Source organism: Anser anser (assembly GCF_964211835.1).
Source record: "Anser anser genome assembly, chromosome: 3".
Taxonomy (NCBI): domain Eukaryota; kingdom Metazoa; phylum Chordata; class Aves; order Anseriformes; family Anatidae; genus Anser; species Anser anser.
Window position 1 is genome coordinate 53269080 of NC_139722.1, and position 140756 is coordinate 53409835.

At 39.7% G+C, this 140756-nt stretch overlaps 11 protein-coding genes and 1 long non-coding RNA gene across 20 annotated transcripts in view; 5 read left to right on the plus strand and 7 right to left on the minus strand.

The window, feature by feature from the left end:
• Positions 1-648: 648 nt before the first annotated feature.
• On the plus strand, positions 649-4086 carry CALHM6 (calcium homeostasis modulator family member 6). Its single transcript, XM_083829317.1, has 2 exons — positions 649-2285; positions 3503-4086. Exons 1-2 carry the CDS (start codon positions 1764-1766, stop codon positions 3908-3910), a joined length of 930 nt encoding a protein of 309 aa, XP_083685443.1. The 5' UTR covers positions 649-1763; the 3' UTR covers positions 3911-4086.
• Positions 4087-8469: 4383 nt separating this feature from the next.
• TRAPPC3L (trafficking protein particle complex subunit 3L) lies at positions 8470-32846 on the minus strand. Its single transcript, XM_083829326.1, has 5 exons — positions 32574-32846; positions 27593-27690; positions 24634-24733; positions 10153-10338; positions 8470-9392 (listed from the first exon to the last, which is right to left on the minus strand). The coding sequence occupies exons 1-5, from the start codon at positions 32613-32615 to the stop codon at positions 9273-9275; spliced, it is 546 nt and encodes a 181-aa protein (XP_083685452.1). The 5' UTR covers positions 32616-32846; the 3' UTR covers positions 8470-9272.
• On the plus strand, positions 11330-43342 carry LOC310896703 (calcium homeostasis modulator protein 5-like). 5 transcript variants are annotated; one of them, XR_014581763.1, is made up of 3 exons: positions 11330-12471; positions 15705-16740; positions 22448-27655. XR_014581763.1 is itself a non-coding variant. In XM_083829321.1 (3 exons), exons 1-3 carry the CDS (start codon positions 11932-11934, stop codon positions 41504-41506), a joined length of 1044 nt encoding a protein of 347 aa, XP_083685447.1. In that variant the 5' UTR covers positions 11596-11931; the 3' UTR covers positions 41507-43342. The 5 variants fall into 5 exon arrangements, 4 of the variants coding, with proteins under 4 accessions (XP_083685444.1, XP_083685447.1, XP_083685446.1 ...); XM_083829321.1 differs by lacking the exons at positions 15705-16740; positions 22448-27655 and adding exons at positions 40210-40314; positions 41108-43342 and having other exon boundaries at positions 11596-12471; XM_083829320.1 differs by lacking the exons at positions 11330-12471; positions 15705-16740; positions 22448-27655 and adding exons at positions 39446-39530; positions 39926-40314; positions 41108-43342.
• A 255-nt stretch (positions 43343-43597) lies between these two features.
• Positions 43598-53846, plus strand: LOC310896705 (RWD domain-containing protein 1). Of its 2 annotated transcripts, none has more exons than XM_083829325.1 (7): positions 43598-43751; positions 44996-45061; positions 46737-46867; positions 47881-48024; positions 49230-49362; positions 50005-50067; positions 51396-53846. In XM_083829325.1, the coding sequence occupies exons 1-7, from the start codon at positions 43679-43681 to the stop codon at positions 51506-51508; spliced, it is 723 nt and encodes a 240-aa protein (XP_083685451.1). In that variant the 5' UTR covers positions 43598-43678; the 3' UTR covers positions 51509-53846. The 2 variants fall into 2 exon arrangements, with proteins under 2 accessions (XP_083685451.1, XP_083685450.1); XM_083829324.1 differs by having other exon boundaries at positions 43648-43802.
• Positions 53847-56049: 2203 nt separating this feature from the next.
• LOC310896704 (amine sulfotransferase-like) lies at positions 56050-64151 on the minus strand. Of its 2 annotated transcripts, none has more exons than XM_083829323.1 (7): positions 63946-64151; positions 61292-61462; positions 59975-60183; positions 59259-59385; positions 58535-58629; positions 57691-57871; positions 56050-56689 (listed from the first exon to the last, which is right to left on the minus strand). In XM_083829323.1, the coding sequence occupies exons 2-7, from the start codon at positions 61428-61430 to the stop codon at positions 56565-56567; spliced, it is 876 nt and encodes a 291-aa protein (XP_083685449.1). In that variant the 5' UTR covers positions 61431-61462; positions 63946-64151; the 3' UTR covers positions 56050-56564. The 2 variants fall into 2 exon arrangements, with proteins under 2 accessions (XP_083685449.1, XP_083685448.1); XM_083829322.1 differs by lacking the exon at positions 63946-64151 and adding an exon at positions 63134-63281.
• Positions 64152-64688: 537 nt separating this feature from the next.
• LOC310897485 (RWD domain-containing protein 1-like) lies at positions 64689-72938 on the plus strand (the record flags this gene model as incomplete). The annotated part of the gene is made up of 4 exons (XM_083831135.1): positions 64689-64733; positions 68324-68456; positions 69099-69161; positions 70486-72938. 4 exons carry the CDS (start codon positions 64689-64691, stop codon positions 70596-70598), a joined length of 354 nt encoding a protein of 117 aa, XP_083687261.1. The 3' UTR covers positions 70599-72938.
• A 1568-nt stretch (positions 72939-74506) lies between these two features.
• Positions 74507-82379, minus strand: LOC310896708 (amine sulfotransferase-like). Of its 2 annotated transcripts, XM_083829327.1 has the most exons (8): positions 82233-82372; positions 81427-81579; positions 79590-79760; positions 78277-78485; positions 77762-77888; positions 76988-77082; positions 76155-76335; positions 74507-75150 (listed from the first exon to the last, which is right to left on the minus strand). In XM_083829327.1, the coding sequence occupies exons 2-8, from the start codon at positions 81434-81436 to the stop codon at positions 75026-75028; spliced, it is 918 nt and encodes a 305-aa protein (XP_083685453.1). In that variant the 5' UTR covers positions 81437-81579; positions 82233-82372; the 3' UTR covers positions 74507-75025. The 2 variants fall into 2 exon arrangements, with proteins under 2 accessions (XP_083685453.1, XP_083685454.1); XM_083829328.1 differs by lacking the exon at positions 81427-81579 and having other exon boundaries at positions 82233-82379.
• A 7389-nt stretch (positions 82380-89768) lies between these two features.
• Positions 89769-92745, minus strand: LOC310896560. Its single transcript, XR_014581606.1, has 3 exons — positions 92502-92745; positions 91358-91470; positions 89769-91128 (listed from the first exon to the last, which is right to left on the minus strand). It is a non-coding gene; the product is annotated as an uncharacterized lncRNA (long non-coding RNA).
• A 6786-nt stretch (positions 92746-99531) lies between these two features.
• On the minus strand, positions 99532-108385 carry ZUP1 (zinc finger containing ubiquitin peptidase 1). 2 transcript variants are annotated; one of them, XM_083828985.1, is made up of 9 exons: positions 108013-108385; positions 106217-106333; positions 105012-105121; positions 104056-104224; positions 103435-103623; positions 102947-103115; positions 102099-102250; positions 101533-101753; positions 99532-100336 (listed from the first exon to the last, which is right to left on the minus strand). In XM_083828985.1, exons 1-9 carry the CDS (start codon positions 108368-108370, stop codon positions 100289-100291), a joined length of 1533 nt encoding a protein of 510 aa, XP_083685111.1. In that variant the 5' UTR covers positions 108371-108385; the 3' UTR covers positions 99532-100288. The 2 variants fall into 2 exon arrangements, with proteins under 2 accessions (XP_083685111.1, XP_083685112.1); XM_083828986.1 differs by lacking the exon at positions 108013-108385 and adding an exon at positions 107624-107657.
• KPNA5 (karyopherin subunit alpha 5) lies at positions 108312-128997 on the plus strand. Its single transcript, XM_083828987.1, has 14 exons — positions 108312-108443; positions 110348-110481; positions 112962-113063; positions 113146-113245; positions 114038-114132; positions 114824-114955; positions 115831-115919; positions 117079-117178; positions 118804-118967; positions 120020-120098; positions 121133-121258; positions 122370-122497; positions 123377-123555; positions 125398-128997. The coding sequence occupies exons 1-14, from the start codon at positions 108440-108442 to the stop codon at positions 125583-125585; spliced, it is 1620 nt and encodes a 539-aa protein (XP_083685113.1). The 5' UTR covers positions 108312-108439; the 3' UTR covers positions 125586-128997.
• Positions 126067-134596, minus strand: FAM162B (family with sequence similarity 162 member B). Its single transcript, XM_083828988.1, has 4 exons — positions 133747-134596; positions 133350-133461; positions 130532-130640; positions 126067-130296 (listed from the first exon to the last, which is right to left on the minus strand). The coding sequence occupies exons 1-4, from the start codon at positions 133868-133870 to the stop codon at positions 130198-130200; spliced, it is 444 nt and encodes a 147-aa protein (XP_083685114.1). The 5' UTR covers positions 133871-134596; the 3' UTR covers positions 126067-130197.
• A 3952-nt stretch (positions 134597-138548) lies between these two features.
• GPRC6A (G protein-coupled receptor class C group 6 member A) overlaps positions 138549-140756 on the minus strand; it is a 12162-nt gene continuing 9954 nt past the window's right edge. The window contains exon 6 of the mRNA XM_083828982.1: positions 138549-139842. Within this exon, the coding sequence (XP_083685108.1) occupies positions 138722-139842 (1121 nt within the window). The 3' untranslated portion in view covers positions 138549-138721. The remainder of the gene's footprint in view (positions 139843-140756) is intronic.

Below are 140756 nucleotides of genomic sequence, written 5' to 3' on the forward strand. Positions count from 1 at the left end.
TCCAACTCCACAATCATAAAAGCTAGTTAGACCTTAATTCTAAGATGTCTTTCATGGAGCTGACCCTGAAGGGACCTTTAGTAACCAGGTGAAAAGGAGCAGCATTTTGTAGCAAAAAAATCTGACCAGAAAAATAAATAAATAAATAAATAAAAATGATTTCAGGAAAATTAGCCTCTGTCTCCTTTTGAAACAAAGTATGTCTTTGCCCAGAGAAGCTCTGGATGCCCCATCTCTGATGGTGTTCAAGGCCAGGCTGGATGGGGTTGTGAGCAACCTGTTCTAGTGGGTGGCATCCCTGCCATGGCGGGGGAGTTGCAACCAGATGATCTTTAAAGATCCCTTCCAACCCAAGCCATTTGATGATTTTATGTTTCTATGAATATATGTGATACCTTACTTGGATGACTGTGTATGGGTCACTAATCTATGAAGAACATCATACTAGCACCTTCACATAAGTCCTAAAGAAGTTACCCACACTACACAGGGTTCACCAGTATCCATCATGATTTTATACGTTTCAATTTATATTGTTATTATTCTTTTCCTTTTAAACATAACCTGAGTGCAGATGCTCTCTATTTTCAGTCATAAAAATGTAGCAAGAGTGACAACCCAAACAGCCTGGTGCTACCTCATCACTTTATTTGTGAGGACCATCCTTCAAACTGTACACTAGAAGACTTCAGAAGGTTTCAATGACTCTCAAAGTTCATCGGCAACAATTCTCACCGGAGCCATTTTATTTGCTCTGTGCTTGTTTCCTGTAGCATGAGCAATACAGCCAGCACCACATTACACTTGCTGACTTGCTTGAAATAGTCTCTACAAATGTCCAGCTGACAATTCAGATGAGAAAAATCTTTATTAGGGTTCTGGTCAAAGCCCCTCAGGCTGTCAATGAAACCTATGTAATCTATGTAACAAATGTTTTCACAGGAAGCTCAGTCTTCCAATCCCTTCCAGATATTTTTGTTCGGTATGCAAGCCTTTTGCATCATTTTTCCACTTTATGCCATTGGCTTAGCTGCTTAATTTTTTCTTTTTTAGGAGCGGGTGGGTTTTTTTGGGGGTGGGAAGCTATAAAGATGCCACTAGCTGCTATGGTGGTGGGAGTGCACAGTCTGATTCCTGGCAAAAGGCAGCAAAAGGCACTCTGGTAGCCAGAGCTTCACTCAGTAATGCTGGATCAATGCTTGTTGCGCATGGGCTAACCTTCTTTGATTACTTTAAAATGATTAATTGGTTAGCTTTAAAAATTGACATGATTATAGATGATTTTTCTTCTGTAAAGAACAAGCCATATTATATTGCTAATAATAAGATTGGATTTAAAAATGTACACAATTGTGGGTGGTTTCCTTACATTTTGTTCACACTTTTGATCTGATGCCTCACTCAAAAGCTTCCCTGAGAAGACTGTGAGGTTTAAGCCATTGCTAGTTGCAATGCAGGCATGTCTGGACAAATATAAAACTATTTTTATAGAAACAAAGACAGACTTTGCTGTTTTGATGCTGATTATTGGGATGGCTTTCCACTGGGGTATCCACTTGACTGTCACACTGTGCAGCAAGTTCATGTTCTGTTTCCCCTAAAGGGCTGCTTCAATGATTTGCTGCTACAGTTTTAGCAACAGAAAGTGAAAGCACTTTGGGCTTTTATAAGCTGTGGGACGTCAAAAACGCCTCTTTTTCTTTCCTGACTGAGATTTCACTATCCTTGAAACACAGGGAGACCACCGGAGGCTGCAGCAGAAAATGGAAAAGTTACGCACTGCGATGGATTTTTGTATCCGCCACCAGAAGATTCTGGGTTACAGCATTGTGTCCCTGCTGACAGCTGCCAGCGAGTATATCTTCTCCTCCGTGGTCTTCAAGTGTCCTTGCAATTCCTGGAACACCGTGTATGGCTGTGTCTTCCTCTTAGTGCCAGCCTTCGTCCTCTTCTTGCTCGGCTACATGATAAACGCCAGAGTCTGGCTTTTGGTGACGGGCAGATGCTCTCCAGAGAACCAGTGTAGCTGTGACTCCTGTGGAAACTTTCGCAAAGTGCTGATGCCAGTGACAGCCAGCGCCTTGGTGGCCCCCTTCACCTGGATCGCGGTGGCCCTGCTCAGTGCCAGCTTCTACGAGTGCGCAGCAAGCAGGAGCAGCTTCATCGGAAAGCTGGTGTGCAGGGACATCGAAAAGCCCGGCAATGTATCGCTGGAGAAAATACCCTGTGACAAGGAGTTGTCCAAGGAGATAGGTGAATTTTGCAGCCTTCAAGCCCAGTCCCAGGTAAAGCTTCTCTACTATGCTCTTCCCTGATGGACCCCAGCCCCACCATCTCCACACACACTGGTGCCTGCAGGGGACTGCAAGAGTCCTTATCTCTCACACTGTGTGACTAGCAAAAGTACACAATTAGCAAAAATTTGTTGGCCAGAAAATACTAACAGAAAGGTAACAAATGGCTGTTTGTGCTAGCTTCTGTTTTTTCATGTTTGCATAGCAATTGCTTGGCAGAGGCACTTGCAAAACCTTTTCCAGAGCTGGGCAGGGAACTTTCCACCGCTGTTTTTTTTTCTCATTTAGATTACAGCTGGCACAATCTCATCTCTTTTTCCACTTTTACCTCTTTAAATATCTCAAACTGTTGTGAGTATGCATTAGCTGAGAGAAAGCTGAGGTCATGAATAGGGAGGAAGCCAATGTCTCATTGCAACAGAGAACTGGCGAGTGAAGAAATAGATGGCTGGTTTCACTACAAACCTCAAAGTTTGAACCTATTAATAAATTCACACTTGTAGTCTAGATGAATGGCTTAAAAATGTATCTACCTTATTACAGTTTAATTGTAGTGCTGAAAGCAAACTGCATGATCAAAAAAAACAATAGCACTCATGAGTGAATTTTTTTCATTTGCAGTGAAATGAAACTCAAGCATTTTGTAGCACTACACTTTTGTTTCTTTTTGTTTGGTCTTCTCCTCAACTCCAGGAGAAAACCATTTTTCATCACTTTTTCTCAGGAAAACATTAAGGCTGGCTAATGAAGTTAGATTTATGAGATAATTACGCGCACACACAAAGTATTTAAATTTGTTAAATATTTAGCTTGTGGATCCTCCAAGAAAAAGGCTGAAAAGGGGCAAATTCTATATTGTTGAATTCTGATAGTGTAAGAAAGGAGTAAAATCAAGGAAGACTGACTGTTACTGATATTTCAATGAAATGAAAAGGAACAAACCAGTCAAACAAAGATGGAAGACATGAGATCATTGTAATTAATGTACATGATTTTTTATACCTGACCTACTTTCAGCACACTTAAGAAGCAAATATGTTAGGGATGACAAAGTCCTGTACAAACCAGGAATGATTCCTGTATTTGACAGTCAAATCCATGTCCTGCCTGCAAAAATACAGTTTCCATGTCTGATTCAATGTTATGTTCTATACTCTTACACAGGACTATGTAAAAACACTGTTTAACCCACCTGTTTCTTTTCCAAGATTGCAGGATGGTTGCTGATTGCCATCATCATGACTCTGGCACTCATTGCAACATGTTTCAGCCGCTGTTTCTCCCCGGTTAGCTACTTTCAGCTGAAGTTCTGGAAAATTTACTTGAAAAAGGAACGAGAGGTCTTTGAGATCAAGGCTAAAGACCATGCAGCCAAGCTGGCAGAAAGAAACGTTCACTTCTTTTTTGAACCTGCTGACCCAGCACCATTTTGGACTCCCAGAAATGAAGATTGGCAGAAGATTTCATTCCCGTATGGCTTCAATACAAAAGAGCAGCATTACAGCATGATACACAAGTACGTGAACACAAACAGAGGCAAGGCATCTAGTGAAGATCAGATTCACACTGTTTTAGGATTTGTGGATGAAGCACATGCAAGTGAATCAGGATTTTGATGAAACATACCGTTTGTAACACTGGCAACCTTTTAAACCTACTAATATGAAAAGAGTCTTATTCTGAGCTCTTACTGAAATCAGTTTGTAAATATTGCATGTAAACCTCAGGAGTTGTTTTTTTTTTAATAAACTATACTTTTGTTTAGGTGCATTTAAATAAATACATGGTTCACAATGGGAGTTTTCATATGTTGACGTTCATTAAGAGAGAGTCATGTAAAATAACAAGGATCCACAGCAAAGATGTCAGCATGTACTATGTCAAATTATTTTCCAAATGCCTTAAGAGAATTTGGCAGCTGGAGTGACAAAACCAAACTTTCATACCTGTCAGTAACACAGGGACAAAAAGGAATTGAAATTTTGACCATAAGTTTAGCTTAGTTTATTAGCTATCACTTGACTTAACAATAAATATTTCAGTAGAGCTTAAAACAAGCTCTAGACTAAAATATTTGCTTTCAATCAATCAGTTTCTCAAGGCAAAGATTATGTCTTTTAAAATCTGGGAAGCAATTAACATTTTGGAGCCACATGTGCACAAAGTCCATTGCAAATGCTAAACATGACTTCAGCTGGTCATCAGTTGGAATAACCAATAAATAAATAAATAAATAAATAAATTCCAGCCATTTTACTCCTGTGTGTCTAGCTGTTTTAGATAACAGTGAAACTAAAAGCTTTCACTGTGGTGAATTTTCTTTACCACTGTCTGATCTTGAGCACCTTTTACAGCAGGCCTTCTTCTACTCTTCATTTCCTGTTATTCTAAAAGTTTTCTGTGGAAAAAAGGTATGCATAAATTCCAATTGATTTCCATTTATATTGATTTCTATTTTATCTAACCGAAAAAAAAAAATTATTATGTATTTTTAATGCATAATACCACACATAGATTTCTGGCCCTCTCATCAGTACCTAAGCTACCCCTGGATGTATCCACCAAATAATCTGTTTAACTTGATCCAGAATGGAGGCCAAGTGCAAATTTACATGGCTTGAGGAGTTAGGTTTGTTAATAATATGACAGTGTAGGTGAAGCTTATATTAACAGCTACACATTTAAGGATGTTATAAATCCGCAATTCTGCATACTGTTAGCAAACACTGATGTTCTTATCAAAGAACTCCTAATGATAAGAAGCAAATACACCAGTTTTGAGTGAAGATTGATAAAGTTATTTTTTTCTCTGAAACTATTTTCAAGAGATGAGTCAGGCTGTTTGGTCCAGGCTGTCCTTTCACTCCTCCCAGAAACCTTCTCTTTGTAGACAGAAAACTCTAACTTGGAAACTATTCAGACAGATAGAGAGAAATCCCATAATGTTGCTTGTTACAGCCATTTTCAAACGAGGAAGCAAGAAATTACCCATTTTAATTAGATGAACAAAACTAGTTTGGTGACTTCACTCTTACTCTAAGTAGAATATATGACATGTAAAAGGAAAAGAGGATCTAATCCTGTGTTTACTGCACTTTAATCAGTGGCTCTTTTTCTTCCAAGAAACCTGATGCTAATAGTGTAACAGGCGTCCAGTTTATTATTTGTGCCTCCAGGAAGCACAGTTCAGCTTAAAATGTCCCACTTTACCTCTCCTATTGAAGAGTTCATTTGTTTGCTGACATCTAGAAAACAATAAATCTGCTCTGGAATGTCTAAGTTGGAAGGAAACAATGTCCTGGCCCCACTGAAATCAGCACCAAAACGTTTCTTGACTCAGTGGGGCCAGGCTTTACCATAGAGACACATGAAATAAATCAGGATTGACTAAAAGAATCTGGTTTAAAAATAAACAATGCACACACATATACACACATATATATAAAGCATCCGGTTTAAAAATAAAGCCATGTTTATTTCACTTTCCAAGGAGAAACTGCAGTGGAAACACCAACAGAGTTTGTGTTAATCCTCTCAGCTGTATCTGAGTGGGCTTTTGCCATTTCCCACTCACAAGCAGAACTGCCAGGGTCCCATTACCAAAGCTGCTTTGACTTTACAGGGAAGACGCAGAGCCAGTACTTCTCGTTAAAACGAAAGAACAAAGGCTTCAGAAGATCTTCTTCACATCTTCAGGTTTGCCTGTGCAGTCTATATTTCATACATAAAATTACTTTTAGGGGAAGGAGAAAAATTCTATACGTGTATAAGTATATGAGCAGATATTTATGTAATGTTTTCGTATGCAGTCATATTTGAATTTTTGATTTTTCCTCATATTTATTTAACACTCATACCTTCTCTGTGTAATCATGAAAGAAATGAAAAGAAATTTCAAATAGAAGTCTTAGTGCACTTCTGAGGGCTCCATCAGCCAGCTCCAAAAGAAATGTCTACACTATCGAGAAACATTGAGAAACAGACTTCTGGAAATATGTTACTAAATAAGACAAATAAAATCTGTATGTCTACAGGTTACCTAATGTCAGCAACTAATGATAATGTAATTTGTGTCACTGTTTTTCCTATTGTTACTGTTTTTCTAAGAATGTTTCCTCTTTAACTTCCTGTTTTCATAGACATCTGTAGCATGATACCGCTCTGCTCTGCCATGGACAGAAGTGCATCACTTTGCTGATCACTTTCCTCCTCCTCAGCAGTGAACTTTAGACCTTCTCCACGTGTCTGGAGAGAAGTCTAAAAGCTGAAATGGTGAGCTTGTGCTTGCCTGACGTTGATGGAAAAATTACCACTGACATCTCGGAGCTCATGTACAGGAAGATGATGCTTGGCTTTATGGCTACTGTGTATAATGAATATATATTTGTAGTGTTTTTTATTATTACCTGTGAAATATGATCTGAAATGTGTGAGAGAGTCTCTGTCTCTTGAAAAGTGCCAGTGTAAACAAAAAAAGTGGAGGGGCTTTGTGGTCACTCTCTACACAGAGGTGAATGCTCTCTCTGAAATGTGGGCTGTAATGGATGGGTGTTGTTTCACCACCACTTTCTGTTGACATATTGCTTAGCATTTTCTTGCTCCTTCTTATGCTCCTTAGATGATACGGGGCCTAGAGCATCTTCCCTATGAAGAAAGGCTGAGAGACCTGGGTCTGTTCAGCCTAGGGAAGAGAAGACTGAGAGGGGATCTCATCAATGTGTATAAATACCTGAGGTGTGGGAGACAGAGGGATTTGACCAACCTCTTTTCAGTGGTTTGTGGGGACAGGACAAGGGGCAATGGCCACAGAATGGATCACAGGAAGTTCCACACCAATATGCAAAAGAACTTCTTCACAGTGAGGGTGACGGAGCACTGGAACAGGCTGCCCAGGGAGGTTGTGGAGTCTCCTTCTCTGGAGATATTCAAGGCCCGTCTGGATGCCTACCTGGGCAGCCTGCTCTAAGGAACCTGCTTTGGCAGGGGGGTTGGACCCGATGATCCCTTGAGGTCCCTTCCAACCCCTACAATTCTGTGATTCTGTGAATCTTTGGAATACAATAGACAAGGTGATTCAGTGTGGGACGAAAATGTAAAACCAAAGCAGAACAATGTGTTTACATCAAGCATGCCTACCCAGTACAAGGGAAGGCAGTGGGGAGCCAAGAGGAGGAAATGCTGTAGGACCAGATGCCTGATTTCACCAGAATGAGGTGAAATGAGTATGAACTGGCACCCAGTCCAGTCTGGCAGTATCATGTTATCTCCAGGCTCAGTCTCAGATCTGCGCTGGCTTGACTGGCTCAGACATTTCTGCTATATGTTCATTTGCACTGTGGAAATTTATCTTCCAAACCTTATCAAGTCTAAATAACAGAAAAGGTCTTATTGGGCTGTTTATTCTGAAATATAGAAAGCAGCAGCTTTGAAGTCCTACACTGAGTAGCACCACAAATGTTTGGCACGGAAGGAAGGGGTGTGCACCTGTGTGAAAGTCTAATGCAACAGAGGTTTAAGAGAATAGTATCCCACAAAAGAAGGATGGAACAGGCTATTCACTCTGCAGATAATGACAAACAGAATATTCTGTTGGTAGGATGTCGCTAGAGAGAGGAAAAATGGCCATTGCCTTGGAAAGCACCTCTTTGTGGGCAGGCAGAGTTGCCAAGTGTCCATCACAAAGAGCTTGGGCACAACCAGCAAAAACCTGCTGAGGGCTCCTGCACAGGCAGTGAAATCAGGCAAACTCCACGCTAACTTGAAGATCCATTTTTACAAAAAGCAATTGGAGAACTTGTTGAGCATTTTAATGTGTTGTTACATGCTGTAACTTGTTATTTGTAGCAATTACCGCACACTGGGCTGAGCCCAAGGCTGAGTAATGAAAAGCTTAATTTTTACTCTGCGTAAAATTGATCTCTTAAAGGTCTACGGTGAGCTGGCTTTGTGGGTAGGGCACTGCATGAGGATTTGGGACCTGGGCTTTTCTCCCACCTATACCCAGATTTCTTTCCTAACACCAGACACCATTAAACCTTTCCCGTAACCCAAGTGCCTGTGAGACTGGTGTTTCTCTAATTCTGTCATGTTGTGATAACAGAAGTCCACTGCCAAGAGGAAGATTTTGACAAAGGTCGTGTAAGAACACACACACTGACCAGCAAGTTGGTTGTATGGCAATCACTGACATTTTATTGAAGTTTCCTTAGCTGAAATATAGATCCACAGTGGTTATATATTAAATATGCTATGCTTTTTTTTCAGCGTGGTCAGAGGATCAGTGCTCCTGTAGAGCTGGCCAGTGTGGGAATGGCACAAAAGCTAAAGTTTGGAGCAACACCAGCACTGCCACGATTGCCTGATGCACACACAAGGCACCTCAGCCCAGAGGAAATAGCCCTAACACACCACATCCCACACCAGACAAATTGCATGTCTGTTGGGTATCAGAGGCAGAAGGATTCCTTGTGTAAAGAACCGTGAGTGGCAAATCATCACATACCTAAGCATACACTTCACAGTGAGAAACCGCATATGGTAGTCACAGCAAAAGGATTTATTATTCTGAACCCAAATCAGACAGGGAAATAAAGCATCTCTTACCAGCCATGCTTTTAATCACCAACAAACAAGATGGAAATAGATGGTCATGTTTAGCTGAAAACAGCAGGCTGTCCGATTGAATATTTGTATCAGGCATGCACTAAATACTGAGGTAAAACTTCCAGTGAGCTCAAGAGTATGGTTATGTGAGAAGAAAGGGCAAGGCTCCTTTGATCTTTAGCATCAATACCTGTGTCATGATAAGTAAGATTGCTCTCCCCCTGCTCTGCCCTTGTGTTTGCTTCCCAGCTCTCTACACCCTTCCAACATCTGAGTGGCGCAGCTGACTCAAGGAAACATTTCTACCCTATACATTGTCTTCAGAAACAAAAGGTGCAAAATATCACTTAGCAAAGGTTTCTCCCAATATTTCTTTCATTTATTTCTTCTGTGCTTTCTGTCTTCAGCCTTCCTTAAAAACGTAATTCCTATTTCTGTCACGGCATCGCCCTTCAGCCTGTCCTGTAGGAAGGTCACTTCTGCTGCTAAGTGAACCTAGAAAGAAGCAGGTTTGATCAGTTAAGCAAAGAAATACTCCTTTTTCTTTCTTTTTTTTTTTTTTTCTCCAGTGTAACAATCTTCTTATCTCTCACCACAAGAGGACCCTCTTTCACAGGCTTCATAAGAAACAGCTTTCTAGAATTTTAAAAATATCTTTCCAAACTAAGTTAATAAAAAGGAAGGTTATGTACACTGGAACTTGAATAATGTGTTAATCATCATGCCACTGTTTTGCTTTGTTCTGAGGACTTACATTTTTGAGATATTAAATTTGGAATGCCATCTGATACACTTCTGATGTTTGGGTTTTAACATTACTTGGTTCTTTCTTTCACCTGATCTGCAGTTGTGTTGCTGTGACCCGAATATGCTTTGTTTTCATACATTTGGAAAGAAACAGGGATGGCTATTACTGGTAACGCCTGTGCAGGAAAATGATACAGGATCAAGGATCAAATGAGAAGTGCAGCATGACCCCTTGGCTCTCGCCACTTTGTGTTAGCTGACTCCCCAGCTCCATCAGCCACCAAAGGAGCGCAGCTGAGACAGAGCTCAGTGAGTCAAGCTGCGTGCTTCTTCGCATCCAGGATCAGCCTGGCCCTTTCTATGCCAATATAGACATTTAATCTGAGAGAGAGGCTGAACACTACTAAGGTTATTTCAGTTATCTGAACAAGTGGTGTTGCTTTCATGGTGTTGTGTCCCTCCCTGCTCATTACCAAAGAACAGAGAAAATAGATGTGCACTTCCTTACCATTTCCAAGGCACCTCGAATCACCCCACAGAGAAGGTTGCAATAGCAAAGGGACGCTCGCTCCGCTGGCAGCTCCTCCACAAAGTCCACCAATGGGTTTTTGTCAAGGATTAAGGAGAATTCATTACCTGCAGCGCTACTGCAGCTCACGCTGGGGGTGACCCCAAGGTACATCTTGAAAGCAACCTGCAAAAGGAGGAAACCAAGCTGAGTGGTGCAGTCAATACACCAGAAAGAAGGGATGCCATCCTAAGGGACCTGGACAAGCTTGAGAAGTGGGCCCATGTGAACCTAATGAGGTTCAATAAGTCTAACTGCAAGGTGCTGCACCTGGGTCAGGGCAATCCCGGACATAAGTGCAGACTGGGAGAGGAACTCACTGAGAGCAGCCCTGCAGAGAAGGACTTGGGCGTTCTGGTGGACGAAAAGCTTGATATGAATCAGCAGCGTGTGCTTGCAGCCCAGAAGGCCAGCTACATCCTGGGCTGCATCAACACAGGAGTGGCCAGCAGGTCGAAGGAAGGGATTGTACTCCTCTACTCTGCCCTTGTGAGGCCCCACTTGGAGTGCTGCATCCAGGTCTGGGGCCCCCAGCACAAGGATGTGGGGCTGTTAAAGCAGGTCCAGAGGAGGGCTATGAAGTTGATCAGAGGGCAGGATCACCTCTCCTACAAAGACAGGCTGAGGGAGCTGGGGTTGTTCAGCCTGGAGAAGAGAAGGCTCCAGGATCAAGTCATTGCAGCTTTTCAATACTGAAAGGGGACATAAAAAAGATGGAGAGCTTCTTTTTGCTCAGGCAGACAATGATAGGAAAAGGGGGAATGGTTTTAAACTAAAAGAGGGGTGATTTAGATTAGAGGTTAGGAGGAAATTCTTCACTCAGAGGGTGGTGAGGCCCTGGCACAGGCTGCCCAGAGAAGCTGTGGATGCCCCATCCCTGGAGGTGTTCAAGGCCAGGCTGGATGGGGCTTTGAGCAACCTGGTCTGGTGGGAGGTGTCCGGGCCCATGGCAGGGGGTTGGAACGGGATGGTCTCTAAGGTCCCCTTCCAACCCAAGCCGTCCTATGATTCTATGAAACTCTACAGTTTGAATCTACTGGGTGCAAACTAGAGAATAAACTATAGGATGCACCATCCTGCAGACTAGCTTTGCTTGAGGTACATAGGGCTAAGGGGCAGACAGGCTTGAGATTAAACTAGATTTGTCTCTTCTGCGCTCCACTGGAACCAGAGACAGAAATCTGGAGCTATGTGTTGCTCCAGAGAAGTACAGTATAAGGCTGCTTATTCTGTCCTTGATGTTCCTCTGCTTACAGCCCCATACAAACCAGTTTTATTGTTATAACTTGTGCTTTCTGTGGCGTCACGCTCCCCTGGGACCATTAGCTCCATATTAGGTCCTTCCCTACATTGCTGGCAACTTTGATAATCACAGCTCAGGAACTCCTGCAACTGGTGAGTGTGTGCATTTACTCTGCTCTCTATTTACAGCCAAAAAAAAAAAAAAAGTAAAGAAAGAATAAGACTGCCGAGACTGCAAATGTATTTGATAACAGGGCATTGTGTGCTTTTCCTCTGCCCTGCTCGTGGAGGGGTCCAATGTGAGTGCATTTGTACAGACAGTGACATCATTACAGGATCTAGACAGCGCTGAAGCAGCCAGGCTGGCAGCAGGCTGTGCTTCCCTTGAAGAGCCCTCCCCTAACACACGGCTACAGACTCCTACAGCTGAAGATACAAGTGTTTTGATTTTTACCTCTTCAGGGAGTATCATCGGACATGGATGGTTTCCAAACAATGCTGAAATTCTTTATAAACCGGAGAACTGCTATTGGTTACAGTTTTATGGCTCTGCTGACGCTGGGAAGTGAACGTGTATTTTCTCTTGTTGCTTTCAGATGTCCCTGCAGCAATGAAAACTTCAGGTATGGTTTAGTATTTCTCTTCTCCCCAGCTTTTGTTTTGCTGGTCATTGGATATTTCTTGAACAGCAAGACCTGGAAGCTCTTCACAGGCTGCTGGGTGAACCCCAGAAAAATATTTCCCAAAGGGAATATCTGTCATTTCTTCTACATCTTTGGACAGATCACTTTAAATGCTCTGGTAGCCCCAGTGATGTGGCTTTCTGTGGCTTTGCTCAATGGGACTTTTTATGAATGTGCCATGAGTGGCTTGAGAAATCCTGCCTACTTAGATTCCATTTGCCGCAACAAATCTGTGAAGTGCTTTGAGGAGCTGCACAAGGTGGCCTGTGGCAAAAGCACCATGCCCTTCTCAGAGAGCGAGGAACTCAAGCTAACTCTTCAGGCACAGTCACAGGTAAGAAAAACAAATAAGAGGACTGTAGAGTTTGTACTTCTGTGATTCAGTTGTGGAAGGTGCTAAAATAAAACTGTTGGTTCCACATAAACCACATTTTGGCATGATGCAGCCCTGCCAAATACAATAATCTTTTTGTTCAGTTTGAGCCATGATGTGTTTCCTGGGGGTCCCACTGAAGTCAGGATCAGTAAGGCCAGGTAACTTAAAGCTATCTTTCTGAAAGAAGAGAGCTCTGAAGAGAAAAACATTATTGGGTTGTTTAGGAAGCCAGATTAACAGATGTCACCCAGAGGGGTCTGTTCAGCTAAAAATCCTTACCACAGTTTCCTTTTTTTTTTTTTTTTTTTGATACTATTATGGACACTGTAAAGAAATGTTGCATCATTAGCAGTGGGAAAATACTGGAAAATCAGATTTGTGATGCATTATTTCTTTAACTTGTTTCTATTTGCATTTCTCAAGTTTATGATGCCAGAAGAGAGCATGCTTTTGTCCTGCTTGGAAGAAGGAAGGAAGAAACACTAAAATAAAACCAAACTATGCAAAGCTAAGATAACATGATAACATTTTACTATATTTGTGTTACACTTCTGTTCGTTGCATTGTAATGTAAGTAAATTTTAAGACAAAAAAAAAATCAAATCAAAACATAGGAAAAAAAAAGAAAAGAAAAAGTGCTACAGAAAATGATGGAAAGATGATTGTCAGCAAAGCGCAGGAAGAAGAAACATTCTGTGGAGCCAGCAAGTTTTTGCCAGACAATTGTGTCCATCTGGAACTGTTTCCTACCCAAGACCTGGTTTTATTTTCAAGTCCTCAGGCAAATAGGACTGGAATGCAGACAAAGACTGCAGTGAAGGCAGGGCAATTTAATTGAGAGATTTAGAAAGAAGTAACAAATAGTTCTAAGACTTGCAGTTTTATGTATAGGAAATAGTGAAGAAGGAAATAATGAAGAAAGAAATAGAAAGACCAAAGGCTCAGAGTGGGAATAGCATGGGAATACATACGTTCATTCTCCAAGCTGCAAAAGAGTGAAAAGCTGCTAAAAAGAGCAATATCTCAAATACCCACAGATATCATCAGTTAGTACAAAGTGACCAGAAAATGAAAGTACATGAAGCCATTCTTCCATAACAGTCCCCCAAAACTACTGTTTTTTAGGCTTCCTGGTTTCACGTATTTCCCTGAGGAAACTTTCTATAATTCCATCAGCTAAACACAGACTTTTACTGGCCATTATTTTTCCAACATCACTGCAAGTGTTCATATGAGGCAGGCTGCAACTCCCCATAGAGACAGTGCATGGGAAATCAGTTCTAATTCATATGGGTTTCTGAAACCTAAAAGATCCGTTCCACACTGGAATTTGTTCCTCTATTTGCAAAAAAAAAAAAAAAAATTATCTCATTTTATTTTATTTCATTTCATTTTTTTATGTCCACATTGCAGTGGAGTAGGTGAGTAAAGCTGTTGGCTAGACCAGCGGTACTCAGCATGAAAAATTGACATTCATACCCCTGCTCTCCTTAAAGAAGAACATCCTACAAAAACAATTGCTAGCACATTTTTTCTACTCTCAGCTCTTGCTCTAATCCTGGAAGTAACTCTTTCTTTTAAAATATTCCTACCAGAATTTGCTCAAACAAAAACTTGAGAGATGCCGAAAAAACCTTGAGGGATCTCTGAAAACAGAGGAACTATTTCTAATCAGTGTGAAGATGAGTTGGGCTCCGTTTCAGTGCCAAGACAGACCTGTTGATGTGCACACTATTTCTTTTCCCTCTTACCCTCTCCTCCCAGCATTCTCACAGGACTGGGCAAGAGGAAGATTTTAAAAGAGTTTTGGCATTAAAAAAAAAGATTTTCCTCTACAAAGGGCTGATTTATTAATGTCAAAAAACGTTCAGAGGAATAGGTTAGATTTCAGTGAATCTCCTAGTTAAATAATTTGGGGGGGGGGGGGAGGGGGCGGGAGAAGCTTTTTAAATTTAAGACTTTTATATTCCCACTAGTTGATTTATGTTAAAACAGGGTTTTGTTTTGTTTTAATGAAAAGGAAGTCTGAAAACAAAACACATCTAAAATGGTTACAGTATAAAAAGTTGATTAATCTGAGATAAAAATTACTTACCCATGTAGTTAATCACAATTCAGAACTGTGTCTTAATGCTAATTCTTACTGGGTAATTCTATGTGATGCTTTCAGGAGATAGAAACCCTTATACCAATTGGTGATCATGACATCTTATTCGACTTGTGCACTTTTCCCTCTATGTGACAGAATTCAGTGAGCAATTCCAATATACTACATGCCGGACCATTAAATTTTTTCAATAAATTCTCATCAAATCATCTTTAAATTGTCAAGACACTACTTCTGCTCTCAGGTCCAATCTGTTTACAGTTACACTATACAGCCATAACATTATTTGACTGATCAGTCAGACTTCTCTTGGATTTTTCTTTGTGCATGGTGGTGTTGTGGTTGAAGTCTGATTTGAGATCCTCTGTTCCTGAACCTGTCATTGCATTTGCTCTGGTCTCTTCAGCAGTTATTACTCAAGTTCCTTTCATTACAGAATCACAGAATGGTTTGGGCTGGAAGGGACCTTAAAGACCCATCCAGTCCCAACCCCCTGCCATGGGCAGGGACACCTCCCACCAGACCAGGTTGCCCAAAGCCCCATCCAGCCTGGCCTTGAACACCTCCAGGGATGGGGCACCCACAGCTTCTCTGGGCAGCCTGTGCCAGGGTCTCATCACCCTCTGAGTGAAAAATTTCTTCCTTATATCTAAATCTCCTCTCTTTTAGTTTAAAGCCATTACTCCTTGTCCTATCACTACACTCCCTGATAAATAGGATCATTTAAAAACTGAGACAAAGCCTGTCTCTGTGGCTAGACAGTCTCTAGTATAAGCCAACTTTTTGTGGAGTTCTACCTAAAGAACAACTGTCTTTCACTTTCCTGAGAAAGAGACATCAAAACAGACAATATGGAGAAGCCTTGGCCCTGACTTCTTCTGCCTCCCTTTGGTCCAGATGTGGAAGGCCCATTAAGACTAATGGCAGGCACCAAATGAAAACTGGGAAGTGGTGTCTGGGGTAGCTCCCCTAGAGGAGCAGCAGGCCCTCTGTACAAACAGCAGTGACTGTTGGACACTTGATTTAAATAGCGTTTTCACTTGGGCCTCTTTAACCTGACACCTGTTCCTTTTTTTCCCCCCAGATTTTAGGTTGGTGTGTGATAGTGACTATGGCCGTTCTCTCCCTGCTAACCACTTGCTGTGCCAGCTGCCAGTCAAAAGTCAGCCACCTCCAGCTGATGTTCTGGAGGGTGTATGCCGAGAAGGAGAAGGAGCAACTGGAGCAGACTTTCCAGCTGTATGCCACCAAGCTGAGCGAGCGAAACCTGAAGTGCTTTTTTGAGAACAAGAAACCAGAGGTTATTCCCCTGCCAGCTTTTCAGGCATGGGAAGATGCTTCCCAGATCTATTCTTTCAGCAGTAGCAAACAGCATTACAGCACAATTCACAGGCTAGTTGAAGAAGGCCAGAAAGAAATCAATGAGGAAAGAGAGACAACACTAGAATTTGTAGACAGAAGGGAAATACCATAGATCACATATATATTTTCAGCCTTTTTATATCTTGCTAATATAGCATACTTCCAGCTGATTTAATCTATATTTTTTCACAATGGTCTCTTCCTTCTTGATCACTTTCCCTCCCAGTTTTATATTTATGTCTTTTAAATTACTTCTGCACAACAGTGAAAAGACTGTAGTCCTCACTGGCACTTAAGACTCATGCTCTGCTAATGTTGCTGGCTCCAGAACAAAAGCCAAGAGAATTGAACAGTGACTTGTGGGAGGGTTTAAACAATATCCTATGTAAAAGGCCTTATAGCACACCTGTCCTATGTAAATCAAAACACTGTCATAAAGTAATACAATTCAAAATGTGTGTATAAAATAACAGAAGATGTGTGGCTTTCTGACAGTCCCCAGAAAGTCCCCAGAAAGTACCCTTCCAGTAAGTACCACCAGAAAGTGCCTTCCAGGGCACTTTCAGGTACAGCAATTTTAAATTTTTTTTTTTATGTGGCACCAAGGCACTTGGTCACTCAATGCGTCCCAATGTCTTTGATCTCCTGTTGCACCTAAAATACCATGGATGGCCTCATTGTTCAGCCCTGGCCTTCTTGTCCCTGAGATACCTTTCTGAGACATGGAGGAGCAACCTCACTTGACAATGAGGTGCCAGGTAATTTCTTGGACGAATCTTACAGTCAAAGTGTTGGGTACCAAGAACTTGAGATTCCCAAATAGTTTGACATTTCTGTGTCTTTGTTAATAATAATAATAATAACAACAACAATAATAATAATAGTATTTTCAAACAGAATTAGAGTAGCTGCCTAAGCTTTGTTACGATACTTAAAATGCACCAGTGATATTTTGTCTCTAGAGACTACTTGGCGTTATCTTCTCCCACGGAGAACCTGGGAGGCTTCCCATCGTACTGCTACAAAGCTCCTGCCTGGAGCATATTCCAGATGCTGGCCATAGAGCTGCCTGGCATTGCTTGTACCAGGCCTGCAGCCAGCGTACAACAGAGGCCCTGGAAGAAAACTCCACATTTTAAGACAAGAAAATGTTTTTGCAGAGGGATGGTTTTGACTTTTTTTAGTGTCTAAGGGAATGTAGAACATGTCTGGAGCAGAGGAGCTGGCAGGCCAGGCAGGTGGGGTGGCAGCACAACCCCTACTTCTGGTAAAGGCCTCTCGCCTCGCAGCCCTGTGCTTCAGCTCTTGCACATGGGGTTCACCATGTGGCTCTCGCACGGGTTGCCTGAGCCTTTGCAAACTCTGTGTAAAAGAGGCACAAAGTTTCTGCCAAGTTTCTTTCCCCGGGGTGACTGGGTAGGCTTTTATGCAGCATTTTACTGCCAATCTCCCTGAGTCTGCAAAGAATCATATTTGTGCACAGGTTGAATCGGGCTCTTATCAACAAACCAACATGCTTTGCCTGGCTCTTCTCATACTCTCTGAGCTCCTTCAGAAAAAAAAAAAAAAAAAAAAAAAAAAGCTAACTAACAACACCAAAACTATCTGCATTTACAGACCATTACTTTTTAAAAATACAAAATCCAAGACCTGTTTCCACCATCTGCTTAGATTTTTTTTCTGTGCGCTTTGATTTTGTGGTCTTTGAGCAAATGTTATATTTCTTTTTATCCCAGCTGCCCCACTTTGCAGCAGACTTGGACCGTGTTGCATGCCTAAATGTACCTGCTGCACCTGAAAGCAAAGAGGCAACACTGCCAACATAAAAGTCCCAACAGCAGGCACATCTGACACCAGTAAGTCAGACCTGCAGGTGGTCACTGAACTGCAGCATTTCACTTTGCTAAGTTCATGGTAGCAAATGGCCAAAGCATGTGCGAAGCTCTGAGCATAACGGACTGTGTGATTAGAACAGACTGGAAGGATGCTGTTTGTAAAAGCCCATGTCATAGATCCTCTGATCTTACTCAGAAAAATGTTTACAACCTAATCCTTATTTGTGTAACAACTTCACATTCTCTTTCATTTATTCTCTTTACCTATTTTCTTCTGACATTCATATAATCAGTTTTGTACTTGCCAGAATGTTTATTAAAATAATAAAATGCAATTCCCAAATTAATCCCCACTAAAAGTGAGAGTGTTTTTCAGTGGTTTCCCAGAGGGAGGAGCTACTACCTGCAGTGCTGGGTATATGACACTGCCATCTCCACACTGCCTCATCCATTTAAACGTGCATCTCTACAACTCCATGACTCCCAGGCAGGAATAGAAGTGCTTTTGTCTGGTTTCCAGCACAGGTCTTGTACAGAGAATGTCAACAGTAAGTAGCCAGTCAATGAAGGAGGAGGCTCTGGGTTCTGCCCAAGCTCCAAGAGCTATAGTTGTGTTCTGTGGCAAGTTGGCCAAAACACAGAAAGAGGCTCCAGGTTGACCCCAGAGGCTCAGCCATTTTATTAAGCATTGATGCAGAAGATGAGAATGTTTACCACATGCAGTTTGAAAGGAAAGACTAACCCCCTTCAATCCATGAAGGTTTTTACCCCACACCTACTGAAAGAAAAGCCAGGGCTACTGCTTCACTTCCCTTGCCTTATCTGTACACCTCCCTCCTTCCTGGTACCGCAGAAAACCAACGCAACTTGGGCTGCAAAAGGGAGGACACTATGTAGGTTAAAGAGATCATCAGTAGGTATGGGGAACAAGTGGGCTGATGTAAGGATGAGGACTTCACTGTCCTGTAACAGCTGGGACACAAGGGTGAAAGTGTACGTGCCAGAAGAAGAAAAGGTAGGAGGACTGAAGGGTCCCACCTCTGGCTTAGGCAACCTTTTCTTCTTCAGGAGAGTGCTCAAAGCTCTGCATCTGAGTAGTCAGAAACATAAGAAGTGGGAGTGTTTCCCAGCCTGGCCTTCTTGTTTCCCATGGAATGGCAAAACTGAGGTCTACTCTCTTCTTCTCCCCGTTACCTTGCTGCATGCTCACAAATGACTGGTGTTGAGGGCACCAGGAGGTGCTGGTTGAACCTACCAGTCCTCCAGCCTGGGCTGCCGGGGGGCAGGCTGTACTTACCAGCCCCGTCACATGAAACAAAGCTGGCATTTCTGGCCAGCCAGCTGCAGGGAGCTGTTTCTCCTGTACCCGCTTTTCCCTGTGCCTCACAGCCTGTTCTCTACCTCAAAGAGCAGCTGCTGAATGCTGAGTGCTGCAGTATGTGCCTCATAGGCGCCTCAGCCCCTTGCTGATGCTTGTTCCCAGGGCTGTGCTATTCTAACTGTGTTGTCTTTCCAAAATGTCTGTGATTTAATGCAATTGCCATGCGGTTCCTGGAATACTTCTATCAAAACAGACAAAAATAAAACCCAGCTTGACCCTATTTTTACAGCTAGAATCTGATTTTGGCAAATTTAACTCTGTCCCTCAAGCAGCTATTATAAAGGCTGTTTTGTATCAACATTGTCTCTGAATTAAAGTTCAGTAGCTACCACAGCAGCTCATTTTCAACACGATCCAAAACAAAGTGATCAAAAAAAAAAAAAAAAGGCAGAATCAACATTTTATCTTAGGAAACTTAGATTTTGCATTAACTCTGATGCCAATCAAATATGAGTGAACAAATAAGCAGGAAATGTCTGTTCAGTTCTACTCCATGTTCTTTACCTCAGTTTACTTATTTCTTCCCCTCAGTGAGAAACCAGTTTTCTCCATTAAGTACTTTTAACTCTCCTACTACAGTACACATCTGCCCCTCTATCAAACTCCAGATCTTTGTTACGAGACAGTAACTGGTTAAATGTGCTAGGCCCTCATGTGCTTTTGATTTAATTTCAGCTGTGTTTTGCATTATGTTATGACGAGTCTTTCAAAATCCTATTGTTAAAATATCCGGTGTAAAAGAGAACTTGCAAGGAAACTATGCAAAGCCAGTAGCAGGCTTGCAGTGCAATAGAGCACCAAATTAAGGCAACATTGAAAAGCTATAAAGTTCAAATTGTTAAAAGGTCTCACTCTCATAAGTAATTTAAGTGCATATATAAATTATTCATTGAACACATAAGAAATGAATGTTTTTTTTGGAAACCAGGCTATGACTGGAGAGAAATTCCTCTAAAACTGTGATGTACAGCTTCTCTGAGGGTAAAACAACGGCCTTTCAATCTTTCTTTGGGACTCCAAAAAAAGAGGGAATTAAAACGAATGAACCATTTTGAAACTTACATCCATAAATTTGCCTCATTGCTATTTTTATGAAATGAAATAAAAAAAGAGTATCTGTTTAGACACATACATAGCCAGCCATTAAAATGAACCCATAAAAAGCAAAAAAGCACAGCTGTCTTTCTTTCGAAAATGTGTCTTGCTATTCTATGAGATTATGTGTTGCTTAACGTCAAACAAGAAATCTCTGCACTCAACAAATAAAAATGTGAGATTGCCCTTTTTGAGATTCTCATCCAGCAGCCTGTGTTTCTCCAGCAGCAAGACTAAAATTCGGTGACATTTTGATGGTGATCAGATGCATTCTACAACTACTGAAACAGTTGGGAATCCACTAACTTACCAGTCCCTGTAGTGAAGAGTTCCCAGTAGTATATACAACTCTACAAAATGTTGTATATACAAGTAATGGTGCAAAGTAACTGACACTGTTAAAAAAAATAAAACTATAAAATCAGATGATATAACAAGAAGATTAATCAAGGAGGTTACTTCATCTACTTAGAAGTGGGTGGGCAGCCAAAATAACTTTTTTGCTGGCATACTTTTCATTCTTAGTACTTTTCTACAGTCAGTGTTTGGGAAGAATAAAATAATTCAAAGGCCTTGTCATGTATTCTTGATCCCATGTACTCACAAACTTTCCTTTACTCTTTACAGTGCAGCATTTCACGTTTCAGTTTACTGCTTACCACTTAGCACAGCAATCTGCATTTCCCTCTCACTGGTGAGATCTGTAAAACAACATTTACCAGCTTTGTGAACTCTGTCATCTTCTGTCAGACTTTCATAGGTATTGTCTGGCTGCTGCCATCTGTATCACACACAAACCCCTCCTGGGGCATGGTGGCATTGTGCTATGAAAGCTTCTAGGTCTAGGATCCTAGAAGATCTAAGATTTGATATAAACCTTGAGGGTTTTGTTTGTTTGTTTGTTTTTTAAATCAGATTGGTGATGCTTGGGATCTTTTGAGGAGGGACTGAAGTAAAACCTTGATTTTTGCAGGTTTATAGTGTAAAATTATCACCCTTGTTTCATATAATTCTCTGATTCTATGAAAAGTAGTCCTCAGTTATACCCCGACCCAAACTCTGAATCCAGTGTTGGATGATATTTCTTCAGCTGAGCTTTGTTCTCAGATGGTTTCCATTCTCTTACACCGATTTGCCAGTTAGCAGAAAGCCTGTTTTTACATGGCCTGTTTTGCCTTTTTTCATTCTGTCCCAACTGCAACCATGCAAAGTCACAGCATCAACACACGGAGTCAGCGGGCACCATGGGAACTCAGTGTAGAAGGGCTCTGGCTCATCACCAAACAATGTTGGCCCTCCTTCAGTCCCATGTAAACTAGCAGTAAATCCCAGGCTCTGCAGTCTGAGTCACTGGATCACAGAAAATGACTGCCTTAGGTACAGCTTTCCTCCACTATTTATTTCTCAGTATAGCAAGCTGGCTTTATACTCCTCACTGTATGCTTTTTCCTTTGCTTCATCTCTTTCCATTTACACAGAAGCATTCTCCAGCAAACACCCACAGCATGACCTTGCAGACTTCGTCTTTGCTTTCCAAAGGACTGCAGGATAACTGCTATGCATACAAGATGGTTAGCTTTAACTACTTTAACTGCTTAACTGTCTTAATTATTTTAACCTTTTAACCAGTCTTACTCTACACAGTCACCTTCAAACAGATTTCTATTTAAGAGTTAGTGCAATGAAGTATTTAAACATTTTTTTTCCTTGTTGAGAGCACAGCTACTGAAGAGTTAAAGAGGTCATGTAAAAAGTTGTGTAATTTTGAACCAGCAACTTCAAAAGTGTAGTTGCAGTTACTCCCTGGGTCATTTTGCTTATATTTCATAGGCATGTGCATCAGAAAAATGCGCTTGAAGACTACTTCACAAATGCTTGGCAAAGAAACGTGAAAACATTTTCCATATATTTTGTCTCAGAAAGAATATACTTCCACAGAACTCCTTTTTTAGTTTGCTGAAAACAGAATTTTCAAGAGCCTTTCTGTTTTAAATTTTGTTCCAATCATTCTGAGTAATATGATTTCTCTCATTAAGTGTATTTTGATGTACAACCTGTAGCAAAAGCAAGATGGTATCTTTTTCCTTACTTTGATGGTTAACTTCTCACTGTATTTTGTTGTTGAATTTCCTGTACTGGACAACGATGGTTCAGCTATACTACAGCAACTGTATATAAGGAAACCACAAGGAAATGCAAGACTCAGCAAAACAGAAATCTGGCATATATATGAAAATGAGGAGAAAACAAAGAACATACGCCACCCGAAGAAGAACATGAAATAGAACAACAAGGTGATTTTGCAGCCTGGTATCACTCTTCTAATGAGACAGCATGTTTTAATACAGTGATTGAAATGCTGCTTCCCTTGTGTTTTTCATTCAGCTGACCTCAGTACCACGAGTGGATCCTCCACCCTGGACCAGCTACTGCTAAGGACAGGCTTTGTTATACATTATTCTGATTTGAGACTCCAAAGCACACTTTGCTTCAGGACAAAATGTAGTTTCTACTCTTTTATGAGCTAGCCGAATATGGCAAGCTTTTTATAATGTAACTTGCTTCTGCTTTAAACTTTGGCAGATTATGATGTGTGTGTGTCTTTTGCATGTGTGCATGTGCAGTGAATTACTTTATAGCTATACTTACAACAGGAAATGCAAAGAGGCCCTTTATTTCTATGACAGCCATCAGTTCCCCTACAACAAGTATTTTTGGAATGATAGTACTACTTTCTGTCCCACCACTTCAGTCAGACGTAACTTAGGTATTTCTGAAATGGTGTGACGAATGTGAGCAGGATCACACCTTACCTGGTACCGTCCAGAATCATTTAGACATACGATACTCCTGTGCTACTAGCATGCACTGCTGCCTTAGTATTGACAGTCTGGTGTCTATACTGTATAGACTGTACAAACAGCCTGGTGTTTCCCAGCTCTGTAGTCAACATCATATTTAGCTGATGCTGCTGGTAATTCTTAAGTAATTCCCAAAAAGTATGCCAGACATACTTTTGTCTTCCAAAACAAGCCCCTGTAAACAAATCTCTGGTGTATTAACTGATTCCCTGATCTCTCCACTTAAAGCAAATGACCACCTAGCAAACAGTTCTTTGTTATAAAGTGTGGTTAATTTTTACCATTGGGAAAGCTCAGGCATATCTTCACTGACAACATTTCATAGATGAAAATCGTTAAGGACAAAATGAATCATTCACAATGATCTGAGTGGGTATCAGTCTGAGCCAACTTCATATCCACGAACTACCACCTCCTTTACAGTGTGTCTGCAGTCTAGAAGAGCTAGACATCCTATGGATTTCTCTTCAAGTTTCCCATAGACTTGCCCCTGGGGTCAAAGCTATGTCTTTAGAAACTTCATTATTGCTACTAATTTTTCTCCTAGATCTTTACTGACTGGCAGTATTGCGAAAGACTACTCAAAAGGAATTTATCCATCAAAAAGGGAGGAAGTACCCACAATTATTATTTTTTCTTTTAGTTTATTGTTAGATTGGTGGAAAGTGAGAGAAATGTTTCTCATTTTCCTTTCTTAAGTTTCTTCTCTTCCATTGCTGAGTCTTACTTTTGCAGAAAATCCTGCAGCTTCTTCCCAGTATCACCATTCTAAGGTTAAAAAATATCTGAGATAATATGGAAATGCTGAAGAGAGTTCTGATGGCAGGAATAAGGATATCAAATTTTAAGAATCTGTATGAGATACTTAAGCCATTTATGTTCCTAGGAAAGAAAAGAAACAAAAAAAAAAGAGGGATAATAATAATTTGAAGTTATTTAATGAATAATTTGAAGTTATGACTTTAATTTGAAGTTAAATGACTTAAATTTGAAGTTAAATGACTTTAAGGTCAGTTTAGATCACGGGTCAGCACCCTTTCACAGCTCTCACTTTATTGTCTGTGTCCTCAACTCAGATACAAAACTATTACCCATGTGAACCAGTTCTGTGTTTCTGATGATTCTTTATGTTAAACTTGCCATCATGGGTTTATCAAAACCGACTGCAAGATTCTCATCTCATTAAGCATCACATTTTTATGCTATGTTTTGGTGTTTTAGGAACTGATATTTCCTCTCAAGGAGAACCTGTATGAGCTACTGGTTGATGTGAGATTGTAAATACGGAAAAGGCTGTATTTCACACAAGGGAACCATGGGTGTGGTTGTGGAGAACAGTCTTTTTTGATGTTGTTGTCAGGACATTCATGATATAGCAAGAAATGTAGATAACTGTTCTGGAACAAACTGATGGAGGAGGAGGGAAAAGCTAAGACCATTGAAAGTGACAAAGCTCTAGAGAATGTAAATCTTATTTACCTGTGCAATCATGTCTGCGGTTTCAGAATAACTGCGACAACGTTTCACAGCTGAACGAGCTAAAAAATCATCAATCAGCCTTATGCCAATGGCGTATCCCCTAAGGGGAAAACAAAGAATGTTAACATTCAAAAAGAGGATTTTTTTTTGCACCTACCATCTCCCAAATCTGTCTCTTGTGCTTTCTCAGCAAACCACCTGCATGTTTCTGAATGAATGGTTTTGAGGACATCAGATTTTTGTGGTCTAGATTTTTATTTCTACCACGTTTTGCAGCACAGTATGATGTAGTTCATGTAGTCATATAAAGAACCATACTCCTTTAAGCATGATATTCCCTGCAAGCATCATAAGAATGATGACTATATACACACGCATATATTTATATTTACATATATGAATAAATGAGATAGCAGATATATGAGTATAATATATAAAACCATACAAATAATACACATATGAATGCAAATTAATACTGTTTTGTCACTAAAAATAGGATAGGACTACACAGGACAGGATTTTCTCCTTTCTTATGTGATCCCCAGAGTTCATCTCACACCAAGGAGAGCAAGGCAACTGCTCCTTCAAATCATAGCACTCATCTCTGGGTTGGCATGGGCTTCAGAAATTCCTGGGCACCCTCACTGCAGAGTTCTGGAGTCAGGCAAACTCACAAGAAAGGGATACACACCTTATCTCCTTCACTTTATCCTCTTATCCTTTCACCTCCTTCTTTGCTTTTCCTCCACAATTCCTTCTTTACCTTTTCTCTAATATGTTATCTCCCTCCATCTAACAGTTGCAGAATATATCCAGAAGTTTCCAATTAACATACAGTTTCAGTGTATCACCACCTTTATTTGTATTTAAAACACTACAAATTCAGAGAAATGAAGTAAAAAAGAACGAAAGTTAATGAAAATTTTCATTAAGCAAGTACGTATTTCTAGCTCTCACATAAAAACAAGGGTCAGTAACAACACAGTATGCACAATATCTATGCCTGTATTGCTCCAAGCATTTTTTTTTTTTTTTTTTGAAATAAAAATGAAAGTTTATGAGATGGACAGAAATGTTATGAAAGAATGTGAACCAACTCTGAAATGTTTTTAAGGAATCTTTCAAGCCCATATGCGTGGATATTCTTAGTTTCTGCCTGTTTGGCAGAGGCCTCAAACCCTTTGCAGGGAAGGCGGCAGTCAATGGAGTTTCTTATTGATTTTGTACCACATCTTTGACAAGAAGCCAAAAAGTGATCTGATGTTCAATGTGATGACAAGACAGAAAGTGTTTTTGGCAGTATGAGGTTTGAAGCTGTAGAATCTCATCAGAAAATGATGAAATATTTATTTATTGCCTAAGTATCAGTATCAATAATGTTGGTAAATGTCATCAGCAGTTAGCAAGGTATGCATTAGTGATGCACAAGATTATTTTCAATTTTTATGCCTTCGATTTGCAAAGTCAAAACAATAATAAATTGGCAAGCTGCTACTTGGCAACTATATAGTGAAAAACACCCATCTCACAACAGATTATGTATGTATATACATATCTAGAGAGATCAGAATACCTTTCCCATCTGTCACAGGTCTGCTAATCTGTTTCTTCCTCAAGATGGGCTGCTTTTATCATCACAGAAATAAGCTGATTGTTTCAATGAAAACTGTTAATATTTTATCGAGTCTTTTTCTTTATTGAGAAAACAAAAAGATCTTATAGAAACAGCTATAAGAACAAACCCACAAAGAGCAAAATATGTATCCACATTTTCCAAAACTGCCCTTTCCTAATTGCTACCATAGCATCAGATATAAGCCTATTTTTGTTGTTCTTTTTTTTTCTTTTCATTATTTTCATCAGAGCTGAAAGAGGTATTAATATCAAATAAAAATTTGAGGGATGTTGTCCCTTTTTAGTTGTGAATAAATTATTTTTCAAATCAATGATTTTTACTCGCTTCCATCAATAGCTATTGGACTATAACTTATTTGCAAGTTTTCAGATTAAGAGTAAAGTGTTTAGGTATTCTGTCTAGTATGATTGTTGTAAATCTTTGGCATGTCTGTTTTGCCTGAAAACATGAGCCCTTCTCTTCTGGGTAGCATCTTATTATACCTTCTTGTTAACTAGTTCAAAATTTCTTACTGATTTTCTGTGATACTATTTCTCCTGTGATAATGCCTAGGAATCTCAGTAAAGATGGCATGTTCCCACATAGGATCTTCATTTTCCAAAGCGGTTATCTGTATAAAAAAAACAGTTTCTCATTGACCATTTGTGCTATGTCACTCATTGCTGTATGGTCTTTTTAAAGATAAGAGGCCCACTGACCCTTAGTTGGGGAAAACAGATCCATGGTCAGAGGCCAATTGAAAGTGCCCAAGTGAAACACCTGAATTGCACCCTTAAGGAAGGTTGTTGACTACAGAAGGAGCCTGGTAGTGTGATTACTTCTTAGCATCCAAGTCACAAAACCACAGCGCTGCTAGATGAGTGGAAGCCCTGGGAAGGCCACATGGACAGTAGGCACACAAATGCATGTTATACCTAGGAAACACCTGTGAGAAGTAAAAAGCTTGAGGAGATTGAAATAACATAGATATGAAAGAAAAGAAGAGGAGAGTTTGCATGGAAGTTGAAAATGAGTGTATGAAAATAGGAGATGACATTTAGAAATCTATATTATTAACTAGCTCAACAAAGGATTAACAAGGAACAAGGGTAAACAATCAAAACAATCCTGACACCCTTCTTCTGAGAATTCAAAGGTTAATTGCTCATCATAATTCACAAATTAATGTTATTTCTGTTGACAGAATATCAAGTCTTACCCCCATGCTCTCTGTAATCTTTGACAGTGCTGGAAGTCATAAATTTAAGAGACAAATACAAAAGGTAATACACAGGTAGACAAATAGCATTATCAATGAAGCTGGATATTTAATGTAGTACTTACATTCTATCTAAACAGGTGTTGACATCTTCATCTTTTTCATAATCCTTACACAACTGGGCTACCAAAGCCCCATACGTGAGCACAAAAAGTTCTCTGCTCTGCCAGAAAAAGATGAAAATTGAAATAAATTATAATTAAATGTTTTCACGGTGTTGAGTTGCTACTGTATTAAAAGTAAACAAAAATACCATTTACATTAATAAAGAAGCTGCTGTCCTTGACATGTAATCACTGAAATCCATGATTTAAGTGACAGAGCCTGACTTGATCATCACTTTAGTTTCTGTACAGGGATTTTTGTTTGTAAGAAATACCATTTGTTGGGATAGAGCTACTTTCATTAGATACATTCTTGTGCCCTGTAACAGCACATATGAATGCCAAATTGATAAATGCTGTAAAATGCCACCCAAAATTAATGATAAGCATTTAATTGCAGGAAGAATAAATGATGCAATGAGCTATTAGTCCCTTTATAATAAGAACAACAGTATATACAGTGAAATTCCAATTCTTTCACAAAGGTATGATTGATCTGATTCAGATCATCAGCTGCCCCTCCCCCCCGCCCCAAACAAACAAATAAACAAAATAAAAGATTAAAAATTATTAGCACAGAATAATGAAAAAAATCTATAATTCAGCACAAGTGTAAAGAATAACAATGAGCAAAACAAAAAAGAATCAGTCCCATTGACATTTCCATTAGGCCTCCCCTCAGCCTGCTCTGCTCTGGGCTGAGCAAAATAAGAGACCTCAGCCACTCCTCATATGTCTTGTCCTCTATACCTTTTACCATATCTGTAGCCCTCCTTTGGACACTCTCTATTAGTTTTATGTCCTTATATTGGGAAACTTCTTTCCCCTAGGGAAGGATCCTGCCAGATCACCTCCATGGCACTACAGAACTGACTGTATTTAGCAGGAGTAGCAGCTGGCCTTTAGGCCTAAGAGATTGGCACTCATTAAATTCTTGGACAGGAATTAATTCAAGGAAGTGCTACAGGCCTGTGGCATGTGGGCAGGCTGGAGGTGCTTTTTGTTTATAGTCTGTGGAAAAATAATAGTAAATGCCAATGAAAACATAGAACAGGAAGAATGGCTTGGTGGAAAGACCTTTTCCTGCCCTCATTGCATCAACAGCTTGGAGTTTAATAAATTTTTCCATTTTAATGTCACTGTTCAAAATGTTAAGTAGCGTGGAACGATATCTGAAACTCTCCAGGGTGATAACTCCTGTTTACAATAGCATTGCACACTTTGCCAATTTCTCATTAACAAGTTCTTAATGCAGCAAGTGGATGTTGTACAGGTTCTGCATTGTTCTAGTCTCAACAAAAATCTGTGTTGTAACAAGACAAATGCCTTAGAGAAATCTAAGCAAAATATAATAACATAGTTGCATTACTGACCACTCTTTCAATGTGTTGGAGAAAGAAACTATTTATTTGACACAGTATTTTTTTTCCATAAGTTAAGGTAAGTTAACTTTAATTATATTATATTCTTATATTTCTTTTCCAGTGGAGACCTTTGTCACCCACCAAATTTTCCATTTTCAGAAATAGGTACATTGTATTAGAGCCTTCTCGAAGTTCTCCATTGCCCCCAACTCATATCAAAACTCACTCTTTCTTTGACCCTACAGCTCTCTAAGCACTTAGACCTCTGCTTCTGAGCAGACTTCAGTCTTAGAAACTTCGTGTTCATGTGTCAGGGGGTCCTGGTGGACCACAGGTTGACCATGAGCCAGCAGTGTGCCCTGGTGGCCAAGAGGGACAATGGGATCCTGGCATGCATTAAAAGGAGCATGGCCAGCAGGTCAAGGGAGGTGATCCTCCCCCTCTACTCTGCCCTGGTCAGGCCTCACCTGGAGTACTGTGTCCAGTTCTGGGCTCCCCGGTACAAAAAAGACAGGGATCTCCTGGAAAGAGTCTAGCGGAGGGCCACAAAGATGATACGGGGACTGGAGCATTTTCCCTATGAGGAAAGGCTGAGAGACCTGGGTCTGTTCAGCCTGGAGAAAAGAGGACTGAGAGGGGATCTCATCAATGTGTATAAATACCTGAGGTGTGGGAGACAGAGGGATTTGGCCAACCTCTTTTCAGTGGTTTGTGGGGACAGGACAAGGGGCAATGTCCACAGAATGGATCACAGGAAGTTCCATGCCAATATGCAAAAGAACTTCTTCACAGTGAGGGTGACGGAGCACTGGGACAGGCTGCCCAGGGAGGTTGTGGAGTCTCCTTCTCTGGAGATACTCAAGGCCCGTCTGGATGCCTACCTGGGCAGCCTGCTCTAAGGAACCTGCTTTGGCAGGGGGGTTGGACCCGATGATCTTTTGAGGTCCCTTCCAACCCCTTCAATTCTGTGATTCTGTGATTCTGTGTTTCCTAAGCCTGTTTAGAGTTTCAGAACTAACGATAAAGTAAAAAATGCAGTTAAGTGCCCAGTTATACATTCACTTTGTTTTTGCTATCAGTTTTCTACAATTACTTATATTCTCTTTTCCTTACTGACAACTTAATCTCTCTTCAGCTTGTTATATATATACAGGTGTGTCATAATTATACTTTTGGATGCAAACATTTTCTATTCTAACATAGTACTATTGCTTTTTTTAAACCACTGTGGCCTTACTTCCATATTGCTCTTTTGTATTTATGGTAAATTATTCCTATACAGTTAGAAATTTTCAACAAAAATAGAGATTCTGAATAAACTTAGTATTAGCAGTGTGTAATGACCGTGAACACTGAAGTTCTCCATGAGAATAATTTTTTCCACTACACAGGCTCCTTCAGCACATAGGATTTCTTAAGTGATTGCCTCATCTGTAGCAAAAGCAAGTGTACCTCACCTTATGCAATATGTTATAATAAATCTATAAGACAGTTAGATCAGTCATTTCCGATGTGGGGATACATTGTGAATGCAATCGAAGGTGTAGAAATCCTGATCTGGAGAACTCACTGTACCAGCTCACCCTTGGCGAATACGATGGTTTCATGGTGGCAAGAACAGAAGGATGGCTGGCAGGGGGTCCCAGGACTCACCACCTCCAGTGGGGTACAAACAGCACCACCCTTCTCCCGATTCCAGCACTGAGCACAGCACAGTCCCTTGTGCAAGCCCTGTCTACTACCTCTGCTTCTGTCAACTGCCACTATCACTGTCCCATCTAACAGCAACCTCTGTCCGTCTTTGTTCACCCTCATGCTGCTTCCTGACCTGGAACATCAAGAATCTGAGCTTAGAGTCAGATCACTTAAGGACGTGAGGTTTCCATGATCCCACTGTCCTTCTGTCAGGCTTTTCCTAAAAGTTACTGACTTCACTATATAGTCTCAACCACGTTTCATGGAGGTACACACACATGAAGAATCATTACATACTGTGGAAATTGGTGGCTCTGGAGATAACACAATAGATGATGGTACAGTTGCCATCACTAAGATGGGGATGCAGAAGAGAACTGAAGGTATAATGTGGATGAGAAAAGAGATAAGCATCATATGAATGTCATATGAGAAAAACAATGTGGATAGGAGCATGTGACTGCAGAATGGTGTTGGTGACTAAAGACATCTCAGTGGGGGACCAGAACTGTGGAGGGTGCTGTGACCTTTGTTAAGAGAGTGTATATAGTCCTGAAGATACATACAAAAGGAGTTTTCACTAATCCTGCTGTCTTTTGAACTAATTATTTATTTATTGCTATTAAAACTGACTTTGTTATCCAGACCTTTGCAAAGCGTATTGGCTGAGACAAAACTGTGTTTGTTGATGAGAGAATCCTTACTTTTAGAAACACTAAGGCTAATGCCCTATGCCACTGTGATGACTAGTTCTCACTGAAAGGAATTTTGAAGCATGAAGAAATGGTATCATACAGGATGAGGTGACTCACTTCATGTTGCAGGTGATTTAAAACAGAGCAAAACATAAATTTTCCCGGAGAAGATGCTAAGTAGTAAGATTAAAACATAGGTTTCAGAACAAATGGTTAAAAGTAAAGGGTCCTCCAAACTGAATTTTGCTATTTGAATCTTTCATATTTTAAATACCACTTGCAGAGAACAAGAAGAACAATAATTGATATCTTTAATGGCACAAAATACTCCTTTTTATGACCATGCAGCTAAAGAAGTCCTCCTGGGAAAATTTTGCATGCTTAAAATAACTGCCTGAGCTTTAGGACAATATTAAGATGAAGGAAAAAGAAAAAAAAGAAAGAAAAGGAAGTCTACATAACTTCTAATTGATGTAATTCTGTGCTAAATGATCAATGGTCAAAGCCAACATTTAAAGACAAGGGGTACAGTTTTGCCATCGTTTTTTCAAGATTCAGATTTCAGCCTTAAAGCCACGTGTTGAGATCCTGTGACAGTGCACTCCTCGTGCATGAAAAACTGTCACATTAGGAGGATGAAGAAGGATCGCTGCTCATGCAACACAAACCCAAAAGAAGACATGGTCTGCTATCTATGGGGCACACAGCAGGTGCCAGGTATGCTGCAGCCCCAGATGAACCAACTCTTCCTGTAATTGTTCATGTGCTAGAGACGAGGCAGGCATCATTTCTTTTCTCCAAAATAAGAACAGAGTTTTGTCTTCAGGATTCATACTGAAGGACTGTCTGAAAATAATTTCATGTCATATCTCCAGGTAGCTGGAGAGATATGAATGTTTCTAAAGCAAATCTTAGCATTACTGCTCAGAATCAGACTCCAAGTCCTATGGGTTTGCCTTTTTTTTTTTTTTTAATGCCACATATTAATAGCTGGCAGCTTGTTGGCAGTCCACCAGAGAGCCCCACTGTAGATATAAATGCTGCCAGCACCTCTGTTCTAATACTGGCAGACTCATCCCCGTCCTTTCAAGCTATTCAGAAACACGTCTGCACAAAACACATCAATACAATAATAACTTATTTTTACTCCATGCACAATTTCAGTTGCACATCACAAAAATATCTTACTATTTTCTGGCTGTCCTGCTTTCTTCCTGGTGGCCGTGACATGCTGCTTGTGTTAACGCCTGAAATATGTGATTGTCAGCTTATAGCTTTTCTTCCTCAAGCAGCATGTTCTTCTCTCAGTTACCGCATTTTCTCGTTCCCTCCTCTAAAGTTCTCTCTTTTCTGCTCTTCTGACTTTTACATGAGATGTGCTCACTGCAATCTGTAATGCTGCTGATGCTCCTCCTATTCTCTACGTGTACTGAGCCCTTTGGGAATGTGACTGGCAGCAGATCTTCCCCTGTACACAACATAAACAACTGCTCCATCCGTAAAAATGGGCTGTAATTAAGTGCACGGTAAACATCTACAGAAAGTCAAACCAGGCAGCCTCAAGAGTTTGCAGGTCTTATTTTTTTTTAGGGACAACAAATTCATTTTGTTGTTTGTGTCAGGTTTTGGTGTCTGGAGAGTTAACAAATGCTCCCTCTCTGAAGAATAAAATCACAATTACACGATACTGATGTACAAGGTAACTAAAATTTGATCATTTTCAACTTCAAGGAGCAATAGTCTTCTATTAGCTGTGACAGCTGTAGTCTGGTGAGTTAACATTTGCCTGGGCAGGAAGATCACAGGTTACAAGCACTACTGTCATCGTGGTACTGGGTGTGCAAAGCTGGTGGGGTGGATCTAGAGCACCCAGATTCCCAGAGGAATAAACTGGGTACCCCCTACAGCTGCCAACTTTGGCAAATAGCACTTTCATTATCAACATTTCTAGCAGATCTTACATTATTCTTAGCCCGCTATTACCCCTACTTGTAAACATCCCTGTTATGAACATCCAGAAAGGTTCACCTTACTTTTCCTATTTTCATATATGGTAATTTTGGTATTTTTAATTAGTTCAGATTTAGCACAGATTTAGGCTATGATCACTAGGAAATTTAAAAATGAATCTGATAGTTGTCTTTCCTTATAGCACTTTTTTCCACATACATTCCCATTGAGTTCTCTCAGGAGAGCAAGTAAAAGTTTGTGGCCTCATCTAAATGCCATGCAGTTATTAGATTCTAATTCATTAATAGATTTTGTGCCAGAGTAAAACTGCAGATATATATTTCTCCAGACACACAGAAAGCAGCAAATATGACTCATTTAGGATAAGGAAGATTATTTAAGAAAAAAATGGTAGCTTAAAATTATAAGACAAATCAACAACAAAAATAAGGACAATTATAAGCATTTTTTAGCCTTCCTTGTGCAAAATATAATGATTCTAACATCTTTCATTGTACCCACAATGAGATGGTGTGGACAACGGTACATTAAAATAAACCTCTTCCATTTTTTTTCTAGGTACTTTTCTGGCCCTGTAAAAGCTGACTCTATTGCCTAAGTGAAAATATTTAATAGGTACTTTCCATATCTAAATTTAAGTAAATTATAAAAGCCAGACATTAAAATTCTCCAGATAATCACTTGCATTTCTAAATGGAGTCAGAAATGGATTTGTTTCTCAGGTTGTCTCCAACTGGCCACAAGCACCAAATATGTCTCTCACTGCAAGAGACACTCCATATCCTGTAGGAAAATGTACTGCACTGCATTAATAAATAAATAAATAAATAATCTCTAGATTATCATTAGCATAAATTATCTGCAGTAAAACCATCACAAAGCACTTAAGGCAACCCATAAGTGAACATCATTTTATTTATCTAGTTCTGAGTATAAGAACGAATTATTTCAATCTGAATGATTAATACTGAAATCATGAAGGATCACTGCAGACCAGAAGGTGCAATGTTCGGTAAAGAACACATCAGCTTTGTTTGGAAGATACTCTATGTGCATACATGTATATACCTAACTTCACATTTATAATACGATGCACTAGAGAGTATGTGCTATGTTTTGAAAGGTTTGCACACACTAGAGAAAATGTAGCAGCAATGCTCTGTCCAAACAAGCTGGGAATTAAATGGCTCCAGAGAGGGAATCAAGTCGTTGGTAGCTTGAATCCACACCTTTAGGAACAGGACAAAGCCACCTTCATAATTTTAACTGCTGTCTGACTTGCAGCCCCATGTGAATGGTAGATGTTGGCACATACCTGGCAGCTGTTTAAACCATAACATAGACTTCTCAGAATATATCCAAGGCAATTTGAATAGTGAGGATGTTAACACCACCCTCCACCTCCCTTCCTGTTACGTTTTTCAGGAGAGGATATTAGTCTTCAGCCCCAAGAACTGTTGATGTGGCACAAGGTTGGACTCGGTGATCTGGAGGTCTCTTCCAACCTAGATGATTCTGTGATTCTGTGACTGTTTGAGCATTACAATTCTTCCCTCCCTTTACAATACACTGAAAACAAATATACATAAAACATCTCCTGAAGTTCAAAAGCATGCATAAACATGTGCACCAATATCCTGCCTCTTACAGTGGACTGGCTGTTATGGGAAAGCTGAAACCTCTAGGGCTAAGTACATAATCTCTTCAGTAGTCCAGCATCTAAGGATTCTCCCAAACACGAATATTGCAGACCACAGTGCCATAGTGCATTTGGCGTTCAATATATTAAACAAACAAACAAAAAAATAAAAAAGCTCTTTGAGCCAAAATAAGAATACATTTCCCACAAAAGACAGGTATCCAAATAAGTATAATACAGGGCTGGGCTTTTGTTTGCTCTCTGTCTTCAGTTTGATAGATCTTGTGCTAAATATTTCACACAGAGAATTGAATTATTTCAAACTGTAAGAATGTAGCTGCTGTGGGTTTGGAGCTACATGAAAAAAAAAAAAAAAAAAGTACTTGAGCAATGGTTTCCCACATCACAAATGAGTGCTTTTTCTCAGAGCTCAGTGTGGCTGCTGCTTTGGCCATGTTTCAGAAGAAAGCAGTGCCATTGCTGCCACCTTTCCTATAGTGCCCTATCTGGGAGCATTTTCAGCATGACCTGCTGAAAATTCCTTGGTTTGGTTAGACAGCCCAGGAACAGCTTTCCAAGGGAGTGCTCTCAGATTCAGGGACCTACGTTCTGCTGAAACACACTACAGACACCCAACATCTCATATAAATTTTCCCTGTTAAGCACAGCTGAAGCAAAAGATGTAAGTTCAAAAATAAATAAATAAATAAATAAACAATCATTAACTGGTTTCTAATTTTCCCTTAAAATGAAGCTTATTGATGGCTTTCTCACCAGTGCCTGTCCCGGTTAAGGGGAGAGGAATTTCTCCCTTAACCAGGCTAAATATTCCATGAAAATGGTTTGGCAGCCTGAAGCCAACCCAGGACCATGCAGAACGCAGAATATGGACCATGCGCCCCTAAACTGCCCCAGAAATCTGTTGTGCAGGTAATACCTGAAGTGCATAGGCAGGCTTGACATCCACTGAAAACCACAGAATCACAGAACTGTTTGGGTTGGAAGGGACCTTAAAGACTATCTAACTCCAACCCCCCTGCCATGGGCAGGGACACCTCCCACCAGAGCAGGTTGCCCAAAGCCCCATCCAGCCTGGCCTTGAACACCTCCAGGGATGGGGCATCCACAGCTTCTCTGGGCAGCCTGTGCCAGGGCCTCACCACCCTCTGAGTGAAGAATTTCTTCCTGACATCTAATCTAAACCTACCCTCTTTTAGTTTAAAGTTATTCCCCCTTGTCCTGTCACTCTACTCCCTGACAAAGCGTCTCTCCCCAGCTTTCCTGTAGGCCCCCTTTAGGTACTGGAAGGCCTCTATAAGCTCTCCCCGGAAACTTCTCCAGGCTGAACAACCCCAGCTCCCTCAGCCTGTCTTTGTAGGAGAGGTGCTCCAGCCCTCTGATCACCTTCATGGCCCTCCTCTGGACTTGCTCCAACAGGTCCAAAATGCAGCTAGAGGAGGCACAGCACATCAGCCTTTTGACTGCTTGGTGATGAAAACACTTGTGCAGGATGGAAGAGACCAGGGTTCAGTCTCATCCTCTAAAATCCACAGGAATAAAACCTTCAGATGAAAAATAGATTTTCCCCTCTACCCTTTCTTGGCCACCAGATAACAAAATCCAAATCTTTTTCTGATCCAATAAAGTACCAGCTACGCATGGCTGGTAGAACTGAGTCAGGTGGAGAATACAGTTTCTTCCCAACACCTCAACACCCACAATGACTGGAATGAGGAATGAGATGAGTGAGTGAGTTTTGACTAGATAAAGCAGGAGGAGGAACTGAAACCAACCTCTCTCTTCTGCCACAGCAGCTTTATTTCAATAAAAAGCAAATGAGTACAAAAACTGTTTTATGCGTATGGAAGGATAGGAAGATGTAATATGTCTTCTAATCGACATGTTCTAAAAGAAAATGGCAAACCATGCTCAGTTCTTCAGAAAAAGCACTTATTCTCATAATGAGGTTCCTGGCAGACAATTCAAGCTGACGGAGCCCTGCAAAATGACAAGGAAAAACATGGCTAAGTTTTGCCCATGTATTGCTATTTGCCTCAGACATCAGCTACAATCGTCTCTTTGCCTCAGAGGTGAGCTGGCTGTCACCCCAGGTTGTAGTATCTTGGACTGCATTCAATCCTAACTCCTCCTGGGCATCAGATAAAGAGACTAGATGTCTACCTCAGGACTCTGGGTTCCTCTGCAAAGGCGACTACTTAAAGGTTTGATGTGCCGCCCAAGCTCTTAATTGGATCCAGCCTGTAATTTGTTCCGCAATAGAATGACCCAGCAGGGCTTTTTACAGCACAACATGAAAGCAAATGCAGAAAAAGTGACAATGCAGCACTACAAAGTTGTTTTATTGATTGTATAAATTGCCTCATTCAACAGCCTTAGGCTGACTATGAATATTTCAGTGTTGTGCACCTCTTCAGTTTCACATCTAATGTGCTTCTGGAGTAAACAAGTGACGCTTGGGAAAGCCTGCCTCCTTTACAAGCAAAAAGGGTGCCCAAAGAAAGCTCAGCAGCAATCAGCTGGAGATTTTAAAGAGAACTGAGGCACAATGGAAGAATCTTATAAAGCACATTTTCAAAATAATTCTGTTATAGCCAGCTGGGTTTGTTGTACTGAATTTAAAGGAGGTAAATTTAGTCAAAATATAATACCACTAGTTAATTAATATATATATATATCAAAAAATCTACGTTGTTGAAAGAAAACAAATCTTCAAAATTCAGACAGCACTGGAATTTTGTTATGGTACTACACTGCCCAAACAACCAAGAACTTAACAACAGATTCCAGAAAAGCAGTGGCAAAGTGCTGATGGATGTTTCAACACATTTCTCTAACACTTTTAATTTTGTTTAATGGTGTCACATGGATTTGTGAGCCAAATGCCAGCAAGGGCCTCATTCATAGATTGTGAATGAGGATGGAACAAGCAGATGTCCACACTAAAAATGCACTGGAGGAATAGGGTCTTGCCTTGTAAATAGGCAAGTTTTTTTTTTTGTTTAAATTGGCTACTTTTTTCCTGTTCTTGGTAAAAATCTTTTTATTACAGGCAGTTAGACTTCTCAGAACCAAAAAGTTTACAAGTATTTGCATATACGGCTGAGGTCACTGGGCCTGTTCAGCCTGGAGAAGAGGAGGCTGAGGGGAGACCTCATCACAGTCTACAACTTCCTCGTAAGGGGGTGTCGAGAGGCAGGAGACCTTTTCTCCATTAACACCAGTGACAGGACCCGCGGGAACGGGGTTAAGCTGAGGCAGGGGAAATTTAGGCTCGACATCAGGAGGGGGTTCTTCACAGAGAGGGTGGTTGCACACTGGAACAGGCTCCCCAGGGAAGTGGTCACTGCACTGAGCCTGTCTGAATTTAAGAAGAGATTGGACTGTGCACTTAGTCACATGGTCTGAACTTTTGGGTAGACCTGTGCGGTGCCAGGAGTTGGGCTTGATGATCCTTAAGGGTCCCTTCCAACTCAGGATATTCTATGATTCTATGATTCTATATTTGGCACCAAATCGGACAGGAGTGTGCAATGGACAGAACTACCGGATGGCATGACCTTAGACAAAGTGCAACCTGGACAAAATCATCAGGAATTAAATGTTTTAAACTAACCTCTGATTAAGCCTTGATTTGTGGGAGGAGCTGAGAACCCAGGTCATGCATCCCAGTATTCAGAAACCAGCTCTGGAATGTGTAACTGAAAAATTTCTACCTACCTCTGCCCACAGAGGGGTTGACGATACCTACACAAAATCTTAAAAATGTGAACTGTGAACATGCTATACAAATGCCAGCTGTTACCATGGGTACGTCTGAAGCTGGCTTGACATCGCATGAATAGCAGATTATACATTACCACATAAAATCTTTCTGAAGGAGACAGCCTAAAGGAGTGTTCAATGCTGTCACAAAATGGGACATGCCGGTTTCTTGCCAACCGCAAGTGAAACAATAAAATCCTCGTGGTCCAGCAGCTAACCACATCTCAGACTCCAGCACTGGGAAAGCAAATAGAACCAGAACTGACATTAAATGTGAACAGAATTGGGATTCCAAACTTTGTGCAGCGTAATGCATCATTTCAGTTTTTATCTTAATGTTGAAGCATTTTAAAATGACCTTTTTTAATCATTGATCCACTCAACAAGGATTTCTTTGTTTTGTTTTGGCTTGTTTTTCTGTGTGTTTGTTTGCTTTGTTTTTAATGAAGAATAGGTGAAAGCAATCCCTTTTATTCTTTTTCCCCCCATTTTTCTCCATTTTTTCCCCCTAGTCCCACACAATCCTTCTGCTAATTACCATTGATTAGAAAATTGCTGGCCAACTGCCCCTGGCAGGGTAGTGATCAGTTTACTAGTATTGCATGTCTTTCACAAGGTAGGGAGGACTGATTGGTGGTTTTAGACAATTAGCAAGGGGCTGGCAGAGCTCACAATTGCTTAAATGCTGAATGTTCCTGAACTGCTGAGGGAAATTACTGGATCAATTAAAGCATGTGACTGGATGTCTGCAAGTAGATATAAAGCTAGTAAATGAGGTTTTGGCTGTTAAGGAGCAGAGTTAGAAGCTAGTTGAAGGGGAAAAACTAACAGTTGGTTTTTTTTTTTTTAGTGGTTGTTTATTTTAAACTATTGGGATTGGTTTGTTTCCATTGTAGTCTGCTACTAGTGTTAGTTAACTACAATTAAAAGCTATTATTGACTTAAGGCAAAGGCATCTGGTAAAGAGTAAGATCTAAAATGACTTTCCTTCCAAAGTGGCTAACTTTTCTAAAAGGCAAAGAGGTTGTTATTGCTAACGCTATAATTGCAATATTGACAATTGGTGGGCAGCAACTTTTCTCTTTCTTTACGTTCAGCTGTCCCTGTCATGTGGGGCAGAACCTCATCTATGGGCTGGCCTTCCTAGGTGTTCCTGCACTGATCCTTCTGGTTGTTGGCTATGCCCTGAACAACCAGACTTGGAGGCTGGTCACAGGCAAAAGGTCTCCGCTTCAGGCAGAGGGCACGCAGAACCAGCTGCTGCAATGCAAACTGACCTGCTTTGTCCTGTGCAGCATCACTGGCAGAGCGCTGGTCGCTCCTGTAACGTGGCTAGCAGTCACCCTGATAAATGGCTCCTACTACGTGTGTGCCATGAGCGAGTATGTCTCTGTATATTATTATGGAGCTAATCCTAACATTACTGCTAGTGAACGCAAACAGATACTGGCTGCGTTCCCTTGCAGTCAGTTAGTTCCTCCAGAGCTGAGCCGGGCAAGAGATGAAGTGATTCTCCTACTCCGATACCAGTCACAAGTGAGTAACTCATGTTGTTTCTGCTGTGAGAGATGTTGCAGATCTAATGATAGCAGTGAGTTAATGCAGCAGTGTGAGGATAAAACAGGATCAATATCTTCCGCCTTGAGTGCCAAATCTGTGTTTTGAAGCCTGCTTTGTTCTGGTAAGGGTAATTAAACTTTCAGTATGTAAGTTATTACTTCTGACTGTTCCATTTGCTACCTGCTACTGGAGGATGCATTCCTGTATGTTGAAAAGTACCTCCAAGCAAGATCAATGGAAGTCTGAGAGCCACTGAAGGGCAGGAAGGTTCTTGATCTGAGCATAAGCAGTGTGACTAAGGGACTGAGAGAGCACCACGCAAGCCAAATTTAAGTTGTGTGTTGTTTTTTCTTCTTTTAGATCAGACTCAATTCTAGAAGCTTACGTATGAGATAAATACTAGAGGGAATAGTAAGTTGTTACTTTGAAGAAAATGGGTTTTAAATGGGGTATAAGATAATTTGGGCTAGGAATTAGAGGGTTTATCTGTTACAGATTCACAATAACAGCTGCAGAGGCAACATCTTAACATACTATGCAACAGAACTTCCTTAAATTTGATGGAAATAAATGTATTGCATGGCTGGTTGCAGTAGGCAGGGACTGAGTGTGATGGCAATAGTCACAGGTTTATACTCTGTTAACCTTCTTATTCAGGAAGAGAAAGTAAAGGTTGTCTTATGGGCTTCTTATTATTTTTTAACACTCAGAAGTGACCACTGTGGGTATTTCCAGCTGTAGCAGCTTTTGTTTGTTTGTTTTGTGGAAGGTGGCTGGCTGGCTTCTGATTGCTGTGGTAGTCATCACCGTCTTCCTGTCTTACTGCCTGGCAAGCTGCTTCTCCCCGCTCAGCTTCCTACACTTCAGATACTGGACCAGCTATGTCCATAATGAGCAGGAGCTCTTTGATGAAGCGACAGACCAGCACTCCAAGCTCTATGCCATCCAGCACATAAGGAAGTTTTTTGGCTTTGTCCCAGGGAGCGAAAACGTAGGAGAAATCCGTATCCCATCTCTCAGAGAGTGGCAAGCCATTTCTGGACTGGCCTTCCTAAAACTGGTGGATGAGGAGCATTATGACTACAGCCTCCTCCATGACTGGGCGCTCAAGGGTTCGGTAGACAGGAAATACCTGAAGCTTGATGAAGACCCTGTGACCACCACTTAGCTCTGAGGGTCTGAACCCCACCAACACCTTGTAGAAAAGCAGGAATGTGTCTAGCTCCGCTTCAGACCTGAGCTGCTGAGGAACTTTCTGAGACCTTATTACATAAAGCACGTGAGCAAATACCTTGTTACTGTCATCCTTTGGGTGCTTATAGGTATCTTGTGATGGCATCTGACTCCCGTGAGATGTGATGGTCTACGTCCAGATTGCTTTCTAACACTTCTGCAAAAAGGATGAGTTTTACTGGGAAAGTAGGCTGTCCCCAAATTCTTTTTATCCCCACCCATTAGCTATTAATTTTTAAATATTTTTTTTTAGACTCTGAACAATTAAATTGTATGAGCCTGAGCTGTTCTGTGCAAAGTGAAAGTGTATACCCAGCTTTGTCTTACTGACCCCTAGCAGAAATGCCTTATTTTTCCCCTTCCACTTCTTTCTTATATTATGTGAATTAAATTTACTGAGCTAAACACAAATTAAATCCGTGGATATAGCAGTATAGAAGAAACATAGGGAAACTTGAGCAACAGAAGCTAAGTCTAGATACAGTGATAAGAGAACTGTCAGTTCTGCTAAAAAAGATAAAATACTCACTAAGATGCACTGGATGGAGGGGTTCAGCACACCACAGCTGTGGGTTTTTTAAAAACAAAAACAAACAAAAAAACACTACATGCGAAAGCTTGAATTTAAGTGCTTTCTGGCTGAAAGCAATAGCAGAGTCAATCTCCTGTTCCTTTTGCATGAACTACAAAAACTGTCAGCTTCCACCTGTGTGCTGGCCTACTACACAAATAGCAAATCAGGATGGCAAAATCTCACTCTGGAGTAAGGTTTGTGGGGGGGAAAAATACAATTCAGTCATTCTACTGTGCCCATAAGTATTACTGTGGTTAAAAGCTATTGATTTTAATTTAATGAAGTATTTATGTTAATTCTGCATGTTATGATGTTATGTTACTAGTTGATATCTCTTCTCTAGCTCCCTGTGCATGCGCTTCTAACCCTAAGCAGGGACAAACGGACAACATAGGTTTTTCCTAATGCTTCCTGTATTGCCTTGCTGCCAGCAGAGTGTGCTACAAAGCCACATGCCGGATCATAGGGTGCTATCTGCTGTTTGGGTTGGGGGGGGGGGGGGGGGGGAAGGGAAGAGAAGTTTTCAGCTGGAGAAACACAGTTATTTAGGATTTCCTAGTATGAAATGCAGGAGCCACGAGTATGTTAAAAAGCAGGCCTTGGTAAGTGTGCATGGCCTTCCTCTGAGAAGAGTTAAAATCCTAAATAAAAGCAAGGACTTCTGGGCATGCAAGAGATGTATATACTGAATAACTGGAATAATGCGTATTTTACATCACTAAACAAATTCTTATGAATTCACAAGTATGTATTTCACTTGAATCCTGAACTTTCTGCTAATAGAACTGCATGACTTGTATGACAAGTTTGGGAAGCAAAGTATCTGCTAGTGAGCACAATCTCTAATTTCACTTTAAATTCTTTGGGTTTCTTGGTGTTGTTTTAACTGTGTGCAGTCTGTGAAGCATGTGATTGATTTGTATGTCTGAAAGTTTCTGCAAAATCCTATGCTGTCTTCACAGTTCAAATGAAAAAAAAATTGCTACCTTTATTTTGTGTATTTTTTTGTACTTTATCCCTTGTTTTACGGTACTGCTATAAAATGATAAGGTATTTGTAATTAAGCGAAAGTAAGCCGTCAGCCTCTTACTCGTTGGGGAAGTGCAACTTTTAAATGAACCTCCGTGTTTCCCAGCTTTGTTCCAATTACTATTTTAAACTAAACTGTTAAAATAAAATAAAAATACGGTGAAAAAACTTCTGGAGCGTGAGCTTTATCCGTCGCGGTGAAGTCAGCCTTGGCCCTACACCGGTAGAGTAGGGCCCTGGCCGGCTATCCAGCCCTGCAGGTAACCTCCAGCTGTGGGGGATCCCAGCCCGCGAGCACAGAAGAGGGGCACGGAGGTCAATGTTAATTGCACTAATTGGGCTCCGCGATGAGGTGAGCCTCCCTGCCCACCCCCCCCCCCCCGCCCCCAGCCCAAAGCCATCCACGGCCGATCGGGCGGGGCGGGGCGGCGCCAGGCGTGCCTAGCCGCTGGCGGAGCGGGGCGCGCAGGCGCGGCGCGGGGGGCGGGCGGCCGGCGGCGGGCGATGACCGACTACAGCGAGGAGCAGCGCAACGAGGTGGAGGCCCTGCAGTCCATCTACCCCGACTCCTTCACCGGTGAGCGCCGCCCTCGGCGCCTCAGGCCCGGCCGGACCCGCGGAGCTCGGGGTGCGCCGCCGGCTCCTTCTGCGCCGGCCTCGGCGCCTCAGGGGGGGTGGGGGCTCGGGTCCGAGAGTGAGCGCCGGGGAGTCGCTGAGGGCTTCCTCTGGGCGGGCTGCCCGCGGGCCGCGTGCTCGCCGTGAGTCCTGCCCTGCCGTACGTGGTGAGGGCAGTTACCGGCAGCCCTTCTCTCTGGCTTTCGTCCTGAAATCTTCTTACGTTCTTCGCTGTTACCTGTCAAGGCTGTGTGAACCGGTCTCTGGTTGCTGAGGATGCTGAGTCAGTGATTGTAATGTGTTTCCATATACTTCCTATCCTTACTCTGCGCTCTCAAGTAATGCGCTTATGCCCAAAGGAAGAGGGAGGGAAAAAGATTGGAATAGCAATATATAAGCAGTTATGTAAAATTCAGTTAACAGATCACATCTACTCGATTACTTATAGATTATAACCGTGATTCAGACAAACCCCTGTTCAAGGATTTGGTCTGCAACTCACACTTGGGTGATGGGGTGAAGCTCTCTAGTCCTTAACAGTAGGTTATAGAGCTTGCCCCCACTCCTTTTTTTTTTGTCTATGTAAAACTGCTTGTTGTTTGTCTTCTAGCAGCCTCCTTCCCAGCTGGGCACTAAACGTGACCATACTTTGCTTTTGCAGGTGAACCTAGCTGCTCATGGATTTAATTTTTGGTATTGACTGTTTAAAACTCCTTTTAGGCTACTTCCGGGCCTATGCTCTTGAAGGCATTGCGTATCTTTTTGTTTTAAGAAGCATTTGTTACTTTAAGCTGTCCTAAATACAGTAAAAGGAACAGGCATACTGTAAAGTCTAGGGCCAAGGATGCTCTGGATACCTGCCATGCATATCTAGCACAATAGAGCAGACGAGCTTTGGGACCTTTCTGCACACACTTGGTGCTCTGACACGAGTCACCTAGTGGTAGGCAGATCTGCACTCTTTCTTTTCATGAAAAAACTTTTTGGTATTGTTGATGTTATATGCTGTCATTCAAAGAGCACTTCAAACTGTCATAAGGAAAACAGTTGTTAACTGAAAAGAATTTATTAGTAGGTTGAAAAGGCCCTGAACGCTGTATCCAGGTGCTTTTCTGCCTTATTAGTCCTAGAGACACTCAATTTTAGCGATGTAAAGTAGTTGTCTAATTTATGGTCTCTTTCTTTTTTTCCCCTCTTTCTTAACAGTATTGTCAGAAAAGCCAACGACTTTCACAATCACTGTGACGTCTGAAGCAGGTGAAAATGACGAAAGTAAGTTGATCACATCTTACAAAAGAATAGTTTCCCCTCCTATATTATTAATGTACAAGTTTATAACCATTTTTCAATTTTAGGGTATGTAACCAGTTTCAACTTATGCTTCCATATACCTGGCCACTCTTTTCCAAAGTCTACTTCCACTTTAAGTATCTTATGTTTATTAAGCTACTGTAGGAAACCTTGATGCTCTCTCCCAGAGGCTGGGTAAAAATAAATGTCCTTGTCTCTAGACTGTAAAGTTGTGGAGATCAAACAAGAAGTTTTTCGTTCACATGGTGTTAGAAACCTAATGCCCGAACTGTCCATACTGGCCCCAGACCAGTCGGTCTGTTCCACGCTTCTTCATTTCAGGGTAACCCATGACTGTTGCTTTAAAATGTTGATTTAGTTATTGTTGTGGAGCGGTTTCTGAAAGCTGAAATAACTATTTAGGGTTATTAAATTGTACTTAGGATAGCCTCAACAATGCGTTACGATTGATTCACTGGATTGGTTCCTTTCCGTGATGGTCAGAGCCATGGCTTACCCAGAGGAAGATGTGTGTGAAAGACAGAATAGGATTGTCATGTTTAAGATGGAAGAAAAACATTCTCAAGTGCTGTAAAGTAAGGCACTGCGCGTGCAGACAGCTCTTAAACTTTATCATCCTGTGAAGTGTCTGTCCAAAATATCTTCCCCGTACAGAAGGGCTGAGTGTAATTGGTGCATTCTTAGAATGTTGCTGCTGGGGCCATCAGCATCTGGTGTCCTTCTGGTGTGGAAAGGCTGTGTGGTGCTCCAAAAATACTTTGGCTGTCTGGCACATCCAGGAATGCTTTAGCTCTCAGGATGGTAGATGGGTGAACTTGAAATTACTGTTGTCAGCACAAGTGTGCTCAGCTGGGCTGTGCAAGTGTCTTTTGGGTGAACGTTGGGTTGTATTAGACGGAAGGAACTGCTGCCATCTTCAGTTTTAAAGGAGCAAGCCCCGCACAAAGCTGGCGTCTGTGTTGAAGCGTGTGAACTGGGCGGCCAGAGCTGTGTCTTGAACTGAAAGAACGCTTGTCCTTGATATTCTGGCAGGATGCAGGAAAGGAAGGAATTTGATTCTTTTTGGCCTTGTTTCCTTGTTGACCTAGCTCCGTATGGCGTCAGGTTGAGTGTGTGATCCTTAAGAAGTTCTTCTCTTGGCTTATTAACATATTTTGGACACTTTTGTTCTTGTCAGAGTATACATGTGGAACCCTGTTTCCTGACGCAGTGGTTGATACTCCAACCAGGTATCCAGAATTTAAAGCATTAGTGTGCTGATACTCTGTCTAGATCTGGTTGTTAGGACTCAGCCTTGTTTTCTCCAGCAGTAAGTGGGATGTAGGGGAAACGAGGTTACTGCTCTGGTGCCCACTCTTGCGCGGAAAGTTTTCAAGTCTTCCTAAAGTCTTTTCAGGCATGAATTTCCTGGATTAGTTTCTATAAGGGTAAATTTCCCAGTCTTCATTTCTCACCACTCTTGCGTTATATTTAAATCTATTTATATAGTTTTAATGTCTGTGTAAGATGGCTGTTGCTTTAAGACAAGATTGTTTTCCTACTGTAAAATCTTTAGGCTACTGATGCAATAGAAGAACATACAGTTAGAGTTATATAAAGTAATCACTATAAGAATGTGCTTTTTTTCTTCTTGTAGCTGTCCAAACAACCCTTAAATTTACCTATAGAGAAAAATATCCTGATGAAACTCCACTGTATGAAATTGTCTCCCAGGAGAACCTTGAAGATAATGATGTCACAGACATAATAAAACTGTTAGAACAACAGGTAAGGAAAATGGAATATCTCAATTGATCTTGATATCACTTCTCATTTTAGCCAGAATTTATACCTCACGTCAGTTGTTCTCTGAGGGATGGCCTACTGATTTGAAATATATTCCATACTGTAAGGACTGACTTTGAACTTGGAATTTGGTAAATGACACTAATGAGGTAAATGACATTACTGAGGTAAAATATAGGGCTAATTCAGTGTGCCCAGATACAGCAATGAAATGGAAGGGCTATATGGCTTTCCCTCTTGGCATTTCTGTCTTAAAGTGAATTCATTTAACTGTGTATGTATAGTATTTGTGGAAATAAGCCACTTCTATTTTATTTGGAAAGATTAAAAAAAATACTACATTAGCCTTAGTTCTTTTCAATAACATAACTGTTCTGGGGTAGACAAGATACTCTTCAATCCTTGGCATCAGAGAGAGTGCATTGTGAAGGTATGAGGAGGAAACACTTTTATTTTTTTGATCCAGTAATTCTTGACAAGTCTTGTCTGCCTTAAAATTGTCATAACGTGTTCCTTAGATATTCTTTCTTTTCAGTTTACATCATACAACCTTTCTTCCAGCAGCTGGTGTTTTTTGGTTTTCTCCTACCTCAAAGGGATGCGTATAAAGGATTAAGGAGTAAGCCTTAGTCTCAGGAGAAGAGAGGTTCTTAGTGACTGTTGTCTCTTAAGATTTATGATATTCAGGTTTGGGAGTTGTGTTTCTAATGTAGGTTTGTTTTTTTTTTTATTCTTGAGAAAGCCCCCCTGATGTCTAGAATATGTTGGTAACCTGAACACAGATCATCAGTGTTTGGCTGCTCACGCATTTGAGGCTAACTTTAACTTGATTAACTGGCCGACTGACTTGAATTTTACAGTGAACCTCGGAAACGGGTGCAGGGTGCCTCAGCTGTGTCTACTTGCACACAGTTCTGCTTTCTGAACAGATACGTGCATTAAGCTACAGAAGGTGTGAGGTTCGCCTGTATGAGATTGCCTTCTTTGTGTTGTAGGCAGAAGAAAATTTAGGAATGGTAATGATCTTCACTCTAGTCTCTGCAGTACAGGAAAAATTAAATGAAATAGTGGATCAAATAAAAACACGAAGGGAAGAGGAGAAGAAACAGAAAGAAAGAGAAGCAGAAGAAGAAGAGAAAGTATGTAAAACACTGTTTCTAACTAAAAAGTTACTAAGGATTTTATTTATTTATTTATTTATTTATTGTGCATGGGTTTGATGCTGGAGCAGCTTTGGGCTAGATGTTCCTCTCAGTGCAGCTGAAAGTTGATGTAGTTAAAATTTACAGACCAGAAAATATTTCAGTGATTTCCCCCAACCCACCATTTTCTGAAGCAGTCTTTCCAGAGATGTTTTGCACATTCACAGTCACCTCTAGCATTACTTCCTAAGGCTGGGCAGGGATTTTTCCCTGAAAACAAAAGACACTGTAGCCAGTTTCTTGTATGAAGAGGCAAGAGGGGGTAGGGGATAAAAAAGGATAGTGTGTGCTGTGCTGCACACAGGCTGCTCTTGGTCCAAGGAGGTGTCTCTTCCTTGGTAGACAGAGCGGGTAGAGTGGAAGCAGTAGGACCAGTCTTCAGGACATGGTTTGTTCTCCCTACACATGTTTTCTAGCAATTACTGTGAAATAGTTCTCCGTCCATGGGATATGCTGTGGTAACAACTTAAGTCTTCTCTTACTACTGTAGCTAGAGGGAAATGGAACTTGGAAGGTTCAGTATTTCTGAAAATGGCAGGAAAAAAAAATCCCTGCCAGCCCTTTTTCTCTGTTAACAAGAGAGAAGAGTATTTTTTTAATAGAAAAATTCCAGAAATTTGTATTCCAAAAAATATAAGATTATTATTTTTATTATTTATTATAAAATATTATTATTATTTGTATTTTATATAATATAAAAATATAAAACTCCAAAAATATAAAAAGAAATTTATATTTTTATAGAAAATTCCAGTCTAGATTGCACGTAAGAGCTGATAAGAAGTGCTGCCTATTTAAGGATAACGTCTATAAGTGATATTTTGCTAACCATTGCACTCACTGTAGGTCAAAAGTAGTACTTAGGATTTTTCCATAATAATTTCTACCTCTGTGCAGCTCTCTGAAGGGAGAGTTCCGTGACACAAAATAAAATAATAATAATAATTAAAAAAAAAAAGTAAGAATGTGTTTGTATATGCTTGGTTTTAAGATTACTTTATCAGAATGTTTCACAGCAAGCAAATGTGTCTGGGATGCTGTAATTTAAAGAAGGAAGAGAATGCTTATCTTCACTCCTAGCTGTGCTAGTTGATGATGTTTGCAGATTTATTTTCTACTCTTTTTTTTTTTCTTTTTTTTAGCAACGTTTTCATGGCACTCCTGTTACAATTGAGAATTTCCTAAACTGGAAAGCGAAGTTTGATGCAGAACTCCTAGAAATAAAAAGGAAAAAAATGAAAGAAGAGGAACAAGCAGGCAAAAATAAATTAAGCGGTATGATATAAAACTGGTTCTGAAGCTTTTGCAATATTATCAGACTATCATGACAAGCCTTAAAAGTAATCTTTACACTGAAAGATGGTAGTAGTAACTAAACTTGTAATACAGTATTCATTTATTGTTCTTCATGTTTCGTGAAGTCTTCTTGAGTGTTGCGTTGGGTTAAATACATCTGATTGGTTCAAGATTTCTGCTGAAGTCATTAAGGTTCCCAAACCACGTTTAAGCTTCTTTGGTTTTATGCCAGATGGTATACCACTTTGAGCATCGTTCTGGCAGAAATAGTTGGGTACTGTTAAAAAACAGACAGAATTTACATCAGACAGTTTACTGATTTGGCCTTTTCTTCCCCTACCTCCCAAGTAGAAAGGCTTTACTTTGCATTATGTGATGTTCCCTTCACAGATGTAGGAGCTGGTGACTGGTGTACAGATCCAAGTTGTTTTTCCTTTATGCCCTATCCATCTGAAAAGGTGGAGAAGGCATCTTATCTCCAGTTCCCACAGAGGTTTTCTTGTGGAATGCAAGATGAGGACTGATGCAGTAAGGACTGGGCATTGGCTTTTATTTTACAATTCTGCTTGGTTATATATATATATTTATTTATGTATTTATTTATTTATTTTTAACCTCTAGGGAAACAGCTGTTTGAAATGGATCACAACCTTGACACATCTGACATCCAGTTCTTGGAGGAAGGTAAATTTCTGTTTGCTTCCACCACTGAAAGACAGTGGCTCAATTTTTTTTTTCTAGTAGCCAGCCTTCTTGACCCCATTTCCGTCACACATCTCAAAGCTCTGCTTTCTTTTCCATGAACTTCTACACCACTGATAAACATCTTGTATATCAAATTAAATACTACTTTCCTCTCCTAATGCAATGCATTTCTTCTTTGTTGTTTTGTGTAGGTTTGTCTATTATCTTACTGAAAATAATGCTCTGGTGCCAGCTGAAAATTTAGCAAGCCTGGGCCCAAAGCTGTTAAACTTGCAAGTCTGTTGAAGATGAATCAAATCCACTCACAGTTGCATACCATCTATTTCATTTGCTGTACCTCCTTTTAGTGTTCTAGTTTAAAAGACTGATGTTCAGTTAGGGCAATCCTTTAATGTAACTGCATTATCTCTTGGTATTGACAAAAACACACAGGCAGAAGAGTCTAGTTTTATGTGAATGTAACAACTTAATTAAAAAAAAAAAAAAGTTGTTCATGAATGTCAGTGAATATAAACTTGAAATGGCAGTCATAGAGGATTTGTTTCTTCTTGTTTGAGGGCATAATTTAACATTGTCTTCCTCCCAAAATGCTTAAAGTGAAGTTGGGTTATTGACACAACATTTTGCTGTCTCAAGGGAGGAACAGACTTCACCTCTGTATTTGGGCTCTGTGCCTAAATGACTTGGATTAATGAGTTAACTTTTAATCATTTCAGAAGAAAATATGAAAGCATGTGAAGCTCCAGTTTGCTTTTATAATTTAAATCTAAAAAAAATTTGTTATATATTAGAGACTGTGTAAAGTAGCTGTTTGCCTTTCAGATATGCTTGCTGAGAAAATACATTTTATAGAATAAATTGTGCGTGTGTATATACATATATGGGAATTTCTGGGAAAATTGTCTTAAGAATACATGGGAATATTTATTGTTATATGTATTACTAATTATTAATTTGTATTAATTACTAATATTAATAATTAGTAATAGTAATAATTAGTAATAGGGAGGATTATATGGAAAATGATTTCATAAGAATTAAACAATACAAACTGAATTTAGTTTACTCAAGAAGGTTAAAAATAACATTAGAATTCAAGGAAGACTGAAGAGACTTAGAACTTAAGACTGAGTATGTAAAGAGAGGAGGAGGCTTAAAATACAAAAAAAAAAAGCACAGCAAATGCTCAGTGGTGCTCTTTTCAAAGACTGAATGTACAAAGAATGAATATAAAAACATTGTGTATTTTGTTGTGCAGGTACTGTTTTCTTCTTGCATAAAATAAATTATTTTCCTGTTCTTTGCAGCTGGAAACAGTGTGGAGGTTGATGAATCTTTATTCCAAGAAATGGATGATTTAGAGTTGGAGGATGAAGAGGATGACCCCGACTACAACCCTGTTAATTTAGATAGCGATTAGACTTTTTATTGAACTGGCTCTGTCATCAGCATGGACTTAGATAAGGAGAGATAGGCAGGCAGAAAAGCCACAGCATCTGTGGTTGTAGTAGTGTGTATTGGTTTTCTTTTTTCAAAGAAAAAGTATTTTAAATCCAGGAGAACCATCTTCTGATGATTTTCATTATAAATAAATTGACTTCAAAATTTCAAATGAAAAATTTGAGGCATATTGTTCTGTCTGAAAATACTCTATTTTCTCTTTTTTTTTTTTCCTTTCCAATTCTGTAAGTGTCCTGTGAAGAGACGTGACAAGAAGCAAGACAGAAAGATGTCATAGCAGTCACTAAACACATCTACATGCAAAGGCTGAGCAGCTGTTCTGCTATCTTCCAACTAGGCTATGCATGGGCAAGTTTAGTGAATAAAAGGGATCACATACTATGCAGTTGTTTTTTTCTTTGAAATTTTATTACGCTGCAAGTAGTGTTCAGTTCTGATGCCCCAACTTACTAGCTGAACAGCTGCAGATTGGCAGCACTAGTCACCTTCTAATAAGGCATAGCCATTTCCATTTTACTACAGTAAAATCTTTTGCCATAGTTCAGGGTAATAGTTTCAAAAAGACTAGTTCAGCTTTGTAGGGGAAGAAAAATAAATCTGAGCGATACAGTCCTCTTAAAAAAAAGAAGTTTGATTTGTTTAGAAAAGGCTTTACAAAGCCCTTTTTTTCTTCCTGTGCATCAACGAACTTCCATGGCAAAAAAAAAAAAAGTTTGCTTTTGGCAAAAGTCTATGTAAAAACACTATCAGCAGAATACAGTAACAGTATTTATAGAGTGCATGTAAGTTTGAATGTAATGAGAGTTGGTTTTGAAGCATCTTGTTGGCAGTAAAGTTGGCAGCCAGTAAAAGTCTTAAGGTACAGTAAAGCTGCGTATCGACTAGTGGATGTTACACTGTTAACCATTCTGAGTTGCTTATGGAGCTACTAGCTTGATGGTAGACTCCTTCCCCCTTTGCACCTCCAGGAAAAAAAAAATTACTGCAAGAAATGTGGTGTTCAAACAGGCCGCGGTTGAGACTGCGTCAGCTAGAAGGATGGTATGGAAGAAGGTTTCAAGAAACAGCTCTCCAAATAGAGACCTCCAGGCTCCTTGATGATTAGAAACTGCTGGATTTTAAAACGCTTCTGGTAGATTGCCTTAACTGCTCCAGCTTCAACCTTTGCAAAGAGGATTGCACTAAAGTGTCCGTGCTTAGAGGAATAAAGAATTTTTGAACTTTAATGTTTAGAAATTCCATATGCAAGATGAGAGATTTCATTCCAGAAATAATTTAATGATAGATAAGATTACCAGCTCATGCCACTTGAGAACATCTGTTTAGGATGACCTTATATAACATGTTTCAGTAGTCATGTCTTTTTGTACTCAAGATGAATAAGTATGCGTTTCTAATAGATAGAAATAAATGTTCAAGTACCCTATAAATGCTTTTATAAATTAACCATGTGCCTTTGTTCCTACCATCCTCTATTTGATCTTTTTAATTTTGGCACCTAAGAACTCTAGACAAGCATCTAGGTTTCAATGATGATGTATGTTTCAAAGCAATAAGCGGGATCTGTGTTCCAGCAGACATTACCAAATATGCTTAAAAACTTGTACGCTAATGTGATATGAAATCTGACTTTTCCAAAGATGCGGTTGGATTGAAAGCTTCATAGTGACTGTGTCCAGCTTCCTGTGCAATTGCTAGTATACTTTAAAATGCTGTTCAACGCTGAATTTAATTTTCTTCTGCTATTTCTCAATTCAGCTGCATTTAAAAAAAGAAAAAAAAAAAAAAGAAAAAGTTTGCTTTCCATTGTCAGTTTATATGTTTAAAACTAGGATATTTTTCATAAAAACAATGATTTAGTTCTCCTTAAATCTGGAGCGAATCCAAGAATACTGTATAATCTGTGCAAAATGTGGTAATCTGAAAAAGTTTTCTAAGTAAGTCACTGATGATGCAGGAATCATCTAAATGAGAAAAACGAGTTTCTTGTTAATGGTATTTCTAGATTAATGGGGTTTTCTATTCTGTTTTCACACTAACGTATTTATTGTTTTTTATGCAGAGGATGTGTAGTTTAAAGTTACAACTGTCAAGTTAAAATGTAGAAATGTATTTTTCATTATTGCTTGCATCTTTTGTTTCAAAGCAGAGGAGCTAAGGATTGAAATAACAAAACATTGCTTAAGTCCATTTCTCCAAGTCTTTGACGGAAGTTTCAGTAACGTAGACTGAACTTCTGATTTGTTTAGCTTTATTATCAATTAACATCTGTGAAATAAAAGGGAATTTGACTGAGAGTGGGCTCGGCTACATTTGTGTGATTTAGTTTGCTGACACGGGCTGAAAGTTGGGCTTTTTTTAGTAGAAGAAGTTCAGGTGAGTTACTCAAAATTTGCTTACCCGCTTTGAGTTAAACTGAAGTCTAATTCGTATTAGTCTAATAAAATCCCATCAATTAACTCTGATGGAATTTTGGTAATTCAAACTCGTGATGCTGACAACCATCTTGCTTTTAAATCTGCAAGTCCAAAGCTTACGCTGTAATCCATGTAGAGAGACTATTATGGGTTGCAATGCTGCACTATGTGGCCAGAGCTAATCCAGGTTTGATCCTGATAAACTTTATGCCAGAGCCCTAGTAGAATTCAAAGGCAGGTGCCCACTAGATCAAGATGCTGCAGGGATACCATCTCAGGCCACTTCTGGCATGCTGCAAAGACAAGACTTCATACAAAAGTGCAATGATTGCTGCCTGCTTTGAGGCAAACAAGACCTTGGGGTAATATGCTCTTCTGATTTGCTATGTTAATAATAGGTCAGTGGTTAATAGTGGTCAGTGGTTAGTGCGTTTTGGCCAAAAAGGCAGAGCTTCTAATACAGTTCCCTGGGGAGATTTAACTTCAGTCTTTCTGCTTTTAACCATCAGGATAAGATGTGTCCTAAGTACCTCCAGTTTTAACTGTGTGGTTGCTGAAGTAAGTCCAAAGTTTCTTGGACCAGATAGTAGACTGTGCCTGGATCCAATCTGCAGATAGCCTGCATCCTGAGAGAAAGAGCAGACGTGTAACTGTGCTCTGTTATTGCAAAATCTACTAGTTTTTGTTTATTTTTTATCCCTTCAGTGCATTGCAACTTCACTCCAATTAGGAGACAGAGGAGAGACTTCACATTCTTTCACATAGGCACATTTATTGCCATGAACGATTTTCCTTTCAGCACTGAATGCTAGTGAAATCTGCCAACTGATAGAGGTAGCTGGTATCAGTGGGCTGTGGCACACTGTGTGGGTGGTATGAGGGGTAGGTGGCTTTTTATTACTACAATGGGACTTTGGTATATTCTACCATTGGAAAAAGAGTAGAAGATCAAGGTCCAGCTTGTACCTGGCTTTATTTGTGCTGAAGGTAAGCTCATCAGAAGGCCCACATTAGCCTTCTGACTTTGAACTCGTTTTATGTTTTCTGTGGCCAGGGTAAATATGTACAGGTGGAAAAAATCACCAGTCCCCGTGTCTGAAGTTCAAACTTGTATACGAGGGGGTGTAGCAATTTTGTAAATCACGGGGTTTTGTTGTAAGTTTTCTTGGTATTGGTGACGTGAAGTTCCAGGAGAAAAGATGATCTAACTGTACCATTGGGGGTATATAAAAAACCACCTTGTAAGCTAATAATATGAAGTAACCTGTGTTCAACTGAAGGAGCCAAGAGCATGCTGTGCATGAAATAATTCCGTCCAGCAAAAAGCAGATAGAACGTGTCAGAAGGCTAAAGCAGATGGATTGAAAATGAGAAGAGCAAGCTGGTCTTTGGGACTAGTGAGTGCAGTTGATGTCTGGAAAAAACAAAAGAAAAAAAGAAAAATGTTGGAACGAAATGTTTCTTCCTTAGATCACGATCCTTCCTTCTGCCCTCTTGAGTAAGGCCGTGCTGAAAGGGATGGAAGATTGTTAGATGGGAAAAAATGCTGGAGACATACCAAGGACTTGCCAATGTATTTGGGAAGGGGAGGATCTACAGTTTGTGAGCAATTTCAATAGACAGAGTTGATAAATCAGGAGATTGACTTCCCTTTGTAAGCTACATAAAAGACATTGTTGTCTAGAAAGGTGAATATATCACAGACCAGGTGCATGTCAGGAGTGGCGGTATGGACATAAATATTTTTTGAGTTATTGGTAGAAAAAAATCTTGAGATACATCTCTTTACCCATCTTCTCAGGGGAAGCCCGTGGGGAAACCACTGCATGGAGTTGCATCTTGGACAGATTAAACCCTGATAGTGCGTCAATGCGTATAGGAGTCATAGATTGCTGGCAGGTTTTTACATCAATAACTCTAGTAGATCATTAGGTAGGACAGAGTGGGCATGCACTTAAAAACTGCTGTGATTATGCTGTGTGCTTTTCTCAAAAAATTCAAGTAGCGAATTGTCAAACATGACCTGAAGAACTGTAATAGACATTGTAATGAAGTGTTTCAGTCAATAGGCAACATCAGAAAATGCAACAAAAAGGCCAGTTTAATAGCTAAGAGTTGGGTATCTGTATTTACCAAGCTAATAGAAGCTCAAACATATGAAACCAAAACTATAGCACAGACGGACGATGTTATTTCCAGTCCAGACATTTAAAGTTCTACCAAAAGAAGCCTCAAGAAATTCACAAGTAGAAACATTTCCATAAAATTTTTAAACTATCTTTAACACCAATCTATTTTCACTTGGCTTTCTACAACTTAGGTATTCTTAAAGTCAGTGAGTGTAAAAGCAAACACAAAGAAAGGAACTCACAGTTTACTTTGAAAATTAACTGAAATATCTTGTAAAATTACAAACAGGAAACTGGTGAAATTGAATAGCTCTCAGACAAGTCATGTTTTCTGAATGAGATGTTATAGTATTATTTCTATAACACAGAATTGAGTAACATACTGAAAATTGATGTATTTTGTTATTCTAGAACTTCAGGTGCATCCATCCGCTGTAAACTCCAAAGGATGATGAGACTCAAAACCAGCCTACATTTCATTGTTAATATCCCAGGTGATTTTGATGGGCAGGGTCTTAATTTTCTCGTTAAGTACTTCATCAAACCTTTCACTCTGCGCCACTGTCATCATATTTTTCCAGTCTCCAACAGTGCCTGAGGAAAGAAGCAACAAAGCGGGGTGAGAAGCAGAACATGCACCTGTCTGGAAGCCTGCCGGCCGACAGCAAGCGCTATCCTCAGGAGGCTCTTCCTGGCTTCCTCAGCATCTCTCAGTTGCCAGCCCCCTGAGAGAGACTCCGTGTGCTCTTTGGAGGACACACTTCCAAACCTAGGGGATGTGAATAAAACACAGCATATAGTCCTGTCTCCTCATAAGGTCACTAAGCTCCCTGGTTCTGTTTTTTAGTGATTCCTTTGAGATCAAATAAGAGATGGGGGAAAGGGTTAAAAGTAACACCTCTTTTTTTTTTTCTTCCTCTCTGAGTGCACCACTCTTTAACCTTTAAAGGTCTCCTCCTACACCGTGCATCAGGACACAAACCCAGGAGACCAGGGATGCTTTGTATTCACCTTGAGGGTAATTGGTAAAAGAGGCTACGCTCATACTGTGAAGATGACTCTTGCCTTGAAAAGTAAGAAAAAACATCTGTGAAGGAAGGCAGCACTATTTCCATCCTTGAACAGCCTCTCCAGGTAGACCGTCACTATTCAAATCAAATTCACTGTTGTGTCTAGATGGTAAGTCTCTTGGAGGCCCTGAAGCACCATCTTTATCTTTTTGTCTGGGAGAGGCTCTTCTCCCCAGTGAAAGCTACCTGTCCATTTAGCAAATTGCTCATAACCATGACAGCCCCCAGTAAGAAAGTGCTACCTTACCCCTTGTACAGCGCAACCCTCAGATCTTCTCTGATATTGGGCAGGCCTTCTGCAACTTCTGTTGCAATCAGTAAAACATAATGTTTTATCATCCTTAGAAAAATGTGGTAAAATCAGTGATGCCCTAGCAAGAAAACAGCTCTTACAGATTTAATCATGGCTAACCTGAGCTCTCCCTCTGATAATGGGCCATTCCAGCTAAGTTCATAAGCCCTAGGTACATCCTGCACCAAGAAGAGGAATTAGATAGCTGTTACAATGGACTGCTTCCATTTTACCTTTTCGTAGGAATCTACCCCTTTTTTTGTCTGCAACGTCATCTGGCAGGTTCTCGTAGTTTGCCCTGGGATCTTTCTTCATGTTCTCAAAAGTAGCCTGTCTCACAACGCTTTCTATTTCCTCTTCACTCAGCTTCTTGCCTAGGAAGTTGCAGATCTTCAGCACAGCACTTCTGAGATCCTGCAATAATATTACTTTGAAGCGTCTTGTTGATGCAAAGAACTAAATACAGGATCATAAAGGGCATAAATCTAGGTTCAAAACGGGCCATGGTTTTTATGAGAGCATAGTCTCACTTGCATGTCTTGAGCTCTCGAGAGCAGGGATGCTGTAGCCACCTATGGCAGCAAGCTGCCTTGGAGGAAGGAGAAATTGCACAAAGACACAGGCAGACACCAAACAGGGAACATTTGGTCAGCAATTTGAGAGCTCCTCAAGTGCCTTAGCAACTGCCTCTTAAGCATTTGTTTTCTTTAGTGGAACTGTTCTTATGAGCACGATGTTTGTGTTGAAGATACTCACAAAAGTCTTGTCCTGTACTATTTCAGAATGTTTTGTTTTGTCGTTCTTTTTTATTATTTTATTTTTTTATTTTTTTTGAGGTCGTGGTGAAGATTACTTTTGTCCTACTAGAAGGTGATCTATCCAATAATTCTTTAGTGGTTGATAAAATCTTGCACCAATGAGAAAAAATGACTTTATTCTCTCAAAAGTCTCAATTTGATTCTACTCCATGAGGGACTAAGCACTTTCCAATATAAACCATAAGTATAAAGACCAATCTGAAAATACATTTGGTATGGGAAGAGAAACCCTTGAATACAGTGATATAATTGACCTCACCTTTTTCATATCTTCATAGGTAAGGAAGAGTATATTGAAATCCTCTGCATGGCCATACCAGCCCGCAACGTGATCAAACCAAGAACTGGCAATCACTTATCAAGGGAAAATAATTGAGAGAGAGAGAGAGAAAAAAATGTTGTTAACAGCTAACAGTAAAACAGTAACATTATCAGTCACTTTTTTGGCACCTGCATTATTTTTGAGGATAGGAGCGTAGGCTTTCCTCTCTTCTGTTCCTCGTTTCCCGAGGCTCAATGGGCAGTTATGCCCATAAAGGCATATGGGTGACAATTCTTTATGCTCATGTGGCAAATCCCCTCTGGTTTCTGGCAACCTGCACTAACACCGGCAGAAGCAAAAACCTACTTCTCTATTTTCCCTGTACCGTCTTTTCCTATGGGTTCAGCTCCACTAACCAAGTGCAGAAGGTGTTAAGAGCTCCTCAGTCATAATGGCTACATTCTGAGTCGGCATCCAACGCAGATAAAACAAACAGTTTGCACATTGCTGGGGAGCAGCAATGCCTTGACTATACTACCTCCTTTGGACGAAATTTAATCAGAAAATGGTGCCAAGCTCAGGCAGCCTCTGCAGCTTTGGATCCAGGTTACAGCATAGCTGAGGGTTCTGGGTACTTGGTATTTATTGATAAAATTTATCTCCATTCTACCTGAGGTCATGGGCCAGGATTTGGACTCCTTAAGTAAGAAAGATATCCTACCTTTGCCAGCTAAAAACCTCTCCATGCAAGTGTTAAAATCTGGAGCTTCCTCTACTATGTTCATGTATTTGGAAAAGTGGTAGTAAGAAACCACCACATCCTTGGGGTTCCTGGTAACATAAATAATCTGAAAAAAAGAAAAAAAAAAGAACACTGGTCTCAGAGATATTACAGGACTCTGTAATGTCCATGTTCAGTAAATGAGCCTTAGTGTTGTAGACCGGCTATATCTGCCTCTAGGAGTTTTTTGTAATGGGAGACAGCCCCTGAGCTGTGACACAATTCACCGTAAGGACCCTGATTCAGAAACTCCCAGCACTGATGAACAAGAAGAGGTGGTTCTCATGCTCCCTTTCTATCTACTACTTGTCAGTGTCAGAGGCATTTTTTTTTTTTTTCCAGACTAATAATTTCACTGGAACTGGATGTTTTCCCAAGAGTAAGATCAGTCCAAGTCTTTGACCCTGGCAGGTCCTCCTGAGATACATTGCTGCACCACCCATCTCTCTAGCAGCGTTAAGGCTGAGAGATTTGGCAAGAGGAAACAGAACTGGTGGGCTCTAGAAGGTCACTGATCTCCCCACGTGTATTAAGCTGGTGATATCTACACCAAGGCATGGGGAAATAAAACACGAAAAAGGCAGAATTTGGACCAAATCACTGAGGCAAATTTTCCTGATTGTTTTTAAGTACATTGTAAAAATAACATCACTTACACGTCCTCTTTTGTTTCTCAGGTCTCTTGGAAGTAAGTAGTAAGGCAGGTGGGTGGCAAAAACACGAGGCAAAGTAAGACCTGTAAAATCCTTATTTCTCATATTGTATTCCAGCCATGGGATTCTGTCCATGAGCTCCATATCTTCTGTTCCATTTCGGTGGCCTTCATGAAGTATTAAGCTCAAAATGTTCTGAGTCCACACAGTTCCTGAGAAGAAGACCTTTTTGTTTGAACGTTGATTATTTATTTTCATTTTTAATTAAAGACAGTATATTGTCAAAAACACAGCCTCTGCACAGTTGTAGTTGTTTAACTTTGTGAATATAAATACAGCTTTGCATACTGAAGATAGCAAACATAAAATCCATGGCAGGTAACTAAACCTTCAGTTCTTTCACACAGCATACTCAGCTTCCACACAAATTGTGTCTGTCCTCACTCTCTTGTAGCAACATGAGCTGTTTCATCTCTGTGGTCCACACTCCTAAAAATATTTCTCATCCTGAAGGGATCTAGGAAAAGACTTTTGCTTCCCGAATTCCTGAAAAGTGTTGTAAGATGCCACAAAACAAACACCGTGCTTATAAAGCACAAATGGTTATTTCACAGCTGTGATGGCTGTCTTACTCTGCTTGGCATCATCAGCCCAGTCAATTTTTCTGTACAGAGGTGGAGCTTCAACAGAAGGATTAGAGGGCACCTTAGATAGCTGGTGAGGAAGAACAGATGGGGGAGGACAGGACAGAGGAAAAGCTGTGAATGGGAAGAAGACGATATTCTGTGCAATTCATGACTCAGAATCATCTTCCAGCTCTTTCCTGTCACTGGGTACCCCATCACTTTGCAACACAAAACCCTCACTCCCAAAGAAGCGCTCATCTCAGTGCCTTAACATCTTTATCCCTTAAATCCTGCCTTCCCATCCTGACCCTCTGCCTTCCTGGACAGCTTGCTCCAGCACCACCTGATGATGAGTTAGCATCACTAGCATCACTTGGGCTCTCTGTCCCCTACCACTGCCACTCGGGACCTCTCCACAGGCTTCTTGTACCTTCAGGAACTCAGCTTGTTTTGGGCATAGCTTGCTCTGAGCACCGAGTCAAAGACTGAGGTAGATCAACTCAGTTGGACAGCAGGAATCTTGTGTCTGGCTGTTCAGGCCATGGCTGTGCAGGATTCGTACTTAATGCTGCACTGCATATGCTCAGAGATGGTTCAGGTCTAAAAGCAAAGCCAACAACCTTAGGCACATCTGTGATTAGGCAGCTGAAGAAAGGCAGATTTATTTCGTCTTTGGAAACGGTTCCATTCTTACCTGATTTGGGATAAGTAGCTATAAATATGTCACTGTCTTTGATTTCAAAATTCTCCAGAGAAGCTACATGCTCGACTGAAGTATTTACACCGAAGTAAAACCCTTTGTACTTGAACATAAACTCTTTTGACGGTTCCATTGTTAATCTTTTGTCTCTTATTGGTGAATAAGCTGCAATGAGAAAATATAAAGTTATACCTTTCTGTCTTGTTGTCATCTCACAGGAAAACAAAAAAAAAGCAAATAAACAACAAAAAAAAACAAAACCAGAAAACTCCACCCTACAAAGCAAAACAAAACAAAACACCAAAGGTGCAATTCAAAAAACAACAAAAAAAATGGCGCCTGTAAATTCTAGTAAAATTAATTTTACTACACCAATACACTGAAATTTAACTTTCATATTTTCACAAGAATATCAGGATATGTTTCTAATGATAATAACTATTAAAAAAAAATATAGCATGATCCTTTATTCATATACAAGTGTATGTTATACACATGTAAAAACTAACATAACCAAAGGTAACCTGTGTAAAAAATCATTTGTCAAATTTTCTCTAGGATTTGAGCAACTACAAAGTTTCCTTTGGATTGTCATCACCTGTTAGACAGAGCTGGCTTAACCAAGCTCCCTTTCTAAATTTTGTGACTGAAACTGTGTTCTGCATGTTTTATTTTAATTTCTGTCTCCTTCTAGTTATTCTGTCTCCTTATCAGTGCTTCTCCCATAGTAAGCATAATTTCTACAAACAGGGATGGGTAGGCATAAATGTAAGTTTTCAAACATGCCTACTGGTTTTATGACATATTCTTGTATCTTAATACCATTGCTGCATATTTGCCAGAAAAAAAAATATGTTAATCATCATTGTTGTGATGGACAGGGAAGAACGAACTCTTTGGGAGAAACAGGTAGAGTAGCAGAGTGAAGAGGTTCTTCTAGCTGAGCAAGAGCAAAATGAACATCCAGGTTTGAAGTTTTGGTTTGTGTCCCTTTGAGCTGAACATCCACGGATTTCAGTGACTTGAACATCCAGGTCTCTCTCTCCCAAGTGAGAAGATATACTTCAGACAACGTACAAGCCTTAGGAGAAATGACGTGAGCAAGTCCATTTTCAGACTTAGATATCACAACCATTATTTTATTTGGGTTGGAAAATATTTTGAAAAAGAGACATTTCAATCTGGAGTTTTATTCAGGTTTCTGTCCCCTGCCTTCCCCCTTGCAAAGCGTAGGTGACCCGTCCTTTGTCCTCTCTGCCTGAAGTGTTTGCCCTTGCCTCATCACCTGGCTATCCCTGTAGCTCGGATTTGCCAAATCAGCAGTTTACGCAATTCCCACCAGCCAAGTGACCCGGGTTCATCACAGCAGACAGTCCTTGGAAATGAGGCCGCCAATCCCATCCCTTATTGCTCAGCTTCTCTTCTCTTTAGGCTCTCCTGCTCTGTGAGCTCAGCTCATGGCTGGGTGCCTTGACAAACACCCTCGGACTGCCCCCGGTGAGGCACATGCGTGCGCACGGACACCGCCCGTGGGGCCTGTGCTGCCACTGGGCCCTTGGTAGCTGCTCCACCAGGAGGCAGCTGCCAAAAAGAAGCAGCATGGGGCACGCGTGCTGCTCGCCCAGGTAACCTCCTGCCATGGCATGGCCACAGGAGGACACACAGACGTCCCCCAAGGTTGACTCCATGGCTCAGCCTGGGGCTGATGCTCCCCGCTCCCCTCCAGCTGCCCGCCACCATCACCGTCGTCTGTAGGACAACTGCACACTTAGCTGATCTCAGCCACATCGGTGGAACAGCCAAGCAGATGTTTAAATTTTATCTATTTTTATATACCTGGGTTCATTTATAGAGCCAGATTAAATAGCTGATGAGTCACTAACTGCACCAGAAACAAGGCTGAAGAGCAGTAGCAGCAGTAACCTCACTTAGGGACCGAGGAATTGGTACACAGTTGAATTCAAGTCATGACTTGAATCTGGGGAAGTCCTAAGAATGCAAGGATATGGGGAATGAGTGAATATTTTTATGGATACATAGAGGAAGAATGAAGAGTTTCTGAGAAACTAGAGGAAGACACATTCTTTTTTTTCTTTTTTTTCTTAAAAAAAAAAAAAAAAGATCTTTCTTACCCATATACAAATATGCAATAAAAAATATACAAGGAAAAATAGCCTCACCTCTTTGTCTGGAGAGCCTATTTGTGGTCTAATATATCTGATGGGAGAAGAAATAAGCATTCAAATGTGCTCTTACTGGCCAGATATGAATCTGAAAAATGCATCTAACAATCTGCCTCCAGCTGCAGACATAAAGGTGTCCCCTGATTCACCTCCTGCACCCACAGTGACCGTACACTTCTACTCTGCTCATTTAACTGCCTCGCAGCCATGACTCCAATCCCTTGCTGAATCGTACAGAAAACCGATGTAAAACTCATTGTCCTGCACCAGCTGTCAGACACCCAGCTCCTCACGGCTGAACTCCTGCCCGCACAGCCCCTGTTTCTATGCATCTCCTTCCCGCAGAGCTTCTCAAAGTGTTCGACAAAAGAGCTCCGTGCACAACTATTCTCATTTTAGTGGCAGGGCAGTATAGCATCGTTTAACTCACAGATCTGCAGTTGCAATAATTTCAGGCACACTTACCTTCTCTGCTCTCTTTTTGGTGCACACGGAGATGTATGTTATTCCTTCCCCGTTCAGTGAACGCGAATACTTCGAGAGAGGTTTGAGCGGTCACATTTCCTATCTAACCAAGGCATGCACTCACAAACACCTTGCTGTTTGGCTTCCGTTCAGCATTTGCTTATCTCTAACACCGAGATTAGAGAACTGACATAACCCATGAAAAGGTTAAAGCAGTCCAGAGAGATTGGTGAAATTATTCAAATGCTCGTTTTAAGTTTTGTTCCTCTTTTTATTGACAGCATTATGAAAGACGAATAGAGAGGAGCAGAAGGGAATACAAACTTTTCCTTTTCTTTTTTTTTTTTTTTTTAAACTCCGCTCCCTCTGAACTTTTGTCCACAGTGGTTTTACCTCAAACTTTGAGTGCCAGTAGTTCTGCAGAACGGCCTGAATCCACTGCCCCCCACCTCAGTGGGGTCGAACTGGTCAAACCTGGTCTCAGACAAGGAATTGGCTATTTAAGTTCAACATATGTGTGTCAGGAGGACTAAATTCTTTTTCATCACAGGGGAAAGCCTCAAGCCAAAAGATTAGGCCTGCACTGCTTTGCTTTCTGCTCCAATCAGGCATTCCTCTAATATTTTGTAACTGCAAATTCTTCTCTAAGTGTTTAATAATAGTGAAAGACAACTACTATTGATCCCAAAACTAGGCAGGAAGTTGCTCCACAGGCATTCTGAAGAACCCCAAGAGCACCAGCTATGGACCCACATCAGCTTCGTGATGTAGCTGGAGAGCCAAGAAGTGTGAGGTAGGGCAAGAAGCAGTATTCTCCAGTGAAAACAAATAGCCTGCAAAGCTACTTGGCCTTTGGACAGATGGCGAGAGGGGAAATCATACAAATCCCTAAGATATTTTAAAGTGTCAGCATCCTGAAGTTAGGACTTGTCCCTTGTCAGTAGCTCTGAATCACAGTCTATCTGCACGTCATTGAACATAATCTCCACATGCATTATCTCTTTCGGAACAAATAGCCCATTACAATATTAATGATCAACTTTGGGATCCAGATACCTGACATACACTTACCTTATAGGTACAGTTGCACAAAGTCCAGTTTGAGATTGTATAGGAAGGTAAATTTATGGTTTATTGTATGGTTTAAACAAAACCACATTTTCAGTGCCATTAACATCGGCCTCCTATGTCCTTCTCTGGTTGCTTCCTCTGGTGCTTTCACACAATACATTTCTGTTCATTCTAATACTAGCTTTCCTTTCACAAGGCTCTACAGCACTAATAAACTGGTAGACCTAAAATAAGCACCCAAGTTCCCTAGACACACAGTACATAAAGAATCATCTCCTGCCTGTAAAATTACTGAGTAAAGTGAATGCTTAAGTTAGGCACATAAAATCACCCCAAAAAACTTTCATATGCTAGTGCAAAATACATTCAACACATCATAGCAAAAAGGGCAAATTAGGCAGCTTCAACCCTCATTTTAGGTATCTGCATGGGAACAGATTATCACCCCACCAACTGAGAAAAAATGAAAAACAAATGTTTGTACTATATTGTTTTGTTTTAGACATTCTTAAGGTACTATGATACCCCATCAACATTCTAGCATTGCCTTTTACTGCACAAAATCCATGCCAAAGATGCATTATACCTGAGTTACTAGAGAAGTTTCTCAAACATTAGTATTACCTAAGGGCAACAGGCAGGGTGGCAGGCTAAATGTAACCATTTCTCACGAGTATGGTGCGTGCTCACTCCTACGGGACTTCTGTCACTGGCATGCTCTGTCTCCCTCTTTCTTTCACTCCTGTAATACACAACTGAATGTGTCTTACCTGTGTCTCTTGTATCCAAGTTCCTATGTTCAGCAAAGAGAAGGAGGATTTTAGGTTGCGTACAGATTGGATTTTCTTATATATATATTCTTATATATATATATTTCTTATATATATATATTATATATATATATGTATATATATAGAGAGAGAGCTATATATAATAATAGCTCTCTCCTTATATACTATATATATGTAATATATAATAGCTCTATTTTACAAAGTTCTTATTTTGTATTGCATGAATATCATTACCACTAGATAACCACACTGGCTGCTCATTCTTCAAGAAAACATACAAAATTTGCTTCAGGTAAATACATATAAAAGTGCAGTTTCCATGCTTAACGTTATGAAGTGTATTGTAAAGATAATTTGACTAACTGGAATTAGGAGCAAAACCAAATCAAAGTATTTTATCTCATTTAATATTTGGAATAACCTAATAATATTATATTATAACATATTATTATATGTTTCAAATATATATATAATACGATATATATACTTCTATATATAGCAACATATATAATATATATTGCAATCTTATATTAATTATATCAATATGCTCCACAGCCAACCTTACCATTCTCATTGAAGGCATGCATCTTGTTATCTGTCAAAAACGGATTTAATTTACAAATGCATTGTCAAAATTACTGCCAATATGATGTATTTTGCTCTACTTATGCTTTACACAAGCTGTACGTATGCATATTACGTATTCCATTGCATAACCAGGTCCTTGTAACTGGCCCAAAAAGTACTCACAGTGCTTTCTGATGATGTCAAAGAATTTGTAACTGCAAGTTTTTATGGCTATGTACCTCCTGTATTCTTCTACCCTTTCTCTAAGGATTAAATATCAATTAAAGATTACAAGTTGATAGTAGTTCTCCAAGGTATGCGAGAAGAGCAGAAAAAGTATAGAAAGACCGCACGAAAATAATTTATTCTTTGCTCGTTTATTTTCTGTTTATTCATGAATTAAATGTCTAAAAAGTAAGATTTATCTTTTATTCAATCTTCCCATAAAATCTGGACTGAGTAAGCAGAACCAGAGTAAACAGTAGGCAGAATAGATCTGTACTGTTCTCTGTGGAACAAAGTCTATGTGGGTTTTCAGTCTTTAATTAACTTTGTTAAATGATCAACTCCCAAAATTATGAGTATATAAATTTGGCATTCATTTGCTTTGTTTTGTCAGTAGTGGTTAATTCCTTTTTTTTTTTTTTTCTCATATTTTCTGTGAAAGACAAGGCCATAACAAGGAGTTGTCAAAATTTGAACACCGAATCTGAGAACATCATGTCCATGAAAGCAACCATCAACTGGAAAATGTCTTTTTAAAAAAATTTAATGACTTTTCCAGTAATTTAAAATACTGAAGTCCACTAGGGTAAGAGGAAACTGAGAAGAATGTTAAAAACTATAAGCATTACATGTTCTTAAATATGTCTGGCCTAAGAAATGTGACAAAACCAATTATGCTACAAAGCCAATGATACGACGAAAAGATAATTTTTGAATGATGCCTAAAACCCTCTTTTTGAACAAAATCTGACCACTTACTTTGGCTAGAACTATGCATAGAAGTCTCCTTTCCATAAAATACTGTGGGGTTACCTCCTTGCATTTCCTGCCTTACAATAAAACGTACCTGTGGTGACAGTTATCCATGTATTTAATTCACATAGTGTGTGTGTGTGTGCACATGTGCATGTTTCAGCAGAAGAAAAGAACCCTTGAAAAGGTCAGGAATGGAGAACATGATTTTCTTTTCTCTCAGCTGTAATAAAGATCCCAAATCCTTTCAACTGTTTTGCATGCCCAGAAGCTGAAAAGCATTACACCATCTACATCACAAGACACTCTTCAGTCAAAATCAAGTCAAAATAGACAAGATACTCTTCAATCCTTGGTGTCAGAGAGAGTACACTGTGAAGGTACGAGGAGGAAACACTTTGAGTTTTCTCAACACAGTGAGTTTTCTCTCACTACTGTAGCTAGAGGGAAATGGAACTTGGAAGGTTCAGTATTTCTGAAAATGGCAGGAAAAAAAAATCCCTGCCCTTTTTCTCTGTTAACAGGAGAGAAGAGTTTACGTATTTTTAGAGTTTACGTATTTTTATAGAAAATTCCAGTCTAGATTGCTCGTAAGAGCTGATAAGAAGTGCTGCCTATTTAAGGATAATGTCTATAAGTGATATTTTGTTAACCACTGCACTCACTGTAGGTCAAAAGTAGTACTTAGGATTTTTCCATAATAATTTCTACCTCTGTGCAGCTCTCTGAAGGGAGAGTTCCGTGACACAAAATAAAATAAAATAATAATAATAATTAAAAAAAAAAAAGTAAGAATGTGTTTGTATATGCTTGGTTTTAAGATTACTTTATCAGAATGTTTCACAGCAAGCAAATGTGTCTGGGATGCTGTAATTTAAAGAAGGAAGAGAATGCTTATCTTCACTCCTAGCTGTGCTAGTTGATGATGTTTGCAGATTTATTTTCTACTCTTTTTTTTTTCTTTTTTTTAGCAACGTTTTCATGGCACTCCTGTTACAATTGAGAATTTCCTAAACTGGAAAGCGAAGTTTGATGCAGAACTCCTAGAAATAAAAAGGAAAAAAATGAAAGAAGAGGAACAAGCAGGCAAAAATAAATTAAGCGGTATGATATAAAACTGGTTCTGAAGCTTTTGCAATATTATCAGACTATCATGACAAGCCTTAAAAGTAATCTTTACACTGAAAGATGGTAGTAGTAACTAAACTTGTAATACAGTATTCATTTATTGTTCTTCATGTTTCGTGAAGTCTTCTTGAGTGTTGCGTTGGGTTAAATACATCTGATTGGTTCAAGATTTCTGCTGAAGTCATTAAGGTTCCCAAACCACGTTTAAGCTTCTCTGTTTTTATGCCAGATGGTATACCACTTTGAGCATCGTTCTGGCAGAAATAGTTGGGTACTGTTAAACAACAGACAGAATTTACATCAGACAGTTTACTGATTTGGCCTTTTCTTCCCCTACCTCCCAAGTAGAAAGGCTTTACTTTGCATTATGTGATGTTCCCTTCACAGATGTAGGAGCTGGTGACTGGTGTACAGATCCAAGTTGTTTTTCCTTTATGCCCTATCCATCTGAAAAGGTGGAGAAGGCATCTTATCTCCAGTTCCCACAGAGGTTTTCTTGTGGAATGCAAGATGAGGACTGATGCAGTAAGGACTGGGCATTGGCTTTTATTTTACAATTCTGCTTGGTTATATATATATATTTATTTATGTATTTATTTATTTATTTTTAACCTCTAGGGAAACAGCTGTTTGAAATGGATCACAACCTTGACACATCTGACATCCAGTTCTTGGAGGAAGGTAAATTTCTCTTTGTTTCCACCACTGAAAGACAGTGGCTCAATTTTTTTTTTTCTAGTAGCCAGCCTTCTTGACCCCATTTCAGTCACACATCTCAAAGTTCTGCTTTCTTTTCCATGAACTTCTACACCAATGATAAACATCTTGTATATCAAATTAAATATCACTTTCCTCTGTGCAATGCATTTCTTCTTTGTTGTTTTGTGTAGGTTTGTCTATTATCTTACTGAAAATAATGCTCTGGTGCCAGCTGAACATTTTGCAAGCCTGGGCCCAAAGCTGTTAAACTTGCAAGTCTGTTGAAGATGAATCAAATCCACTCACAGTTGCATACCATCTATTTCATTTGCTGTACCTCCTTTTAGTGTTCTAGTTTAAAAGACTGATGTTCAGTTAGGGCAATCCTTTAATGTAACTGCATTATCTCTTGGTATTGACAAAAACACACAGGCAGAAGAGTCTAGTTTTATGTGAACGTAACAATTAAAAAAAAAAAAAGTTGTTCATGAATGTCAGTGAATATAAACTTGAAATGACAGTCATAGAGGATTTGTTTCTTCTTGGTTGAGGGCATAAATTAACATTGTCTTCCTCGCAAAATGCTTAAAATGAAGTTGGGTTATTGACACAACATTTGGCAGTCTCAAGGGAGGAACAGAGTTCACCTCTGTATTTGGGCTCTGTGCCTAAATGACTTGGATTAATGAGTTAACTTTTAATCATTTCAGAAGAAAATATGAAAGCGTGTAAAGCTTCACCTATCTTCCATAATTTAAACCTAAAAAAAAAAAAAAGTTATATGTTAGTGACTGTCTAAACTAGTTGTCTGCCTTTCAAATTTGCTTGCTGAGAAAATACTTTCTAAAGAATAATTCTATATGTTCTGATGTTCCTTATTATGTGTGTTTTTTTACATATATGGGAATTTCTGGGAAAATTGTCTTAAGAATACATGGGAATATTCATTTTATTTTTGTATGTATAATTAGTAATAATATTTAGTAATAGTAATAATTAGTAATAGGGAGAATTATATGGAAAATGGTTTCATAAGAATTAAACAATACAAACTGAACTTAGTTTACTCAAGAAGGTTAAAAATAACATTAGAATTCAAGGAAGACTGAAGAGACAGAACTTAAGACTGAGTATGTAAAGAGAGGAGGAGGCTTAAAATACAAAAAAAAAAAGCACAGCAAATGCTCAGTGGTGCTCTTTTCAAAGACTGAATGTACAAAGAATGAATATAAAAACATTGTGTATTTTGTTGTGCAGGTACTGTTTTCTTCTTGCATAAAATAAATTATTTTCCTGTTCTTTGCAGCTGGAAACAGTGTGGAGGTTGATGAATCTTTATTCCAAGAAATGGATGATTTAGAGTTGGAGGATGAAGAGGATGACCCCGACTACAACCCTGTTAATTTAGATAGCGATTAGACTTTTTTTTGAACTGGCTCTGTCATCAGCATGGACTTAGGTAAGGAGAGATAGGCAGGCAGAAAAGCCACAGCATCTGTGGTTGTAGTAGTGTGTATTGTTTTTCTTTTTTCAAAGAAAAAGTATTTTAAATCCAGGAGAACCATCTTCTGATGACTTTCATTATAAATAAATTGACTTCAATATTTCAAATGAAAAATTTGAGGCATATTGTTCTGTCTGAAAATACTCTATTTTCTCTTTTTTTTTTTTCCTTTCCAATTCTGTAAGTGTCCTGTGAAGAGACGTGACAAGAAGCAAGACAGAAAGATGTCATAGCAGTCACTAAACACATCTACATGCAAAGGCTGAGCAGCTGTTCTGCTATCTTCCAACTAGGCTATGCATGGGCAAGTTTAGTGAATAAAAGGGATCACATACTATGCAGTTTTCTTTTTCTTTGAAATTTTATTACGCTGCAAGTAGTGTTCAGTTCTGATGCCCCAACTTACTAGCTGAACAGCTGCAGATTGGCAGCACTAGTCACCTTCTAATAAGGCATAGCCATTTCCATTTTACTACAGTAAAATCTTTTGCCATAGTTCAGGATAATAGTTTCAAAAAGACTAGTTCAGCTTTGTAGGGGAAGAAAAATAAATCTGAGCGATACAGTCCTCTTAAAAAAAAGAAGTTTGATTTGTTTAGAAAAGGCTTTACAAAGCCCTTTTTTTCTTCCTGTGCATCAACAAACTTCCATGGCAAAAAAAAAAAAAAAAAAGTTTGCTTTTGGCAAAAGTCTATGTAAAAACACTATCAGCAGAATACAGTAACAGTATTTATAGAGTGCATGTAAGTTTGAACGTAATGAGAGTTGGTTTTGAAGCATCTTGTTGGCAGTAAAGTTGGCAGCCAGTAAAAGTCTTAAGGTACAGTAAAGCTGCGTATCGACTAGTGGATGTTACACTGTTAACCATTCTGAGTTGCTTATGGAGCTACTAGCTTGATGGTAGACTCCTTCCCCCTTTGCACCTCCAGAAAAAAAAAAAATACTGCAAGAAATGTGGTGTTCAAACAGGCCGCGGTTGAGACTGCGTCAGCTAGAAGGATGGTATGGAAGAAGGTTTCAAGAAACAGCTCTCCAAATAGAGACCTCCCGGCACCTTGATGATTAGAAACTGCTGGATTTTAAAACGCTTCTGGTAGATTGCCTTAACTGCTCCAGCTTCAACCTTTGCAAAGAGGATTGCACTAAAGTGTCCGTGCTTAGAGGAATAAAGAATTTTTGAACTTTAATGTTTAGAAATTCCATATGCAAGATGAGAGATTTCATTCCAGAAATAATTTAATGATAGATAAGATTACCAGCTCATGCCACTTGAGAACATCTGTTTAGGATGACCTTATATAACATGTTTCAGTAGTCATGTCTTTTTGTACTCAAGATGAATAAGTATGCGTTTCTAATAGATAGAAATAAATGTTCAAGTACCCTATAAATGCTTTTATAAATTAACCATGTGCCTTTGTTCCTACCATCCTCTATTTGATCTTTTTAATTTTGGCACCTAAGAACTCTAGACAAGCGTCTAGGTTTCAATGATGATGTATGTTTCAAAGCAATAAGCGGGATCTGTGTTCCAGCAGACATTACCAAATATGCTTAAAAACTTGTACGCTAATGTGATATGAAATCTGACTATTCCAAAGATGCGGTTGGATTGAAAGCTTCATAGTGACTGTGTCCAGCTTCCTGTGCAATTGCTAGTATACTTTAAAATGCTGTTCAACGCTGAATTTAATTTTCTTCTGCTATTTCTCAATTCAGCTGCATTTAAAAAAAGAAAAAAAAAAAGAAAAAGTTTGCTTTCCATTGTCAGTTTATATGTTTAAAACTAGGATATTTTTCATAAAAACAATGATTTAGTTCTCCTTAAATCTGGAGCGAACCCAAGAATACTGTGTAATCTGTGCAAAATATGGTAATCTGAAAAAGTTTTCTAAGTAAGTCACTGATGATGCAAGAATCATCTAAATGAGAAAAACGAATTTCTTGCTAATGGTATTTCTAGATTAATGGGGTTTTCTATTCTGTTTTCACACTAACGTATTTATTGTTTTTTATGCAGAGGATGTGTAGTTTAAAGTTACAACTGTCAAGTTAAAATGTAGAAATGTATTTTTCATTGTTACTTGCATCTTTTGTTTCAAAGCAGAGGAGCTAAGGATTGAAATAACAAAACATTGCTTAAGTCCATTTCTCCAAGTCTTTGACGGAAGTTTCAGTAACGTAGACTGAACTTCTGATTTGTTTAGCTTTATTATCAATTAACATCTGTGAAATAAAAGGGAATTTGTCTGAGATTGGGCTCGGCTACATTTGTGTGATTTAGTTTGCTGACACGGGCTGAAAGTTGGGTTTTTTTTAGTAGAAGAAGTTCAGGTGAGTTACTCAAAATTTGCTTACCTGCTTTGAGTTAAACTGAAGTCTAATTCGTATTAGTCTAATAAAATCCCATCAATTAACTCTGATGGAATTTTAGTAATTCAAACTCGTGATGCTGACAACCATCTTGCTTTTAAATCTGCAAGTCCAAAGCTTATGCTGTAATCCATGTAGAGAGACTATTATGGGTTGCAATGCTGCACTATGACCAGAGCTAATTTAGGTTTGATTGTGCTGAACTTTTTGAATAGTTAGTGCCAGAGCCCTAGTAGAATTCAAAGGCAGGTGCCCACTAGATCAAGATGCTGCAGGGATACCATCTCAGGCCACATCTGGCATGCTGCAAAGACAAGACTTCATACAAAAGTGCAATGATTGCTGCCTGCTTTGAGGCAAACAAGACCTTGGGGTAATATGCTCTTCTGATTTGCTATGTTAATAATAGGTCAGTGGTTAATAGTGGTCAGTGGTTAGTGCGTTTTGGCCAAAAAGGCAGAGCTTCTAGTACAGTTCCCTGGGGAGATTCAACTTCAGTCTTTCTGCTTTTAACCATCAGGATAAGATGTGTTCTAAGTACCTCAAGCCTGCATTCTGAGCAGACACATACCTGTGCTCTCTTATTGCAAAATCCGATAGGTTTTTTGTTTTATTTTTTTTATTATCCCGTCAGTGCATTGCAACTTCGCTCCAATTAGAAGACAGAGGAGAGACTTCACAGGTTTAATTCTTTCACATAGGCGCATTTATTGCCATGAAAGTGATTTTCCTTTCAGCACTGAATGCTAGTGAAATCTGCCAACTGATAGAGGTAGCTGGTATCAGTGGGCTGTGGCACACTGTGTGGGTGGTATGAGGGGTAGGTGGCTTTTTATTACTATAATGGGACTTTGGTATATTCTACCATTGGAAAAAGAGTAGAAGATCAAGGTCCAGCTTGTACCTGGCTTTATTTGTACTGAAGGTAAGCTCATCAGAAGGCCCATGTTAGTCTTCTGACTTTGAACTCGTTTTGTTTTCTGTGGCCAGGGTAAATATGTACAGGTGGAAAAAATCACCAGTCCCCATGTCTGAAGTTCAAACTTGTATACCAGGGGGTGTAGCAATTTTGTAAATCACGGGGTTTTGTTGTAAGTTTTCTTGGTATTGGTGACATGAAGTTCCAGGAGAAAAGACGATCTAACTGTACCATTGGGGGTATATAAAAAACTACTTGTAAGCTAATAATATGAGGTAACCTGTGTTCAACTGAAGGAGCCAAGAGCATGCTGTGCATGAAATAATTCCGTCCAGCAAAAAGCAGATAGAATGTGTCAGAAGGCTAAAGCAGATGGATTGAAAATGAGAAGAGCAAGCTGGTTTTTGGGACTAGTTAGTGCAGTTGGTGTCTGGAAAAAAAAAATAATAAAAAAAAAATGTTGGAACAAAACGCTTCTTCCTTAGATCATGATCCTTCCTTCTGCCCTCTTGAGTAAGGCTGTGCTGAAAGGGAATACAATAAAAAGGCCAGTTTAATAGCTAAGAGTTGAGTATTTGTGTTTACCAAGCTAATAGAAACTCAAACATATGAAACCAAAACTATAGCACAGACGGACACTGTTATTTCCAGTCCAGACATTTAAAGTTCTACCAAAAGAAGCCTCAAGAAATTCACAAGTAGAAACATTTCCATAAAATTTTTAAACTCTCTTTAACACCAATCTATTTTCACTTGGCTTTCTACAACTTAGGTATTCTTAAAGTCAGTGAATGTAAAAGCAAACACAAAGAAAGGAACTCACAGTTTACTTTGAAAATTAACTGAAATATCTTGTAAAATTACAAAAAGGAAACTGGTGAAATTGAATAGCTCTCAGACAAGTCATGTTTTCTGAATGAGTTGTTATAGTATTGTTTCTATAACACAGAATTGAGTAACATACTGAAAATTGATGTATTTTGTTATTCTAGAACTTCAGGTGCATCCATCCGCTGTAAACTCCAAAGGATGATGAGACTCAAAACCAGCCTACATTTCATTGTTAATATCCCAGGTGATTTTGATGGGCAGGGTCTTAATTTTCTCGTTAAGTACTTCATCAAACCTTTCACTCTGCGCCACTGTCATCATATTTTTCCAGTCTCCAACAGTGCCTGAGGAAAGAAGCAAAAAAGCGGGGTGAGAAGCAGAACATGCACCTGTCTGGAAGCCTGCCGGCCGACAGCAAGCGCTATCCTCAAGAGGCTCTTCCTGGCTTCCTCAGCATCTCTCAGTTGCCGGCCCCCTGAGAGAGACTCCGTGTGCTCTTTGGAGGACACACTTCCAAACCTAGGGGATGTGAATAAAACACAGCATATAGTCCTGTCTCCTCATAAGGTCACTAAGCTCCCTGGTTCTGTTTTTTAGTGATTCCTTTGAGATCAAATAAGAGATGGGGGAAAGGGTTAAAAGTAACACTTCTTTTTTCTTTTTTCTTCCTCTCTGAGTGCACCACTCTTTAACCTTTAAAGGTCTCCTCCTACACCGTGCATCAGGACACAAACCCAGGAGACCAGGGATGCTTTGTATTCACCTTGAGGGTAATTGGTAAAAGAGGCTACGCTCATACTGTGAAGATGACTCTTGCCTTGAAAAGTAAGAAAAAACATCTGTGAAGGAGGGCAGCGCTATTTTCATCCTTGAACAGCCTCTCCAGGTAGACCGTCACTATTCAAATCAAATTCACTGTTGTGTCTAGATGGTAAGTCTCTTGGAGGCCCTGAAGCACCATCTTTATTTTTTTTGTCTAGGAGAGGCTCTTCTCCCCAGTGAAAGCTACCTGTCCATTTAGCAAATTGCTCATAACCATGTCAGCCCCCAGTAAGAAAGTGCTACCTTACCCCTTGTTCAGCACAACCTTCAGATCTTCTCTGATATTGGGCAGGCCTTCTGCAACTTCTGTTGCAATCAGTAAAACATAATGTTTTATCATCCTTAGGAAAATGTGGTAAAATCAGTGATGCCCTAGCAAGAAAACAGCTCTTACAGATTTAATCATGGCTAACCTGAGCTCTCCCTCTGATAATGGGCCATTCCAGCTAAGTTCATAAGCCCTAGGTACATCCTGCACCAAGAAGAGGAATTAGATAGCTGTTACAATGGACTGCTTCCATTTTACCTTTTCGTAGAAATCTACCCTTTTTTTTGTCTGCGATGTCATCTGGCAGGTTCTCGTAGTTTGCCCTGGGATCTTTCTTCATGTTCTCAAAAGTAGCCTGTCTCACAACGCTTTCTATTTCCTCTTCACTCAGCTTCTTGCCTAGGAAGTTGCAGATCTTCAGCACAGCACTTCTGAGATCCTGCAATAATATTACTTTGAAGCGTCTTGTTGATGCAAAGAACTAAATACAGGATCATAAAGGGCATAAATCTAGGTTCAAAACGGGCCATGGTTTTTATGAGAGCATAGTCTCACTTGCATGTCTTGAGCTCTCGAGAGCAGGGATGCTGTAGCCACCTATGGCAGCAAGCTGCCTTGGAGGAAGGAGAAATTGCACAAAGACACAGGCAGACACCAAACAGGGAACATTTGGTCAGCAATTTGAGAGCTCCTCAAGTGCCTTAGCAACTGCCTCTTAAGCATTTGTTTTCTTTAGTGGAACCATTCTTATGAGCACGATGTTTGTGTTGAAGATACTCACAAAAGTCTTGTCCTGTACTATTTCGGAATGTTTTGTTTTGTTGTTCTTTTTTATTTTATTTTTTTTGAGGTCGTGGTGAAGATTACTTTTGTCCTACTAGAAGGTGATCTATCCAATAATTCTTTAGTGGTTGATAAAATCTTGCACCAATGAGAAAAAATGACTTTATTCTCTCAAAAGTCTCAATTTGATTCTACTCCATGAGGGACTAAGCACTTTCCAATATAAACCATAAGTATAAAGACCAATCTGAAAATACATTTGGTATGGGAAGAGAAACCCTTGAATACAGTGATATAATTGACCTCACCTTTTTCATATCTTCATAGGTAAGGAAGAGTATATTGAAATCCTCTGCATGGCCATACCAGCCCGCAACGTGATCAAACCAAGAACTGGCAAGCACTTACCAAGGGAAAATAATTGAGAGAGAGAGAGAGAAAAAAATGTTGTTAACAGCTAACAGTAAAACAGTAACATTATCAGTCACTTTTTTGGCACCTGCATTATTTTTGAGGATAGGAGCGTAGGCTTTCCTCTCTTCTGTTCCTTTTTTTCCCAAGGCTCAGAAGGAAGTTATGCCTGTAAAGGCATAATGGGTTGGGCTTTTTACAGGGGGTGGAGGGATGCGTGCTCACAGGCTATGGGTGACAATTCTTTATGCTCATGTGGCAAATCCCCTCTGCTTTCTGGCAACCTGCACTAACACCGGCAGAAGCAAAAACCTACTTCTCTATTTTCCCTGTACCGTCTTTTCCTATGGGTTCAGCTCCACTAACCAAGTGCAGAAGGTGTTAAGAGCTCCTCAGTCATAATGGCTACATTCTGAGCTGGCATCCAACGCAGATAAAACAAACAGTTTGCACATTGCTGGGGAGCAGCAATGCCTTGACTATACTACCTCCTTTGGACGAAATTTAATCAGAAAATGGTGCCAAGCTCAGGCAGCCTCTGCAGCTTTGGATCCAGGTTACAGCATAGCTGAGGGTTCTGGGTACTTGGTATTTATTGATAAAATTTATCTCCATTCTACCTGAGGTCATGGACCAGGATTTGGACTCCTTAAGTAAGAAAGATATCCTACCTTTGCCAGCTAAAAACCTCTCCATGAAAATGTTAAAATCTGGAACTTCCTCTAATGTGGTGATGAATTTGGAAAAGTGGTAGTAAGAAACCACCACATCCTTGGGGTTCCTGGTAACATAAATAATCTGAAAAACAACAAGAACACTGGTCTCAGAGATATTACAGGACTCTGTTATCCTGACCATCAGTGCAGTTGTCCATAGATGTCCTTACAGGTACCACTAAAAGTGTGAGAAACCAGTCTCAATGCATGGGCATCTCATTTGTTGGGCATCATTTGGATTTCAAATCCTCTTTTCTGCATGGCAGATTTCTCTTTCAAATTTCACTGGGATTGAGAAGAAAGTGGTGAGAACATTGCAGTTTTCCACTATTCCTGTATCAGTGAAGAACCTAACTGCAGTACTACAGACTTGCCTCCACAGCTCCTGTGAGCAGAGCTCTGCCACAAAAATCACTGAGGCAAATTTTCCTTATTGTTTTTAAGTACATTGTAAAAATAACATCACTTACACGTCCTCTTTTGTTTCTCAGGTCTCTTGGAAGTAAGTAGTAAGGCAGGTGGGTGGCAAAAACACGAGGCAAAGGAAGACTTGCAAAATCCTTATTTTTTATATTGTATTCCAGCCATGGGATTCTGTCCATGAGCTCCATATCTTCTGTTCCATTTCGGTGGCCTTCATGAAGTATTAAGCTCAAAATGTTCTGAGTCCACACAGTTCCTGAGAAGAAGACCTTTTTGTTTGAACATTGTTTGATTATTTATTTTTAATTAAAGACAGTATATTGTCAAAAACACAGCCTCTGCACAGTTGTAGCTGTTTCAGTTTGTGAATATAAATACAGCATTGCATACTGAAGATAGCAAACATAAAATCCATGGCAGGTAACTAAACCCTCAGTTCTTTCACACAGCATACACAGCTTCCACACAAATTGTGTCTGTCCTCACTCTCTTGTAGCAACATGAGCTGTTTCATCTCTGTGGTCCACACTCCTAAAAATATTTCTCATCCTGAAGGGATCTAGGAAAAGACTTTTGCTTCCCGAATTCCTGAAAAGTGTTGTAAGATGCCACAAAACAAACACCGTGCTTATAAAGCACAACTGGTGATTTCACAGCTGTGATGACTGTCTTACTCTGCTTGGCATCATCAGCCCAGTCAATTTTTCTGTACAGAGGTGGAGCTTCAACAGAAGGATTAGAGGGCACCTTAGATAGCTGGTGAGGAAGAACAAATGGGGGGACAGGACAGAGGAAAAGCTGTGAATGGGAAGAAGACGATATTCTGTGCAATTCATGACTCAGAATCATCTTCCAGCTTTTTCCTGTCACTGGGTACCCCATCACTTTGCAACACAAAACCCTCACTCCCAAAGAAGCGCTCATCTCAGTGCCTTAACATCTTTATCCCTTAAATCCTGCCTTCCCATCCTGACCCTCTGCCTTCCTGGACAGCTTGCTCCAGCACCACCTGATGATGAGTTAGCATCACTAGCATCACTTGGGCTCTCTGTCCCCTACCACTGCCACTCGGGACCTCTCCACAGGCTTCTTGTACCTTCAGGAACTCAGCTTGTTTTGGGCATAGCTTGCTCTGAGCACTGAGTCAAAGACTGAGGTAGATCAACTCAGTTGGACAGCAGGAATCTTGTGTCTGGCTGTTCAGGCCATGGCTGTGCAGGATTCGTACTTAATGCTGCACTGCATATGCTCAGAGATGGTTCAGGTCTAAAAGCAAAGCCAACAACCTTAGGCACATCTGTGATTAGGCAGCTGAAGAAAGGCAGATTTATTTCGTCTTTGGAAACGGTTCCATTCTTACCTGATTTGGGATAAGTAGCTATAAATATGTCACTGTCTTTGATTTCAAAATTCTCCAGAGAAGCTACGTGCTCGACTGAAGTATTTACACCAAAGTAAAACCCTTTGTACTTGAACATAAACTCTTTTGACGGTTCCATTGTTAATCTTTTGTCTCTTATTGGTGAATAAGCTGCAATAAGAAAATATAAAATTATACCTTTCTGTCTTGTTGTCATCTCACAGAAAAACAAAAAAAAAGCAAATAAACAAAAAAAAGCCAAAAAACTCCACCCTACAAAGCAAAACGAAACAAAACACCAAAGGTGCAATTCAAAAATAAACCAAAAAAAATGGTTCTTGCAAATTCTAGCAAAATGCATTTTGCTACAACAATACACTGAATTTTAACATTCATATTTTCACAAGAATATCAGGATATGTTTCTAATGATAATAATTATTAAAAAAAAAGATATATAGCATGATCCTTTATTAATAAGAAAGTGTATGTTATACACATGTAAAAACTAACATAACCAAAGGTAACCTGTGTAAAAAATCATTTGTCAAATTTTCTCTAGGATTTGAGCAACTACAAAGTTTCCTTTGGATTGTCATCACCTGTTAGACAGAGCTGGCTTAACCAAGCTCCCTTTCTAAATTTTGTGACTGAAACTGTGTTCTGCATGTTTTATTTTAATTTCTGTCTCCTTCTAGTTATTCTGTCTCCTTATCAGTTCTTCTCTCATAGTAAGCATAATTTCTACAAACAGGGATGGGTAGGCATAAATGTAAGTTTTCAAACATGCCTACTGGTTTTATGACATATTCTTGTATCTTAATACCATTGCTGCATATTTGCCAGAAAAAAAAATATGTTAATCATCATTGTAGGGAAGAACGAACTCTTTGGGAGAAACAGCAAGAGAAACAGAGTGAAGAGAGAGACCAACTCTTCTAGCTGAGCAAAAGCAAAATAAACATCCAGGTTTGAAGTTTTGGTTTGTGTCCCTTTGAGCTGAACATCCACGGATTTCAGTGACTTGAACATCCAGGTCTCTCTCTCCCAAGTGAGAAGATGTACTTCAGACAACGTACAAGCCTTAGGAGAAATGACGTGAGCAAGTCCATTTTCAGACTTAGATATCACAACCATTATTTTATTTGGGTTGGAAAATGTTTTGAAAAAGAGACATTTCAATCTGGAGTTTTATTCAGGTTTCTGTCCCCTGCCTTCCCCCTTGCAAAGCGTAGGTGACCCGTCCTTTGTCCTCTCTGCCTGAAGTGTTTGCCCTTGCCTCATCACCTGGCTATCCCTGTAGCTCGGATTTGCCAAATCAGCAGTTTACGCAATTCCCGCCAGCCAAGTGACCCGGGTTCATCACAGCAGACAGTCCTTGGAAATGAGGCCGCCAATCCCATCCCTTATTGCTCAGCTTCTCTTCTCTTTAGGCTCTCCTGCTCTGTGAGCTCAGCTCATGGCTGGGTGCCTTGACAAACACCCTCGGACTGCCCCCGGTGAGGCACATGCGTGCGCACGGACACCGCCCGTGGGGCCTGTGCTGCCACTGGGCCCTTGGTAGCTGCTCCACCAGGAGGCAGCTGCCAAAAAGAAGCAGCATGGGGCACGCGTGCTGCTCGCCCAGGTAACCTCCTGCCATGGCATGGCCACAGGAGGACACACAGACGTCCCCCAAGGTTGACTCCATGGCTCAGCCTGGGGCTGATGCTCCCCGCTCCCCTCCAGCTGCCCGCCACCATCACCATCGTCTGTAGGACAACTGCACACTTAGCTGATCTCAGCCACATCGGTGGAACAGCCAAGCAGATGTTTAAATTTTATCTATTTTTATATACCTGGGTTCATTTATAGAGCCAGATTAAATAGCTGATGAGTCACTAACTGCACCAGAAACAAGGCTGAAGAGCAGTAGCAGCAGTAACCTCACTTAGGGACCGAGGAATTGGTACACAGTTGAATTCCAGTCATGACTTGAATCTGGGGAAGTCCTAAGAATGCAAGGATATGGGGAATGAGTGAATATTTTTATGGATACATAGAGGAAGAATGAAGAGTTTCTGAGAAACTAAAGGAAGACACAGTCTTTTTTTTCTTTTTTTTTTTTTTAAAAAAAGAGCTTTCTTACCCATATACAAATATGCAATAAAAAATATACAAGGAAAAATAGCCTCACCTCTTTGTCTGGAGAGCCTATTTGTGGTCTAATATATCTGATGGGAGAAGAAATAAGCATTCAAATATGCTCTTACTGGCCAGATATGAATCTGAAAAATGCATCTAACAATCTGCCTCCAGCTGCAGACATAAAGGTGTCCCCTGATTCACCTCCTGCACCCACAGTGACCGTACACTTCTACTCTGCTCATTTAACTGCCTCGCAGCCATGACTCCAATCCCTTGCTGAATCGTACAGAAAACCGATGTAAAACTCATTGTCCTGCACCAGCTGTCAGACACCCAGCTCCTCACGGCTGAACTCCTGCCCGCACAGCCCCTGTTTCTATGCATCTCCTTCCCGCAGAGCTTCTCAAAGTGTTCGACAAAAGAGCTCCGTGCACAACTATTCTCATTTTAGTGGCAGGGCAGTATAGCATCGTTTAACTCACAGATCTACAGTTGCAATAATTTTAGGCACACTTACCTTCTCTGCTCTCTGTTTGGTGCACACGGAGATGTATGTTATTCCTTCCCCGTTCAGTGAACGCGAATACTTCGAGAGAGGTTTGAGCGGTCACATTTCCTATCTAACCAAGGCATGCACTCACAAACACCTTGCTGTTTGGCTTCCGTTCAACATTTGCTTATCTCTAACACCGAGATTAGAGAACTGACATAACCCATGAAAAGGTTAAAGCAGTCCAGAGAGATTGGTGAAATTATTCAAATGCTCGTTTTAAGTTTTGTTCCTCTTTTTATTGACAGCATTATGAAAGACGAATAGAGAGGAGCAGAAGGGAATACAAACTTTTTTTTTTTTTTTTTAAACTCCACTCCCTCTGAACTTTTGTCCACATTGGTTTTACCTGAAACTTTGAGTGCCAGTAGTTCTGCAGAACGGCCTGAATCCACTGCCCCCCACCTCAGTGGGGTCGAACTGGTCAAACCTGGTCTCAGACAAGGAACTGGCTATTTAAGTTCAACATATGTATGTCAGGAGGACTAAATTCTTTTTCATCACGGGGGAAAGCCTCAGGCCAAAAGATTAGGCCTGCACTGCTTTGCTTTCTGCTCCAATCAGGCATTCCTCTAATATTTTGTAACTGCAAATTCTTCTCTAAGTGTTTAATAATAGTGAAAGACAACTACTATTGATCCCAAAACTAGGCAGGAAGTTGCTCCACAGGCGTTCTGAAGAACCCCAAGAGCACCAGCTATGGACCCACATCAGCTTCGTGATGTAGCTGGAGAGCCAAGAAGTGTGAGGTAGGGCAAGAAGCAGTATTCTCCAGTGAAAACAAATAGCCTGCAAAGCTACTTGGCCTTTGGACAGATGGCGAGAGGGGAAATCATACAAATCCCTAAGATATTTTAAAGTGTCAGCATCCTGAAGTTAGGACTTGTCCCTTGTCAGTAGCTCTGAATCACAGTCTATCTGCACGTCATTGAACATAATCTCCATGTGCATTATCTCTTTCGGAACAAATAGCCCATTACAATATTAATGATCAACTTTGGGATCCAGATACCTGACATACACTTACCTTATAGGTACAGTTGCACAAAGTCCAGTTTGAGATTGTATAGGAAGGTAAATTTATGGTTTATTGTATGGTTTAAACAAAACCACATTTTCAGTGCCATTAACATCGGCCTCCTATGTCCTTCTCTGGTTGCTTCCTCTGGTGCTTTCACACAATACATTTCTGTTCATTCTAATACTAGCTTTCCTTTCACAAGGCTCTACAGCACTAATAAACTGGTAGACCTAAAATAAGCACCCAAGTTCCCTAGACACACAGTACATAAAGAATCATCTCCTGCCTGTAAAATTACTGAGTAAAGTGAATGCTTAAGTTAGGCACATAAAATCACCCCAAAAAACTTTCATATGCTAGTGCAAAATACATTCAACACATCATAGCAAAAAGGGCAAATTAGGCAGCTTCAACCCTCATTTTAGGTATCTGCATGGGAACAGATTATCACCCCACCAACTGAGAAAAAATGAAAAACAAATGTTTGTACTATATTGTTTTGTTTTAGACATTCTTAAGGTACTATGATACCCCATCAACATTCTAGCATTGCCTTTTACTGCACAAAATCCATGCCAAAGATGCATTATACCTGAGTTACTAGAGAAGTTTCTCAAACATTAGTATTACCTAAGGGCAACAGGCAGGGTGGCAGGCTAAATGTAACCATTTCTCACGAGTATGGTGCGTGCTCACTCCTACGGGACTTCTGTCACTGGCATGCTCTGTCTCCCTCTTTCTTTCACTCCTGTAATACACAACTGAATGTGTCTTACCTGTGTCTCTTGTATCCAAGTTCCTATGTTCAGCAAAGAGAAGGAGGATTTTAGGTTGCGTACAGATTGGATTTTCTTATATATATATTCTTATATATATATATATTTCTTATATATATATATTATATATATATATGTATATATATAGAGAGAGAGCTATATATAATAATAGCTCTCTCCTTATATACTATATATATGTAATATATAATAGCTCTATTTTACAAAGTTCTTATTTTGTATTGCATGAATATCATTACCACTAGATAACCACACTGGCTGCTCATTCTTCAAGAAAACATACAAAATTTGCTTCAGGTAAATACATATAAAAGTGCAGTTTCCATGCTTAACGTTATGAAGTGTATTGTAAAGGATAATTTGACTAACTGGAATTAGGAGCAAAACCAAATCAAAGTATTTTATCTCATTTAATATTTGGAATACCCTAATAATATTATATTATAACATATTATTATATGTATCAAATATATATATAATATGATATATATACTTCTATATATAGCAACATATATAATATATATTGCAATCTTATATTAATTATATCAATATGCTCCACAGCCAACCTTACCATTCTCATTGAAGGCATGCATCTTGTTATCTGTCAAAAACGGATTTAATTTACAAATGCATTGTCAAAATTACTGCCAATATGATGTATTTTGCTCTACTTATGCTTTACACAAGCTGTACGTATGCATATTACGTATTCCATTGCATAACCAGGTCCTTGTAACTGGCCCAAAAAGTACTCACAGTGCTTTCTGATGATGTCAAAGAATTTGTAACTGCAAGTTTTTATGGCTATTTACCTCCAGTATTCTTCTACCCTTTCTCTAAGGATTAAATATCAACTAAAGATTACAAGTTGATAGTAGTTCTCCAAGGTATGCGAGAAGAGCAGAAAAAGTATAGAAAGACCACACAAAAATAATTTATTCTTTGCTCGTTTATTTTCTGTTTATTCATGAATTAAATGTCTAAAAAGTAAGATTTATCTTTTATTCAATCTTCCCATAAAATCTGGACTGAGTAAGCAGAACCAGAGTAAACAGTAGGCAGAATAGATCTGTACTGTTCTCTGTGGAACAAAGTCTATGTGGGTTTTCAGTCTTTAATTAACTTTGTTAAATGATCAACTCCCAAAATTATGAGTATATAAATTTGGCATTCATTTGCTTTGTTTTGTCACCAGTGTGTACGTCCTCTTTTTTTTTTTTTTTTCATATTTTCTGTGAAAGACAAGGCCACAACAAGGAGTTGTCAAAATTTGAACACCGAATCTGAGAACATCATGTCCATGAAAGCAACCATCAACTGGAAAATGTCTTTTTAAAAAAATTTAATGACTTTTCCAGTAATTTAAAATACTGAAGTCCACTAGGGTAAGAGGAAACTGAGAAGAATGTTAAAAACTATAAGCATTACATGTTCTTAAATATGTCTGGCCTAAGAAATATGACAAAACCTATTATGCGACAAAGCCAATGATATGACAAAAAGATAATTTTTGACTGATGCCTAAAACCCTCTTTTTGAACAAAATCTAACCACTTACTTTGACTAGAACTATGCATAGAAGTCTCCTTTTCATAAAATACTGTGGGATTACCTCCTTGCATTTCCTGCCTTACAATAAAACGTACCTGTGGTGACAGTTATCCATGTATTTAATTCACATAGTGTGTGTGTGTGTGCACATGTGCATGTTTCAGCAGAAGAAAAGAACCCTTGAAAAGGTCAGGAATGGAGAACATGATTTTCTTTTCTCTCAGCTGTAATAAAGATCCCAAATCCTTTCAACTGTTTTGCATGCCCAGAAGCTGAAAAGCATTACACCATCTATAGGGTTTTTTTTCTGTACATACAGCAAAAATTATCAGCTAGATATCTTATTACTTTTGTCTTGTCTTTTCCCCTCTAAAATTTCCAAAGCCTACATTTTCTTAAGAACTATTTAAAGTGTTGCTGACTTATGCTGTTGTAATATTGGTTGCCTAACCCTGTTACACCTTCTCATATTCATGGTATTACAAGCACTTGCCTTTTATTGCTCTGCTTTTCTCCCTTTATCCTGATTCAGCTTCTGATATAACAGCTTGTCACTCTTGGTATGCCTTTTGAATAAGAAACTTTCTTTTTCAGCCTCTTTGGCAAGGCCTCATAGTTTGCCTTGGGATCATTTTTCTTATCTTCAAACATAACCTGTTCACACCACTGCCTCTGGTTCATCGTTAATTTTTTTTTTCCTTTAGATCTGTAGATTTTCAACACAGTGTCTCTGAGATCCTACAAAGGACAGAGTAGCAGGGGTTTGGAGCAGGATTCCATTAAGTACCCCATCATGCCCCATTCAAGACTGGGTTTGTCAAGGCAGTACATTTTAATTCTCAGTACCACTTTGAACAAGGTTAGGTGCCAAAATCTATGTTTTGAAAAGAGCAACTCTCAGTGTCTCTGGATTAGAATCAATTAATGAGAGAAAAAAAAAATGGAAAAAATATGCTTAGTCTGTCTGCTTTGATACAACTCTTCTCAAAGTGAGCCACCAGACACAGGCACGGGCTGGGAGAGGAGTGCCTGGGGAGCAGCTCAGCAGAAAGGGACTGGGGGTGCTGGTGACAACGGGCTCAGAGTGAGCCAGAAGTGTGCTCTGGCAGCCAAAGGGCAAATGGCACTGAGGGGAGCATTAAGCACAGCACAGCCAGCTGGTCAAAAGAGGTGATGCTCCTGCTATACGTAGTGTTGGTGCGGCCTCACCTTGCACATTGTGTGCAGTTCTGGGCTCCACAGTATAAAAAGGGTGTTGTGGTCCTTGAAAGCATCCAGAGGAGGGTAACAGGGTGTGAAGGCAAGTCCTGTGAGGAGAGGCTGAGGGCACTTGGGTTGTCTGCTCTGGAGAAGAGGAGGCCGAGAGGCGACCTCGTTGCTCTCTGCAACTCCCAGAGCAGGGGGAGCTGGGAGGGGGGTGCAGGCCTCTGCTCCCTGGTCACCGATGGCAGGACATGAGGGAACAGCACAAAGCTGCACCAGGGGAGGGTCAGACTGGGCGTTAGGGGAAATTTCTGTACTACGAGGGTGGTCAAACACTGCAACAGGCTTCCTAGGGAGGTGGTTGATGCTCCGTGCCTGTCAGTGTTCAAGAGGGGTTTGGACAATGCCCTCAATAACGTGCTGTAACTTTTGGTTAGCCCTGAAGTGGTCAGGCTGTTGTATTGCATGATCTTTGTAGGTCCCTTCTAACTGAACTAGTCTACTCCACTCCACTCCACTTCACTCCACTCCACTCTACTCTACTTTCTGTTCTGTCCTGTTCTGTTCTGTTCCATTTCATTCCATTCTATTCTAAATTGCTGAACATCTGAAAATAAGGACAAGACTCTGCACGTTTTTGACTGACAAGTGTTGGACACTGTGGTCCAACTTAGAGTATGATTTGTCCTACGTTAGCAAGTTACCTGCAAGTTAAAGAAGCAGCCCATTGCCTATATTGCACTGTAAACTGGAGGCAAAATGTGAAGGAGAAAAAAGCTGTAGTAAAAACATGGTCTGCAATTATATTCCTGTGAATAAAATTATTGCCTGAAAAGTGCACACAAAAGAAAACTGCAAACTACAGAGAGAATTCACCCCATCATCCTGCTTCTGAGGGCAGCATGGGAGATCAGAAGAGACCAGAAGGGTAACAAAATCCTTCCTTGTCTGTTTATTGTGCAATTACTACGCATAACTCTCATGCAATTATCCTTATGTATCATAGCTCATTCAATTATTCTTCTGTTACAAACAGTTCACATCTTTTAATGTATATTTTACCTCTCCAATACTGCCATGTTCATGATATTAAAAGCCGATACAGCCATAGATATGAGTTCATATATACTCTTCCTTACACACAAGGAGACTAAGAAGGAAAAGACAATTAATATCACTGTGTTTAACATCTCATATCCCAAATTTGTTCAGCCAACTTAGCACCAGACCCAGAGTACAAGAAACTGAAATACATGAAAGTCTTGAGTAAGAGCTAGTGATCTGTTTTGCATAAAGTCTGGTTTTATTTAAAGTTTGTGGTTGATTTTTTTTTTTTATGAAAACAAAAAGAAACATATAAACACACACACACACACAAAACAAATATAAATAACTAAAGTGAGAATAAGGAATTTGCCAGAAAAAAAAGAAACAATAATAATAAACTATGGGCTTTAAACAGGGACTCCTCCTCACAAGACAGTTATAACAAAAGATTCAGGTAGTCCTTATAAGCTATAAATGATTTTCTAAATAGTATGTGCAGAACTTGTCATTTAGATGTTACTTTTCTTATTTTTATAAATATTTATTTATAAATAAATACATTATTATGTATATATAATACATTTATAATAAATACATTAATAAATTAATTATAATATTAATTATAAAAATATATTATATATATATAATAAATTAATTATAATAAATACATTAGTGAAAGTTCCCAAGCTGAAAAGAAATCTGGGTTTTGTTTAGTATATCTCACTGAGTCAGTGACACAGTATTTCCCCTGCACCATGCACCTTCCATACAGAAACCTTTCCTTCTGTATTAAAGAAACCAATGCTACCATGAAGGTCAAACACTCCAAAAGATGGAGGAGGATTGTTTCTCACTGTGTCTGCCACCCCACAATCCACCTTTCCTGTTGGTGCAAGACTGTAAGCATGTTGTACCCAATGTGGAGGGTACAATATTGTACACTTACATGAGCTGCAAAGGTGAACATACTGTGATCTATAGCGTACAGACACACAAGTAAACCTTCTAGCAAAAATCATTTCTTTATCAGACCACATCCAAGAAAATAGTTCCTTGACCTAAAATTTTTTTGTCCAATTTGTTTTGCCTATTTTTTGTCTTTAGGCATGCAGTAGAGGGTGAAGGGAAGGGAAGACTATCTTATGACCATGTTTGTTCAGGGGTAATAGCATGTCATAAACATGTTTTAACAGCTACCTTTGGTTTCAGGTTATCTAAGTCAAAGTGCATGTTTAAAGGTAAAAAAGTGATAAATTCCTGGTATACATCTAGAAAGTATTATGCTTTGGTAACTATGATAGGACTACAGGTCAGCCATGGCCTCAGCTATTGCTCGACAAGCATTATATGGCCAACCTCCCTGACGGGGCAGCAGGTACAAAGCAGCGAGTTTTCTCCCCAGTTTTTCTGCATGCAAACTTATCTCAGTAGGTAGAGTTTATGGAAGGGATCACTGACACATATGATATTTTCTCTTTCAAGACATTTGAAAATACTATTGGATTTAGAGGAGCCTGAAAAGTGTTGTGGACTGCCATGGACCAGCTGGTGTGATTAGATGGTCAGAGCTCAGCGCAGCCCTTGAGGCAGCCAAAGCAGAGGAAGGAGAGCTTCTAGAGGATACTGCTATTACTTTATGCTCCTCCCTGTGCCGTCCCAAAGATTGAGCCCTGGTAGAAGATTAAAAAATAAGCTAGTTCTTCGGGTGCTGCAATAGGATTTGTTTTCTAGCACCAAGCTGGCCGTGGAGGGCAGATGCATGGGCAGTAGGAGCCTTTGCTCGCGAGGCACAGTGCTTGCAAGTAGAGCAAAACATATTCAGTGGTGCTGCTCTCTGGTGGGAGAGACGAGGTCTGGATGAGCAGCCCTTCCATGTGCATGGGCTGCAGCGTGCCATTCTGCCTACATGGTAACTCCGTTTACTGTCTACAGACACGTAGTAGGGCTTATCAGAACAGGTATATTTGGCAAGACAAAGAAATCATCCTGGTGTCAGGTCACTTTGTCCCAATATCATATCAAAGTGCTCCTATCAGCAGCAATCTCATTTCAACAAGCTAGTAATATACTTAGAGGTCCTATGTATCAGCAAAATATTCCCCTCAGCTGGAATTACCAGTAAAATAAAAGTTTTAAAGTGCAATCTGAACACAGGTATACAATGAAGCATTCTGTGCATCCAGTTACGCTAATGTGTAGGATTGTGCTGGTCAGAGTGAGCTGATAGGAAGGGCTGTGGCAGTGTTGTGGCCGTTTCCGCTTTTAGCTGTGATGTTAACATGGCTGGGGCTCGTAATGTCTTTCTGGTGCCTCAGGGGGTCCAGAGGGATTCGGTGTACCTGTCAAGGGGTTGTGCTCCTGCAGGAATGGCTTGGGGAAATGCATCTCCTAGGCGCTCATGGGTTGGAGGCACAGGCCGAGCACCTTTAGGTGCCTGGTTGATGGATTTTAGGATTCTAGAGTCACGGGTAAACTGATAGGCACACTTCATTGCCAATCGTTCTTCATGCACATAGACTTTCATATTTCTGCTACAAATGTCTACATTTCAGTCATGGGATCCTTCAGTATAAGGAAGCAGGTTCCTTTATGCTTAGTGTTTTGCTTTACCAGAAAGAATACTAAATATCTTTTCTTTTTTTTTTTTTTTCTTTTTCAAAAAACAGTCATTGCTCTTTGTGGTTTTGGCTGTTCACCTTTGATATAAGCATTTTGACCATTCTTACCTTGTTCTTGTTCTGAGAAATGAAGAGCACGACAAATTCAACTTTGTATGAGTACCTGCCCTTAAAATGGTCAAACCACAAGCTTCCCACTACTGCTAGCAAACTGAGGTGGCAAAATACACTAATAAGCCATCCTGCCACCTTGTACAATTATTTCCCACATTCTCACTGGGCTACAAGAGGTTGTATATGGCTGATGGCAGCCAGTGGGCAGTCCATCTCAGACTCACTGTGATTCACACAGCCAGTGGAAAGGCTAAGACTTCTGTCTATGTACCAAATCACAGAGGAGACATTGCATTATAATAACAGTGTCTAAATCAGAGTGGTCTTCAGTCTCTAATAATGGGTACGTTGCAGATGCTCTTCTTAAAACCATCTTTGGGCAAGCTGGATCTATTTTTGACACTGTCACTTTGCATAACGTTTTCAGTTTAGCACCCTCTAATTCCAGCACCCTCCTCTTATTTTCTCCATGTTTTAGGTATTACTTTATTTCCTCTCCCACATCCTCAGCATTTCTACAAAAGATTAAAAAGTGTATACTCTTAATAACAACTTCAGCAGAATCATATTATTCAACATGAGCTCGTGGAAATCTGCTGAAAGACACTTTTGGCTCTTCTAATAAATATTACATGCAGGTAAAGCTTGTTTCTTGATGTATAACTTCAAAGCCATACATCTTCTAACAACAAATCATATACTTCTCTTCAACAGCTGAGTAAAGCAGATGCACTTGTCATTTACCTGTGACTTTTTTTAAGCATTTTAAGTGCTGCAGCAGACTCAAGAGAGACAACATTCAGATGAAGACAGAAGATTTGGTATCAGTCACTGCCATGGTGTCACTCACTGTGCTCCTATGATCAGAATAAAAACATGTAAAGAAATAAAATGAACACAAGCTCGTGCATAGATATTTGTGTAAAGTTTTTCCATAAAACCAATAGCATGTAGCTGGCCTTTATTTAGAATTTTGCTTGGAGTTTCCAGGCAATATCTGAAAGGTGCATAAAGAAAAAAAGGGACCAAAGTCAGGACAAGTAGGCTCAGTCTTACAAAGGTTTCACATGAAAGTTACAACTTCTGCTCTGAAGGTTTGTGCACACCTGAATAATTTCCATTCATCATTTAAAGGAGCCTCATTTGCTCTGAGGCAACAATTGTCCTTGTACCACTTTGTAAGTGCATCTCAGTTGCTGACGTGCTTTTTGGCATGTCTGGTTGTAAAAGTAGCAATAGGCTCCTTAATTTCTTCCTAAGAAAGAAAAAGAGTCATTCCTGTACGTATACTAACCTTTACCTTCATCTAACTATGAGTTTGTGAATAATGAGTAGAGGGGAATAAAAGAAATGGAAACAATATTTTACTGCACTAACTAATGTGAACTAATAGGATGTGAGTTTCACCAGCCAGGAAGGATATCAGCAGTGAAGTGATGCCTAAAGGGACTTTCAGCTTTTAAAGAAGCATAGACTTCTCTTGTACAACACTGATTTTGTTTGAACATGATAGGGAGAGGGAAAGAAAAAGTCCAGGAAAATGAAGAGTGTTCTGGAGATAAAGATTAGAGAGAAGGAACTGAGAAATAGTTTACAAAGAAGGAAGTTTTAAATTATTTATTTATTTTTACTTTTGGGTTCTTTACTGAGGTATGTAAAGAGGTTATTTATTCATCTTTAGATATATATACTAATAATAAAAATGCCGCATCACCAGCATTCATTGATAGTAATGGCTGCACTGCATGAAAAGCAGGAAGCTTGGTAAGAGAGTAGTTATACATCAATGTTCTGTTCCTACTTCAAGCAAAAGTTTTATATCTCCTCTCATATTTGTTTAGGAGAAACCTACTATTTTTCAGAGTAATAACTTATTTGTCTTACTTACAGTAGATAAAACTTTATGTTTTCTGTCTTCAGAAAATTCTCCAAGTTTGATTTCTCTAAATTGGTTATATTTTTGAAGAAATGAAAAAGGAGACGATCCTTAAATTTTTATACACACAGTCAGTCAGCAAAAAAGCATGTTTTTTTTTTTTTTTTTTTAACTCGTGGAAGATATATTACCACCAAACATTAATTAGCTGTGATTTGGGAATGGACACATCCGTAAGCATGAATTTATCACCTAAGATGCTAGAACAGGCAGAGATGAATAATGACTTTGTGCTGATGCTAGAATATAATGAAACGCTGATGTATGACACCTGGCAGCTTTTAGGAAATAAATGCTTCCCAGCTGGAAAGTAAACCTCTCAGCGTTTGCTGCTACTTGGCAATACATGTGGTATGAAGAAACCTGTTTTCTAGATAGCAGTGGTTTGTCAGAGCAACACCTTTCTCTAAACAATTCAGTGTCTAGAATAGGATCACCATTTAAAAATAAAATAAAAAATCTCTATTTGCTATGTTTGCACTGAAAATTCAGCGTAATCTGCTAAGTGTCTGAAAGTTCTCTGTACAAGAAAACTATTCTGAAATAACCAGGAGATGGAATTAAAACTTACCATTTCACTTTGGTCTACGGCTATCTCCTGCAAGACACCCTGGGATGTCTGTCCCTCATGCCACCTCTAGAAAGGAGAGTACCAGCACTGAAAAAATATGCTAGAAACCACCCTGTACAGGTGAACTGTTGTTTGCATGTAGGAAATCATCACTTTCAAGGCTGGAGAGTGCAACAAAATTCACTGAAAAATAATTAGGCTCTGTTAGAATTGTTTTTGTGAGGAAAAACATAGAGCTCACCAAAATCCACATTTTTCACTGGAGCCTTCAGCTAGGAAAGTTTACCTGAAAATGCCTAACTATAAAGCACTATGAATTAGAATTAAACAATAGAATTAATAGAATGTCCCTAAATTACCAGAATTACTGTAATATTACTAGCATACTAGAATTAAATGAGCTGATTTTTTATTTCAAATAATGTTCAGTCCCTATAAGTGCTTAATATTACAGTATATACAAATATTTAAACAAATTATATATGAGATTAATTTAATATAAATAAGTAAAAATGATTCATTTGGGTAAATATATATAATTATTGTTATTATTATTATTATTATTTGAACTCACAAAGTTTTAACATTGTTTCCAAGGAGAAATGAACACATTTTAAAAATTTTAGTAAAACAGTTGTTGTTCCTGATGAACCTGAGTGGTAGTTTTCCTGATAATCACCTGAAGGTTTTCTGAGTTAATTAATGGCACATAAAGAATCAACTGCTTCAGCAGTCAGTGTATGGCAGACTTAGGAGGCATTTCGGTAATCATGTTTTGCTGTCTTGTGTAGGTTCACTGACATTCCTTCAATGCTTTCTTCAGCAAATACACTTTGTGGCTGAATAGAGTGAGCAGGACAACCAGAGAGGACAAGTGTCTGTGATTTACTTCTGGTTATAAAACTGTACTACTCCTTCTATTGCCCCACTGTCTACAAAGAAAAAACTGGATGAAAGTAATTCATGGAATTTTGGGAACATACTTTGGGAACATAAGTTTCTTCACTCAAGTGGTTAATTAAACATTCATGATCTTGTGAATTGATCCAAATAAGATCCAATCGTTTCTTTGACGCAACTATTTGCAAAGGAGATAAAAAGTTGTGTTTCTGTGAAGCCAGTGGAGTCTGATGATAAGTAACATCCCTTAAACAGTTATTTCAGTCAGGATTGTGACTAAACATACTCATTCTGTCTCTCAGGGCAACCCTTGAGTAGCAAATCAGGCTATCCATCTAGGGTCTTATTAGGGTTGTTTTCTGTGTTGTTTTTTTTTTACCCCGCTGTCTTCTTCTCAGTGGTTCTCAGATAATGTTTGAAAGTTACCCATTATGCTGCCCCAGCTGCAATTCACTGAAAACGTCGTTCCTAGAGTCAGACTGAAACAATGAGACACGAGTAGATTGACCCTAGGAACTCTGTAATTAGGCTTGTGTTGCTCTGACACTCACAGAGTGCTTGCTAAAACAAAACAAACTCAACCAAATTTGTTGGGAGCTTGGCATAAGGTCATGCTGACACAGGGAATCAAATATCTCACAGCATTGGTTGCTGTCCAGGTGGTGTCAGGAATTGTCATTGCAGGAGCCCTTGCACAGACATCTTCATCTGGATCAGGTGAGAGTCCCATTCTTCTGTTCACTTACAGTCCCCCATGGTCCTGCACATGTATGATCCGTCAACATTAATCACCTTAAACAAAGGACAGACATGTTCTGTCTGAACTCCATACAAAAGGTTGTCCTAAGCAATCATTTCTGCATTTGCAGAAACAGTTTCAAAAGCACCTTATCTTGGTATAGCTGGTGAATAGTTGGCAGCAAGAACTGCCTGGGGGAAGCTTCAGGACAGTGCAGGTTTCCCACCTGGAGAACTCCTGCACTGGTTAGTGTGCAGGCTTTGCTGTGCAGGTGCCTGGGGGTTCAGCTAGCACCTTTTCTGAAGGTGGTCCATTACTTCAACGCAGTCCTTTATCTCATGTCAGTTGGCAGACCATGCGGGAAATTAATGACTTAAGTGCCCTGGGTATGCACAAGGCACAGCCCCGGTGCCCAGAGACACTGTAACTGTAACTCACATGCCCTGGTTCTTGCTGAGAAATGGTGACCACAGAGCTTTTTGGAACAGAAAGTCAGAGCCCATTTGGGAATGCTTTGAGATGAGGCATCAGCAGCCAGCCAAATTCAACACATGAGTTGTCATCACTTGAGCACTGATATCTATTTGGGGATGGGATTCCTTTCCCCAACCTGAAAGCAGCGGCATGGATGAGACCTGGGGTCAACAGCACCATGCCAGTGTGGCTTGAAAGGACCTAATGAAGCCTAATTAGGACCTTGAGGACCTAATGTCAGACTCACCACATATTTGGCCCTCACTTTACAGCTTCCTCAAAGGTCAACCATCTTTGCAGAAACAACCCCTAGCTGCCACTTTCTTCTGCATGTGTGTAAAACCTAGGCCATGCAAACTACCAGCAAGTGTAACTCTAAGGTGCAGCTGGCATCCAAGTGGTTTCGAGCAACCTCACCCACACTGACAGGCACACAGTTATCTCTACCTACAATTTGGGGTGTCTTTAGTGTCCTACAGCCCTTTACATTTAACTACATCGAAATTCTGCTCCTAATTTATTACAAGTCCTTCTCCCCCCAATCAAACGCTCAGTCCCATCTGGCCCTGCTGCAGTTAATTCATTTTCTATGATGCTGAGCAGAAGAGATCAGAGCACTGCACCCTGTAGAACCTCCATCACCCACTGCAGAGAGATTGGGTAGGAGGGGTGGTGGCATGGAGGCACCGTTATTTTGCTATTTTCTACATCCAAGGCAAGATATGGAGCCCAGCACGCAGATAGCCACAGTTCTGCAAGTACACAAGGTGAAATGTACTCAAGTACACATCCTTTTTTAGCTGAAGAGATAATAATAGGGATGCTTCTCAGTTATATTCACAAACATTAGAGGTGTGTCGTTTGGCCTTAAAATTTAAATTAATAATTATGTAATTATTAATTAATGAGACATTAATAATCCACAGTGCAATTCACAATAGTGTGTTTTCTCATGACAGAATGTGCAGTGGGGTTATCTGAAATGTACATTAAAAGGTAAGTAACATTAAAAGCATCAAACCTTTGTAAGTCATGAAAGACTGGTTTTAAAGTTATTCAGCCCTTTGTACAGGCAGCCTGACAGCACAACTGCTCTCCATTTCCCCCACGAGACCACTGCCTCCTGCAGGGTGCAGGGTACATCATAAAGAAGGGAATAATCAGGGCTGGGTCTGCAGATTCTCTGACTGCTCATCGTAGTTGATGAAAGGTGTGCAGGGAATAAGGCAGAGTGCTCGGGTGCAAGGACAGAAAGTAAGGAGCTAAGAAAGCTAAAATAGATTCTGTTCTAAAGGAGAACGTGTTTCTGTCCTGGGCACAGTGTCCCTAAGTAATGCTGGACCAAATCCTTGAGCCAACATTGCCACAGCTGTTTGTTAACTAGAAAAGTCTTTATTTTCAGTGCCCAGTATGAGATACTTAAAAAAAAATATATATGCAGAAATGCTGAGCATCTTGTTGGCAGTTAAAATTGGTTAAACTGCATCTTGAACTTCTGAAACACCATAAGAATACTAAGAATTTTAACAGACCAGAATGCAATTTTATGGCATCAAAGATTAGAGCTGTAATTCACACAATGAGAGCAACAAGATTTTGGATGGGACTGGAAGGCAAGCAAAAATTCACGTTTTCTTGCTAGAATTAATAGAAAATACTTCGCTAGAAAATTAAGAAAATGTTCCAAGACTGCAAAACTGTATCAAGACAAGCAGGGAGCTGCCCCTTCCAGAATACTGAAGTCATAATCAAAGCTGTAAGGTACGTAGTAACAACATCTCTCCTACTGCATGAAGTAATGCCACCAGGGGAACCGTGGCTTCCAGGCTGAACAGCATCAAAGATCATCAAATAGTTTTAATGGGAAGCATTACAGCTGTACCTCACTTCTGTTACCAAATTCAAGATGTAAGGAGACTTTAGGAGGAAATTCTTCACTCAGAGGGTGGTGAGGCACTGGCACAGGTTGCCCAGAGAAGCTGTGGATGCCCCATCCCTGGAGGTGTTCAAGGCCAGGCTGGATGGGGCCTTGGCCAACCTGATTTAGCGAGTGGCATCCCTGCCTGTGGCAGGGGGGTTGGCACTAGATGATCTTTAAGGTCCTTTCCAACCTGAACCATTCTATGATCTTAAGAGGCGAAAAGGCCCCGTCCTCCTCCCCCAGAATTAGGGAGGCTGGGTCTGGCCTTGTCCTTGAAGCAAGCAAAAGGAAAGCAGAATCTTGTGACAACCTGGGAGAAGTACAGATACCTCTGAAGGGTAATAGCAGCTGCAAAGTAATTTTTCTTTATAGAGTGTGTGCTTGCCAGGAGCTGAAATATTTCTATTCCCTCATGCTGTTAAAAGTATTCAGATTTACTATGTAACCCTCAGATTTTACTGAATTGTTTATTTTATTCCATTCCTCCAGAAGGCGGGCAAGGAAAAAATTACATCCCAGATATCCTGGCTTTTGCTGGGACAGAGTTACTTTTCTTCACAGAGGCTCACACAGCGCTGTGTTTTGGATTTGTGATGAAAATAGGGGTGATACCAGAGGACTGTTCCAGTCGCTGCAGAGCAGTGCTCGCACAGAGCCGAGGCCTCTCCTGCTCCTGGTGCTGCCCGGCCAGCGAGGAGGCTGGGGGTGCCCCAGGAGCTGGGAGGGGACACGGCCAGGACAGCTGGCCCAGGCTGCCCAAAGGGATGTCCCACACCGTGTGGCTCTGAGCTCAGCAATAGCAGCTGGGGGAAAGGAGGAGGCAGGGGGGACGTTGGGGTGATGGCGTTTGTCTTCCCAAGGAGCCGTGCCGCGGGGTGAGCCCTGCTCTCCTGGAGGTGGCTGAACCCCTGCCTGTCAATGGGAAGCAGCGAATGGATTCTTTGTTCTGCTGCACTTGTGTGCAGCTTTTGCTTTACCTAGTGAACTGTGTTTCAGCCCACAAGTTTTTCTCACTTTTATCTTTACAACTCTCTCCCCCATCCCACTGTGTGGAGAGCCAAGTGGCTGTGCAGTGCTGATCTCTGCCTGCGGGGGTTAAACCACAACACTGGAAACAAGAAAAGAAAAACAAAATCTTTTATTCCCCTCACTCACTAACCACCTATCTCCATGCCTGTTGTGAGAGACTTTCAAGGAGTTTCTGAAGGGGCACAAATGCTGGACTTACAGCATCTTTCGTTTTGTGTACTGCAAAAGTTGCAGGCGGGTAGAGAGCAAAACCAGGTCTGACAGGACAGAAGATGCCTTCTTCCTATTGAGAGGGAAACCTACATGTAATTGCCAGAGAGACTAAACGGAGCTGCGCTGAGCACTTAAAAGACAAACTCCCATTATTAGTTGTGGTTTTCTTTTCCTAAGTGCTCAGAGTGACCCATGGATGAGAGGCAGACTCAAAAACCCTTACAGCTGCAGTTAAATTTACTTTTGGATGTACACTGCATATAAATACAAGGGCATCAAGTCACACAGGGCAGAATATGCTCAGTCTGGCTTGGAATTAGCACTCTTAACCAGGAACAGACAGCTCCAGTCAGAGGGAGAGTGAGGAAGCAGTGCAGAAAGACTGAAGTATACCTGAGAGAGTCTGAGTGATAGTATGGCAGCAAAACTTCACATGGTGTTAAGAATGTGCCACACAAGACCAGTGCTAATAGGGGAGCAGATGGATCGCTACTTCCCAGGATATCTGTCCCTAACACCAGGCACTCTGGGCAGCGTCCTTTATATTTAACCTTTTTCCAAGTTATAGGTCACTTCCATATACCTGCTAGAAATTATACATTCTTATGATTGTTTTTTGTTTTTACTTTCATGCATGTTTGAGATGTTACTAATGTATGAATCATAACATCCTTACATGTCCTTCATTTCATTACTTAGAGATTACTAACTATGAGACGAACAGGTTAATGGTAAAACTCCCAACACTTACATCAAGGCATCAACACGCAGCAATCCAACTGAGAGGGAAGTACCTAAGCTCCAGTTAATAAGTGAATGTCATGGGATGATTCAATTGCTTAACAAAACATCTAAAGCTATTTGCAACACATGAGACCCCCCCGCACCCCACCCCAGCCTCCAGCTGCCAGGCTGGAGAAGCATGACTTTTACAGTCAGAGCAATATCTTAGACACAGTATGGTGCCTCGAAGGCCCAAGGAGCCTGTTTCAGCAAATGGCTCCGTTGTCTTAAATGGAACTAAGCCGGTATAATGGAGCTCCTGCCCAACAGTCATGTCTCAGAGCCCCCTTTGAGCTACAAATCAGAAAACATAAATAGAAATTAAAACCAAAAAAGGACAAAATAAACACAGTTTTTTAAAAATAAATATTTCATTTATTCACAGTACAAAAAATATTTTCTTTCCACACCCCCGCGGTTTGTCTTGCGCACACCCCTGGAACACACACCACCCTTTGGACGCCACTGTCTTCGATCTCATGCCCCACACTAATACTGACCCACCTCATAAGCACATTTGTGTTTACAGGTGGCGCATGTAGAGAAGCCAGCTAATTAAAAAGAAGTGCAGTAGCAAATTAATCCCTGGTGGAACAAACCATGCTATGTGAAATCACTGAACTGTCTCTGTACTTTGCAAGTAGTTGCAGGAGACGTTGCAGAAGATGTGATATTTGATCAAATTTTATAAGAGATGGAGCATTAGCCAGAGAGGTGGTATAAATATATTTACAGAGGTAAATTTCAACAGGCACTCCAAAAAAAAGTAGTTTCACAGTATGTTTACCCACTACTTATTGACAGTTAACTATGGTAAATAGTTTGGTACAGGAAAGTGGGTGTTAATTTGCAATTTAAGCAACTAAGAAAATACCCAATTTTCTACTAAGGTAAGAACTAAAACTGAAGAGTTACAGATTCATCTGGACAGAAGCGTTTTGACTGAAGATCAAAACTACAGGTTAACGCCAGTGTTGTGCTTTTCCAGGGCCCGTGAAACTTAGTTCAAGGCATAATTTAAGTCTAGAAAATGTTAAGTTAGGGTCACAGTCCATCCGTTTAATGTTTCACACCCAACAGATTCCAGAAGGAGGTAGTAAAGGCATCCTTTAAGGAATCTTCTCTGATGTTAAGACCCAAGAAGCATGGCAGCGAGCCTAAAAAAAAGTGTGGGTAGGGGAGTGAGAAAGGAGAGAGAACAGTTTAATGAACTATTACACCATTTTAAACCATTAATTTGAAAAGCTTACTAAAGTATAAGGGGTTATATTTCATCTTAAATGTGATCTTTCTAGATAAAACTCAAAACAATTGCAATTTTAAAATTTAAATCAAACCTTTGGAAAGAAGAACCCCCCCCAACCCTACAAGACACACTTCCTTAATTACGGTGACCTGAATTCTAATGCTTTTGCCAGCAAAGGTAAGAGACAGCATGTGTCTTGCTGCTATTTCTGACGCGTTCAGGGACAGGAAGCACTTAGATAATGTCTCATTTCAATATACAGCTGTTAAAGACACTTCAGCAGGTGACTCAGACAACAGTTATTTCATAATTTATACACAAAAAGTCTGTCCTGAAGTTTGAAGATGCTGAATAGCACTCATAAGACACCACAGAGTCAAAACATGGCTCCAGCAAATCAATTTGTTAATGCAGGAAAGTGAAAACTTAAGAAAAAATTACATCCGACATTCAGCTGAAAGAACTTTAAGGTCCAAAGAACTTATAATGCCCAATGTGAATCATCTGGACAGGATTTATAAAAAATGCTGACAACTTGAACATGTTAAGGTAATCAGAGCTGCATGTTGAATACTTTACATTCTAAGTACTCTTAGAAAGCAAAAAGTACTAGTTCTAGTACCCAAAATGAAGAGACATTAAGTGGTTAGGCTTCAGTATCCGTGTGCCTTTTTCTTCAATTATCAAATGCTGATAGATGTCATATAGCTTTACAAAGTTGAAATAAAAACACCCTGAATGTATTTTTGTACTATGAATGTTCTGTATGTACCTTATATGCCTATGATAAGCTATTTAGAATACTGTAAGAAAATGGAAAAAAATGCCTAATCTACGTATGCAACCAGCTGCAAGCTTCGTAAGAGATTTATAAGCTGTCAGTTATATCAAGGTAGCACCCATTTACATGCAAAACTGTTCTGTTCTGAATATCCTAATGATTACTCAATTAATGGAGAATATGCAGAAAGTAGTGCAGAAGAAGAATGAGGAAACTGAATAGGTGAAAAAAATCACCATGAGACCACACGCACACATTTGAGTCTGAAAGAGGAGATGCAGATTCTTGTACATTTTCTTACAAAAACTATTTCCTGAAATACTTACAGTTTTCTCTTCCAATGTGAGGATGCCATCTACAGCAACTATCTGGTACTGCTTTTCTTTTAAGCCACCCACAAATCTCCGAAGTAGTTTGAGACCAGTACCATCGGTGCTTTGTTTCAAGAGTTTCTGCATTTCTTGAGAAGGACATCCCGGGTCAAACAGTAGTAAACATAAGGTTTTATTTTTCTTCTCTTCTATTCCAACAACAGTACGACTGTGACCTAATTTCAAAACAGATTTTCAGTATTTAAGACACATATAAAATCCAGTTTACTTGTTTGTAGCATACTACTTATTTTCAAATCAAGGAACATATTACTTGAAATTTAATAAGGTAATTATAAGTATAGAGCAGACGTCAAAATGCTAAGATCCTGCTCACACCCAGCTTTTCCATCAGTAAAAATAGAAGCTTTTTAATGTTACATTTACTTACTAGAAGTTTAACAGTAAATAAAGCTAGGCCTTCAACTGAATGAAGAAGGAACGTATGACGCTGCTCTGAATTGCAGCACATATAGATGAAGAGAGAGAATCGTAAGAAACCAGCATATTGTGATGCTGACCTTGATGCTGCAAGTAGATAGGCGGTCTGGAAGTACACACTACCTTTGTACCACCTTCATTATCTGTAGAATAGTAACGCAAAACCCACTCAAACAAACGAGGGTGTGTACCCATGGGACCAGTCGGTTTGTGAAAGTCAATAATTTGACACCTATAAAACATTTAAAATAAAAGCAACATAAATTTGAAGCAGGTTGTTTTTTTGTTGTTTTTGTTTTAACACTTCAGTCTCTTTTTTTCACTTCAGTCCCTTTCTCCTGCACCAAGAATGTTTTGTGAACAACAGCAATTGCAGGTATCAAGTGGTCATTGTCACTATTTTTTTTTTTTAATTAAATAAAGGCATAGAAGATACATAAGTACAAAGCAACGCAGTATGTACTGTTCAAGACCACAGTATTTACTCTGTGGCAAAGAAATACTCTACTCTGTTTGCCTAATGAGCTTATGGAGTTTGCCAGAATTAAAACATTTGATTTTTGTAGAATTACAGCACAGAGCCAAATTAAGAACTCTAAACACGCAAAGTGACCAGCTGAAATTCAGATTCTTCTTGAGACTAAACTTGGAGCGAAAGTAAGCTTTTAATCAATATCTGATTTTATGCCTGTGGGGCACAATTCCTCACCAAGTCTCAATGACCAAAACAGTTACTCAATTTATGTATCTGCATAAGTAGTTACACAACTTCACACTGCACTAAATCTTACCTACTTATAGGCAGTTTAAATATAAAGCCACTACGATGGCTTCTGCTTAATAGTTTACTTCTTACCTTAATTCTGACCCTTAAAAGACACATGCTTAATTATCACTTAAAAACAACATCAGAAAAAGTAATACTTACTTTATCCTGAGACTGGTTAACAGTGAATAAATTTCACATGCTCCTATCCACGCCTTGGAACCACGTAATCGGTTGTTGAAGTGAGATGCCCCATGAGGATCAAAGCCTTCTTTCCAGGCATCTTCAATCATGGACTGAATCTTCGGTATACTAGGAATTAGTGCAGTGTCTGAAACAGAAAAGCTTTTGAACTGTAGCAACAGTTACTGAAATAGTCTATCAAAACCATCCAGCCTCTTTTATAAGAGCTAATTGACGTTACAAAGATACACCCCAAAAAAACCCAAAGGTTAAGCTTCAGCCACATAATGCCTTGCCAATAGTCATGCCTTTGACTCTTTTCACAGTATGGTCTAGTGTTATAGGAAACATTTAATGGGTATCATTGACACTAGTAAGCCTCGCTGTAAAAATGAAAAAGGAAAACATGGATCAACAGGTTGTCATTGAAGACGTGCAAAACAGGTAGGCAGGATTTTGATTAATACCTCTCAAGCAGTCATCATAGAAGCTGTTTTGCAGCAGTGAGGAAAGGAGCATTTGGAAATTCCTGTAACCACAACCCCAGCCTTTGTCACCCAAAGATGAGTGGAAGTGATCTACTCCTGCTGAAAGCCAAACACGTCTCACATCTTTGTTTTCGTTCTGATAGTACTTGCACAATGCTTCAATTACTCCTAGAAGAACAAATATAAAGTTTATCTGTAAAAAAATTAGTTTGCTGGAAACAGATTACAACTAACTGAAACACAATACAAAAAGCGGCTATGAATTTTAACAGCTGAACTAGGTTAGGAAGCAAAAGGTACTAAAGTAGTAAGCAAGCATATTCCCAAAGACAACCCTCATGCAGTAGAGATTTTCAGCTTCTGATACATACTGCATTTGGGCTCTTAACTTGCTTCCAAGGTTCCACAGGTCTTCAGGTTCAATAAAGAATTAAAAATATGTCAAACTTAAATTTAATTATTAAACAAAGTTGTCACAGATTAATATTATTTGCATCCTAATTCTAATCCTAAGTAATGAAATACTTCGTTAAAAACTGCTTTGGTCATCAAAAGCTATGACTAAAAGCTATATGCTTAGTTGCTGAAATGCATTCATACCCGAGGTTTTTGTTTTCCCATCATCTATACCAACAGCCAAACTTTCCATCATGTCAGCTTTTCTCTTGTGATATTCAAAAGGCTGCATCCTTCCTCTGTCAACTTCCCTTTCCATGTTCTTTAGGAATTGCTGTTTGTAGCCTCCAGAACTATCCAAGCCATACTGTCTCTGTTAGGGATAGAATGTGCATGATTAAAATCACATTTTAAAAATTCAAGTTTAATGACGTAAGAGGCTGCATGCACAATCAGTAACAATGAAAAATAGTGAACAGTGAGACATAAAATCTTCAGATTTACGACCTCTTAGAGCTGAAGGCCAAGCTTCACTCCTGAACAGAAATGCAGAATTAGGACAGCCATACCTGGAAGAGCAGGCACATCTCTCTGCTCCCCCTTGAGCTGACAGCCATTGGCAGAGGCAGTCAATTACCAGGAGGTAGCAAGTGCAGAAACCAATGCTATCAGAGCTGTCAGGTAGGAGACAGAGGGAAGCTTGTGGTGGGGTAGTCACTGAAGCAAATGATGGTGTCCAGAAAGAGGACAGTCAGGATGCTCAAGGCCTCAGGTATTCTGCCAGGTAATATACTCCAGGCTGTGCTGAAGGGCAGAGCACTAGAGCTGGGTGGGGTGCAGTATGGGGCGGCAGGGTGCCTGGTGAGAGCAGTGCAGCACACGCAGGTAACACCTGCCCCAGGGTAGCAGTACAGTCAAGGAGCTCAAGGTAGACATGCCCCACACCAGTTCCAAGATCAGGGTTGCTGAGAATTTGCATTTGCCTGCAAGCCACTCCTGCACCAACACTTCAGCACAGCCTGCCTGACTGCACAGGTGTGACCTAGTAATGCCATTCTTATTTTCGTTTAATCCAGGAAACAAAACATAACAGATTCAATATTATCAGCTTCTAAGGACACACCTCTTCAAAATTTTGCCATTTAGAAATGTTACGGTACCTGTAGCTTTTTAAATTCTTCCTTCTCTCGCTTCTCTTCCTCCAGTCTCTGCTTTTTATCTTCTTCATTTTGGAGCTGTTGAGCCAGTTCTAGATCTTTCATGTTTCCACCTATTCAGGAGTAGCAATCCAAGAACAGAGGACTTGATCGGGAAGTTAACAATGCTTTGATGGATCATTTATCCAAAGATTCTTTTCTAAGCAGATATAAACAAGGCCAACCAGGCACTACTTTTCAGAGAGGGATCCCACAGTGTACTGAGCTATTAGAAGGAGTACTAAACAGGACTGACAGCATTCAGTCTACTACGACTCAGACTCCTGACTTCCACAAAATTTATGCAGAGTCACGGGAGCTGTTGCTTGGCAAATAGTCCAAGTAATACCTCTACTATTAGGAAAACCTCTTTTGTTTACTATGCTTCAGTTAATTATTAGCAAGAAATCCTAGTTTCTTGAATATCACAGACCTATTAGCTTCTAGGATCACTGTCAGCATCCTCATAATGCAGTGACAAAAAGAAACAGGTTCAGAGGACTGGATAAGGAATCTCTAGGTTATTATTAGCCATGCAAATAAGGCAAACTTATTTTGATTCCTTTACCTTATCACTATGACTATTGAATCAGCATGAACATTTGGAGTAAAGAATTGAGAAAAAAGACGTTTTCAAAAGGTATAGATTTTAAACTCTTTACATGGGTATTTGTCACTCTAAACCCTGTATCACAGGATCGCAGAATGGTTTGGGTCGGAAGGGACCTTAAAGGCCATCTAATTCCAACCCCCTGCCATGGGCAGGGATGTCTCCCACCAGACCAGGTTGCCCAAAGCCCCATCCAACCAGGCCTTGAACACTTTCCAGGGATGGGGCATCCACAACTTCTCTGGGCAATACGTACATAATCCTCCTACAGAGCTAGGAAAATATATATAATACAGCTATCTTTTACACATTTTCCACTCTAAATTTTAGTTTTGTCTAACACTTAGTGAATTTACTTAACAAGCATGGATAGACATATTTTTCTGCATGTGTAGAGCACCTGGGCAAGCAATAATACTTAGTATAAATTTCATTATGGATATATTCCATTCCCTTTTTAAGAAATACTTAGCCTACATTTTGTATGAGATTCTATACTGCAACATGCAAACGCTGTAAATGCTTTCAAAGATTATCAAGCTTGTATCCTTTCACATACCTTCTGAAAAGCCATGTTCCTCTAGGTGTAAATCCACATGTTCTTCAAGAAACTGAAGGTTTGTACAGGTAAGACTGCATATGGGACATTCGTATAGCTGTTCACCATTTCCAGTGTCTAAAAAAGAAATGCAGTTTCTTGCTTAATGCAATTCCTGGTTTTGTGTGGTTTTCTTTTTGGGAGAGAATCACCCCCTAATTGATATATATGGTCTAAAATAAACATACAGTAACAAATTTTATGTTGCCATTGATATTCCTCATAGAAAGGCAGCATATGCTAAACAGCTATTATTCTTAACCATTTAGCAACTCCTGGCAAGTCTGAAAACATACTTTCCTTCCTTCTATTAATCAAGTTTTATTCCATTTAACTTACCACAATCTTTATAATATTTTCATTAAGAAGTTACAACTGTCAAATCTTTAATAAAAAGATCTGTGCTGCTGATGGAAGAATATTTGCTTACAAAAATTTAATGTTTGTATGATAACACAGCAGTTGGCGGTCAGAATAAAAAAATAATGCTTTAATTCTTTGTTAATCTTCCTAGGTTTCCTCAAATAAATATTCCTTCTGCAGTTTTAGTGTTATTATTGAAGAATACCATAGAACAGTTAAGGTTCAGAAGAACTTCTGGAGATCATTTAGTCCCTCAAATCAGGGTCAAGTCAAACAGGTTCAGGTACTCAGGGCCTTTTCCAGTCACTTTTCAAATAACTTCAATGACAGAAACATCTCAACGTTGTTGGACAACTTATTCCAGTGACTGACCACTCTCACAGTAAAAAGTGTTACTGAGTTTAAATGGTATTTCCTCTATTTCACCCACAGCCTGCCATCCCGTCTGTCACTGGTCAGCACTGAGACAAAGCCAACTTCATCTTCAGTGCTCTCTTTTTGAGTCACCAAGATTCACTTCCACTTAAGTTCACAAAACACAGGATGTAATATGCTTGTGTTAACTGGTTCTGGAAAGCATTTGCCCAAGCTAAAAGCTCGTGACTGGCTGGAAGGGAATTTGATATTATAATAACCTGAGTTCACCTGTAACATTTTGCGTAACACTACAAGCGTTTCAGGAACCTATACGAATACGTTATGTACATTAAAAAAAAAAAAAAACCACTCCCTTAATACAGATATTTTGAAAAGAGAAATTAGCACGTAGGCAACTAATTTATTCAAAGTCTGCATGATTTACACCAACAGGAATAATATATAGTAATAATAATATAATAATATATTTCTTAATGCTAAGATTTGGTTTCCTTTTTTTTTTTTTTTTTTTAAGGCAGAATATACTGTGTGTTTGGTTATGCTGTCACATTTTGCATCCTTAACACCACGCTTGTCGTGTCAGCATAGCTTGTTACAAGAGGAATGGCATACTTTGAAGGGAATTACCCAGGAGCTGAGATGTCATCACCAAGTTTCTCAGACAGTTACAGCACCTTTGGACTGCAGGCCCGAAAAAAATTTTAACAATGCTTAAGGTAAAATACAGCGTTAAATAACATATATAACAGATTTTCCCCGTGCTGACTTTATCCTCAACAACACCCTTGCAGTCTCCCAGTCAACGTCCGGTATTCCTGAATATTTCAGTGCTGGATCTTTCCAAAATCTCAGCCTTAAGCTGAAAGCTGCTTTCCCCTGACAAGAGCTGTAGGTGCCCCAGCACCCAGCCGCTTTCAGGGGCGATGCCCAACCCCCACGACCCCACAGCCCCCACCCCATGCCCTTCCCCAACCACCTCCCTCTCCGGGACCCCCTCAGCCCCCACCAGCGCTCACCCGCACCGGGGGCGCCCAGCAGCCTCCACCCGTGCGCTCCCGGCTCCTTCCCCGCCGCCTCAGGCCGGGCCACCGCCGCGTGCCGCCGGAGTCCCTGGCAGGGCGGGCAGCGGGGGTGCCGCCGCGCCGCCTCGCAGGGCAGCGCCCGCCCGCACCCGTCGCACACCAACATGGCGGCCGCCGCCTCACAGCCTCCCGCCCAGCCGGGGGCCGCCGTTCCCCACCGGGGCGGCCGAGCCCGGTGCCGCCTCCTCCTCCTCCTCCTCCTCCTCCCGCCGCCGCCGCCGCGCAGAGCCTGCTGGGAGCGGCGGGGCCCGCCCCCGGGCGGGGCGGCGAGCGGCGGGGCGGCGGCCGCCATCTTACGCCGGGAGCCGGGCGCCGTTTCTCGCCTCGGGGGCGGCGGCGGACGCCGGGGGGCTGCGCCTCGATGGGTGAGTGACCCCGGTCAGGGGGTCCCCGGTCCCCTGCACGCCTCATGGGGGGTGAAGGGCTTCGGCAGCCGCTGTGCTCCCCCGTCCCAGGGCGGGCGTCCTGCCGCTGCGGGACCCGGAGGCCGCTGCGAAGGGGGGCGGCAGCGCCGGGAGGGGAGAGGGCAGCGGGGCTGAGCGAGCCTGGGCTCGGCCGGGAGGGAAGGGCCGGTGACGGGGCGGTGCTGGCCGCGCACAACAGGTGGGCGAGGCGCGGGGTGCGGCCGCAGGGGGTCCCGCGCTGAGTGAGGCGCAGTTCCGCGGAGCACAGGCGCAGGATTCCTCCTCGGTGCGGTGCTCCTGAAACCAGAGTAAATCAAGGACCGCCTGCTGTCTGTCCGTCCTTCTCGTTCCTCTGCTCAAATCCTCGTGGAGCATAGGGGCGAAGCCGTAACATCACCAGCTTTTCCTTGCTGAGCGCAGTTTTGGTGGGAGCTGCCTCGTAGTTGTGCTTTTGTAACCCTTACGGAGCTGCTGAACTACATTGGGTTGCTTTTGATGCGTTCCTCTCTTGTTTGGTTCGTTGCTTGGCCTGACAGGTTTACCAGCCCAACCAAATCAGCAAGGTGTGAATACGTAAGAAGGTTCTGATATTCAAAGCCAGTAGAGTTGCTGGAAAAATGCTTTTCTTGCTGAATTTGTAACACAAAAGTTGCACAACAATTACAATAAAATTATTTTAAACAGCGTCTTGCTTAGCATAGTGGTCCAGAGCCATCAGCAGTTTGCCGGGCTTCTTGTTTGGGTGAAGCAGGCTGCCGAGTCCTCAGGTGTCACGTTGATGTCCGTCGAGGTCTGTGGTCTGTTCTCCTCCTGCAGCCTGTGTTTATTACTCAGCAGTCCTTGTTACTGCTGCTATTAAAGATAAAAAAACAAATCTCGTCGTGGAAGTTGACAGAGACATGTGGCACAGCTCTAGAAGTGTAGTTAAGATATACTTATGCATGTTTTCTTGTTGTGAAAGAATTTCATAAGAGTGAGTTTGCTTGGAGTCTTGAATCATATTTTTGACAGTTAATTATTTCTTAGATGAAGGCTACAGTTCTAGCTTTGAAAATTAGCACTGGGCTATTAACAACCTTTTTTCAGTCAGTTTGATCATCTCAGTGACAGAATCATGTTGTGTTGCTTTTATCTTTCCACAACTGATATGTCTGAAATGATGGGCAGATTCCAATCCTCTTTATACATCAAAAGAGCTGTTAATTAAAATAAGTCAATATTTTTTTTTCACTTAAAATTGAAAAGGGTATGCCTATCTGGGTGCTACTGACATGCCCCCCCCTTTTTTCTGTAGAGTTTTTTTCTGTATACAGGTTAAAAGGAGACTTAGCATAACCTTTAGATACTGCTTTGTGTTTGTGCAATTGGCATTTAAAAAAAAAGAAGCAGTGCAGTGGGATGTTAAATGAAACAGTAATTACTGCTGGTTTTCTTCTAGGATTTGTCCTTATTTTTGAATACACTTGCTGTCTACTTTCTGAGAGGGGAAAGCAAGTTCTTGTACTTGCTGACAGTGGAAGACAATGGTTCCTTCAAACTTAGGTCAAAACTTAGCAACATAGTGTTTTTGCTTTTATTGTCTCAGTTTGCTCAAAAGATCAGTAACTTCATCTTGCAGTAGTTTATGCCCTTTAATGAAGCATCTGATTGCTGAGATGACCTGCAATTTAATCTGCAGTTTAGAGACTGTTTAGGCAAAGATTTTTCCCTGATTTCTCTCTTGGAGATTTTTGTTGATGATCTGGATATTGCCAACAGCTACAGGTGTACATATAGGTGTTGCTTTAGATACATTTTTAGCACAGGAGACGGCGGATTTGCTTTTCAAGGTTTGTCCTTTTGAAGTAATTCTTTCTTTTTAATAGACAACATGTCAAGCCCGGGGAAGGATAACTTCAGAATGAAAAGCTACAAGAATAATGCACTTAATCCTCAAGAAATGCGTAGACGAAGAGAAGAGGAAGGAATCCAGCTTCGGAAACAGAAAAGGGAAGAACAAGTAAGCACCTTGATGAGCTGTTGACTGTTAAGTGCTTGTGAAGTTAAGTTCACGTATGTGAAAGGACTTGACTAGATGCCTGCCTCCTGTGAAGCAGAATCCAGAGCACCAGGTTAAATGTCTGTTTTCTGTGCAGTTTTGGGGAGCACCAGGCACATATCAGTAAGATCATGAAGCAAAAACAGTGAGCAGAGGCCCTTTTAAGTCATAAGGGCATACAAGGAGATACCTGTGTCTTAAATTTAATCTCTAGTCTAGGTTTAAACATGTAGGACCGGGCTGAAAGATACCCTTATATCTAATAAGGATCAGAAAATCTGCATTCTCTTGTAGAGTTTGGACCAAAGGTGCAGACTCTAACTAGGGGTGAGAGGAGCTTTCATCTTTGAATCTGTACTTCAGGTTGCTCAAGAGCTTTTATGCAGTAGCCTGGCAAAGTGGCCAACAAATAGCGGTCTCTGGACTCTTTTTTTTTTTTTTTTTTTATATTTGCAGTTGTCTGAAGTGAATTGTTAGTGATCCGAGTACATGGAGCATTGTATAATGTCATGGTTGGTGGTAGCTACTTTTCTGAAATGTTTAGTAGTTCGTTGCCTGGAAAGTAAGGAATACAGTTTGTTTTTCTGCTTGGACTAAAGTGGCAGACTCTTGTCTCCCACCACCTAGAGAGTGTCCCAGGCACTCATCTGTAGTCTCCTCTGAGGTGGGAATGCTTTCCTTTCTACTGGGAGAGTGGTGCTACTGCATGGAAAAAGAATTCATAGTAGTTGGGTCAGAAAGGTGAGAGAAGGAAGTCGTATCCTACTGGAGTATTTACCTGTGAATGAATTCATCTGAATTGCAGTTTCTGGTGAAAGTTTTGTGTATTTTGTAATAAATACTCCATAGTTAAATTTAGTGTGTGTGTGTGTGTATATATATATGTATATATATATATATATATATATATAAAGGGGTTGTTTCCCATGCTGGCTTTTCTAACAGTGAGAATACTTTAATCTTAATCATTAGACTAGTGTTGTCAGCAGTTTTTGCGCTGTTGGAAACAAGTTTATGCAGGAAAATGAGACTGTTTTGTTCCAGTAAAAGTTATAAATTGTAGATAGGCTATGTTCCTAAACAAAAAAAAGTTTATATGTTTCAAGCAAGATCTTGCTTGTCATTGCTGAATGTTAGAAAGAACAGCTGGTCTTCTAAAAGAGGAATATTGTTTCTTCTTCCATTTGTGGGTTTAAATGTAATTAAAACTTGTTTGTGTCCGGGATTCTGCAGTTGTTTATTGCCTAGGTTAGTGCCCAGTCCAGAAATGTGTTGAATGAGGGAGATAATGCTTTTAGGTTCCTGTTTGTATGGCTAGATGTAAATGTGGAGCTGCTTATTCAATTTTGGGTGTATGTGACAGCTGAAATGTAGGTATCTGTAGACAACTTGGAGGACAAAATGTTCTTCAGAACTTAGGAGGTTTCATTATTATGCCTAGAGGTGAAATCTGAGACACTCGATGGACTGAGATTCTCACGTTTATTTTTAAGGATACCAACATCGTATTCTTAGAATTGTTGATTATTATAGACTATAAGTGTAGTAGTGGATTCAAGATTAAACAAAATAGTAAACAGGTTTCTGGAAGAAAACAGGGTAATGAATGCTATGTTTGCATGCCAGAAAATGATGAGGCATTCATTAAGTATAGCCTGTTAAATACTACAGTGCAGGTATGTATTTTAAACATAGTCAGTTCATGAAGCCAAAGTGATTTTTGGACACAGAAAACATTTAAGGTTACATAATGCGAAGGTTCACCTTGAAACTACACTATGTTTTCCTCCAACTATATTAAAAGTGTTTGTTTTATTTTTTCTAAAACTGTATACTAGGTGTAGGTACATAGGTACATAGATTTTTAGACTTTCTGTTAAATGGGGAATGCAGTGTGATGAAACACAGACTTTGGCTCTATGATGATGATTTCAGCCTATGAACTAAGTAGCTTTTGGAATACTGTTTTCTGCTTAAGTATAACTGCTGATTTATGAGGGATAAAACAATGGAAGACCTGTATCTTGCCTGTCGGAGTTAAAGAAGCATTTGGACTATGCTCTTAGTCATATGGTCTGAGTTTTGGGGTAGACCTGTGTCCACCAGGAGTTGGACTCGATGATCCTTGTGGGTCCCTTCCAACTTGGGATATTCTATGGTTCTTCTTCTTACATTTGAGACATTTATAGATCTTTTCTAATTAAAAAAGAACTTTAGTTTCTGAGGGTTTCCCTGAAGGGTTACAGTGCTGTTTATGTGTAGTAGTTTTTCTCCTTTATGTTCTTCAAACTTTACTGTACTTATCCATTTGAATGGATGAGTAGGAAGGTGAGTAGTTGAAACACTGACTAGTATTGGTGAATACATTTTTTTAAGTATGTCATCAGTACCCTTTCTATGCTAAGTTATGATACATTCTCAACATTTTTTTCTTTGTTTAGTTGTTTAAACGTCGAAATGTTTCTCTCCCGGGAAATGAAGAATCCATGGTAGAAAGTCCAATTCAGGATCCTGATGTCAGTTCTACTGTACCTATTCCAGAGGTAATTACTCTAGAATACATTTAGAATATTAGCTGTTCATGTGTTTAGTACTAGGCCTAAGGAGTCCTCCTTTCATTTCTAGGAAGAAGTTATTACAGTAGATATGGTGCAGATGATTTTCTCAGATGATCCTGATCAGCAACTCACAGCAACTCAGAAATTCAGAAAATTGCTTTCTAAAGGTACGTAAACATTGCTTTGTTTGTTTGTTTGTTTCTATGTTGTTATTATGAATTTTAGTCATATAGAGTCAGTTAATGTGGTTTTGTTTCTCTTTTGAAGCTTCAGCAAACTATTTTAGTGTTGTTTATAGCAAAACAGTAACAAATCCATTCAAACATAATGGCTAAATACAAGAAGCTTCATTATTCTAATGTTAAACTTTTCAGGCAAAGTGACAAAAGCAAGGATGTTTTGATTAGTGTGTAGGGCAGTAACTGCTCACTAACATTACTTAGAGTGCTTGTCTCGGTGATTGAATTTCTGGTTCTAGTTCTTTATTTGAGGGTGTGAAAGTGATACGGCCTGTCAAAGAAGAGTGATAATTTTGTTGTTGTTGAAATGTAAGACATTAAATAGACCAGCAGTCTTTCATGCTGTTATTTGTACAGTCTGCTGTACAAGGGTAGGTTTGTTCATATAAAGTAGTATGTAACAGTAACTGTTCTGCTGATCTGAGTTCCTGATTGAAGGAACAGTGTTGTAACAAGCTACTAACATGCCAATGAGTAATTGTGTGTTACTATTATTATACACAATAGGGTGTTTACTGAATTATAGCACTTTATGGAGATGATCCAGCAGTCTTCTGAAGCCAAAAACTTAGTTCCTTCTTTTGACATTAAAATGATTGCTAAAAGTTTATGGTAAGAACTTCCTGAGAACCATATTCTTGCTTTGTGTTGTACTGAAAAAGTAATGTCTGTGGTCTCTTTCATGAGACTTACTCAAATATGTTTGTTTTTGTCATCTAGAACCTAATCCACCCATAGATGAAGTCATCCAAAAACCAGGAGTAGTACAGAGATTTGTGAAATTTCTAGAGAGGAATGAGAATTACACACTGCAGGTGAGTTTGACTGGTACTAATTTACGGTTTGGAATGGGATTAGAAACACCCAGAAGAGTTTCGGAAAGCATAACTAAATTATTTTTATATATCCAAGCTGTAAGGTTTAGTTGTCTGAAGTTTAATTAATGCCACTGAAATTGTGGCCCAACTCTTGTGAATTTCACAGTAGTCTTTAGGGTGATGTATTCAGCTGGCCAAATTCTTGAATGTGGAAAACAGTCTTTGTTCAAGAGAGCAGTGTACTGAGAGCATCAGCGTTGATGTGTGAGAGGAATCTGTTTTGTTCTGTGTTGGGTGTAGTGTAGTACCTTTTCTTTCATAAAATTTCAGCTGCAAAAATACATGAAACCAAAAGGCTAAACTCTTAGAAGAAAAATAAATAACGTGTGATAGGAGTAACTAGTAATTGCCTATTTCTGGTAGCCAACTAAATGGCACTTAGGCCTTGTGCTCATTGATATTAGAACAATTAATTCAACTGTATGTCGCATAAACAAAGGGAGTTTGTACCAGTCAGTAGAGATTTTCTTCTGTGAAAGCTACCATAATAGTAATAACTGCCTTTCAGTGGAAAGGAAAAAAATTGGAAAAGTCACGTCTGCAACTCATGTCAAACTGTTTTCAGTGATTTTTTATTTTTTTTTGATGCTGAGTTGTTTGAGATGGTATTCTTTCTGCTACTCAACAGTTTGAAGCAGCTTGGGCTTTGACAAACATAGCTTCTGGAACTTTTCTACACACCAAAGTCGTAATTGAAACCGGAGCTGTTCCAATTTTTATTAAGTTGCTTAGTTCAGAACATGAGGATGTCCAGGAGCAGGTAACTGTTTCCTTTCAGTGTTTTATAGCTATAAAATTCATTCATGAATCTTTTTTTTGTCTGGTTAAAGAGGTCTTGAGTCCCATTTGACTATTGATCTGGCTCCAGAAAGATAGGAATTCACCTTCAGTGTATTTTTTCCCTCATGCTATTTTTTTCCTGTTTCTTTCAAGTCCCTTTGAACCTGTTTTTTATTTTACATTACCGAATACTTTGAAAAGCATCTCACTTCTCTCATGCTATTTATAGGCTGAGAGGATCTAAAACACCGAAATACAAAAAAATGTAGTAGAAAACAATGCTTGTGGATTTTTTGTTTCCATGCAGCTTAATTTCTTATATCCTTCTGCCTTATTGTTTTACAGTCTTTGTTAATCTTTTCTTTTTGCTTCTTTGTTTGTTTGTTTTTCTTTATTGTTGTGTTTAAGAGAGGCTGCAATTTACAGGCTTTTACTTAGTGTGGATTTGGAATGTTTGAAAATTTGAGAAAGTTAACGATTTAACTTTTTTTATTCCTTAAACATTGTGTGCAGCTTTGAGCCAGTTTTAGTACATCAGTGAATGCATAGTGAGCAAATGTAACTATTGAAAAGGGTTTATATATGTTTTTTATTGAAAAGCATCTAAATCAGTGTACTTTCATAATGGAAGACTTTTTCTTGAAAGTATAACTTCAAATGTAGATAACTTACGTTTTTTGTGAACTTACATGAAGTCATATATAAATCAGTAGTCTTCTGAAATGTTATAGGCTGATTGATTAATACTGCTGACTTTTATGATTCCATAGCATTTGCTCTAAAAAATACTTAGATTATGTGTAAATGATGATTTGCAAGCGTGTATAAACTCACTTGGATGCTTTACTTTTTAAGGCAGTATGGGCTCTTGGTAACATTGCTGGTGATAATGCAGAATGCAGAGACTTTGTTTTAAACTGTGGGATATTACCACCCCTCTTGGAGTAAGTATTTTAAGGTGTTACTGATATGGGTAATGGTAAACTTAAACCTTATTTGAAAAGACTATAATTTTTTTTGCTAACTTGAGAATATTTCTCTTTTTGTTTTACTTCTATGAGCCTAACGTTTTGGATTATCTGAGCTTCATGTATATTTTTAATTCATCCATGGCTAGAAGCTTTCAAATATCTGCAAAAAGAGAATAGTTTTACATCGTGGGTATGAAGTTTCTCTGACGTGTGGAACTCTGATTCAGTGTTCTGGATATATAGACTGGGAGAGAGGTGGTTTAAGTCATACTTATATTTGAGCGATTCCATCTGGCTGTGCAGTAGGCTGTCCTCCCTGGCTTCCCTACTCTTGTCCAGTAGCTCCAAGCTCCAGTCTTGCTGTCCATTTGGCTGTTGAGATGAGCTGGGTGGACTAGTTGTTATATGAGCTGTGTTCAATCAGAAGATTTCACTAGGAATATTGTTCCAGCATTTACTGTGCACTTATAACAGGATGTAAAGGAGCTTCATCACAGGGAAAAAAACCTTACCCAACACAAACACTGTTCAATTTATTCTTGCTTGAAATAGTAAACTGTTGTAAAACATTTGTAAAATAGCTTAAAATAATGTAATTATCTTCCTCAAGGACATAAGGGTTTAAAGATTTCAGACAATTTGGTATGTTTCTGAAAATGAACCTGATTTCTCAGGTATTGAATCTTTCACAGTCTATTCAGCAAAAACAGTAAAACATTAGTTTTTTAGATGATCTTTTAAGTTCTAATATTTTATGGACCCTTTTTAAAATTATTAATTTCATCTTCTGAATGAAAACATCAAAGTTAACTTGAAGGTGTATTGTGTTTCCAGATTCCCTCTCTGAAAAGATTAAACGATTTACCATATGAGCAGTGCTTTGCTTTATATGCATATATACTTGATTTAGGAATGAGGTGTCCATGCAAAATATTCAGTCCCTTCTAAGAGAATACTTGTACCATGTGAGCTATGAAGAGAAACAAATTGAAACTAGTACCCAATAATAGGATTTTTTTTTCCTGTTATGAGGCATTGTTGGTAATAATAGAAGAGAAAAAGACATAACTTTTTCAATGAAAAACGACTTTTTATTTATTTTTTAATTAATATTATTGCATCTCTTTGACAGACTGTTAACAAATTCAAATCGTCTTACAACAACTAGAAATGCGGTCTGGGCTCTCTCAAATCTCTGTAGAGGAAAGAATCCACCTCCAGACTTCAGTAAGGTATAATGAAGTACTCATTTCAAGAAATCAGAAAAATGAATGTTTACACTTGTAATATTTTGTTAGACACAATCTTTGGTCTGGAGATAGACTTGATTTTATCTCTTTAATGTGATCACACAGTCTTGTCCGTCTCTTGTATCTGCACGTAATCATCTACTTTGACACCTGCACCTGACTAAGTAAAATCTCAGGATTTTAAGTAGTTTTTAAAAGCCTGAGATTTTACTTAGTCAGATGCAGGTAGTTATTCACTGGTATGAAATGATGGACAAGCAATACAGTGAGGACCAAACCCCTTTGAGCTGTGTTTTCTCCAGATCTTTTTAGAGGATGTGAGTTATAATTGAAGCTTTTTTTTTTATTAATTTTATGGTTGTTTAATAAGATGTGAGTTCATGCTGCAGAAATAAAGTTTTTCTTGTAGTCGGCAGAGCAGAAAATTGAATTAATTCAGACTACTATGATAGAGGTCATTTGCCGATATGCTCTCCCCTTCACTTCTACCTCTCTCCAGTTAGAAAGACAGTAATGTAAAGATTAGTAGGGGCATTAGCTTCTTATTTTGAGTATGAAATTAACTTCTGGTAATGTTAATGACAATAAAAGATGGAATCGAACATTGGATATTATGGTAGATTAGGCCAATATTAAATAGTCATTAAAGGTAATTTGGAGAGAACGTGTTGAAACTTAGGGAATAGTGATTACTGTCATTGCTACTTAAAAATTCTTGGAGAGAGGTTAACAAGAAGGCAGATTTCTGATGTCAGTTAATCACCTCACTATTGCTCTTTTTATATTGCAATTTATATTGCACTATTGCAATTTTTATATCTGAAAGTAGTGTTTTGTTCCAATAGCAAAAAAGCAAGGTTTCTTGCTGCTTAAACCATTTTAATGTTGTTGGAAAAAAGATACCCTGTAGGTAGCAGCTAGTAAGAATAACTTCAATAGCACCAGCTGGACATATAAAGGAGGCTGAATTGTATAACCAAGGCAAGATAAAGAATTAAATTCTTCAAAGAATGTGAGATTCCTCATCTGCACAGCTGAAACGTGTCAGGTTTCAGCTGGTAGTAAGATGGTCTGGTTTAGTTCACTCCATATGTTTGTGTGGAGGACATGAGGGTCAGAGCTAACAGTTGAAATGAGGTTAGCCATAGCTTGTTTGATTTATTCCAGTGAATGTTGATTTTACTCTGAGATTCTTTATGTTAAAACAGCTGTAAACTGGTTATTACAAATAACCTCTGGTACTTCTATATCAAAAAGCATTGTTACTGTGAATTTCTATTCTACAAGTGATTTTAAAAAGGATCAGTAATTCCTGGTCATCTAGTTACATGTGAAAGCAGATAGGTTTTATTTTAAGCTGTGCAATTACGTAAATACCTAATGTAGTATCTATGTAAGTAAGTAGTCTCTTAATAAAAACTTAGCCAATCCACCAATTTGAATTGGTTATCTCGTTTAATCAGGATATGTTTCACCTAGGTCCTAGTCTATTAATGAACTCGTGCTTTAGCAGTAAATAGTTTTGCACAGTTATTCCTTTTCAGAATGTTCTCTGAAAGATGAAAAATATAAAACACTGAATTTTGCAACATTTTTCTTTAACCTAGGTTGCTCCTTGCTTAAATGTTTTATCAAGACTGTTGTTTAGCAGTGACCCGGATGTATTAGCAGATGCTTGCTGGGCCCTCTCTTACCTTTCAGATGGACCCAATGATAAAATCCAAGCTGTTATTGATTCTGGAGTGTGTCGAAGATTGGTAGAGTTGCTGATGTAAGTCCCCTCTTCACCATTAACTGTCCTATAGTGCTGTTAATATTAAGGAATTCAAACTGAGTTTTGTTTTTTCACCTCAAGTTTGAATTTATTTCATGAGGCATAATGAGCTTGATTTCAGTCTGACACCTTTTCACTTGCTTGCTAGGTTGCTTGACTCCTGGAAATTTTGTCAGAAATTGAAAAATGAAAAATGCTTTCTCTAAAGTAGTCCTTTATATTTCTGAAAAAAAATAATTCTCCCACATAATTTCATTTATGTGGAAGAACAGAAAGGTGACAACTAAAGATGAAGCTTGAATTGTAATTAAATTTCTCAGCTCAAGTATTTTAATGTTATATTTTGTTTCCTTACCTTTCTAGGAGATGTAGTTGAAAGAGTTGTTGAACTCAAAAAGTCCAGAGGCAGACTTGTGCTGCTTTTGAACTGTTCCAGTATGTTTGTTTTATGGTTCATTATTTTCCTAGAAAGGGAGACTAAGTTCCTGTGTTCACATGGGGACTATGGAGTAGGTCAGAGATGGTAGTTCCCAACACTGACAGTTTAGCACAGTTCTCTGTGAAAAGCTCATTTCTACAGCTGTCAGGAGAGGGTGAGATTGCTTTCTCTTGTGTAGATGCTTTAGGACAACTGAAAAGGTTTCCTTCCCCCACACACCATATACTTGTGTGTGGGACTGGGGGCTTCAGATACTGGCTTCTAGGGTTATTGACTTATAAAAGGGGAAAGTTCTCTTACAAAAGAGGGCTGCTAAGTTTTAGTATACACCTTCCGTGGATGATGCAGGTTCCACTATTGTATTCAATAATATTTAAGCTGGGTGAAGTGAGTCTGGTGGGCAGATAGATTACTCTGTTATGTCGTTCCATAGAGATGCCCTTTCTTTGAATCAGCATTTGGTTTATATTTCTTAAACTTGGTTAAATAGGATGAAATAATGCTGTTTTCTCCATAACTAAAAATTTAGTACCTGAAGTAAATGTTCGTTCACTGAAAATCCAAAATTGTACTGCAGCACTTGGTAATACCAAGCAATATTTCTCTCCAGGCATAATGATTACAAGGTGGTATCCCCTGCATTAAGAGCAGTTGGAAATATTGTTACTGGAGATGATATCCAAACACAGGTAAGACTAGTTCATTAAAGAAAAATGAGTCGGCAGGAAGAAAAATGGTTAAAAATCTTTGTATAAATTATTTTTTAAAAAGTTTGCAATAAAATACACACCTAATACAGCTATTTGTGTGCATCAGTGAAGGAAGCTCTGTCCAAATCTATGCTGTTAATTTGGCAGTCAGTTTGGACTGGTATTTTAATCATTAAATTACTGCAAGAATGAACATTTTGTTACAGCGCTGTGTGTAGTAGATTACTTCATTCCTGTATGCAACATTGAATGCTGATTTCCGTTAATAAGGAAAGTAACTTTTTTCCCTTAGTTGGGATTCAATTCTCTATTCTAATTCCCTTTTTCAAGTATTCAAATGCAAAGTTCTCATTTTTTGTAAGCAATACTCGTACTTGATTTGTCCATGAATTTGTATGTATGATATATGATATCTATTTATATGATAGACCAACTGATGCAAGTTGTCATAAAGGTTTATTTTTTAATCTTAAAAAATGGAATTGAGTTTGAAGCTATGCATGAAAATTACAAAGGTTCTGTTTTGAAGAAAATTGTGCTTAAAAAGGCTTATAGTACTGGAGTAGGGAGGAAATAATGAAATCAGTTAATTACATAATTTACTGTAAGCAATTTGGGAGTAGATTTCACTAAGGACTTAAATAGAAAATATCTGTTGCTTTAAAAACAAGTGAGCGAACAACTGAACAAATTAGATTTACAGTTCTCAGTGGTGTAAAAATTCATACTCTAGTCTTAAGCTCTTATTGTAGCCTTCCTGTCTTTATTCTTCTGGTGTTAACTTAGTTGAGGGCAGATTCTTTCAAGATATCTAAAGAATTGGATTGTCTATTCAAACACTACAGTATGTATTGAGCATTTTAATTTGCATGATGTTATCTTTCATATTTCTTAGTAGTGTAAATGTGTTGCAAAATACGCTTCTTTCGAAGTTACCCGTAAGTTGATCTTTTTATATGTGCATATACATATATATACATACAAAACAATTTTCAATTCTCAAATTGTTTTAGGTGATTCTAAACTGCTCTGCGTTACCCTGTCTCTTGCACTTGCTTAGTAGTCCCAAGGAATCTATTCGGAAAGAAGCGTGCTGGACTGTTTCTAATATTACTGCAGGAAATAGAGCTCAGATTCAGGTATAGCTTGTATATTAGTAATTTGGGTGGGTTTGTTTTCATTTTACCAGTTCACTTAATTTTCTTTCACAAGGAGAAATGAATAGATAACACATTGACTATATTATTTGTTTTAATCCTAATTGTCTATAATTTTGTGTAACTTTTAAATGTTTTCTTTTTAATTTTGAATTAAAGTTACAGGCAACTTCACAAAATAATCCTTTGAAAACAGCTGTCATGATTTATACTAGATAAACTAATTAATTTCTCTCAAAGGGATGTGGTTGATGCTTATAAAGCAAACGAATGGATACTTAACATATTGTGTTAGACTTGCTATCAACAGTTGCTATTTTTCCCTGTGAGTGCATCATCTAATGGTGTATTCTCTTTAATTTTGTTGTGCATCGTAATCTACCTGTTATTAAAGTAATAAGCAATTTTTCTTTTAAAAAAATTGAAACATTTCACTGGACTAGTTTGTACAAAAGGACAATTCTACCAATTCCACCGATTTGGAAATGTTGAGCATTTGTCTAAAATTGGACGATGTCATCAGTACTGAATTACCTGTGGTTAACTATGAAATCCTGACTGTTTCTCCAGGTGTCTGGAATTTTCTGGAAAAAAAGGTTCTGTTTGACAAAAACGAGAAATCAGAATTGGACTACATTTCAGTATGATTTTTTTTAATCTCCTTGAATTAGAGATGAAAATGTTAGTTCTTGATGTCAGTTAAAATGCTATACAGTCTCCGGTTACAGAAGTGGTCTTTTCTATGGAGATGACAAACCTGAATAAAATGGCCAAAGTGAACTTTTGCTGAGATCAAGTGAGGCTTGATCTCCAATTCAAAAACTCAGATTTAGAGCTTATGTCACATGATTTTTCAACAGGTCTGTCCAGTAAAAAGGTCATCAACTGTTCGACAAAGAGAAAACAAATTGCAATGTTAGAATAGTTAGAATTTCGGTTTAGCATTTCTAGTTAGCGTGGCGCCTTCTAACAAAACAATGTTTCCTTTGCTATGAAGAGGCATTACTGACTTCTGTAGTGAGGGTATTAATCTTGCCCTGTGTATAATCAATCTTTATTAATTATTATTAAACATCCTCATTTCATCTCTTAGGCTGTTATAGATGCAAATATTTTTCCAATATTGATTGAAATTCTTCAGAAAGCTGAATTTCGCACCAGAAAAGAAGCAGCATGGGCCATAACTAATGCAACATCAGGAGGAACCCCTGAACAGATTAGGTAAGATTGTGTACGTTGCTGTATTTTTCTGCCTAAGTACCTTTTCTGAGGCATTTTTTTCTGCAATTGAATCCTAAAAAACAAGAGCAAGAAAAACCTGGAAACAACTAATTTCTTGAAGCTCTGTGTACATTGACAATCACCTAGAAGCTCAGAAAGATAAGTAGAGTATATGCAGTAGAATTGATCAATTGACTGAAGCTGTTTGAGTTCAGGAGTATTATGCCTAAAGCCTTCATGAAGTTATTTTCTAGAGTTTATATTATGCTGTCAGACACAATTTCAACAGTTAATGAACAATTTCAGTGTTTGGAAATGGAAAGCCTTGGGAGAGTTGTTTAGAAAACTTGTGCAGTTGGATTGCATCTCTCCATGGAGAAGCTTCAGCAATTTTAGTGGTTTCTTTGTGCACTCTAAAGTCACTGTCAAAGTTACTTTAAAGCAGATATCTAACTTTTTCCAAAATGGAGTTTAATTAAAATTCTACTGTCAGTGGCTATTTAAAAATACTACAAAGAGTGGATTTTTTCAATAACTAGAAGAAAATGCTCGGTAGTTTCTCAGAATACCATTAACATACTAACCGATTTGAATCAGTAGTTGATAAAACAGATTTTGAAATGACAATATAAAATATTAAAACTTAAAAGCCTGAAAGTCCAGTTAGGAATATGCATGTTAAATTTTTCTATTAGGATAAAGTAGAATATTAATTGTATTTCAGATTAAATTTTCATAAATTTTTGGTTTTAGTCTTTTTTTTTTGATAAAATGATAACCAATGTGTGTGATAGTGGCATATCAGAATAAAAGTACTGGTTTATCAGTCCTCCTTTCCCCACGTCCCCTAACACCTTCTGTTTTTCTGCTGTTCTAAAGATATTTGGTAGCACTAGGTTGTACCAAGCCTCTTTGTGACCTCCTGACTGTGATGGATTCAAAAATAGTACAGGTGGCTTTGAATGGACTTGAAAATATTCTGCGTCTTGGAGAGCAGGAGTCTAAGCAAAATGGAATGGGCATTAATCCTTATTGTGCCCTTATAGAGGAAGCATATGGTAAGAAATTACTTACTGTAAAACTGCACACCTAAATTTCTATATTTCGGGTTCTAAATCCCTTGTGAACCATTTTGAAATTTGTAGGTGAGTTTAATGTAATATTTCATTTTTTAAGCATAAGTGGACATTAAATGGTTAAAAAAAATAACAGCATGGTGGGAAAAGTGATTAAATGCAGAAAATGTTAAGATGTTTTTGTCTGCAGTCAGTTTCTGAAATGTACCTTGAGAGAAACGTTCTCAGAAATATTTAACAAACAGGTAGGTTTTCTAGTCTATTGGAACCATGGTTTGCAAAAACTATCACCCAATCCTAAAATATAGTTTAGTATATAATCCCGTCTGGTACAGTTACATTACCAGTAGGGATGCAAGATCAAAGTTTGTTTTACTTCTTCACAGAGTCAACAACTTTTTAGTATAGTAAATATCAGTAATAGCAAGAATCCACTTCGGATGATAAAATTAATAAGTTTCTGGTTATTTGTGAAAGTACCTTGTTCTGTTTTTTTTGTTGTTTTGTTGTGTTTTTTTTAAGACTTGTGGAATTAAACTGCATATTAAAAGCAGATTATCAAAACTAAAATTACGTTTGCAGAATTTCATGACTGGATACTGCTGATTTAACAAAATTTTTTAAAACTGGCTCATAATGAATCCAGCATTATTTATGGAGGCTTATCTTTTTGTAGTTTCTGACAAGAAAAGAATTGGCAGGTGTTTGTGTTTCAGTCAACTAGAACTGTTATTAGCTGATGCTATGTTACATCTGATACATCTAGATAGTACTAATTTTTCTGCAAAGTAGCCATTAAATCTGAATTCCCTGTTAAGGAGTTGTATTTCTAAAATCGTGCATACCTAGAGAACATACTTTTGCAATCTAATGTGTAAGAGGAGTAAGTATTGGAGAGTTTATAGGAATTTATTCTTGTCAAGATCTTGAGTCTGTTCAAAATTTCACCTACTGAATGTCTAGTTCCTTTTTTTTGTTTTTAGTTGAGTAGAGAACTGAAGCTGTAGAGTAGAGCAAGTTCAGTAGGGCAAACACCTGATGACATCACCCTTATTTCTTTGTCCTCTATCATCATTGGAAAGGTTTCTTACAAGCTCTTCCAAATCCAACATAAATGAAAACTGAGTTATCTTAAACAGCTAACAAGGAGTTCTGAGTGCTAACCTAACTCACCTCCAGGCACTTAACTCTGCCAGCAGAGCAGAGGTTATTCCCTCCAGCTTGCAAATGATAAGCCTTTGGAAAGGTAGCATCTTCAAATCATAGAACTAAATTTGAAAAAAAGTAACAGGCTGTGCCCAGAGACGCTCCATAACAGGAGACAGAATTTAGAGTTGTGGAAAACTGCAGGAGTAAAGAAAATAAATAGGGATTTTGGAAATTGCTACAGGAAGCAGTTGTATGTTATCCTGACTCCCTACTTTGCTTTCTTTGTACCTAAGGAATGTTTCTTTATAGATACAGTAGCTGCCTTCTCAGCTTAACTGCTACTCATTTAGTATAGTTTTAAAAACTATTTTGAACAGCAGAAGGTGCTGCAGAGAATTAAACCTAGAAATATATGGGTTAAGAAATTCAGTTACTTATCCATTAGGATCATTTGGCATGGAAGAAAAGGCATATTAGTTGTCAGAAAGAATGGAGAGAGAGGAAAAAAGCAATTGTGTGTGAAGATCATTGATTTTGAATGAATTCAGATGGTTTGGGGTTGCCTTCTTATTTTAATGTGAGGACCACCACTAAGTTTTCATACTTATATTAGCCTTTGAATTCATTATTCTTCTGAAGCAATTAGATTTTGAAAATGTTTTGTTTTGAATTTAGGACTTGATAAAATTGAATTTCTTCAGAGGCATGAAAACCAAGAAATCTACCAAAAGGCTTTTGAACTCATAGAGCATTACTTTGGTGTTGAAGAAGAGGATTCCAGTATTGCACCTCAGGTGGATGAAAGTCAACAGCAGTTTGTTTTCCAACAGCAGGAGGCTCCAATGGAGGGATTTCAGCTGTAAACTATTAAAGTGAAGAGAAGCATAAAATGTAAACACTTGTAGGTTTTTGTTTATTTGTTTTTTTTCTAGAGGTCTTTTCTTTATGGCCAAAGTTAGAGAAGTTGAGTATGTTTTGCAGAAATAGATGAGGAAAGCAGCTCATGCACTTTTATATATTGTTAGATACAACTGTTCTTTGTTTTGTATTTGTGTTTTTTTTCATTCTCGTATGTACAGAAAACAACTGTGAGTAATGTCTAAAGTAAAGCATTAAATGTGATTTAACAAGAACTGTTAAGCTAAGACTCGGTAGGATTTTAGGCAGTGGTTCTGAATTTTTCATGTAGTCTCAAACTGCATATCAGCAATACAGTTACTGACAGTTGCATTTTTGGCAGTAGGCTTGACTTGCCCAGTCTTTCAAATCTACCTCTTGTATTGAAGCAAAAACTTTGCTTCAGAACTAAGGCATGAAATAAAGATGAGCTTTTAAGAAGCTGAATTGGAATGTGAAAAATATTTATTTAAATTGTGAAACTTCATACATTATTTACTTTACAACACTGTTGGAATTTATTTATAAAATGTATTTAAAGACATAATAGATATATATATAATGCTAATTACACAATATAACAAACATATTCCAGAATCATTTGGGAAGAGGATTGTTTCAGAGGTTTCCAAATTGGAATCAGCAGAGAGCTTGCTTGTCATTTGATGCTTGCTCTGTAACTAAAGCTGCTAAATGGCGTTAGAAGTCAGCCACAAATACAGTACTTTGCTGTGAAAGCAGTTGCTGTAGTTACCGCAAGAATGCTGCAATTATGAATGACAGAGATGGTCATTTGCAAAGTTGGAAATACAAAGCAGATGGTTTACAGCAGTCTCCTGCCAAACACGACTTTAGGTTGAGAAATGTTACAATGTTTGCCTTTCTAGTAACAGTAGCTTCTGAAAAGTTGAGACAGTAGGTGTTACGTTTTTGACCAAATACTGCTACTGCCACTTGAATTGTTCTTTCAGTTAGCTAACTCGGTTTTCTTTTGGTAAGAATAGAAATACTGCAGTGAAGAATGAACAGAGAATCACACTCCAGCTGAATGAAAACTTGTTGTACTGTAAATAGCATTAGGTATGTGGACACCAAAACTAACTAGAAGTTACTGTATTCTAAATATTTAGGCTCTACAATACACAGTGTTTGCTGTTTAAACACTAAAAGAAACAAAATTCTAATATCCACATCAACGGTTTTGAATACAGAAAAATGTATGCTGTGCTTGGACTTGCATATAGTGTTTCTGGAATATTAGTAGTATGTCTCATTTGAAGAAATGAATTCTTTGGGTTAACTAAAGTATGTTTCTTTACCTGTAATTAATGTATTAACATCGAACTCCTGGGTTAAGTGAAATCTTTGGCATATGGCAGCATTTCATACTTCATAAAAAGCTGCAATTTAAACACCAAATTACTTATCCCATGGCACTGTGCTTGTCACTAATCAGTATCTTAATGCACTGAAAAATACAGGTTCAAGGTGGTATCACCATACCATTTTATATTTAGAATTTTTGTATGTGCAAGTTAAAATTCTAAGATGTTTCACTTTGATGTTACAGCAATATATACTATATTGTATTTGAATGTGGGACTTGAAGTGGATTTTTTAAGATTAATGGTCAGTTTTGACTAAGATGTAACTGGCAGGAAAGAAACCTCTTTTTGAAGTCTTTTTACTGGAATTTAGAGGTGTAAGAAGAGTGTATATAAGGAGTGCTGTTACTTTACGAACTCTGGATAATGAGATATTTTAGCAAATGACACTTTAAACCTAGATTTGTACAGCATACAACAATTTTGAGTAGTGTAATAATACTGAGTACAGCTGCCAAATTTTCAGATGTTAGGTGATTGTATTTGTGCCCTTTTTACTCTTAGAGTTTTAGGATTTCATATACTGACCTTCCTTCCCCCCATTGGTTCAAAGTACAGGGTAGTGATCATGGAAGTCTACCAGGATTACTAGTAAGTGCTAAATTCCAATGTTCTTCTAGTGTTTAAAAAAATTATTCAGGTAACAGGGTATTCCATTGTGTCTAACAAACTTGTTTTGATAATGTTACATAACCAGCTGTGCCTGCTTTTATTTGGAGGACCCTGTAAACATTACATTTATAAGCCCCTCTAACTTAAACCAAATCTGAACTATAAAGATCTTGATTAAAAGACTTGAAAATTTAAGGAGGGGATATATAAAGTATTATATTTGTTTTGAAAGAATGTCTTCAGTCTTGTGGATATATTAATCTGTGAACAGTTAGTGACTGCACTTTATGCATTTAGAAAAATATATTTCATGCCTCTGATATATTTAAGTGTAATAGTTTAAAAGGGAACTAAAATTGATGGACTTTGGCTAATAAAACCATAAATTAAACTCAACACTTGCTTTACCCTGAAGTTAAATATATATATATCATTAGTTATTCCTTAAACTATAAAATACAAGATGGCCTTTCCTGTTTTATCATTGGATTTATTTCATGTTTTGTTTAAAAGCACATTAATTAACAGTATAAAGCCAGAGATGATGTCTTACGGACAGCTCTGGTGTAGTCATTTGCACGTAGGGGTGTGAACGTGGTGATGTTGCCTAAGCAGATGAAAACACAGGAGGCAGGGGAGTATTTTGGCATTTTATGATGTACTGAAGTGCCCCATTATTTACGAAGTCTGTTTCAAAATCCAGGGTTTTGGTTTGGGGGGTCTTGGTATTAAAAGGGTACCACTTGTTCTGCTTAAATGTGAATACCAGCTAGCTAATCTATGCAACTATGCAAAGCATAAGATTTTTTTTTCAGTTCCCTACTCTTGATACACTGAATCATATCTAATTTCTTCATCATTGCACTTTTGTCTGAGGACTGGTTCATACAGCTTTTTAATTTTCTAGTATTTGCTTTAAACACTGTTGCTAGCAGCAATCAGAAAAGTAATAATGTTGGCACAAAAATAAGTTAGCTGTAGAACAAGTTTGCAACTGGAAAATATTTATTGTCGGGTCTGTCTTTTTAAAAAAAAGATGCACTATTGTCTTTATGATTATTCCTCAGTTGGTTTAAAGTTATGAAATTTTACAACTGAGGATTTTTGTAATAGGTCTACCAATTGATATGTAAAGCTTAACTTTGACCTCAAGAGTTCACTGAAATTTCAAATGAGATATTTCAGTTACTTACAGCACAAGGTCTTCATATAATGTGTAGAAACCAAAATACCTGTATTAACTTCAGATAGTAATAGTGCATCTTTAAATTCAGGCCAAAGGCCCATTACTGTAACAAAACACATATGAGTAGTATGCAATATTATGGAATGTTAAATCTCCAAATACCATACAGAAAACAATAAAACCTATTTTGCAGAAGCTTATTGTATTTATTTAGTGTTTTAATTAATGCGGCTTCTTAAACTAGAAAACACAAATGCCATTTTGAATACAACACTGAGTCAAATGAATTCAAAATGGCTGTTTTCTGCACTGTAAAGCTATGTACTACCACCAGACAAAACTTTTTGGTTAGATATTTACAAAACATATTTAAACATATACTTGTATGAGTCACAGCCCTGTCTTCACATGCAGAACTGACCACTTGGGGGAATTCTCATGAATTTTGTAAGGACTTGAGAAATCGTGGAATTACCAGTCTGTTTCCCTTGCCCTCACTTGCCCAAACCTCCCGTCAGTATATAAAATCTGAAATATTCTGGCTGATGAATTTGTTATGTACTTAGAATTGCATGCCTCAGTTTTACAATGTCAGTACTTTCATAGAAGGGCTTGGATTGGAAGGGACCTCAGAGGTCATCTAGTTCCCATCCCCTTTCCATGGGCAGGGATGCCACCCACTACGTCAGGTTGCCCAGGGCCTCATCCAACGTGGCCTTGAACACCTCCAGGGATGGGGCATCCACAGCTTCTCTGGGCAACCTGCTCCAGTGCCTCACCATGCTCTGAAGAATTTCCTCCTAGTCTCTGATCTAAATCTCCCCTATTTTAGTTTAAATCCATTCCCCCTCATCCTATCATTAGCCAACTGAGCAAAGAGTTATTCCCCATCTTTTGTAAGTCCCTTTCAAGTACTGAAAGGTTGCAATAAGATCCCCACAAAGCCTTCTCTTCTGTAGGCTGGACAGCCCCAGCTCTCAGCCTTTCTATGTAGAAGAGAACTGCTTGGTCTTTGCTGTATTTAACCTTTCACTCAAAAATACAACTAATCTTTCAGTAAGGAACTTTAATCTGTGTAACAGAGCTCAAAATCAAGCCTGAAAGAAGGGTTTTAGGGCAGATAGTGAGATAGTGGAAACTTGGCAAGCCCCTTACCTTCCATTCTCAGGAAACTACCTCATCTCCTTTGAAATTAATTACTGGTTTTAATCATATGCAACAAGTATGTACAGTGTCTTTTATAAAGACCTCAATTTCTTTCTGTGATCTTGTAACTACTATTGTTAGCTCCAGTGTGTGCAATGCTGTAGTTGCCCATTTATTGGTGAAATCCCTAACCGTTCTTGGTGACAGTTAACTTTGCTCCTTCAAGAACATTTGGCACCTCACGTAAAGTTACTTCGTCTTTGACTCTGCTGCTAGCGCAGCCTCTTTCCGCCACTTGGCCTTCTTTGCCAAATTCCAGCTTGTTAAGGACTCATGACGTGCAGCAGCCTGCAGAAGGAAAACACCTCCTGAAGAGTAATGTTATGAATAACATCACACAGGGAAAGCTATCAAATCTCAGGAAACACCACCCACTTACTGCTTTATTTCCAGGGTAACAGGAACGTTATCCGAGACTATGGCAGCTGTAAGTTGCTGCTCTTTGAATTTTCTCCATTAACTTCTCACTGAATTACATCATTTCTAAATATGCTACATGTTAGCTAGCTAGCCATATACTCACCTTTTTTGCTGAAGCAATCACTGCAAAACAGGCAACAATGGAAAGGCCAATCATGATGTAACAAGCTTTAACTCGAGCTTTGTTCCTTGCCCTGTCTAGCATCTCTGGCCTGCAATTAAAGTTTTTGAATTGAATCATTAAAAAAAAAAAATGAAGCATCACTCAAGACATCATGAACATCACCACTGCAGAGTAAAAAATAGCTTGTAAAGCAAGCGTCTTTAGATTGCTATAGTGTTTAGTTTTTTGTTTTGTGCCACCCAAGAGCTTTGTATTTTGTGACCCTAATCAATTTCCAATGGAAAAACAACATTTAATGCATTTAGGAACATTTTCAGCTGGAAAAAAATAATAATAAAGGTTTATTAGTGTAGTAAATATTTGCACTTAAATACTTGGGCTAATAGTACCAGAAATCCTACCTTAAGATCTATATAAATATAGTGAAATGTGAGGGGGTGTGGGGGAGTATCTATTTTAATCTGATAGAAGAATATATGTGGCGCTAACAAAAAATGATGAAAGCAAGTTCCTTGATTATCCAAAATAATCTTTATAAATGCATTGCTGTCATACCTAACCTGTTGAGATGTCATCCTGTACACTGTAGGTTAGGGACTTTACGTACTTAGATATGTGATTACAGCAGAGTCTGTGTTGCTCCGATCTAGAATTTTTAGTGAGTTCTTTAAAAAAGCCACTGCTTTATTGTTTAAAGTCGGCAGCTGATTAAATTTAAAATTAATAAAGATTAATTTTCCTCGTCATCAAAGGCAAAAGTAGTGAAATCTGCCCTTGCTTTTGGCTGTAGTTGCTGTAAGAGAGGCATTCTGCAGCCCAGCAAGCTCAGCTGGTGCAGCTCCCATTCGCATGGTTTTCGGTTCCGAGAAGTAGGCTGCGTGCTGCTGAGCAGCAGGAGTGCAGGACATCTCCATATCACTACAGTCCTCACAAGACTTTCAGCTAAGCCATCTCCTGAGCCAGGCGTTGTATTTGGGAGTCCTGTTTTTAGGATGTTCCATTATAATACTGGCTGTGCACTATTTTCATATTTTCTTAAATTGACTTTATATATGCATATATCCATTACTTCTCTCAAAGGCTTAATGGAATGGTGGAGGGCAAGTCATGAGCAGCTATGCCACACTACCCCCATGTCCAACAACACACACACACACATTATGCATGGCAGGTTTCTTGTTGATAACTAACAGTACCTGCGGTTTTAAGTCACCGCTTTCGTGGTGTACAGTGGAAAACACAACCTCTTTAAAACAAACCGCACTACAGATCAGTGCATAAAACCATTAATCTAGAATCCATTTGTAAGAACAAAAGCAAAACTGTAAATGTTATTAGTCTGGCTTATTAACTAATCATATTTCATAGTACACTAATTGAAAATCTTCTGAAGCAGATTTTCACTTTCTCCTTGCTTTCTGCCTCTGCTTTAAGGAAAGCAGACCTTATTATTGTCTCTAATTGCACATTAGGGCCTGTGTTACTCAACCCTTCATCAAGACTTTGGTCAAACCTGTGAAGTCCTAACAGCTCTTTGCTGTTGTTTTAAACATTTTGACCAAGGGCTGCAGATTTGAGCCTTAGTACTAAATATCTTCAGCTGATAGATTTTGTTCACAGGTAACAGTACCTTGCAATTCTTTATTGACTGTTAAAGCAGTGATACTGTTCAGCTTCAATGTCATAAAATTAGCTTCTTTTAGAATATTATGATGATTTCTAAAAAGATGTTGCTTGTGCAGAAAACAGAAAGTGGTGAGGCCAGAAGCAAGTGATTTGTTTGCATGTGTGTGGATCAGCAGAGGCACGTGCCTTTAAAAACACCTCTCCATGATTTCAATTGTACAACCACTCAAAGCTTTTATAGCTGCCTGAACCTTTCCCTAAGGGGAGACTGTTGGATAAACACAGAGCAAAAGATGTGGGACCCTCTAGAAAGCTGCTGCCCAGCTTGGGAAACAGCAGCATTGCTGTCGGGATCAAACAGTAAGAGGAACAGCTAGAGGATGCACTTGCTGCTCTGCACGGCTCTGTATGCTGCTTGTGCTGAACCTACCACCCTAGGCAGGGACATACTGTGATGACAAAAAGCTGTGTCCCAGAGAGAAACACCATTGTACCTACCACAGCCTAAGAAAAAGGCAGTGGCTGGCATCGCAGGGGTTTCATACCTTCCCTTGGGGAACAGTAACTTCCACCAAGATGAGGTAAGAAGCAGGTCAACGCAAGGCGAAGACTACATCAAGTACTTGGTTTTCCTTGGATTTGCCTTGGGGAGAAAGGGATGTTTTTCTCATAACCTCTGTATCTATTTTTTTTCCTCAAATTCTTCTTCAAGCTATAATAAATTCTGATTTGGTTGATGTAATAATCATTCTGGGACTGTCAGCTCCCTTAGAGCTGTTTATGGGAGCTATAAACAGAACATAGTTTACTAATAACTTCCTTCTCTGGTTACACATTAGGGATAAACAAAATAAACAAGATGTTTTATACACACACACACACACATTGTCTACATAAACATACACGTGCACACACACACACACACACACATATATGACCAAGGCTATCTACCCACGATCCAATTCTTAATCATAGGCTATGAGATCTCCAATAAGGGATGCTTTTTCTTTCTAACCTATAACCTGCACAGGAAACTCTTCTGCCCTCTAATTTGTTTCAAAGTTTTCGGTGTTGAAGCTACCGGCTGGTTCAAACCCCTCAGAAAAGCTTCGGCTCAGGCACACCCCACCTCTTTCCCTTCGGCTCAGCAGGACCGTGCCGGCACACTTACGGGATCCTTGGAGGAATCTCTTCTTCCGTCTTGAAGCGGCCGGTCCAGAGGAGGATTTTTCTGTCGAACTTGGAGGGTTTGTAACTCGCAACCACCTTGTGAGCCTGCTCAGCTTGGAGAAGAGAAACAAACAGCCCATGGCACCGAGCGAGCCTGTCACGGGTGGGAAGGGAACCCCCTCTTCCAGCCCGTACCGGTCGCTGGGGGAATCAGGCTGGGGGACTCAGACCCCAGCGGGCGTCTCTGGGGCTCTCCGTCGCCCTTCCACCTCACCTCTGGGCACCCGGGCCGGGAGGCGAACAGAGGCGAAGCCCCGAGCTGCCTCGCCCCCCACCGTCCCCATCCCGCCTGGGAGCCCCGGGCTGACCCCGGCCCCCCGCGGCAGCCCTGCCCTTACCGCGGCCGGCTCCGGGTCCCCGGGCGGGCCCCCCTCCGGTGGCAGCCGCCGCTCCCCGCGTGGCGGCCGGGCGGGTCGGCGGGGCCGGCAGCAGCCGCCCGGGGCGGAGGCACGGCGGGAGCATGGCCGGGCCTGGCTCCGCACGGCGGGCACGGACACGGACGCGGACACCGCCACGGCCCAGGCCCCGCCTTGAGGGGCCGCCGGGGAAGCCGTCCCCCGAGGGGGGCCGCGGGCAGCCCGCTGACAGGGGCGGCCCCTCGCGCCTCGAAGCCGGCCCCGAGAAGCCGCCTCTCGCCTCGCCTCGCCAGCTCCCGCCCGGCGCTGCTCTGGAAGCGTCGAGATGAAAAGCACGCGAAAAGGGAGCCCCGGGGCAGCCGGCTTCGGGCCTCGGCGCAGGGCGGGCCCGGGTCCCTCAACACCGACCTGCGCCCATCACCACCTCGAGGTGGTCCCGTCACTGCCCCCGGTCCCAGGGGTCCCAGGGGTCCCAGACCCCACACGACACGCTCTAATGCTTATTTCAGTGGGAAAAGGGGGTTTTGTTCCTGCGTTGTGTGCGTTTGGGGGTTTGGTTATGTATGTATTTGCTTTTGAGTCCTGGTCAGAGTTAACCTTTATTTCAAATAAAAACCAAAAATATCATACAGGAAAATAAACAAGCAAACAACCCCAACAAATATTGAAAGAAAGACAAAAAGTCGTAAAGAATAAGTACTTAGTAAGCAGCCTGTGCCGGTGCGATACAGGTGAGGTAACGCAGTGTCTCAAGGGAAGTGTTTCAAACAGCAAATCCTTTTACCTCGGTCAGCCCACGCCAGCACCCCTGTAGCTTCACAGTGATTATTGGAGCAATAAACAACATAACCCCCTGAGGGTTTCGTAGCAGAATGGAGGAGCCCCGTCCACCCGGCATGCATCAACTGGTGGCAGCCACCAAAGCCCCGTGCTCAGCATGAAGGCACGAGTCTGAAGCCTTGCATCGTTGGTAAGGCAGAACTTTGTTCCCTGTTTTCAGCAACGGAGCCTGAGGTAGACAGCTCTTTCTGAAAACAAGTTGTTGAGTAGAGAAAATCACAATCTTTTTTATCAGAATGGGTTCTAGCATCCTTGACCTTAATTAAAAATAATAATAATAAATAAAAAAAAAGCTTTGAACAATATTTCATATGGAAAAATATTCAAGAAAAGTTTTTTTTTATTCAGTAAATAGTCCTGTATTGATGTTTTCTTGCTCACACATAGTTTGCATTCTGAAAACATCAAAATAACAAAATGTCCTTATTATTGGAAAACCATAAGGTAAGCCATTCCAATAGCTCATAACAAATAGAAAAAAAAATCCTCCCACATTTTATTTCAGAATTGAATTTCTTCCTGCAAATGAGACATTATAGATACAGAAAAACCCATTTATCTGAGCCCTGTATAAAAGCCACACTCTTTCTCTTGTCTGTTAAAAAATACTGATGATGAAGAACAAGTACGTCTCTGCACACACACGCAGCAGCTCTGCCTTGTTTCAGAATGTCCTGGGGGAGACGAAGAAGCACCAAAAGAAACAACCTGGAGGATAATACTAGGGTATTGTAGTCTGCCGGTAGCCCTTCTTCCAGCTCAAACAGACAGACATAGTGTCAGGTAGAGTTCCTTGCCCCTGGAGACCCAGCTGGGAAGGATGGGAAGAGCCAGAGTGCCTGGGGTGGGTCTTTTCAGCTCCACACTCTGTGAGCAGCATCCCAGTTCCTGCTCTAGTAATAGTCACTAGTCTCAGTCACTAGTAATGCTGGCAACCTCTGCTGTCGGAGTCACTGCTGTTCCAGCTGCAGCTGGCACAAGTGTGGGGAGGAAGCCCGGAGCTCAGGTAAGCAGTTCCCAGCTGTCACCAAAGAACGTGAGAGCAGAGAATGGTGCCAAAGATGAGGGACACCTGTGCAGGGGATCACCTGCTGACATCTTCAGGGAATTGTGCCCTGGAGGAGAGGGCTTGAAGAACCTGGTGACCTTCACAGTCTTCATTCTCTCTAAAGATGTTTCACAGTTTTTGGTATTGGCTTTAGAGGGCATTCAGTATTATTACAAGGAATGACATAAAACCATAAATGATTGAATAGAGCAGCCTCCCACAGACCTCAACAAATAGCATTTCTATGCTTGACTTCTCTGGACAGCATTGTGTATGGGGACCATGTGTCGTCTCTATCACTTTCAGAGACGAAAAATATGAAGATAGACATTTTAGCACTCTGACGTTTTGTGTTGGATTCTTTTCAAAGTAAGAAAGCAGAGCATCCCCTGAGCCAGAAAGAAGAGCCAACCTCTTCAGCCTACGCAGTCCGACCAACACAGACATTTAAAAACATACACAACACAGCTTGGTATCTCTCTCTGCCTCTCCCCCTTCTCTCTTTTTCCTGCCAAGGTTAGCTAGCAAATCTGTTACATCCTCTCATCTAGGTCTGGTTGATTGTGCTTTACAAAGAAGATGTGAGTATCTGGAGAGGCAGACGTAGCACACAGAAGTCATTAACAGAGGGGACTTTGTGGCACTACTGAAGTGGAGAAGTTTCTATGCAGTGGAGAGCTTCCTAGGAGGAGGAGGCATGGGATGTATTTAAAACTAGATCAGAAAGAAGAACAACTTTTTTTTTTTTAATTTTTCCTTTCTTGTCTGTTCTTTTATGGTCTTCCCTTGGAATTATGACCTATGTGATGCCTTTCCGTAAAGATCGCCTGTATAGACACCTTCATAGCGCTGTCATAGTTCCTCCAAGGCACTTTCCTCTCTGTCCTGCAGGGGGAATCGCCCTCCCATGCTTGGCTGCCAACCTGAAGGACACTTGTAAGCAGCTCACTGAGATCTGGGTGGAAGCACTGCACAGGTAGGTGTGTTGCTGCAGTTCAAGGCCAACCCAAAGTTCATAGGGAGAGGTAAGGAAATTAAGTAAGCAAGCTCAATTTTAAATAACAACATGGCTTTAATCATCCCCGTGTTCGAGACATGATATGCTCACCACTTTCGAGAACAATAAATACAGGTACAACATTCTAGCCATATTAGCTTTTCTAACCAGCTTAGCACTGAAAGTCATTGTGTGATGTAAGCTTTGTTTTCCTCTTTGAGGGAGAGACATTTTGCTGCACCGGCAGCCAAACTGTAGGAATTTTAACCTTAATCATACATAGCTTCATATACCAAACAGTACTCATAACAACTGATGCATAAACAGCATTTATCATATAAATGTATGTGCATAAACCTTCATTCTTCTAATCAGCTACAGAAATTACATAACTGCTAAAATTTATATGTAAATTGCACCCTTGCCATTTAAATTACTTTAAAATGTCTTCACAGATGCATATAAAGTACATGCCGACATCAACGTAATTTCATTACCTGTGTCCATTCCTGAAATGTAATCTATAGATATTTTTAACAGAATCCTGGTAGCAAAAGATATCATATAGATATGGGCTGCAACATATAAACAGAAATGATAGAAAAATAGATATATTTTAGAAAACAATAACGTATTATGTCCGTGTAACACCAAGTCTACTGAACTTCATTTTGGCTTGCCAGAGTGTCCAATTATTCCTGATCTAACCAGATGTTAGACAAAACTGAAGAAGTTAACATTCTTTCACAGTAACATGCATAGAAGTTAAAACTGAAAACCATGATTTCTCTGGTCCAGACTAGGGGCTTTATGAACACAGACAAGCACTCTGCCCAGTCCCAGACTGGCAGCACTGCTCTGCTGTTTAGTGTTTGAAGAACCCTTCCAGCCTGGCTGTGGAAGCATCCAAGAGAAAGCCGTGGCCTTCTCAGCATGAGAAAGACTTTGCCATTCTTTGCCTTAGAGATGCAGTACAGTTGTCCACTGAAAAAATCCTCCTTCTCGGAGCGTGCCTCTCGCACAGAAGCTCCTGCATAGCTATAGTCACGGAGCCACAGATACTCTGCCAGTGCAGCTGACGGCAGTTCATTCCTGTGTTATTTCAATGTATTGGAATACTGCGTTACTGTGTTCTTGTCGAAAATCAGATTTTTTTTAACATGTATCAAAGAAAGTAAAATTCCCAGGTTGCATTCATGTTGATTCTGGTCATTACATTATTCATGTTAATGTGGGGAATGAATTGGTGTTCATAAGTTTTGAACTAACAGCACACCTGGGGACAAGCATAATGGGTCCTCTCTCTGCATGCGTCACAGGAGTTGCATGAGATGAATCAATGTGTCTCATCTTAGTATGGGTGAAAATTAGATTAACATACGTTTAACTACAAAGCTTCAGAGAAATCCTTCAATTTTTATATAGACCTATCTCTAGCTCATTATCACCCTGGTAAATACAAGGCATTTTGAAAATTGCTGTAGCACTCATCTGGAATAAGGCATGTATTTTGGGCAGATTTTTTTTTTATTTTTTATTTTTTTAAAGAATTCACATGTACCAAATGAAAATGGTTACTTTTGGATGTTCACGAGAATGGAAAGCCTATCTTAAAAGTGGAGATTAAAGGACTGAGCTTGTTTATCCTAGCAAACAAAGGCTAGGAAAGATCTCTGTTTGATCTGTAAAACAGACCTGGCTGAGAAGAAAACCTCCTTAAGCAATTGGGCAGCAAAGACATAAGAAAAAGTGGGTGTAAGCCCATACGTGCATGCCTACTTGTCTGTGAGAAGTAAAACCTTCCTAACACTTCTGCCTGGCTCAGAGGGCCTGTGGGATGGGAGTGGGACGGGGACAGGAGGGAGATGCTGGAGGGAACTGTGCCTGCAGGAGCAGGGGCTGGACCCTGTGACCAGGGGTAGCCTTTCAAGCCTATCAATGAGTAACTGCTGAAGTGCCAGAGGCATTTCGGGTGGTCTGCTCTCCTTGGGGGGTACCAAACGGAGAGAGACCTGAAAAAGGAATTGCTCACTAAATGGCTTTTCATCTTCCAGTACTTCAGCGCCACCCAGTCATATGCTGGACAGTCTTTTCCTGGACACACATCTTACTGCACTTTTAGGAAGAATTTTCTCTTTTATTTGCTTCTGCCCAGGCACTTGAAAAAGGCAGTTTCCATTTGCAGAGTTTTTCTCAGCTTTACACGAGCCTGAGACAGTAGCTTGGGAGCCGGAAGACTTTGAATCCAAGGAAATCTGGCTAACAGCAACACTGCCTGCACTCTTGGAAGAGTACGTGTAAATCATCTTGAGAAAGGCAGACTTCGTGTTTGTTTCTTGCTTGTAAATTATGATATAGCACTTAGGAAGAAATGTGCAACAGAGAATCCCATAATTGGATATTAAAACAACAATGATTTCCACTGCTGGCAGGTATTTGCCAAATGTAGTTGCGTAGACAGGGATAAATACAATCCATGCTATAAAATAGATCAGCATGCCAAAGGTTATGAACTTAGCTTCATTGTAGTTCTCTGGTAACTTCCTGCCTTTAAAGGCAAATATAAAGCAGATGAAGGCTAGAGCAGCTATGTAGCCCAGCATAATCCCAAAAGCCACAACAGAGCCCTCATTACACTCTAGAATTATTGATCCTGGAATTGAGAAATTTTGCATTACAAAAGGAGTCCTAAATACTAGCCAGAAGGTGCAAATGATAACTTGAATCCCAGTGCAGGTGACCACAATGGGAATAGGTTTATAGGCACATTTCAGGAGATTCTGCAGCTTGGGATCAAAGCTGAAGGCTAGTAAAATTTTTAGCGACTTTATTAAAATACATGAAACACAAAGTGCAAAGCTTATGCCAAAGAGGGATTGCCTAGTTTTGCATTTGAATTCTGTGGGTTCACCTATGAAAAAGATGGTGCTTAAAAAAATGCAGAAGTGGCTGAGGAGGATAACATAGCAGACAGTTAAACCTCCGGATGCCTTTACCACCGGCGTGTTCAAGTTTTTAGTAAATATGACACTGATGGAGAAAATCATCACAACCCCAAAACTGGAGAGGAGGAGCAGGAAAATAGCAAACCAGTCAGTCCAGCTGAGGAAGTGGATCGTCTTCCTGTAGCACGTAGTACTGTTCACAGGAGCCCAGTAGGTTTTGTTGTGGCACCGGTAGCAGTAATCCATATCTGAAAGCACAAAAAAGGAAGATAAAGTCAGAACCTGAAGTAAATCTGATAGCTCTGGCTGTTGCTGACACAGTCCTGGCGGAGGAGCTGGGGGCCTGGGGAGCCAGCAGTGGCTGGCTCTGGACAGACACAGTGAAACAAGGGCAGTGGCTTGGGATTGAATTGGTTTTCTGCCCGGAGAGGAACTGTGTTTCTTTCATCCACCTAGTCTGACAAGAAAAAAAATACTTTCTCTTCTCAGACATTTTTTGAAATGCACCAGCAAGAATAAATGTTACGATAGATTATGCTTTCAAAGAGTGCTTTTTCTGTAAAATTCCTATTGCCCAATAGGGAGAAATTTCATTATTATTTGAGTAAAAAAGGGGATAAAAAGAAATTTCTTTCTGCTAGCTATCAGTATTTTTAAAATACGTTCTACCCCAATTTCTTAATTTCGTCTCTCTCCTCTGTATTTAATCTCCCACTTTTAAAAACCTTACTCACACTACAAATGAACCAGCAGTAAAATACACATTGGATTTGACACTAGAAAATACTACTGTATGGTTTTTATCTAACTTCACAGTGCTCCTGTTTAAGATAAAAAAAAAAAAAAAGTGCCAGCATACAAAATATTTAACCCTCATATTTCCACTGGGCTGGCTGTACTGCCATAGAGCTGGCTGTACTGCAGAAAGATACTGAAGCAAGGCTTTATTTTCATGAGAAGTGGTCTCACAGAAATATCAGCCAGACTTTCCATCCAAATCAAGGATAATGCTAGTCAACTGTAAAATCTGATTGTTTAAAGCTTGGTCTTCTAAAAAACATTTAAACTAAGTTTTATATGTTGAAGAGTGTTCTTCCCTTTCATATTTCTGAAACCAAGCATAAACAAATGTTTTAATATCATTCCAAAGTTATACACGAGG

Coding starts and splice junctions, on each gene's coding strand:
- CALHM6 (XM_083829317.1), top strand. CDS start 1,764: ATGGAAAAGTTACGCACTGCGATGGATTTTTGTATCCGCCACCAGAAG. Junction 2,286..3,502: donor GCCTTCAAGCCCAGTCCCAG/GTAAAGCTTCTC, acceptor TTCTTTTCCAAG/ATTGCAGGATGGTTGCTGAT.
- LOC310896703 (XM_083829321.1), top strand. CDS start 11,932: ATGGATGGTTTCCAAACAATGCTGAAATTCTTTATAAACCGGAGAACT. Junction 12,472..40,209: donor CTCTTCAGGCACAGTCACAG/GTAAGAAAAACA, acceptor ATTACTGCTAGT/GAACGCAAACAGATACTGGC. Junction 40,315..41,107: donor TACTCCGATACCAGTCACAA/GTGAGTAACTCA, acceptor GTTTTGTGGAAG/GTGGCTGGCTGGCTTCTGAT.
- TRAPPC3L (XM_083829326.1), bottom strand. CDS start 32,615: ATGTCACGGCCACCAGGAAGAAAGCAGGACAGCCAGAAAATA. Junction 27,691..32,573: donor AGCAGGACAGCCAGAAAATA/GTAAGATATTTT, acceptor TTTTTCTGGCAG/AGCAGAGAACTTTTTGTGCT. Junction 10,339..24,633: donor CCGCAGACATGATTGCACAG/GTAAATAAGATT, acceptor CTCCTTTTGCAG/GTTGCTTTCAAGATGTACCT.
- LOC310896705 (XM_083829324.1), top strand. CDS start 43,679: ATGACCGACTACAGCGAGGAGCAGCGCAACGAGGTGGAGGCCCTGCAG. Junction 45,062..46,736: donor AGCAGGTGAAAATGACGAAA/GTAAGTTGATCA, acceptor TTCTTCTTGTAG/CTGTCCAAACAACCCTTAAA. Junction 49,363..50,004: donor AGGCAAAAATAAATTAAGCG/GTATGATATAAA, acceptor TTTAACCTCTAG/GGAAACAGCTGTTTGAAATG.
- LOC310896704 (XM_083829322.1), bottom strand. Junction 58,630..59,258: donor GAGGTTTTTAGCTGGCAAAG/GTAGGATATCTT, acceptor TCCCTTGATAAG/TGATTGCCAGTTCTTGGTTT. Junction 57,872..58,534: donor CCTATGAAGATATGAAAAAG/GTGAGGTCAATT, acceptor ATATTATTGCAG/GATCTCAGAAGTGCTGTGCT.
- LOC310896708 (XM_083829327.1), bottom strand. Junction 77,083..77,761: donor GAGGTTTTTAGCTGGCAAAG/GTAGGATATCTT, acceptor TCCCTTGGTAAG/TGCTTGCCAGTTCTTGGTTT. Junction 76,336..76,987: donor CCTATGAAGATATGAAAAAG/GTGAGGTCAATT, acceptor ATATTATTGCAG/GATCTCAGAAGTGCTGTGCT.
- ZUP1 (XM_083828985.1), bottom strand. CDS start 108,370: ATGGCGGCCGCCGCCCCGCCGCTCGCCGCCCCGCCCGGGGGCGGGCCC. Junction 106,334..108,012: donor GCTGGGCGCCCCCGGTGCGG/GTGAGCGCTGGT, acceptor TTTCTTTTTTAG/ACACTGGAAATGGTGAACAG. Junction 102,251..102,946: donor TTAACCAGTCTCAGGATAAA/GTAAGTATTACT, acceptor AATGTTTTATAG/GTGTCAAATTATTGACTTTC.
- KPNA5 (XM_083828987.1), top strand. Junction 114,133..114,823: donor ATGAGAATTACACACTGCAG/GTGAGTTTGACT, acceptor GCTACTCAACAG/TTTGAAGCAGCTTGGGCTTT. Junction 114,956..115,830: donor ATGAGGATGTCCAGGAGCAG/GTAACTGTTTCC, acceptor TTACTTTTTAAG/GCAGTATGGGCTCTTGGTAA.
- FAM162B (XM_083828988.1), bottom strand. CDS start 133,870: ATGCTCCCGCCGTGCCTCCGCCCCGGGCGGCTGCTGCCGGCCCCGCCG. Junction 130,641..133,349: donor GAGATTCCTCCAAGGATCCC/GTAAGTGTGCCG, acceptor CTTTAATTGCAG/GCCAGAGATGCTAGACAGGG. Junction 130,297..130,531: donor TGATTGCTTCAGCAAAAAAG/GTGAGTATATGG, acceptor TTCCTTCTGCAG/GCTGCTGCACGTCATGAGTC.